At 40.7% G+C, this 133123-nt stretch overlaps 1 protein-coding gene across 3 annotated transcripts; it reads left to right on the forward strand.

Annotated features, from left to right (window-relative positions):
- Positions 1-302: 302 nt before the first annotated feature.
- pax5 (paired box 5) lies at positions 303-89653 on the forward strand. Of its 3 annotated transcripts, XM_088912422.1 has the most exons (13): positions 8690-8732; positions 18637-18802; positions 24048-24245; positions 26124-26188; positions 29918-30043; positions 48286-48461; positions 49605-49628; positions 56098-56103; positions 61251-61380; positions 71779-71880; positions 81671-81757; positions 83165-83251; positions 89577-89653. In XM_088912422.1, exons 1-13 carry the CDS (start codon positions 8690-8692, stop codon positions 89651-89653), a joined length of 1287 nt encoding a protein of 428 aa, XP_088768548.1. The 3 variants fall into 3 exon arrangements, with proteins under 3 accessions (XP_088768547.1, XP_088768548.1, XP_088768549.1); XM_088912421.1 differs by lacking the exons at positions 8690-8732; positions 49605-49628; positions 56098-56103 and adding an exon at positions 303-365; XM_088912423.1 differs by lacking the exons at positions 49605-49628; positions 56098-56103; positions 83165-83251.
- The last annotated feature ends 43470 nt before the right edge of the window (positions 89654-133123 follow it).

Raw genomic sequence — 133123 nt, forward strand, 5'->3', positions numbered from 1 at the left:
TATGATTCGGTAACAGATGTCAGACTTTGGGGATTTTGACTGTGTCTAGGGACACCTTGTGATGTTCTAGAGAACAGGACATGATCTCACATTGCGAGAAGCTCTTTAGTTCCTTAATCATTTCACGCTTCCTTCGGAGGCTTTTTTTCCACCTAAAACGTTTAGTTTCAGCTCAGTGAACAGCCGCAAAAGCGCGACAGGGAGCGGAAGAGTCGAATTATTCCAACCCCGCAACTATCCAAAGCCACCGTTCAAAAAAAAAAAGCCTGGAAACTTTTTTTCGCCAATATTTTCCTGTCTACCAGCCCCGCACTTCAGGATGGAATTCGACAAAAAACAGCAATCGCACAGGAGCGGGCGATCAGGTAAGAAAAAAGAGCAGGTTGTCTACAGAGTGTGTAAGATGCTCACCAGTAAGCATTTACTAATAGAAGTGAGCGACCAAAAAAAGTAGTCGTGAAGTTGAAGAGGCGATGTCACATTTTTTTTAAATGGTGAACTTTACATTCTCTTGTTTACACAGGCCATTGACGATCGAATTTGGACAGACAATGGTTGGATTGGTTGGCCTCTGTGGTTTAGGCTACAGGCTACGGTAGAGGCTACATTTAAGATGCTTATTATACATTCTGCTGTTTGAAGCAATACATTGTTTTAAGAAATGTGACCAAATGTACGCAGGTTTTTTTTTTAAAAAAGGCGTGCTTCGAGGTGTAGGCAAGAAAGAATTAGCATTTGCCCCTATTTAAAACAAAAAAAAGTTTTGTACAGTTTGCACAGTTACAGAGATATAGTTTTTGGTTTGGAAACAAGTCGTTGGTAGGGGGGTTGGGGGGTATTTTGAGGGCACAGTGAGAAGCTCTACTGAATGTGTCTGGGGCCCTTCGGAGATTTCTTTTTGTTTTGCCAAGAAACCTCTTTACTTCTTTTGCACGTATTTTTATGTTCCCTCGAAGACTTCAAATGTTCAGGGTTAATACAAGGATCACGAATTCTTTCAGATCTTATACAGAACACACCATGGGAAAACTCAGACATCGCATGCCGTTCCTATTTATTGGGTTGTATCGCGTCTTTTTCTGCGTTGTATCGTACTGTTTTGCTGTCATTTATTTTATTTTGAGTATTGATCGTCCCCGAATCTTAACAGCGTCTCAAAGGTACAGTCTGAGATGACGCCAAACGTCGGAATGGTTGTGTTGGGGGTAAAAGAAAGCTGTAGACAGACGCAGCCTATATTTTGCATTGGCACTTAATTTTCAGTTAATTTTCGCGTGATAAAGTGTACTGACCTTGGACGTCTCAACCTTGTTAATTCAAGAAAAATCGATGCTCGTTATCAGTTAAATCGTGTGAAGGGCTGAGCAATCGATGGACAGTTCCTGGCGCTCGACGGGAAATGTAGCAATGAAAAAGGAAACACGAAGGATATGTTTTCCTAATACATGCTGTTATCCTAATTCTAATTGTTGTTGTTAATGGTTAAATGGCGAATGGCGAGGCTGGTGTTCATATACTGAAACGCAGGGCTACGATATCTAGTGCACTCATTTTTATTTATGTATTTGTTTTCATGAGAGTCACGTGCGGTGACTTTTCGACGAATTAAACATGGTTACAGTTAATCAGGATCTACAACCGTTTTGAAATGACTGAAGTACGAAGTGTAAAATAAGCTATTTAAAAAAATCCTGGGCTAAAATTGAACGGTCTGGCATTGTGATTCGGGAGTGCTTATTAAAACGACGTCCGTTTAATAAATCGGTGAGGGCTGTATACGAGCTTGAACTTTCCCTCTGGTCTTGGGGCTCTGGAAGAGTTTACTGCAAATGTCAGGATTCCAGTCTTGGCTAGTTTACACAATCAATTCAATTTACAGAATCAAATCCACAAAAATCATAGACCGTCAGTTTTGGAGGAGGTATTTTTATTGATGCAATGCAAATCGTGTTACGGCTTCGTTAAAACAACAACAACAACAACATATTTTCATATTTGCCTTTCCTCGTTTTGGGGTACTTCCATGGGGAAAGAATGATTTTAGATTTTCTTTTAATATGTTTTAAGCCTTAGCCTGGAAGGTTAAACGTGGGAAGACTTTTTCTCTAATAGCAGGATCTTCAATCATTATTACAATCATATAAAAAAGGTATCTGGGGGGTGTTTGAAGGTGCCTTTTTCCCCAGCCTTAAATTGTAGATCAGTTAAATTACAGATAATCAGAAAATATGTCTTTTTTGGCTCTTTATTTATCTGGATATAACTAGCATGATAGCTGTGAAGCCAGATAGCAGATATTAATTTGGATGTTGTTCCTCTGTATGTAAGGCCTGAGTATTTGCATTGAACTCTCTCCTTTTTCAGGGTCTTTAAAACAAGCAATTTTTGTTCAGAAATGAGCTGTAGCCTATCTCCATATCTCTATTTCCCTTCTTATAGGTAATTCTTTTCCCCTTCAGATTTAGGTTGGTATCTAGTCCTTACGGAGCTCAATCAACAGGTCTTTTTAAAAGGTTTTACAGCTGAATAGGTCGTGGTGATTCGAAACACCCAACCTTGTAATTAAAAGGACATTATTACGCGCCATTGAGTTGTGGGATGTGAACGCGGTATAGATCTGATTTTGAAAACGTCTTTTCGTTTGTATACAGTAAAACAACGCGCTTGTATGCCAAAGCATGCGCATGAATATATTATGATTTACTACTGTATTTATTTACACTCGCCATATTTTAAGCAATTTTTTTTTATTAAGGAATCTACATTCCTGATTCCTAATCCTGGGTTAGATGCACTATTGTATGGGAAAAGGTCTTTATGCCAATACACACTGAAAACTGTTAACACGTAGGCTTAGCTGTATGAAACGGTTACTTATTTTAATATTAGAAATGAACATATTCACCTGAATACAGGCCTATCGTGCATGCCACACTTTCCGTTACAATGGTTTTGACTCCTGGGTTTAGCGAAAAATGCGAGAGCAGTATAAACACGCAATTAATCAAGATCTAACGTCGGAGTTCGCATATCGAAAAAATATCTACCGCCGTGAAAACTGGAATCCCGGACCAAATTAAAATAGCTCTAATCCTCTGAAATACATTTTTTTACGTCTAAATGTTCTCAAAATCACTCTGTGTTTATTCTGTCTTAAACTCTCTGTCTTTCCTGTTCCAGTAAACTGACATCACACCAGTCTATCCCACTGAAACCAAGCGAAGCACTACCAGTACGCTCTCAAATTTCAGGATGCAAATTGAACATTCCGAAGTTGCTTATGTCTCAGGTCTCAGGAATAAAAAAAAAAAACTGAAGGAAAAATCCCAAACCGACGTCAGGCGGTCTGTAGACTTATGCTGGTTCTGGGTTCTGTACCATCACAGACGTGGTTCTGATAGACATGAGCCTCTCGGTGCCTGCCAGGGTATTGAATTTAGGCCAATGCACTGAAGGCGATGCCTTTCCTTTCCGTGACCCGTGAAATAATGTATAGAATTGTTTACTCTGAGCTCTGATCTCACTGTCAGACACTCTATTGTACAACACACGTGGGATCCACACTCTCAGCGCCAGTGTTTTACAGTCATTAGAGATTTTCCAAGACGTGCATGATTACATTTTCCACTCCTTCTACTGGGGTCAAAGTAGCAAAGGCGTGAAAGCAAAGCTGTGTAGTCAAGTACAACAACAGCAGAAGCAACAACAACAACAACAACAATATAACAACAACAACAACAATAATAATCATAATAATAATCATAATTTTTAATAATAATTATTATTATTACACCCTGTGCATTTTGGGCATGAAATATATAAATATGAATGAAAATACAATCTGAATTACATACAATGTGTAATATTATTAAAGTGTTGCAGTGCTTTTGCACACACAAAAAGAGTTACATGGGCCATCAGTATATGAGACTTGCTGTTCATTTAGCCAATGGAAGTCAAAGACTTTTTATATTTTTTTTATCTTCAAACGTCGGGCTTGGTTTCCAAGCCTGGTTTCCAGGTCGGGGGAGATATTTTTTTAGGTATTTAAAAAAATAATTTCAGCTAAAGAGATATGCGTTTCTCATTATGTTTACAGTCAGTGGGCGTGTAATAAAAACTTGCCGAAGTGTTTACATGCGTTATTAATTTTTCATGGCCCTAACCACAATTCGAAGGCTAACCGAATAGCATTGTTTTCCTTTAAACGTCTCTAAAATTATTGAGGTATCGAAATTATAAATCGCGCTTTACAAAAAAACAGTGAAGGCCAGAACACTGGAATCGGCTTCAGAGATTGTAGCCCTTACATTACGGTTTTGGTTAATTGAGAGATCCCATACCCGCCGAAAATCTAAATAAATTCTGAGGGTTTTAAGCTTAAAATGCTTTACTATCTCATTCATTCCCCTCCTACAACAATTAAACATTTTTTAAGTATCAAACGCGTGTGTGCTGTAAATACGAGATTATGAGAGAACGGAACCATATAATTTCTGAAAGGGAATTGATTCCTGTATCTACAACTAAATAAATATAATTGAATTGGCAAATTCGCATGTCTATGGAAACCGTATTTCTCTTTTTCTCTGTGCACTGTGCACCTTTTTCGTGAAACACAGCAAGACGAGTGCTGTAAAGGAATGTAAATCACAGTATTATCACTCCTAAAATGCTGCTACTAGTACGATAATACCACTACAGCTTTACTAATGCTAATGCCAATAGTACTACTACTACTACTAATAAGAAGACTTTCGTACCCTTGTACACGTGCCTGTCAAGTATGTCTAAAAATGGCTACTAGTCTTAAATCCTTTGTATTTCAGAGACAAAAAAGTGCAGTGTTGGTTTTCTGTTAATAGTGCCCGTTGTTGCCGGTACTACTAATAACAAACTGTGATCTTCTGATGGAAGGGATTTTTCCCCATTAAATGCGTCTTGCTGGTGACCGTTTTCTCTTTATAATTACAATACATAAACAACGGAAGGAAAGCAAATTTCAGTGTATCAGTGGTCCCGAATTATTGTGATTCGTTTTCAAACTCTGGAAGTCTTGAGTTGAGCTGAGGTTCAGTTTCACTTGAATTCGAAAGCGGTAAAGGCAGATTAGTTTTACGATTTTAAAATTACGTCTATATTTAAACAATGTGTGAAACTGTACCTAAGAGTTCTTTTAACAAAAAAACAAACGAGAGGGGCAATGAAATAAAGTAGTGTACACGAATTTTAAAGTAACAAAACAGAAATATATGAACCTTACTCTTTAAATACTACTCTCGAATTATAGGTTTTCGGTCCCTGGGAGGATGATTGCTGTCGACGCCCCCTAGTGGTGTCTTTGTTTGAAATTTTTTACATGAGGGCTATACAGCACCTCTGGTGATCGGTGGAAGAGGAACACTAGACAGAAGACAGTTAAGGGTCGGCCGGATAAAAAAAAAAGTTTAAACTGTAAAAGGAGGAAATATAATGAATAAACTGAATGCTTTCTATATTGATCAACTTTTAAGTATCATCATTGCAGTGTTTACATGCAACATTTCTATCCTTTGTTTGAAATCTGAGGACACTTCACATCAGGATATCTCTATAGCTGCCTTTTCTTATACTTTCTGTAGTAACATCCAAAACGTAAATTTTATTTTGGGCGGCTTGATAGTTGTCGCTGCAGTACTGTTAACGAAACCTATTTCAGTTGCGCGGATAGGGCTTTGACAATGTTCACAAGACGGCTTCGAACAATTGCTTTTCTAACGGAGCTCTGAAACCTAATCAAAGAAATATTTCAGACCCCGAAATGGACCTTACGTATGTGCTCACAGAAGACTATTGCTTATTTAAAGCGAAATTAAAAATATCGAAACGTCACTTTTGAACCTCTTTAAAGAGTGTGGCAGTGCGGAACAGTGCGAAATGTACGCTTCTATGATAAAAGTGAAGAAAAAAACACACATTTCAGCATTATACTTCAGTATATATGAATAATTATAGCCCACATTTAAAAAATGTCTTAAAACATTTCAAAGTGTAATTTAAATTTAAATTTTACACCTTAAATCATGAAACCATGTGTTATTGTTTCGTTTCTATTTGATCATTTTGCCTATTGCATTCTAGCGTCGATAACCAAGATGTTAAAACGCTAAAAGCTTATCTGCAAAAAATTCAGAACACAGACAGATTTCTATTTTGTTTTTTTTGCAATAATCTTTAGAAATGTCTACTGCTCCTTCGCGAAACACATCTTCCACATTTGCACAACATCGTATTGGCCTTTAGTAGAGCCTTTAGACTTGACTAATTCAGAAAAGTCCACATAGTCTGATCTTTGCATGAAGTCGTAATTAATCCTAAAAAAATGAGCGACTGTCATTTTAATATAGTCTGCATCACCTTTAAGTTGCATATTTTTGTACCCGAGCACTCTGACAAGGAACTTAAATGACCAAATACAAATTTTGATTTTGAAGTAGCTTACACCAAACAGCAGATTCGTGATGACCCAATATTCTCTCTTTCTTAAACATGAAATGCAGTAAACAGTTGTCTTGTCTTTCCAGGAGCTCCTCTGTGTATGTGTGTTTAAAACATAGAATATGAGAGACATTCCAATTGCTTTTAGATTGTATTAGACTTAAAAATGGCTTTATATTTAAATATTTTTCAACACGTTGGGTGGTTTCCCGGGGATAATGTGATAATGTTAATTAATTCTTCCACCTTTTAATTCCCCCCCTGTATTATTATCATCATCGTGGCGGCTGCTGTCTGCTGTTGAGGTATCACTATTTGAAGTGCTAAATCGTAACACTAATCAGTAAGAAACAAACGATATGCCCAGCTTCTTCGATCGCCTTTTCTTCCTGTATAATATTTTCATCGACGGTTATTTCTTTTTTTCACATTTAATGGTCTATTATAACAGATCGTCACACTCAAAAGGCAGTTACACTTCTTTTTAAACCCCTCTCGTTTGCTTTAATTCATAATGAATTGACTTCATATTTAATAATATGCTTTTAATGAACACTTTAATGTATGCACGTAATGAATGAAGCATTAACGGAAGGCTGCCATCCTAGATTTTCGCTTTGACAATCGAAATTAAAAAATGTGATAATTTACTCCAACCACGGTGCTCTGCTGAAACGTTCCATTTGTCAATGGGCGATTCAGACAGCTAAGCCTCGCCCACCAGGGCGACGCTCACCAATCCACTGCGACCCCGCCTCAGCGGAGCACAGCTTGCAGCCCATTGGCTGGAGCTGGAAAGCGCCTCTTTTTGATTGGCGTTCCAGCTGTAATTGACAGGTTGTTCGAGGCGGAATCCTTGGTTTCGAGGCTGAGCCTAAGGCGCTGTCCACATGAGAACGGGTTCTGAAACTGCCTTTCTGCACTATGGATGTGGTATAGCCCGAAGGCACAACCAGATACCAACTCCTGGCGCTTGTTTTTCCATCGCGGGAATCAGCGATTTTTTTTTTTACATGAAGAACAATAAATCTCGCATTTTTCCGGTCTCCCCAAGGCTGCCGCGGAGCATTCCTGAAGAACTGAGCTGCATGCTCTCGTTTCTGTGGAATATTTTCATTTTAGGAAACTGTAAAGCTGATGAAACTTAACCCGTGTTTTTTTTTTTTTGGTGGACTGGAAATCAATCTACGAAATAAGGGGATGCCCCAGCTTGGATTTTTAAAAAATATCATCTGATATTTATTTTTGTTTACTTCTCTAAGTCTAATATTCACTTGCTTGAACCATTCAATGCTTTTGTGGAAACAATATGCGTAATGGAGCTTGAATACTTTTAAAAAAAAAGACTGAAAGGAGACTTTTCATATCACCGAATAAGAACATATCGGGATATATTTCTCAGCTTTTCTACACATTAAACGGATTGTTAATTCTGGCTTTAATAAACATTAACATGGAAATGGCTGTCCTATGATGGTTAACAACGAAAGCTCGACAGGAGTAGTTTTCAGTTTGCTTTTCAAAGACTGATCGTGATTGTTCGGCTCCCCCATTCACTATTTCCAGGTCGACGGATCTGAGCACGGCCAAGCAGGCAGACGGGCTACAACTGAGCTCACAAGGAGAGTAGGATCGCTAGTCCAGTTGTGAGATTTGCACTCTTATTCAAGGTGTCACCACAAGTTGTCAATCGATAGATCAATCAATCAATCAATCAATCGTCCGGTCAATTATTAAACTTGTCCATGGAATTCCCATCGTTTCTAACGGCCACATTCGGACAATAGTCCACACGACCACAGACAATTTCGGGTCGGTTCTGTGCAGAAAAGCGCCTTTTAAATCAAAGAATATCGCTGTCACTGCGATGATACTTTTAAATTGTTCGGTTTTCAGATTTCACCATTTTTGTTGTATGCATTCTTGGTAGCCTGATTTTTTTAAAAAAAAAACTTAAGTCTGAATACCAAAGGCAAGTTTGAAATAATTTCACTGGTTTGGGACCTTAAGTGACCCACGGGAAACGAGAAGCTTGTCTGCGTTCCCCCCTTTTTTTCTTGCCTCCTGTCTTTCCTCTCTTTCCTCCCGTTTCTCCGTCTCGTTTTTGTACAAGGCACTCGGAGAGTAAAAAAAAAAAATCTCTACAAGAAGGTTGCGGAAAGGAGTTTATATCGCATCTTAAGGGTTGCTATCCAAGCAAAAGACTTCTCCGATGGAAATACACTGTAAGCACGACCCGTTTGCGGCAATGCATAGTAAGTAGGTTGCTTCTTCTTTCAAGGGGAATTCGGAACAGTTTTCTCGCGTCTCCAGCTCCAAGTTCAAATGTATTTAAAGTGTGCTGGTTTGTGGCAGGAGCTCGCCTTCCTCGGAAGCTCTGGGCACCATCAGTGAGCCAGCGAGTACAGCAAAGCAACAATGAACTTGACCTCGTTTGTAACAAACAGGGTGCAAGTTTAACATTCCCTGACACGCAACCAGCTCCGCAATCTTACATTTATGCCGTATATATATATATGTATGCCGGAGCACGTATCTTAATAAGATATTCAACGTATCTTATGTACTAAAAACAAATTGTGTGCGGTAACAGCTTTTTCTAATTGGCATTCATCATGCTTTATCGATTGTTAGGCAGAATTATATTGTATTAAGCCTAGCCATTTCTACTTTTATCATTAAAGTAAAAGACAGCAATCAATCTAATCGTGTTTTGTTCACGTACAGTAAGTACGCGAGTTCTTGATTCGAGACAAGGTTTGCGGTGTAATTTGCACATTAGCAATCTCCTAACCGTGAAAACGGTAAATGCCAGAGAATTATTAAGGGGCCTGTCAGTTGAAGCAAATGTTGGGATATTTCTGCAAATAGCTGGCTGTAAAATTTTATATGTATAAAACAAAAACTATGCACACATACTCGTGCAATTGCACTCCTGTCAGCGTACATACATGTTCTGTTAATGCCAGTGAGCTACAAAAATCACACTCTTTACAGCACAGGGTTTTTAGTTAACACTGTTTGCGTGTAAAATGTGTTTCCCGAGATTTGATGTGCTTGAGAGAGTTTGAGAAGATTTGTCCATTCACACGGCGTTATGTGAAATGACATCTCCTCTCACGGTGAGTTAAACGCTGGATTAGACATACAGATTTCAAAAAGCTAGAACTAATCACATTTCCTTTTAAGTTCAGCCTTTTCAAATATCAAAGCGCCGATTTAAAGTCATAACACACAGGTTACAATATATGAACCTCCAAGGAAACAGATTTTAGAACAAAAGTAGGAACTCAAAGGCTTAAAACAAATTAAGAAAAATAAAAGCGACGTAGACGGATAAGAAAAGATCAACAACCATTAGTAACAAATTATTCGAGTTACTCTCTTACTATTAAAATTAAGGATTATCCTTAAATAAGAGGCGAAATTAATAGTTCTGTTTTGGGTTGGTTATTTTTGTATTTCACGCATTTAATTCAATGATGATGTATGCAGGAGGAATTTCAGACCCTGTGAATTACAGAAATAGAGCGTACTTGCTGTAATATTATACCGAATAACTTCAATTTTAAAGAAAAGGTCGAAGACATTTAAAATAATTGTTTGCTTGTGCAATCCATCAGAATTACACCTATCATTTATGTCTCGTAATTTATAGACTCAGGTTTAATGCTGTGACATGAATTCGAGGACTATTCCTGTTTCAGATTTTAGTGAAGCAAGTAAAATAAAGATTTCGGGTTAATTAAAGAGTAAAAACAACTAGTCTGCAATCTTGCTTAAACAATCAGTTTAAAAGGTGTCATGTTGTAAACATTTTGTGTAAGGTATAACATATATTTATGATATAAGAACCCAGAATTAGATGTTCATAGTTCTTGGTGCTCTCGCTTTCAATGTAGTATTGTTATATGATCGCTGAATTATTTTATTTTTGTACATGGAGGAAATATTGTTTAAATGCTCAGCGTCAATTATAGTATTTACTAAAAGGAGAACATTTCGTTTATTAACACATGAAAATCACGTCGATGTGAAACAAAGTTTTACATTTGTCATATATTTGTTTTGTTTTTTTAGTACCGTTTGACTGATGTTATAAGTTATCAATGTAAGCCAGTGGAACAGTCAGGACTAAACAAATGCAATATTTCTGACCTTTCTTCGGTTTTTAACCCCCTGGCCCTTTAATAAGGTGAAGTAATTTTCCCAAGTGATTTAGTCGATTTCTACTTTAATGTTTACCTGTGAAGTCGTGGGAATTGTGGTGGTCTGGCAAGCACTGTGGAACCTGCACTCCAAAACAGATGGGGACTACTGTTCTGTTCTTAGTACATAATGTTTCGAAATATCATCACTGCGCTGCTTTGTCTTAAAGGCGCAGAAAGCACATAGTTACAAACACCAAAAGCACCAACAGGAAACAGTTAAATGTTTTCTTTTCTAGCGTTTGGTCTAGTGTAGGAAAAAACACCATGCAGATTCTGAAGCCTTGGCTGTTTTTCCTTGTATAATGTTGTCTTGTTATTGTTATAAACATGGCTGTTATTATTGGTTTTGGGCCAGAGATCTGGGCACTTGCAGTCAGTCAAACCGACAAAAACCATACTCAGCTTATCATCAATGAACAAATTATCACTTTGTCTTTTCATAGGACATTTTAATTTTACCTAAGCGTAGCCCGCCTTATATGATCACACATTTCATATTTTGTGTGATTTTCTAGTGCGAATTTTCCGTTTTTCTGTCTTATTAACCATACTGTAATTACAACAGAAAGGAGTTTGATGAAATAAAACTTAAAAATCCACGAAATCGTTTTGTACATTCCTCACGTCTAAACACAGCACTAAAGTACAAACTTGAGTCAGTAGAACTACATACAACAAGGCAATAACTAATAAAAATGGCTAGACTACCTTTGACTTATACTTAAAAAAAACACCGTAACCGTTGAATAATTCAATTTGTAAACTGTCGTTCGGTGAAAGTGTATTCCAAATTACATTTGTCTTGTAAACGATTATGAATTATACAACTGAAACTTCCAATGAATAATAATTTGTGTCATTTTAATAATTATCCGTATTATCAACAATAATGATTTCACATTTTTAAAATAATTTGGATAAGAAAACAATCCACTCTGTGCTACTTTTAACATTTCTTATTAACATAGATTTTTAAATAACCGAAGTTGTGCAATTTTGTTTTCATAATTTCTCCCATTGAGATTTTTTTGGGAAAAAAAAAACATGTTGCAGTTTAAAACGCAGTCACTGTATTTTATAACCACAGTCCATGATGTGTGACACAGGCGTAATCTTTATCTAGTGTATTCATGAATTTCGTTCGTAAGAAAATCGATTGGACCAGGCTGTGGTCTGTGGCGTTTAAATATTCAATGCAAGGAATACTTTAAAAAATTGTACAGGATAAGGAGGCGAGCTGTGTCAAGTTGGCGAGTTATAAAGAAAGATTAATTCCACTCTGAAAAGTAGAAAGAGGGGACCAAGCGTTTCGCCTACGTCGCCTTTTTTAGAAGGAGCCCCTTTTATTAGGTAATAAATATCGCCTTTGTTATTTAACGATGTTTTATATTCTAGTTATCGATAAGGAAGCCACTCTTTAGATACATTAACAAATATCAGCCGTAAAACTTCCTCTACGAAGACGTAAAGCCAACACGATCACTTTATGGATAGAAGATGAGACCTTTTTGTAATTTGGATTTAAGTGAAATTGTATCGTCTTTATTTTCCAATGAGTATCCAAATAACTCAAGGCACCACGCTTGGAAAAGTAGCTCGCAGTCCTCAATCAAGCACAATCCTGCTCAAGCACTGCCGATATAGTGATCTGCGTGTTGAAGACTTGCATACCGTGTACTTGCATCGGGTGACGCTTAACACATTACTCGGCGACATCCTTGAACCTTAAACTGGTTTCTTCTTGTCAAAAGCTCCGCTGTTCCGCTGGCTGTATGGCGAGGGCCGTAGAAGTATATGTATCTGTAAATAGCTTATGGAAACTATCTGCTATCGCCTGCGTGAGCTGTTTACTTTAATCGTTCACGATCCGATGGCATGGATGTTAAGTAGAGTCAGCAATTACGCAATTATCAAATGCTATTAGCTTAATAACCGTTGGTATTCATTAGACTCACTTTATCACAATCAGCTTTAAAATAATTTAATAGTAAGTTATTTTACCGCCTACACAAACCCGTAATTAGGGCCTCGACTTCTGTACGCAAGCAAAGGCAATGGTATGGAAAATTAAAAGAAGAAACAAGGCTACACTGTCAATAGTTAGTGGACTAGTATAAGGGTCTGCTGAGACGTCTTCACATTTACATTACATTTAATATTTTTTGTTCAGCCTCGATGTGTGTATGGATCTCATATACATATCCAGCACCACACCACACCTTGGGTTGAAACTGTAATACATATCAATTCAAAACAAAATTTCCTCAAAGATTCTTCAGTGGGATTTCTTAAAACCTTTCTCTAGTACACATAAATACGGCAAATACTGTATTGTTTCAGATCCATATTGAAATTAAAAGCAATAGACCAAGAAACCAAAAGATCTCTGAAACTGCAATTCACAAATCTACAGTATCTACAGGAAATGTGTGTGTAAAACATGTTTACACTTACTTATGCAGTATGTACATTTGTATATTTGTTTTCAAATATTATACACTGTGACAGCGGCTGAGGAAATGTAGTGCTTGTGATAAATACAATTATTTTACATGGAAATAAAAACAAAAGCTGAAGTGTTTGGAGGATTTAGTCCATGGATGTAGAAACTATCAAGAGTACTAGTGCTTCAAACAAATGCTTAACACATATTAATTAAGAGCTTGTAGCAAGAAGGCAAATAAACACAGCCCTTACTACCTGTGCAACTTTCCTGACAAATTCACCTTCCACACACTCGCTGGTTTTGAAAATAGACTGAAGTAGTGCAGAGGAAATATGCACATTTGTGTACATTAACAGCAAGTACGCACTGATAATCTTGCCAAATAAGCACAGCTATTATTATGTGGCTAAAATGTCAGAATTTCTAAAGTTAAGGTCTGATTTACCTACATACCTGATTTTAAGTCAGCTTCAGTTCTCTTTATAGGTGTGAAGGTGTACATACACAGCAAGACTGCTTGTGTAGGACTAATAAAAACTGTCATAATACACTTTTGCCTTCTGGAGACAGGGTCAAGTAAGACCTAGTGGTATTCCTTTTTCATGTCGATGATAGCTGCCTGCTGCAGATATCAATTCAAAGAGCAATGGAAATGCTGTCAAAATCTGTAATCTACAAAACAAAACCCCCGTGCCGTGTTTTAATTGATTTAATGAAAAACCAAACATCAACAGCAGCAAACGATGACTGAAATTAGCAATATAAAGTCAAACTTGAATTTTGAAACTTGTGCAGTTTCAAAATTACATATCATAGCTGTATATAAGTGCTGTACATTTCCGATTTCTCCATTTCGAAGTCTTTTTCAATGCAACAGAAATTCAGCAAAAGCACATTTAGGTGAAATTTGTCCTACAAATGAGGTAATACCAGTATTAGGGAATTGTATTAATTTATGTGTAAAAATGATGGACTTGTAATGTGGAGATTGAAGCTACAAATTTCTGATGATACATGTGCTATACAAAAGAAGATGATGTAGAGCTGAAGTATGGGGAAGAGCACTTTTCTCACGTTTGTGGATTTCTATATACAGATTTCTTTTAATCCATAAACAGGAATCCAAGGATGAAACACAATCTCATATTCTTCACATGAGTTTCTTATTGTGTCAGGATCTGTCAACAGTGTTTCTGGAAGTGTGATGATTCAGATCATTGGAAAATCTTTGGCTTAGAAAATGCAACCTTTCCTTATTGATTAGATATACTTCATTTGGCAAAAAATGTCAAGGAGAGTAGTTTTATGGGCTTCGCGGGATTGATCAGCTATCTTTACGACTATCGGCGAGTAGATGCATTGTTATTTTTCTTTCCCTTGGTAATATAATTGGACGTTGGATTATTTCAAAATGCTTTTTTCTCCTCTTTACGGTGACTGGCGCGTTAGGAGAAACTATCTTTGCGAGCTACTGCTCCATTGAAAGAAGCCTTTTTTTTCCCCCCAGACTGAAAAGATGAAAATGAAAAAAGTGCACATCTTCAAAAACCTTTACATTTCTTTTACAAATTAAGTAAATATGGGATAATATAGGCTAGGCTTTCTATTGCCTGCTAAAAAGGGGGCATTCTGATGATAAAATGATTTTTTTCCCAAAGCAAATACAAAATGTGAAACACAGATAGAAGGTATATTTGGAGATAGGAAAATCAGAGAGATTCTGCTGAAAATCCCCAGGACTGCCAGGCTGTGTTTAAAAACCATTAACCCCAAAGCTAAGATTACACTTTCCCCCCTGTTTTTTAAGGAAGCAATCAATATGTTAATATCTCAAAATAACTGGATTAACTTTTTTTTTTCTGTGTCCGTGTTCATCGTTTCTTTCCGGAGCTGTAGCATTGGCAGTTCATTTTTACGATGTCTAATCGGGACTATTTTGTCTGAACATAATAAAATGTATTTGTGTTCATAGATATGGCATTAAGCACACGCAGATGAGTGTCTTTCTCCTCTGCTGTGAAACTACAGCCCAACAAAGAGAAGATAGCCTGCCTGCAGACAGGGTCTGCTGGCTCAGAGTGTGTTGAAGTTTGAGGGAAGGCTGCAGGTGTAAAAAAAGGTCTGAGGTCTGAGGCGGAGGGTTAATTTGAGAGGCTGATAACCTGTGAGGTCAGTGTGTGTCTGCTTTCATTTATTGTTTTTTTAAATCGATGCTGATGGTTTCTTTTTTACCTTCAGAAGTATCTTGTTTTGCACAGAAAGCAGAGATGGCTTCCAGGAAATCCCAGACTCCTTTCAATCTCCAAAACCAGTAGTTTTTGTTGTTGCCTGTGCTTTCCTAAAGAGGAACCAAAAAGAAAGATCACAGAAGTAAATAAGACCATAAGGCCCATAGCCTTGAGATTGAATGTATCTCCTTTAGCATAGTCCTAGATTTGCTGCCAAAAGTATTTATTTTTGTCCTTAAGAAAAATGTGTTCCCAGAATTAAATGACCCTCTTTCTTCCCACACCCCCTCCTCTGTCTCTTTTCTCCTTATGAACTTGGTGGCTCATGGTCAAAAAGCCTTTACTGTATATTTCTGGCCTTTTTTTCTCATATGACAATATGTTACCAATGGTTTATCTCCCATACCCATTTTTCAGCTGCTTTATGTGAAACAGTATGCATTAAGGGCATCGTGTTGAACATACAGTAACAGATAGGAAAGAAGTTGTAGAATGGGAACTACACGAGATTCGCCACTAGGGGCAGTCATCCGAGTTGTTTGCCTCGCTAGTGCTCAGTATATAGGGCTGTAGAACACAAGACATTCACCCAGAAATCATCATCTCTACCACTTTAGAATACTATAAAATAGTAGACGTGTACTGAGTGGATGTAAGATAGATAAGCATGGGGGAATATCCTGTTCTTGGGGAAGCTCTCTTATTTGTTTGTCCTGTAAGTTGTTTTCATTTCTAATAGAATCAGTTTAGTACATCTGAATAAGAGCCACTGATGTTTTTGTTAGGGTTTTCTGGAGAACCAGGATAGCCTTGGTTATTGGTAGCCTCTAAAACTTAGGATCAGCGCTGGTTTACATTGTGGGTAAATATCAGCTTTTCTATCCCTGTCACAGTTTAGAGCCTGTAAAATACTGTGACCTGTATACTTACCAGAATATCATCAACATAGATGTGTATTTATGTGTTGTGTAAACAGAGAACAAGACTCTGTGAGATCAGTCTTGACCATTTTATTTTAAATGTTCAAGACAGGCTCTAAAAGATATGTCAAAGAAATCACAGCCGACATTTCCTCAGTGTTTAATTTAAATGTTCCAGAGTTAATCTCAAAGATCCTGGATTTGGGTTAGCTGGTTCAATACACAAGCCTATATTCTGTATTTACATGTATATGTGGGTACTGTATATGAACTATAATATATTTACAGTTAAAGGCAGTTGGAGAAAATATTTTAAAAGGTTATTCAGTGCAATACAAGTTACTTGTGTAGGGGATTCCTTTTTAAAACTAACTAAGTTGAGTGGAAATAATCTTAGGACGTCTTGAGGTACAGAACTGTGATCTGTGTGTACGGGATTAGTGAACTACTGTATATGCATAATTAGCATGTAAATACATTACTTTTTAAAAGCAACTGCCTCAGCACAGGCAATATAAAATAATGAACAAGGACTTTGGTTTTTAGTTGCTTTTCTATTATGTCAAAATATTGAAAAAATCGCATTCAGAGCCATATAGTTAAAAACACCTAACTCCACCTACAGTACAGAACAGATCCTTATCTTTTGAAAACTGTAAATTGGTCAATTTGTAGTAGTATCTCTGCAAAATATTCTAGTTAATGACGATCTTATCATTTATAATGATAAACCTGTATTAGCTTGTATGCTATGCATAAAGAACCCATTATTTGACAGCTACGGATGTTGACTTTGCCCTTTGCCTTTATGAATACTTGTTTTTCTTACTGTCTTCTCCCTGTAAGTAAAAGACTTGACAGTTCTAGGGGTGATAGGTGTCTCTTCCTTGTCTTTAGCGCTCAACTGTGCATCTGCATCACATTTATTCAGTATGTTTGTATATATAGCTGTCTCTCAGTTCACATATGTAGGTGTAGACAGATAGACATGGTGACAAGCACTTCTTTGGCTGGTCAATCACATGTTTGTATTAATGGGAAACCTGAAATAATACAGGAGATAGGTTTCTGGCAAGTTACAGTAAATACTATGGGACACTATATGTGCTCTGATGCACTTTATTTTGAGGTGGCTAATAAATGAGAAATTTATGATTCTTCCGTTCTCAGCTGTGTTTCATTACAATTTCAACATCCTATGATAGAATTTCTAGCCTGGCGTTCACTATGATTACCTTAATGATAAAGTGAGATTGTAGAAGTGTGGGAAATGCATTCAAAGATTTTCTTATCAAAGTTAAAGGTTTTAAAGTAGTACCAAATATTTATTTCGGGCACATTACATTTATTGACACTTTAGGTCTTCTGTTTTTTTTAACTTCACAGGTTCACAGGTTCAACTTCACAGTAGCTTTAACTCTTTCCTCACCAGTGAAAAGCTTGGCAATTTCTTCTTGTTCGCTTGTTAACAGAATATGGGATTACAATAAAACACTTTTCTAAATATGCTCGCTGGTAATATACATACAGCCGTGTTATGAGCTCTTTAGGAGCTTTATCGGCTTTATCCCTGATCACTTATATGTTATATATAATTAATATACCGACTGATTCTTCTTTATCTATCCCTTTAAGAGTCTGCAATGAAAAAGAAGGTTTGAATAATTGGTCCAAGGAAATTCGTGAGGTGCTACTCACCCCTCGCTGAGCAATTTGTAAAAATGACAAAAAAAGCGTATTTAAGCTTGGTGAAATGTTTTTTTTTCCATATTAAGATAACTTATTGGGCACTTTCCTAACTCTTTTTTGCCCTGGTGGCTCTCATCCCTGTGGGCTGCACGAACGCACCGTTTAAATGAATGTCTCAGCCCATCTGTCTGACTGTAATGATGACGGAAGACTCATAATCTAAAGAGCAGTGGTACGTCGAACTAAAATCTGAGCACACCTGTGTTTTCGGAGACGTGGCTTGCTTTTTCTTTTCCTTCTGAAGGAGTGGGGAAAAAAAGTGAGCATCAGACCCACCTGGAGGGACACCTCCAGCAGAGCATTGCACTTGAAATCAGCATGCACAGCAAAGGCTCAGCCGCGTTAATTGGCAATGGAAGAGTTGTGAATGGGGGGGCAGAGTGCGTGCTTTGCTGTGGTGTTCCATCTCAAGCCGTTTACTAGGGCTGATCTGGTGAGCCTGATGTGGATAATGGTAGTGATTGTGCCTCCCCGATGCAGTGAGTGTATTCAGCCTGGCCTGGCGCATGGCGGTAGCTGGCAGTGCCCTTGCTCACCGCGCTGAGGCCGGACATCAGCCCTGCTGCTGGGGCTCACTGCGTTTCTCCCTGGTCTTGTCATTGCAGGACACGGCGGAGTCAATCAGCTAGGGGGGGTGTTTGTGAACGGGCGCCCGCTGCCGGACGTGGTGCGCCAACGCATCGTGGAGCTGGCGCACCAGGGGGTGCGGCCCTGCGACATCTCCCGCCAGCTGAGGGTCAGCCACGGCTGTGTCAGCAAGATCCTGGGCAGGTAAGCAGACACGGAGGCCAGGCGCGGCCCACTGGGCTCCGTGCCCATCCCGCGCTTCTGTCTGGGCTTTCCATCCGATCTTATTTTCACCAAAACATGAAGTTCATATCTTTGCGTTCCGACCCCGATTCATATTGTGGTGTGAGGAAACCTCTGTGGAGATTCAAACCCACTGGGCATTTTAAGGCCTTTTACCAACACAAAGAGGCCAATCCCGGAACAAAGTGCTGAACTCTGAGGAAAACGATGCGGGAGGGAGAGTTTCGCAGGGAGTCTGGGGAGCTCATTAACTTGAGCCTACCTGTCCGCGTCCCCCGTTACCAGGGCAACGTGCGGATACGCCCCTGGTCACTCTCGACTCCCCCCCACTGGAACGGCCATTCCAGTCCCAGTGTGTCTCCTTGCCAAACATTCAGCAGGGAAACGGTGACCAGTTTTAGTATCGTCTTGGCAGTATTTTGAAAAGAGCCCTTCCAAACTCACCTCAAGTGTGAGAGTTAGTATGGCCGTTGAAGGGGTATGGAGCTACACAGATGTAAATTTCAAACCAAAACACAAACCCCTTTGTTGATCTAAAACAGGGTAATGTAGTGCAAGTATTTTTACTTGTTTCAGAATCATTGATATTTTATGGGAGCCGAATATATTGTTTCAGTATGCTAGAAGTACTATTGAAAAATATGTGAATTACCTAATAGATTTGTGTGTATTATTGTTTTGAAACGGTTGTGACCATGGATGACATTGTTTCCCACTCCTTTCCTTATTTAGAGCGGCTTTTTATTTTATTTTTTTCTTTAAAATTGTTTAAACCTCTACATTTTCGTATTAGCTCAAGTTGTACTATGCAAAAAAAATGGTTTGGCTCATTGGTTATTGGACCTAAGATGAATTTATACAAAACCTTCACGCAGTTCAAAAGATTGTATACGTTGAAATATTACAAATATTTTTGCAGCGGTGCATTATGTCGCAAATAAGCGGCAACACGCTCTTCTGTGTGCCACTTAAGCATCCTAGAGAACTATAAACAGTGTTCATAAGAAATGTCCGATACACTAACTTTCAGTGACCTTTCCTTGCCTATGAATAGCATAAGAATACCTCTCTTTGCGCATTCATCTCACGTATCCTTCCTCCCCCCCATCTCCTCCCTTGCCGCTACTCCTTGGTTAACTCCTCACTCTGCATGAGGGTCCCAGCTCGCTCGCCCTATCGCCAGGGGGCTGACTCTGAACTCCAGCTCCCACCATACTTGAGCTCTCAACGCTTATACAGTACATCTTAGGTGCTCTTATTGCTTGTGAAGTCACAGTACTGCGCTCCCGTAAGAGTAAAGCCGTAAGTGAACACGGCCGGCTGGACGGTTTCAGTAATGGTTCTGAAACAGACCGAGCAATGAGCACACAGTGAAGCTCTGAATAAAAGCTCTAAATCAAAGCTGAATGGCGGATGCTTGACCATACCGGGCCCGCGGCCGTAGCAAAGTTGTGGCGGCAGGGCTGTGTGTAGCGGTGCGGTTGTTGAGCTTCTGTGTGACAGGGGTTACCTGTTTACAACACGGCGCTCTGTGGCACGCTGGACTGTTGAGTGACTAGACTTTTCTCTTCTGTGCTGAATTTCGAAATAGGCATCGCGATTGACTTGCACAGCCAATGGTATTGTGCGGCCGAGATGCTGGAGGTTTGTGGATTCTAATGTAATTTTAAAAAGGATTAGAAAAGTTATATTATCTCGTAACTAGCTCATCATTTTTTGAGATCATGACGCTTTGTATGTACAATCTATCGATTTAGGCTATTCAAAAAGACTTCAAGTGTAATACATAATTAGGTCTATTTGTTCTTGTGCAGTTTTATAAGAATTATAAGAACGTCCTTCTCTTTTTTCCTCTCTCCGTAGACTGAAAGGTTTTGCAATTCTCTCCCAGAGTATCGTATGTACACCACTAAAAAAGGACACAAAGGAAAAGATTCATCAAGGCATTTGCATCAGAATGAAACTCGCCCCATATTTCTTGAAAAGTGCAGCAATTTTGAATGGTTGAAGGTGGAGGATTAGTTAGCGGGCCCGTCGTTATATCACAAACCCGTTTCTCATTGTTCTCTGAAAGAGAATTCTTTCTTCTTCAGCTTCACCATTGAAGCGTTGCAGAACGATTTCTCTAAGCTTTTTGCTCCATTTCAAAATTGGCTCCACCTTATTCTTGATATAATAAATAATTTTACAAATCCTAAATCCTTATATTCATACCTAAGTGCATTCTTCTTTCAGTTACACATTTAAAATATGTGTTTACTGTTACATGTGCGAACTCACTCCTCCCCTTAATAGTAAATTAGAGTTTTTTTTAATACTAGCTTATTTTGTACTGTACCTGTAAGAATGTTTATTATTCATGCCTAGTTCAACATTTATTCATGCCATTAACATTATTTATTCTGTGAGTAACAACACAGAAAGTCCTCTGTTCTGTCTGTTGACATTGGTAGCTCCTGCACGGGGCTGCAGTCTTTAAGACACACTTAAAACTGAACAACTTTCTGTGGCTTGGCTTGTTAGAAATAGAGAGTTATGGTTCTCTATTTAAAAACTAAAAGTCAAAAGCCATGACTACAGGAGAGCATCAGCTCAGTGAACCCTGCACAGGATTACAGAAAGCATTGCTTTGGTTTTGTTAGGTACAGCACAAATGAAAGTAGTATCTAAATCATTTGCATGTTCACTTTCCATGTGTACAGATCTGCACTGTCCCCATCAACTACTGTCAAAATTCTAGACAGTCTGTCTGGCACATGAGGCTTAAATAATGTCACTTCTTGCTCTTGAAAAAAAAAAGCACTGCTTCATTTTCTTCTATGAAGTGTGCTACATTAGAAGTAAGTTGCTTTATGTAGAGATTTCATTTCCCAAAGGTTGGCGTCTTATTTTGACCTCAGACCAAATTTTCAGTGTTTTTTGTGCGCAACTGAGATTGAAATGCCACAGATCCTGCTGGTGGTTAAACACTTGTCCTGTGCCACCCAGAGCTTTTCTGTCAAGTGCCTCTGCTGTAGATTTAAGAGTGAGGAATAGGCAGTTAACGTTATATGGATGGTAAATCCAAATTATAATATTAAATAAATAATAAATAATGCAATAGTTGGATGATAAAAGAACATGGGTGACACATCTGGTGGGCATTTTGTAGAGTTTCTTGTCTGCCAAGTGAAGGGAATCCTCTGTCCTGTCCTTATAGTGTTGGCAGGGGTGGAGGGTGAGGGAGACAGATTGAGAATTCAACTTGTCTCTGAGCTCACAGGTTCTTTAAAGCCTGGGTCTTGAGGAGCAGCACCAGCAGCAGCAGCTGGGTGCAGTTGGGCTCATGCGATAGCCCGGTTTGTGAAACCATGCAGTCCGGTTTTGGTCATACCGGGCCTGTCAGATCTCCCACACGTGTCCTCGTCGTGCGTTTGTAGCAATTGGCCTCTTCAGTCAGCAATGTAGTTCCAGCAGCTCCTGCCCGGAACTCTTCTCTCCTCTGAGAGTGGAGACCAGCGGGAGGTTGGACATAAGCCAGAGCTCTTCCAGGCCTCTCTGTCGGGGATTTCCTACCTACAGTCTAGTGGGGCTGGGCGGGGTGTGGGGCTGACTAGGCTGGCTGCCAGTGTACAAGCACCCCCCACAGAGGGCACTGTACTGTGGAACAATTCAGTCAAGAAAGCACAGTTACCACGGGCACTGCCTCCCTGCCAAACTAAAATCTCTGCCAAGACAGGACGAGTGCCAGCTCTCCATGTAGCAGGAGGGCAGGGGACCTGGCAGAGGAAAGATACCAAAGTACAAATGCTAAATTACTAATGGCATGGGGAGAAAATTAGTGGGGACAGCACGTAAATGTGCAGATAAATGAGCCAGATTTGTAGCCTGTCTTGAATCATTTTCTTTCCGTGGCTGGGAGTTCTGCTGGTACTGCCTCCAGCTGGGCAGAATAAAACAATGAATCTTCCCCCCCCCACCCCCCCCCCCAAAAAAAAAACAACTACTGCAGCACCTCTGCACAGGAATCCCATGAATGTTTTTCACTGAATAAGCCTGTTTCTTAGAAAAGTACAATGAAATCTTGGCAAAAACATGGGAAAGAATCGAAAAGTACTGCATGTTACAGATTAAAAAAAACATTTAAATGCAGAACATGGTGTGGTTATCTATCAAAAGGGATTATTTGTCTTGTTTCTTCTTTACTGTGAATCAAACATTGAATGTCAGATTGTAGAAATGTATTGACTTTAGTCCACAATTAACCGACTAATAGGATTCAAAGAACCAGGTACAGGAAGACATGTCTCGATGCTGTATAAACTTTATTCAGAAATTTCAGAAATCACAGCATAGCTATTTCCTTTGTTCAATGTGATTTCTTATTGGTTTCTGGTTTTCTGTCCTATTTTTGAAGTCCTCTTCCTGTGTTGCCAACTAAAGGACAGCTCCAGGATATCATTTTGGTACTCAATTTAAGAAAAAACTAGCCCTCTGGATGCTCTTACCATTGTCCCAGTCATTGTACCAAATATTTCAAGTGACTTATGAGAGTTTTGTTTATTTTAGTGACACATTCAGCATACTCAATAAAAAACGTTTCTGTGTTAATGGACTGCATAATATACTTCTTAACTATCTAATTCTTTAATTCCTGATCTGCTGCCTGGTTGTTTATACTCATTCACTGTTCCGCCAGAAGTAGCTTTTGAAAAGTCTGTTTAGAGCCGAATGAGAAGTAATTAGAGAGGAAGGTGTGGTATGTTAGTGTTATACTGTCTAGAAACCATACATGAGCAGCTAACGTTAGCACTTGACATCAAAGCATGGTAACAAAGCTGCTTTCTTCTCCTGTACACCTCCTGGTTGTGCTGTAAAGGCCTTTGTTCAAAGATCATTTGGGAAAAATAAAATGAAGAAAAATAAATATCACACTGAACACAGGGATTACTTAATGCAATGGAGAAAAGGCAGGTAAAATGAGGTTCCGATGAAATGGTCTTTTTATGGGTAAGCTTAACTTTTAGGCTTCTTTAACAGTGAGGCAATACATTTGCATCAAATGTTTTTTTACTGTGAAAGCCCGACTGCTCTGCAGCAGAATCTATTTGTTCAGCTTGGGTTTCTTTTTCCTGTTGTCATCAGCATGCCAAGGAATGGGCATAATGCAGTATTTAGACTGGTGGCAGAGCCTTAACTCTATATTTTTTTAAAAATTTGCTCACAGGTACTATGAGACAGGAAGCATTAAGCCAGGAGTCATCGGAGGATCCAAACCAAAGGTTGCTACACCCAAAGTTGTTGACAAAATCGCCGAGTACAAACGCCAAAACCCTACCATGTTTGCCTGGGAGATCAGGGACAGACTGCTGGCTGAGAGAGTGTGCGACAACGACACAGTGCCAAGCGTCAGTTCCATTAACAGGTAAGAGTCTTAGCTGCTTTGGCACGAGACCCTGTGCTCAAAAGTGTAGGAAGGCATCAGCAGCACACTGTACCACTGCAGGGTGACGTTTGCTCTAATGCTCTAATTTTGAATTGCTCTTTTGCATAAGATAAATTCACTTTAGTGGCCATATACAATTTCTTGGATTAGGAATTTGTCTTTTCGTATACCCCAACTTGCTTTCCATGAGACGCACAGACAGGGAGAGAAGCTGGGGGTCAGAGCGCAGGGTCAGCCATTTATACGGCGCCCCTGGAGCAGTTGGGGTTAAGGGCCTTGCTCAGGGGCCCAAGGGAGTAGGATTCCTCCCCCGGCTGCGGGATACAAACTGGCAACCTTCTACCGCACCGCCCGGAATTGCCTGTACTTTCTTTTTTGTCAAAGTAATTTTATGAAAATAACCATAAGTTTTTGTGGGATGGTGGTGGGGGAAGTTAGAGGACCGCATGCAGTACATGAACTGAGCTAACTCACTCTGAATGAAGTTCAGGTACTGGCGTCAAGTAGCCAGACAGTAAACCTTGTGTATTCTGTAGATGAGCATCCCACTGCAGCTTGTTTCTCTTGCAGTGTCTTGTAGAACATCCATCTGTCCATTTTCTGACTGCTGTATCCAGTACAGGGGTGTGGGGGGAGCTGGTGCCTATCCCAGCAAGCCTATCTCAGGCTGTATCCCAGGACGCCAGTACATTGCAGCGCACACACAGACACTGACACGGACACGCTCACACCAGGGCCATTTTGTGCAGAAGCCAATTAACCTACTTACCTCCCATTAATCTTTGGAGTGTGGGAGGAAACCGGAGCCTCTTGTGGATCATGCCATCTGTATTAATTATTCGGAGAAAAGACTCTTTCTGCCCGTCCAGTTTGTCCAGGTGCCGATCCTGGATGGGCCATAGGTCACGGAATATCCTATCCCACCACTCCCCCTGCGTGTCATTCCAATTCATCTTCTCCATGAAAACTCCTCATCAGCGTTCCGAGGGGAAAGATGTGGGAAACAAACGACGTGATCTACTGTAAACGTGTAGTAAAGCTGTTCTGCTCTCGACATATTTATGAATAAAGGCCTGGGGCTGCCACAGCACAGTGTGTGTACAATCAGAGCTCATTGCATCCAGCCCGCGCGTGCACCTGTGGTAACCGCATGATCAGTCAAGCAGTCATGTGTGAGGCCAGCTCTCATGTCACGCTGCCATCACCCAGAGCCAACGAGAGTTGCTCCATTGATTTCCTTTGGCAGGTTGTGGATGCACATAGCTCCTCTTAGTGCTCACATTGCACACCTGATACTAAGCTTGTACGGAGCACAGAAACTGATAGATTACATCACCTTCTGCACTGTGCGATGAGCTCCCCTAGCAGGTGACATCCCTTAAAAAGCGAGACCCTGTCGTTTGTCTCCCGGACCGGAACCTGAACCTTTTAGCCCAGCTGACATCTGGACCAGATGATCGGTACCACCCTCATTCTCGGCTCTCAGTAGGGAAGGGTTTTTCCCGATGTTCCGCAGAGCAGCGCTGTCGTTTAAATGTGCCCCTGAGCCCTCTGCCAGGAAGACGTGGAATTCTGAAATCATGCTACTCCAAAAGAAACATTTCAAGATAAGACGACTGTCTTCAGAGCCAGAATAAAGCATAAAGAGGATAAGCAGTGACTTAGGTACAGGGGAACAGGTAAAGGTAAATTCAACCCTGAAAAGTAGAAGGAAGAAACACAACGTTTCCGATGAAGAGCCTTCTTGGTGTGAGCCACTTCACACTATTTTAGCTCCCTACTCGAACCCAGTCCATAGTACAAAGACTAACTGGCACCTCTGTTGTCTCCTCACATGGTAAACTTCGGGTGTGTCAGGATCATCAGGACCAAGGTACAGCAGCCCCCCAACCAGCAAGTCTCTGCCTCCTCTCACAATATAGGTAAGTCATTTTCCATTCAATATAATACAGTACAGTATGTTCCTTTTGCTTTAAAATATTCCTGCTACTTGCACTTCTCTTTTCTGAAACACTCAGTTCCAGTGGCAGGTGAAAAAAAAAAATTGATGGGCTTTTTTTAAGAGCTTGAAAATTGCTTTTTTTTTTAGAAAAAAGGGCAGTAGTGACAGTATAGGTTTTTATCCATCAAAAACAGGTTTTTGCTTCAAAGTCAGGAGCTTTCAAAGCTAGGAGCACGACGTGAGTTTCAGTCGGCCTAACTAAAACTAAACTTGAATACTATAAATAAAAACATCCATCAGCCCTAAAAACTTGTCAATCTTGATACAGTCTCTCGTTTTAGAATTTAGGCAGTATTTGCTTAAGAAACTCCATGAATGTTGTAGTTCTTTAGTTGTACTAGCAATTATAGCATTTTTTGAAAAAGCTGAATCAATTCTGATTCAAATAAAAACTTATTGAATAAGTTGCCCATTCTTTCTAAAGGTTTTTACTGAATTGAACAACAGAAAAAGGATTTAGCGTTGTGAGCAGGGAAACAGAATAATCCTTCACAGTACGAATGTTGATTGATATCTTAGATATTCAGTTAATGTCTTTGTTTCAATGGACCTATTAAATTTGGTAAAGCACAAGTATGCAAGATCATCTATTGGACCATGTGATGAAAACAGGGACTTTTAAAATTTAGAGATCTTTACCTTGTTTTCTGAAAGATCTCACACTCTATTTTTAAAAAAACAAAGTTTATCTTTAGAACAGTAAAACAGTAGAATCATGGTCTCTGCTGGTCAAAACTCTGCATTGTGTGAAACAAGTATTCAGTATTGTATATTGTTTATCATGGATTATTGTATTTGAATGAGCTCTTCGACTTCATCGATATTTCTAACAATTCTTTTTTTTCATCAGCAATTATTCTTCAAGAAAGAACAGAAAAGCTCTATGTTTTAAATAGCTAAGTCTGTTTTCTTAGGATTACTGAGATCCCATTGTCTAATACCTAAGACCTAGATCGGCCTCTTTTCTGCTTTCTTCAGAGAGCAGGGAAGAGAACTCTCAGCAAACCCATGGAGACAGTCACAATCACACACAGCACCTCTGCACATGAGACACCTGTTTCCTTCCATTATCATATGGATCTTTTTCCTTGACTGAGCAAATTTTAAAACATTATTTGTTTGTTTGGCAGACAGCTACTGTATATCCAAAGCAACGTGCTTGTTAGTACAGCTATAGCACCTTAACCTGTATTTAGGGTGGAATAGCAGATGAAAAGAAATATAACATCCATTGAGGAAGAATAAAACAATAGTCATAAATATGGCGTACTAATTCACAGTACATGTGACATATACAAAGGAAATATAGAAAGGTGACTCTACTGCAGAGGTTGGCGAGTCAGTCACTGGTGGCTCTGAAAGGTGGGCTGTGATTGGGGACCTTCAGGTGAAGGATGTACAGTCGTACAGCAGGCAGAGGTGGCCTTCAAAGAGCTGCTCTTCACAGAGGTCTCTTTCAGGGAACAGAAAGAGAGGTGGAATGAGAGGGTAAAAAGAGGGGGTGGAGAACAGAGGAAGGAAGAAATAAATGAATGGGGGAAATGGTAGGCACAAACAAGAATCCAGAATCCAGGGTTAAAGGGGCAGCTGTTAAAGGTCATCCACACTCTGGAGGGCTGGAGCAACTTTTATAGGTCCCCTTAATCCATTGACTCACATGGACGCAAGTAAACTAAGAATTCAGCCAGGAATAAAAAACCGAAGCAAGGTACCCCCATAGGACCAGTATATAGGACATAGTGTACATAGGAAGTGTAGTGGCATTAGTTTTCAAGGGAAATACATGATAGTTTTCCAAGGATCTGTGTTCCTTGCAGTACACTCTGACCCTTTAAGAGATCAAGAGTGGCTTCACGCAAGAGGAATCTGCTGCGAGAGCCATTCTAAACAGATTACTTCGAATCTTCTGTTGTTTTGGGCTTTTACTCTATTTAATTCAGAAGCTCCTGGGTAACCTTCCTGTCTGTTACTGGTCTCATAAATCTAGGACTTCTCTTTTCTTAGTCACATTTTTTAAATCTATATTAAAATGTTCAATGTTCAATGGTGGGTGTAGAACATAAGAAAGATGCCAAAGGAGAGGCAATCCTTCAGCCATTTCTGGAAAGAATTCAGGGCATCGGCTTCAGAAACATGGCTGGGCACCTTGTTCTCTTTGTTTAAAGCAATGCTTCCTGTACTTGGTTTTAAATGCAGTTCCACATATCATCCACTAATGTCCTGTGCTTCGTGTTTTGCTGATAATTCTGAAGCCCATTGGGCTGACAGTGCCTTGAAGGATTCTGAATACTTGGATCAGGTCCCACTTACTGTAGTAACCAATCATATTGCATTTACAAGAAGACCACCCTGCACAAGTCCTGCACTGTGAACTCCCCCCAGTGTCTTCATTATCAGCCTCGGAGACTTCTCTGCAATGTAAATTAATTTTGCGAGTGCGGATTAAAGTGTTTTTGAGTTCTGGAGATTATGATGATAAATAGCTTTCACGACGAGCCAGAAAATTGAAATTTCAAATTCAAAAGGGAGAGAGATGGTTTGTAGTATTTAGCTAATGGCAAGTCCTTCTAAAAAATGGATAATTAAATTTTAATTAAATAATTAAATAATTTAATTAAATAATAAATCAAGAAAAAAGGATAGTTATTTGTTATAGTTTTCACATCGTTAGTCTGTAATAGATCTGAATATGTTTTTTCTTCCATTAGATAACTCAGTTCTTCCCCTCATAGTATTTGCCCCAGTCTGACGAGACAAGAGATTATGAACATTTGAGCACCCCTGTCTCTTTCTGAGTTTCTGTGTCTTTGCCACTGGTATACTGTATAAGCATCATCCTGTGAGTCAGCAGTATGGAAGGACAGGAACGGGCTCTTCTGGGGTTACTCAGGACTGAAGCAGTGTCTTTGAGAATTCCACTTTGTTTCCAGTTCTCACTGAGAGCCAGATGTGGGATCCGAAATCCCCACAGCACTTCATCTGGTTCTAACCAGTCTCTGCGGTGGAAATGAAGAAGTTTTTCTAAAAAAAATGACAGCTCATTTCACCCTTCAAATTCACCCTGAACAAAAAGTATAAAGACGTACAAATCTGCATTATTGAACTCTGGTAGTCCAGGACAGTAAACCTTTAACAGAACATAACCTATAACTTAGCTTTGTTTGAAGAATAATAAAATCAGGCTTTCTGTTGTTGTCTAGTTTGCTTGCTTAACGCAACATTTTTTCATAGGTGTTTTTTGTTTTCTCTAGTACCTGCAGTTAAAGACCGGGTTCTGAGTAGATCTGTCCAACAGTTAGGATTAGTAAACCCTCACTGCCTGAGATGTGAATAAGATCAACAGCAGCAGCAGACGTGTGAAAAGAACGGACACTGTTACGAGCCAGGAAACGTTTATCAGTTATAATTGATGCGACTGTTTGCAAAACTCACGAGCACAAACAATTGCACCCACTACAACATTCGTTGTGTCACTGCGGCATAGAGTGAATATGGACCTTTTGGTCGTAGCTACACGAAACAATTACAAAGGTTATCATTCCGCTGATGTCACTAACAATAAGTATACAAAAAAGCTGTCAGGTGTTGTATTTGTACTGTGGTAGTGTTGGGAACCAAGAATGTTCAGTAATGTATTCTGTCGCCACAGCCTCCACAGTGTCAGTGACTCAGGTGTCGTCGGTGACCAGCGACTCAGCAGGCTCCTCCTACTCCATCAGTGGAATTCTGGGAATCAGCTCCAGCAGTGACGCCAACAAACGCAAGAGGGATGAAGGTGAGACCCTATGCCTGCTGGAAGCAGGCGCCCCTGCATGTGTTTACCCTTCTTATTTAATTTATTACACAAATTTGTGATATATTACACAAATATATCACAAATTATTTAATTCAGTGTGTCCTGTCATGCATATTCTGAACAATTCTCTGCTGTTATTTCTGTGATTAATATGTGTCTTCTATCTATTCCAATAAGTACAGTGTTCCAGCAGTGTACAAGTCAAACCTAGTTGTTTTGCACAGTTCTGCAGCCTGGCAATTCTATAGAACCCTTCTTTTCTCCTTTTAGAGTTGGTAAACCTGTAACTATATGAAAACTATAGTTATAACTATATAAAACTATATGTTTGCGAGGCCCTTGTACATTTCATTTTTCTTTCAGACATCTTTCTGAAAGGCTTTTTCTTTAAATAGAAGATAGAATTGTCCCAACAGTAACATTAAAACAGATAGTGTACACGAGCATTAAAAAACACTCACCAAAATTAAATGCAAACCGCCAAGCTTTGCAAAGCTGGGATAAGAATAATTATTGAGGCTGGGAATACAGGCACATCATCTGAAAGAGTGTGAAGTGGCAAATATTACTCACAGGAGAAACATAGGCAGGTGGCAGTATGCTTACAGCAAAATAAAATACGGTATTAAGGAAGTGCATTTGATCTGGAGCAATGGGCGCACAAGTGTTTCGTAGCATATTTGTTACTAAAAGGATAAAACATATCTCTCTGGATGTTCTGATCTTGAAAGCAAGCAATTTGTTTTTAAGGATGTGTGTAAGTCGTGTTCAGTTTATTTGGGTTGGCAATGAAACATGTTATTCAGCTGTTTTGATGGGTGTTAGAAAAGAAAATATCAGTCAATAGCTATCATTTCTAAGGGTATAAATCATAATTATGTATGAAGGAACAAGCAGAGGTTAATTCTGGGCTGGAAACTACCAATAAAAAAGCAATATTTGGGCTGCGATCGTTTTCAGGTATGTGGAAAATACTATAATTGAATTAAAAATGTCAGTCTCCCCCTTTCTCTTAAAAAAAGTCAGATAAGAGACCTCTAGTAGAGAAGTGGAGTAAATTATGTTCCATGGATTCTATTTCCATGGATTAGATAAGGTAAAGTTTTCTACGGTTTTCACTGAAAGGCAGAGGGGTTCCTGTCTTTACTGTTTAACAAAACGTCCATGAATCCCAGTGGTATTTATCCTGCAGTACATGCCAGTTCCCTGCTAATTCAACCAGGATTTTTTTTTTTTGTTCTCACACCCAGCGAAGATGAGTTCCATTTTAGCTGTTTTAACTGTGTCCATTGTATTCCCCTTTGCCCGGGAAAATACGAGACAAAGAGTAATATGGGTTGGTGAATCCTCTCTTCAGCACAGCCTTCCTCCTGGCACTCATTTAAATCATGGCCTTGGCGCTTTAGATTAGCAGCCCTGTGATTTGCGCTATCGCCCCGGCATTTCTTTACGCCGCCTTGCTAGAATCGCTCGAGCGCTGCCCCCGTGCGTCTGTGGAGTGACGAGGCACTTGGGAGAGCGCAGAGGATCGCCGTGGGCTCCTGCGCAACACAGAGTGAGTCTGCCTTCCAATTTATCTCTGTCGCGCGCCTCCCCCAGACCCGGCTCTCCACAGATGAGTCTCCTCTTTAACCTGTCGGGCCTTCGTCAGCCAAGCAACAGGGAGTTGCATCAACGTGGGTGTGAGCCCATTTGAGCATATGCAAAACAAACATCTTTATCCGGGAGCCAGCATTAAAAAGCTATTCCGCATCGAGATGCCGGCAGTAAATGGGCCGCCACAGATGTTTCTCCTTTGGTGGGAAATGTGTTACTTTACCTGGTGCCACACAGAACAGCTGTCAGGGGCAGAGGGAGAGCGTTAGTTTTATGAGCACAGCATGCTGAGACTGTTAGCATTACTCAAGCCAGTAATGGCTCTGACTGTCCACCTAGTTTCAGAGGGTCCATACTGGTACCATTAACCTCCTAGTCAAGCAGCTTAAAGTCTTTCAGTGCTTCAGTCTCATAATTAAAGGAGTACATTTTAGGATGTTAGTAATATGTTTAAAATAGATGCTGCTCTGTTCAGTGTATTATCCCAGGAGAATTTCTTATTTTCGTGTGCTGTTTCGCGTTTACCATTTTGCTGGTCTTGTCGTATGTCCATTTTTGTTGCGAGAAACACGGCACAACCCTGGCAAACTGTCCCAACAGTCTGAGACTGGCCTGGATTTCGATATGGCTTAGTTTCCAGATGAAATACATCTGGGAACATCAGCCCAGGATCTGATAGACACTGGGCCATGTTGACCAACTGCAGTGTAACTGGGGCTCTTGTGGTAAACTCATGGAAAGCTCAAAATGTAGTAAGGCGGGGGGTGTCTCCCTTTCATTTGCTGTCAACCATTATAGAACTGGATTTGTGTGTACTTGTGCCACACTGAAGTTTTTTGGTGCTGAAGACCAGCACCATTCAGTACTTTGTACTCTTTACCTTGTGGCCAACATTGGCTTACTTGCACCTATTATTAATACATTTAATGACTAATGTTATTAACCCCATTTAAAAAAATGGTAACAAGCATATGTTATTTCCAATAATGGGAGTCCTGGACCAAAATAAGCCAAAGAAAATTACAATATACTCCGCATACTAAAGACAGGAAGAGTAATTACTTTTTATCCTGTCGTGGGGTGTCTGTCTTTGGCAGAAGACAGTAGAAAGGGGGCTGGAATTCAAGACCGGGTACCTGTTATTCGGAGCTGGGGGAACGAGGGAGAAATATGCCATCATGCTCTCCATTCTCTCTGACCACTTCTGTGCCCACACTGCCGACCACTGTGAAGAAGTGAGCTATTGTACAGTTAATTTCATTAAGTGTAATGTAATCTCACCACAATTAGCCATTGCCTGCCAACACTGATTAATGCCGCCTTAATTCATGTTGCACGTGCTAATGGAGCCAGCCACAGAATACAAACGGCCATAAAGGGATTTTAATGTTTAATTAACACCGTGCAGCCTGTGGTTGTTGACACTTTTAGCGATGACGCTGCGCTCTGTGGAGCAGGTGGGCTGGAGAAAGAGAGCCCAGACTTTTGAAAACCAGATCCGTCATCTCTCGCGGTTCTGGATTTTCGTTTCATTTCCTGACCTCCGTGCCGCCCTCGTATGAACGCTCTGTATGTTTCTTCCATGTCTGGCTCCTCCTGCCTCGCTGAATGCCCAGGAGAAATCTTTTGCCTTATTTATGGACAGCCTTTAGGCTGCAACTGTCAACAAGGTAATTTCCAAACACAAAAAAACGTGGACTCAAAGATGTCAGCCTTGAGTCGCGAATTCCAAACAGACACAGATAGGAGCTGTGATGTAGCTCTGAGAGTGGCTACACAAGTAGCACAACAAAACCAGACATCTCCGTGGTGTTCTCTATGATGCACTGGTGAATGGCAGGTGTTCTGCTGGGATTTTGTCTTGCAACGGATCCTTTTTGTCAAACATTGCAAAATGTGCCCATTTTACGTAAGTTAATGAAATACCATAGAATGACACCATTTACCACAATGTTTTTTTTACAATGCTGAATGTCTTTGTAAATTCCTTCTCCTCAATATATGCATTTCACTTCTTGCCAGTGGCCTCTTTAAATGGTATATTTTTCAGAAATTCCCTGGCACTGTTGAGACTCTGGATTGCCGGAGATCATATGATTTGAGTATTCCTGAACAAGAATAGCTTTGGAATAACATCTGGGGCGTGATGTGTGAGCAAATCAGCCTGATAAGGTGAAGTGGGCATGACAAGGCATAGAGTGCTTTACAAAAGAGTCTTCAAATCAATATCCAAAAGCGTGGGCACTGACGTGAAGCTTAAACATATAAAAATAAACCAATAAACGGGCCTTCGATGCTGGAGTTTGTTAACAGACAAACTAGCCCAAACCTTGCTGCTGGATAAAAGACACAGCACGGCGTGAAACGAAACTGACTCTTGCTGAATCTTCAGGTGGGTGTCTAAGTTTAGCTACACTCTCAAGACGAAAGCAGGAGGCTGAGCCGTGCGTGATGCAGGCAGTTCAAAACAGCACTCCAGTCTGCTTCCTTTCCTGTTCAGAAGACTTTTTTCCTTCGCTTTTTGGATTTCAGATTCAGCAACTTTTCCCCACCCAAAGCCCTTGCCATTTTGTGGCAGGGATTTAATTCTAATTAATCTGAAATAGAATTAATTTGAACTCACTGCCACACGTCAAGTGTCGGCCTAGACCACATCCTTCATAGTATACCTCATCAAGACACCTGCTTCCTTCTGCACAGTAAGCCTTCACAACCACACTACAGCTTTCATGTCAACTGTGGAACCAACACAGACATTACTAATAAAGCCTTAAAGACCCAGGCCTCTGACCTGTGACAGAGAATCTCCTCCTAACTGACACCACACCGTTGAACCCTGGCAGTACGTAGCCAGCTGTGTCTACATTCCTAGTGAGCCTCCAGCCATAGCCAAATAATTGTATAGTCATGATTTGAACCATTGGTCTTTCTGCAACATTAGCAGAGTTTTTCAGGAGCTGTTCTTGTTTTGGAATATCTGGAATAACATATCACATGGTCAGCAGTGAATCAGAGTATCAGAAGTGCCAGGGAATTAGTAAAAAATATCATGCATTAAAAGACACACAGCTAACAAGAAGTGAAATGCATACACTACGTAGAGCCGAAGGAAGTTGCAAAAGTATTCTGCACAATGCTGCTGTAAATATGTCCTAAAAAAACATTATGAGGTCTACAATGTTTTATTAAGTAAAAGGCACCATTTTGCAGAATATCATCTGTCACAGAAACCTGTAAGAAATCAAACAAAATCTTTTACAAGACCCTAGGTGTCTCAGAGAAAAAACTACACTTCAACTAGGTTATGGTTTAATCATTCAAATGTTACACATAAGCAAAGCAATATCTACAAATGTTATATCCTCACATAGAAGCCTTTGAAACAGTCTGTATTGAGGCACATAAAGATCAGCGTAATACGACAACATAAACATTACAATGAAATGGCAACTAAATATGGAAATGATTATAAAACCTACAGTTCGTCACTAAACTCTCCCGTAATTTGCTGCAAAATCACATAACTCAGAAGTGCTCAACTCGAACGAGAGAAGAAAGCGTTAATAAGCAGGTTCAAATCTCATGCTGACTGACATTGGCAGCACTGCGACAGCAAGGTGTTTTTGTTTTTGAGGACGTGGGCCTGGTACACTCAGTTTCCCTTGAGTACACGGTCTGTATGTCTACTGCACAGCGCGCCTGCATGTGTATGTGTGTGAGGGAGGAGGTGTGAATGCTGAGCACGATGGCAAGCCCCTCGACTAAATTCAGATGATTCAAATGAGCTGTAGTGAGCGGGGTTTAGACAGTTTAGACTGTGTGTGTTGCGATACTAATCCTGCTCAGTATGAGAGAAACCACAGGTTCAGACATTTGGAATCTGTGCTTGGCTGGGGAGCCACTGGTACAAAACTGCCATCTGTGGGATTATGACTGGAGGCCTCAAAATCAGAATCCATTCTAAATGGCTGCCTCTCAGTATGTATTTAGATGCTAACTGTAGACGTGGGACTGTTGTTCACATAATTCTTATAGATGTCAATAGTATGTAATTCTTACCATCCACTTTACCTCTGTGAGGAGAGTACAGGACCATGTAGCCCTGGTGTTTGTTAACCTGGTGCGAGTGCAGGGTTGTGTACTGTAGCTCCCCCTAATGGGCTTTTCCCATGCCCAGTGACAGTATTGTCCTCTTGTCCTAAACTCACCGAAGGTGGGTGTCCGTAGGAAAGAAGGGGGGGGGGGGGGAGGAGAACAAAGAAGGAAAGGGATTAAGGCAGAACCCTCCCATGCTGTCTTCCATTTTTAAATGAAACGCTGAAGATTTCGTTCGAGACAGAATACTTGCCGAGACTGGAAAAAAAGTGAAGGCGTTCAGAAGAAACCTGTAAAAAAGGGAAAACAATCTATTTACTGTATATGTATGTAACGTATGGAAATATACATCAGGAGGGCAGCAGGGATGCCACAATCGGGACTGGGCCATTACATGGAAGAGGGGTGGCTGCTGTCAGTTTAGGAGCTGTGGCCCTAATATAACGTGAACGCCATGATAACAGATGATCACACCGCTCCTCCTGTCATTTTGCTGCTGAGAAGACAGGCATTGCAAGTCCCAGTTAACAGGGTTTATTAAAGGCGCACATCCATTTGCTGGGCAAAAATCTAAATGTTGGAAGGAAAAAGCCCGCTAATAAAGAAATATTCCCTCTTTTGCTTTATTCTTCCCTTTTGCAGTGTCAGGACAGCTACTGAACACTTTGGGGTAGCTCGGGGCAACTGTATTTTATTCCGTTTTATTCCACCACGGGCAAATAGTGTGTTGCCCAATGGTCTTTGAGAGCCATCGCTGGCCTGCCGTTTGCCTTGCGGTCTGTGACGTTTGCTTTTATTCGAGCCTGAAATGGCCCTAAATTGTGCTGTCCTGAAGAGACTCACTCTTACCCCCGCAACACAACGGCAGTTCAGCTGGTCCTCGGTTCGCCTCCGCACGCGAGCACCCGGCCCCTTTCCTCACAGCGCCTCCCAGCGCCTGAGGACGACACCCCCCCCCCCCACACACACACACCGCCATTGACTTTCAAATCCGCTGGCACGAGAGAGGGGGCACAGGGGCAGGACGGTTCTCAGCGGCCCCCGTTTTGTCCCGGCAGCTGCGGGGTGGGCGGGAGGGGCGCCATCCGCAGACGAAAGCCCTCTTTTGTCGTCCACAATGACTCGGCCAAAACAGGAGGGGAAGTGGGATGAATGGGCCGAGCTTGTCCGGGGGACCGGGGAGGGGCAGGAGCCGGGAAAAGGCCACCGCCTTTTGTCTCCCGTGGAGCGCCAGCCGGGGCCTTTTGGGGGTCCTAAATTAATAAGAGCCCCCCCCACCCCCCTTCCCCCGTCACCTCCTGGCTCGGGCCTCTGTAAGAGAGCTCATTAATAGATAATGAAGCTTTTTTTTTGGCAGAGGGTGGGGGGGGGGGGGGGGCTGGGGGCTAGAGGGTTTTTTTTTCAGCCCCTCAAAACCGCCCTACCACCCCCCACCCACCCTCCCATTTCCCCCTTCACCGTGAAAGACTGAAAGAGCCTGAAAAGGGCTGGTAGGGAGGGGAAAAAAAGGCTGAAGAAGGAGGCGGAGGACAAACCCTTTTTCAGGCTCATGTTCTCCTCTGTGGCCTGAGCTTTGATCTCTCGGGGAACAGGACTTTTTCAAGCCTCCCGATCTGGCTCGGCTCTATTCAGAGGGCAGGCAGCAGTAGAGGAGGATACATTAGAAGTCTGACTCACAGGAACCTCCCTGCTCAGTATGGTAATGTATGTCAAGTGCAGGGAGTCAGGCCAGTTGTTTCTTTCTTTTCCAACCTTGACGCTGCCAGACGCTTGTTCAAGGCCTGTTTGCTTTCCTCAAAGGCTTCCATTTTGGAGAGGGACAAAGGAGGGTGGGGGGGGGGAGGGAATATGGTTTTATTGTTTATTTTTTACTTTTCTGAAAAAAAACAAAAGGAAAACTGCTGCGTTTCCTCCCTTGCTCTGGTCGGAGTAGTGGCCCACCAGTCAGTTTGTCCTTACCCCACAACCCGCTTTGCAGTTTATGTCCAAAATGCTTCTGTTGAATGCAGACGATGTGAAGGAATACGTAAACCAGGGAGATTTGCCCCTCCTCCCACACATGGAGCAAAAATAAAGCCACAATCCATCTCTATTGTTACAATCACGCACCACACCTGACCACATTAATTGCACTAATTACTCATTATCCAATCACGTCCCTTTTTTCACTATTTAAGCTCCTTGCTTGGTATTTTGAGTCACAGGCTAGTCAGTTTGTGCTTGCTTTCTCTCTCTCACTGAGTGCTTTTCCTGAATGATCTCACGGATTTTGACCTCTCCTTTCGACCCTTGGATTTGGCTCTTTTGCACTACGCCTCACGGACTTGTTTGCCATCTCGGATACTCGCTACGCATAGGGTTCAGTTAGTTTATCGATGCTCCAGTGTAACATCTGTTCTTACAGTCTGCCTAATGACTAAAGCAACAGGTAAAATCGGAAAAGAGAAACACAACATTTTACTGTCCTCTTGAGGTGTTCTTCACCTGCCACCTGAACAAGGCTGTACATCCGAAATGCAGTGTTTCTGTTTTCTATTTTCAGTGTAGAATTAGCCTTTACTTGTTTCTTTGCAGTTAATGGACACTGACGCAGCTCCCGACTCAAACATCATGATTTAAGTATACTCGGAAAATACTGTAACAATCCTGTGCCTTTTTTTGGCCAAGGTTAAGCTTTGGCTCACTGGACTCCTGGTTTGGACACTGCTTTTTTTTTTTTAAATGGTTGTATGGATTAATTATTCTAGTTACGCATTAGGGGTAGCAGACAATTCTTCATAAATGCATAATTAACTGTTAACACTGATAGACAATAACACAGGATCCATCAAAGGTCAACAGTTAAAAGGTTAATAACACTAAATTGATGTTCTGTTATTAAATTCCATTTTATCAAGGCTAAAAATTGAATTTACATCCTTTAAACTTAAACTGTTAAAATAGAAGTCCTTATTATGAGATTCTACCAGAAAAAAGAGTCATACATCTTCTATGTACATCAGTAAAATACTTTTATATTAAAAAAATAAATTGCATGCACACCATTATCTTATGCAACACAGAGAATTGTGGGTAGGTTAAAAACATGTAAGATCAAGGGCCTGAAATTCATGTTGTCTCACTGTAAGCCAATGAACAATGTTTGTGACTTATCTTTAAACAGCATCTGTGACCTCTCGGCTCTCAGCTTCATCCTTCATTACCTCTCACACTCTATTGCACTAAGGTATTTAATTCTCAACCTGGTAATGTAATTTGCTAATTACATTTTTTCTGTGTAAACTTGGCATGCATGCCAAAATGCATGCCACATGCTGTATTGTACTGCACTGTATCCACACTCTCTGTGTACTGTTTTATTTCTTGCTTTTTTGTGTTGTAGTAACCTTCCATTTCGTTATGGGCTTGTGTGAAAGTTAGGATATCCCTGTGGCCCAACAAGAAATGACTTAAACCCTCTAATCCTCCATGACCCTACCTCAAAAACCCACATTGTTAGGGTGCTAGGGTCATGTAGAATTCACCTGCCAATAACACCTCAATTAAATTTCAGGAAGGCCTTTTGGTTGGTGGGCATGTTCTGGGTTTCCCAGTAAGTTGTGTTGGGGGGATCTACAGTATCTGGGTGTCACAGACCTGGCTGTCAGCGATCCTGTCACTGAAAAGGTGCAGGCTGTTCACCTCTTATCTTTAATAAGTTATCTTTAAGTGCACCAGTCCCAGAGGCCAAAGCAAAGCTCTGCTCTTTGCATTTCTGCTACTACAACCTGATTTTTAGAGGTGAGCCTCCACAAAGGCTTAATAAGTCAGTGACCCTCTTTGCCCCCCCCCCCCCCTCAATTACAGGCACAGAGTTTGCAAGGGGAGGAATATGACTTGGTAAAACATTGTACTGTACGTACGGACCCCCGGCCAGTGACGGAACTCGCACCTGTTTTGCAAAGCGGGTGCAAATCTCGGCTTCCTTCTTCAAAAAAATAAAATAAAACATCCTGGTTCACTGGGGCAGCAGGTGTCCTGCATGTTCACCCATTTAACCCCTCTATTAAGGCCTGTTTTCATCCTGTTAACCTGAAGCGTGGGGGTGGGGTGGGGTTAAATGACCCTTAATTAACCATAGAATTGCTCTGGATAGAAGTGTATAAGACCATAAGCCAGGGCTTTACAGGGTTATTTCAAAGAGGCTCTAATACTAATCTTAATTTATCATTAGCTGGCGGAGTAAAGGGCACTGTCTGAAAGCCCGACCTCGGCTGCAGGATTCCCATGGCTGACTGGGCAACCAAATCTTTCTGAAATTGCATTTTCAAGAGCAGGGCCCTGACGAGGAGCGGCAGGCACAGGGTCATCACTGCCAGGCAGGCCTGCTCAGGCCTGCGTCCTGTATGCTAGACCTCTGGCCACCTGGAGGTGGCTGCTGCCCCTCAGCTACAGCTCACGCAGAGGCAGTCCGGTCCGTGCTTCTTCGCGGGGCTCCTGAAGGGCAGGTTAACGAAACGTGAATCGCCAGAAAATCAGTATGGGTTTCTGAGTAAAAACCCCCCACCCAAAGCCCCTTTCTCCTTCCCCAGCAGTGCAGGCTGATATTCGAATTAAACAGAGCCGACCGATAGACATTTTTCAGAGGAGCTTTTAAAGAAAGAATTTGCGCATCAAGGCATTGTAGGTTTGTTTTGAGAAAGAGAAGTTTTGGAGTTCACTCTTGCCCGTTGCCATCGCAATATTCTCTTCGCTTCTGCTCGTGTGGCTCTTCTGCTCACTGCATGTGTTGACTGCGGTGAATTCAAAAGCGCTGCAGAGGCAAATTGTTCAAGACAGAACTCTCCCGACTCCTCCTGGGATTGTTGGAGGTACTGTTGTAACAGAAAGAATAAGGTTCTGGATCCCGAGATGAAGTTAAACAGATGAGTTTATTGCATGCAAGGATCATTAAAGCCGAAGTCTTGTTTCCGGCAAGACACAACAAAACCGAAGTATTGTTCAAAGTGCCGGTACAAACTTCCAGTTTATATAGGGTTTTCCTGATGCTTCTGATGTCACTCATTATTATGGTAATGGGGGGGGGGGGGGTCACGATGTCTGGCCAGTTTATAGCCTTTTGGACAAATGGTCAGGGATTAAGTCCCCAGGGGGTTTCTAGTTGGCCTCTGGAATCCTTATCATTTAACCCCCTCCCTGCCATAAACTCCAGCCTTAGAAGCCTAATCTTCATGCAGAAAGGACTTAAAATTAACCCTGTCTTCACATCTTGTATTTTACGGTGCTGTTACTTGTTTCTGGCCTGTCCTGGACTATGATTGATCTGCTTCTTTCTCTTTCAGGAAGCCCAAGAGGTTTAGTAATTGAGATCTCTGAAACTGGAACGATCAATGTTTTCTGTAAAGATCATTTTGTAATTCACGATAAAGACATGTCCAGCCCAAACATGACGAATGACACCCAGCTATGAAAATCAGTTTTAATGCTTTTTTCGCTGTTGATACTGAGCACTGGTGGTGGCTCAGACAGACTGTTGAAGCCGCCAGCTTGTGCTTGTCTCCATGGCAGACCACAAACAAGAAACCTTGGAAGCATTTCTATAATATTGCATTTTGGAGGGTCATAATGCTCCTTCTTGGTTTGTTTTACATTAGTACTGTCCCGTAATAAGAACGCAGACCTTGCTCTGTGCTTCAGTAAATGAAGAGTTTACCTCTCTGCCGCGCTGACCCTAGAAGCTGTCATTGAGAAGTCTCAGGTGTAGCACATCATCACAAAGTGGCACATGGGTTGAGTCGTGTATTCAGTGTAATGAACAGTAATATGAACCCTCCTGAATCATGTTGGCTTGTATTAGGTTCCTCAAGAAGCGCTTGCAGGTTGTAATGTAATGTATGGATGATGACATCCTAAGAAGTAGCTGGACTTGTGTTTTGTTATACACTTCTTTCAAGGTATATCTTTCACATATTCAGGATGATATGTTAACTTTTGCACCTCGTCATTGGTAGTTTACTCCTCCAGCCTTTTGCACAAGATACCCATGATGATCATGATAGTTCTCCATCCCAAGCCCTTTCTCTACCCAATGTAATCAGTGGTTATGATGTGACCTGTTGGGTCGTACAGTGCAACTGGACATGAGATGAAGTAACCATAAGAACACAAGAACAGTTACAAATGAGAGGATTTGTATGCAAAGATCTCATTCAGTCGTTTTTTGAAAGAAACAAGAGTATTGGCTTCAACTCTATGGTTGGGTAGCCTTTTCCATACTCCCACCTGTTTGAAAGGAAGTGCCTAATTTTCTCTGTGCAGTGTCCACCTGTGTACTCTGGTTCATGTTGAATTGTTTCTGAAGAAGTCTTCTGGGTCGACCTTGTCAATGGCTTTGTTAATTTTAAATATTTGTATCAGGTCTTTTCGGGATCTTCTTTGTTCAAGATTAAAGAGACAGAGTTCCTTCAATCTGGCAGTTCAGGAGATTCTCTTACGCCCTGTAATGTGTCTGGTAGTTCTTCTCTGGGCTGATTAGTGGGCAGTTGTATCTTTTCTATAAAGCTAACCAAAACTGTATTTTACTCAGTATTCTAAATTAGGCTTCACTAGTGCATTATATGATTCTAACAAAACATCCCTTGATTTAAAATCTACAGTTTTAACTTTGTGCCATAACATTTAGTCTTTTTTATAAGTAGCCTCTTCTATCAGAGTACTTTCCATTTTGTATTTATAAACCATGGCGATGTCTTTATTAAGTATCTTCGGTCAGGTGTTTGACCAGTCTTGAGTTTTATCTATATCTTTTTGAAGACATACTGTAGATGGTTCTATAGTATTTGTACATCCTTCTAACTTGAGATTGAGATACTTGAGGTACTCCAATCATTATATCATTACAATTTGAGTCTTCAAACCTTCTCTGTACTTTCTATTTTCTCAATTCTATTTTCACTTCTCAGAATCCAAACACCTATGTTTTCCTGTATGCCTACAAGATGATCTTTTTGAGGAACTTTATCAAAAACTCTCTGAAAATCTATATGTCATATCATTTTATCATATCATAAATGTTTCTAAATTATTAAAAGAACTAAGTTGGTTAGGCAAGACTAATCTTTGTTAAATCCATGTTGACTAACCCCTAGGATCTGATTTTCAAATCGGTAATCCTTTAATTTAGTTCCAATATTTTTTCATAACTTTACATGTAATAGAAGTAATTGGGTTTATAATTACTTGGGTCAGTTTTGTCCCCTTTCCAGTCCATGGGCACTACCCCTGTCTTGGTGATGGAAGGGCTTTATCAGTAGCTTCTTGTTTCGTTCAGCACAACTTGTAAAATAGCATCTGGCCCTGGGTACTGTGAGTATTAATGAAGAGTGCTTCTAGTACCATAAACACTTCTGTCCCTTACTACCTTGGTAGTCATGATTTCTTACCAGTCAAGTCAAGAGGAAGAGGAAGCCCACATTTTCATAAAGCAGATGACTATTGATTTACAAACATGCCGACTTGAACATAATGATTCATATTTGCACTTTTCTTTAAGCTGAACTTGGGGTACCTGGTGGAAGCAGTTTGTATGTATATGTGGAGTGAGGCAGTAACCTACCTCCGATCTTTGGTGCTAAATTGCTGTTTGGAGGCAGGAATCCTGCCATTTACAGTAAATTACTGTCTCTCGATAAAAACAGTCTCTTTGTGGGACATCTCCCATGATGACAGGAATGGGGATTCCAGAAGATTTGGACAGACAGTGTGGGTCAGCCTGTGGGCCAAGGCCAGCTGGCACGCACGCTGGTGTTTTGTTTAATTTTTTTCCCCGTTTTCCCCTTGATTTTGATTTTTAATGGCATCTGTCTCGTCTCCCAGAGAGGAAACGGTGAGCCGCTTCGTGCTGATTGCCACTCCAGCCAACAGCCAGCGTAATTAATGACTCTATTTGCTCGAGCACTGCTGAGAACAATTGAGTTTGTTATGGTAACAACTGCTGCCAGCTTTCCTCTCCTCTCAAGCTCCCCCCCGCCGCCGCCTCCTTCTCCTCCTCCTCCCACTCCCCTTCTCCTGTGGCTGGGGAGTATTTAAAATCCCGGCGCTCTGCGGTCCTGGCTGGGCAGACCACCAGATCATCGGCATGCGCCTGGGAGTGTGCCAGTAAATGAACTGTCAATAAAGTTAAGTGTTTGCAGGGGCTGGGCTGACAAAACTCAAGTAGACGAGCGAGTTTGAGAGCACGGCTGGGGAGTGCTAATAAATTGATTTTTAGTAGTTGTTAAAAAAAGGAGAAAGCACAGCTCTCACGCTCTCTCATTTTCCTGCAGTTTAATTGTGAAGAGAGGCAGGGTAGCTGACCGAGAGGCATTCAGCGGTTGACACTCGCTTCCATTAAACAGCAGTTGGGCTTGTTTTTCTTTCCATCTGTGCTGAATACTGCTTGAATCGATGTATTGGTTTCTGTAATGGACCCCTCCTTCTGTCCTGGTCACAGGAAAGGAAAGGTTTCTGTGCGTTTATGAAACATTTTTGACAACAGTTTGCTCTTGGGATGCATAATACTCCTTCCATTGTTAGGCAAATCTACAAACCTCTAAGAGAGAAACAGTTTTTTCTAAGGTTCCTGGCTTAAGATGTGGTTGTTGGTACACCAGACAGTGGAGGGATTTATGACACCAAGACACTAAAGGAAAGAGAACATCTTTGATTGGCTTTGGATCACAAGGGAACAAGCAATAGGTTTATTCCATGCTGAAAAGAGAAGAAAGAAAACACAACGTTTCGGCTGTGGAGGCTTACTTGTTCCTTTGCAGCCTACGCATGCTGACGCAGCTACCCGCCTGAACTACTTTTGATCACCATGTTCAAAATGTCTCCATGATGTGGAGTTACCCATTCTTTAATTAGCTGATCTGTGCATTAAAACATTTGGAGAATTGTGCTTCCAAGTTATGTGTTATTCACCATGTGCTTTTTATATAAATTACTCTGAAGTATTTTAGCAGACATGTTTAGGCATTAAAATAATTTTAGGTGCAGTAATTCCCCCAAACCATAGTAAGAATTCTGTCACTTTTCAAAAGGACTTTACCCAAACGTACATGTTGTGAGGGGAATGGCCTCACTGTTTCTTGGAAACAAAGAAAAACTGACCTTCCATGTCGATATGTGAAATTGTGCGTAGGGCAGACTTCTTTCCGTTTGCTGTAGCTGTGATAATGACCCATTTCACTTCATTCATGGCCAAGGTGAGGAAGAGTTCATTACCAGGCTGCATTTTCATTAGTTCTCCATTTTCATAAGAGGATGTTTTACACTTTGATAACAGTAAAGTGCTTAAAACCCCCAGCTTGTCTGAATCTGTTGCGTTGATTAATCGTCTGGCTCAATCTCAGGGCTGCCCCCCCTGTGAATTCCAGTGTAATTGCTATATTATCTTGCGTGTTACTGTAAAAGTCACACCAGCAGCAAGGCACATACTCACAGGCCTATTAAGCTGTGATCCCTTCTCTCAAACCTGGGAAACCTACAGTGCTGAGTCTCTTAGGGTTTAACCCTCTCCACTTCCTTGTCCTGACCACCTATTCCTATTCTGTTAAAAGCTCTTCTTTCATACCACACATGGTGATTGCATGACCATGTCTCGCCCTACAAGGTTTAGATTTCAGGCAAGGGAATGGGTCATGTCTAAGGAACGGGCAAAAGTGAAAGCTTGTAAGGAAACTTGATTTTTTAAATTTGGTGGGCAATTGTTCAAGCTTTGCCTGTTTGTTGTGAAGTTCCCCCATAAATATCCACAAAAAGATGTCAGCATTTTCCATTTTGCAATGTACAGCATATTGCTGAAGTATTCACCACCCTTTCGATTATGTCCCTTTGTCTTTAATCACAAATGATGAATACACTGTTCTAATAGTGATCACAACTTAACACTTATATGGTCAAAAGAAGTTAAATGTCAGCAAAAAGCTGTAAAGAGAAATCAAATGGTATGTATATATCACGAGCAATTCAACAAAATGGAACATTATTTAGAAAGGGTGGTGAATACATTTTCAAGGCACCTTTGCTAAAGAAAGAGTACCAGGGATTTAAAAAGTAGACTCAGATTGACATGATGCTGCTTTTGTGTAAGCAATATATGCTGGTATTTTTTCTTTTTCTTGGCAGTGTCGGCGCGGTCACTTTCATGAAGTCAGTCAGTGTCCCATGGTGTTATGTGGTGATTTCTAAATGCTTAAAAATGAACATGATGTTTTTCTGAATTAACAAGGGATGCAAGGTTGATGTCAGCCAGCAGCCATATCACCCTGCAGCTCACAACTAGCTACCCCCTGAAGCTCAGCAGGTGTAAACCTGGTCAGTACCTGGATGGGAGACTCCTGGGAAAAACTAAGGTTGCTGCTGGAAGAGGTATTAGAGGGGCCAGCAGGGGGCGCTCACCCTGTGGTCTGTGTGGGTCCTAATGCCCCAGTATAGGGACACTATACTGTAAAAAGGTGCTGTCCTTCGGACATAAAACCGAGGTCCTGACTCTCTGTGGTCGTTAACAATTCCAGGACGTTTCTCGAAAAGAGTAGGGGTGTAACCCTGGCATCCTGACCCAATTTCCCATTGACCTTAACCAATCATGGCCTTGAATAATCCCCATCTATGAACTGGTTTCATAATTCTGCTCTCCTCCCCACTGCTTTCTGATATGTGGTGAGTGTGCTGGTACGCTTTGGCTGCTATCGCATCATCCAGGTGGGGGCTGCACATTGGTGGTGGTGGAGGGGAGTCCCCATTACCTGTAAAGCGCTTTACGTGGAGTGTCCAGAAAAGTGCTATACAATATAAGTGTAATGATTATTATGCATTAAAAAGTTAACATTTTTTGCATCTGGTATCCATCTGACATATAAGATAAAGTCCATGAAACCGGAATTGATTAGGGTTAAAGAAGCACCAGGGCCCTGTTATCCTGGAGCACACAGGCATCGATTTCACATGCGTGCACAGGCAGGCTGTTGTAGCTGCCGCGCACTGATCTTTGTGTATCCCAGGAACGCCGCAGTGGGGCCGAGTGTATCTAGCAGGTCAAGCTTTGAAATGAAGAAGCAATAAGCCAGTGAAATGGTACCATCACCGCTACATGATTGATCAATTGAATTCTATCAGGGAGAGTGGACAGTGGGATTAACTCAGGGCTGATAGGTTCAATGAGTTAAAGCATGATGTTCATTTCAGCTTCATTTCACCAGTCTTTGCTTGTGAAATTGGTCAATCAATAGAGGTTGGAGATCATATATATATATATATCGCTGACCATCTCACAGGCGAATATAATCTACTGCTGGCTGTCTCTAGACTCCCAGCAGCAGTGGGATAATGGAGGCTCTGCTGAGACTCCATCAGGGCCCCTGAAATGGCCTGATATATATCTTCTCCAAATGAAAAGTATTTTTGGATCTCTTTTGATTTATCTTTTTTTTTTCTCTCTCTCCCGTGTCATCTGGGGCTTGATGTACAGTGAAACTGTAACTCAGAGGACTGTGATGTTCTTTCAGGGACATTTTGCTTCAATGAATAACTTTACTTTCAGATGAGTTTTCTCTTTTTTTTTTCCTCCTCTGTTGTCTCTGATGAAACCATAGCAAACGCCTATAATGAAATAATAAATTAAAAGAAAACAAACACTTGAAGAGATTATATTTTTTTGCTGCTCGTTTGTGGTTTTGAGTATAAAAATATAAGGCAGACTGTGTGTTATAATGCAGTCAGTATTTCGAATGACACTTGGATAAGTGCTAGTAGATTAGAATCAATATCCTGTTTTCTCTTTACAGATTTTATACCTATAATACTGTATGTTCTCAAACTGTCATTCACCTGCATTTGACTTGAAATGTGGAATTTGGTACTAAAGCTCAAAGAAAAATATTATTGTAAGAAAAATACCAGTGTAAATATGGAATAACCACAGTACCACACTATTTTGCCATTCAGATTTTGCCAGTCAGATATCCTCCAAAGAATTCACATTTTGTATGTAATAGCATGGTACATGTTATGGACATACAACAATGTCAAATGTAGTTAAAATATTAGAAACTCTTCAAAGACATTTTAAATTTCTAGATTACTGAAATGTGAATATTGTAGAGCTAACTGCTGTATCTGCTGCTGTGAATGTGAATTCCATGCAAAAATACAAGGTTTGAATGTAGTTTTTGCAGTTTTGTCATGTCTGTCAATGATTAAGTGATTTGTTTTGAACACAAATGATAGAAGTGAGTCCGTTTAAATCCACAATATTGTAATATTTCTGCAGAAACGATCATGTTTACAGGCAGTAATCCTTTTTATCCTCGGGTCAGTCTGCTATACCAGCCTCCTTCACTTGTAGGCACTTGCCCACCAGCTCGTACTTACACCATCATTTTCCATCTTCGTCACCGATCACGCCTGACAGTGAAGAAGTCATGTGTGGTTGGAGCGTGGAGGAATCTCCCCCAGCCGCATCCTGACTCCATCTCACCTCTCTTCTCCCTTCTCTTCCCGGGGCCGAGCAGCAATGCAAGAGTCTCCCCTACCCAATGGTCACTCGCACCCTGGCCGGGACTTCCTGCGGAAGCAGATGAGAGGAGACCTCTTCACCCAGCAGCAGTTAGAGGTACTGGACCGAGTGTTTGAAAGACAGCACTACCCCGACATCTTTACAGCCCCTGAGCCCATCAAGCCAGAGCAGGTAAGGGAAAGATCACTCACCAGTAGTCTTCTTTCTTTCACCTGGGGCCTCTCCTGCTCTCCTGGTTCGGCACTGTGACACCTTCACATTCACTTGCAACGGGGGGGGCTGTTCTCTCAACTCGCACGGCCTCCTAACCTGCCGATCCGAAGAAACCGCAACCACAAAGCGTCGTAGATCGGCGTTGTTGCCAGGCCACCCGTGTTTTTTGGCGCAAAAACATTTTTTAAAACCTGGCATTTTGGCACTGATGGTGCGATAAAGAAGTCTTTTTTCGCGACCTGCACTGCACTGCAATGTTGTGAATGTGGTTGTGGTAATTAACCAAACGAAGGTGTCACATGCTTGAATGTCTTTGAGTGGGCTTTGCAAAATGAAAGCTTTTAAAGGTGGCTTCTTTTGACCTGCTTAATTTGTTTCTACTTTTTCTCTGTGTTGGAAACATTTAACTTTAGGGTTGTGAACAAACCACATTCCAACTCAATTGTTTCTACCTCGGGTAGTGCAGGAAGTAGGAAGTAGGAAGGCAACATTCAAACAAACTCATCTCTATTATTTCCCACCCTCGGGTATTTCTTGATACAGAAATACCAAGAAATCAAATATCAAGAAATCTGCTACTGATTATGTTATGTTGGATATTTAGGGATATTTTGCACACTCTTTTGCAAATCATGAGAAAATGGAATGAAGATATTCTATAAAAGATTTGTGCAAGACTAATGAAAAAACAGGAAAAAATGAAAATGGTTTCGGAATGTTTATCTGACCCAGTTGCGTTACAATAGTTCTGTACAGCCCACTGCAATGTTACATTTCTGTAACACTGAGTCGTTGACATCCTGTATTTTGCAGGGTGTGTGCAAAACTTTCCCTATTCCAGTAGAGCCACAGGCGCCACACAATGGGATAGCTTCACAAGTGGATGGATTTGTGCTCGCAGATATTTCATTTGCTTGGACACTTTCTCCACATGTCATATTCAGCCCTATCTGATGGAAGTTACAATGCGGTCAATATCTGTTACAAGGTCCTTTGTATGTGAACATGGACTAGTGGAGTCCTTCCTTTATGTGTTGTGTGAAGAGGGAGCTCGCATGCCGAATGTTAAGAAATAATAACAGGGATCAGTAGCTCAGCGAGAACATTCATCGAATGCCAGACTCTGTAAGCACGGTGAAATTAAAGCTCAAAGCCTCCTTATTAATCATGAGATGCTTGGAGTTTGTTAATCATGATGATCGCGTATAAAATCAAAAGGCCATTTCCAGTGAGGTTCATTGTGAAACCTTCTGTGACATTTGGCTGCCCTCTGCTGATCTCTGTGTTCATTCTGTGATGTAATAAAGGAAGTGACTTTAGCTCCCCCTGCTAGTGATTACTAATTCTTTTCTATGCACAGCTCTGTCTCTGACTGAGGAAATGGTTCAGGTTCCAAAGGTTTCAAAACAATTAAATCGCAATCTCACAGTTCTCACAGTGAAACAATACTGGAATAGCTGTTTGGATACAATATAATACAATATAAGATAAGATAAACTTATTTGTCCACTGGGGGAATTTGTTTATGGACTTACATTGTTCCTGTACATCTGAATACATCACACAAAATTATATGTCACATCTATTGCATCTGCTTAACTAATTAAAAAAAGCCATGACATAGTTCACATACACAGATTGTTACAGCTAAATGGTTTATACTGACCCAGTTACCCTTTTTTATTTATTGACCTTTGTCATTTAATTGTATTTAACTGCTTTAATCAATAAGGGAACAAATTCATATTTGTATTTAAACTATTTGATCTGCATTTGGGAACCCTGAAACATTTTCCAGAGGGAACAAGTTGATATTCAGAATTAAGAATATGAAAAGGATCTGACGGAATTGTTTCCACCTGTCTAATCATGGACTGTTCAAAACATATCTGCAAGGAGAGTGCTGTTTCACTCCTATAACCTTCATTGCTGTTTGGACAATACATTTGTATGCAAAGGTTTGGGCACCCCTGGCCAAATGACATGTTTTGTTGATTTCCAAAGTGAAAAGAAGTTAACACAACCTTTGCCGCGAAACAAACTTAAACTGGACATGTTTCTGCAAATATTACAGTTACTATTTTATTTGCTAAACTTAACAGATTGAAAAAAATAAAACAGTAAATGTGGCATGTGCAAATGTTTGGGCACCCGAATAAATTAGCAATGATAAATTAACAAACCACACTGTTATAACATATCTAATAATGCTCTCAATTACAGCTTGGTTAAAGAGGAGCATTATTTTCTGTCCAACTCCAAACACTCTTAATCTTTGTAAAAAAATTCAAACGCTGCTGACCAATGGAACAAAAACACACTTTCAACCTGAGCAGCCCTGCTTAGATTGTTGTCTATGTATATTCTTAAATACTTATATGAATTACCTGGGGTAATACTTTCCTTGTGAATCACTACACACAGTATGAAAGGTCACCAACTGCTTTAGGGCTTGAACACCATTTCTTCAGTTTTTTTCACATGTTTGTTTGTTTATGGAATGAGAAGAAAAGAAACACAACGTTTTGGCTGTCAAGCCTTCTTCGGGTGACACCCGAGTTTTCAGCTTGGAAGTCACACTCTTATTAACTAGTAAGATTTAAAAAAATGATCATTGCAATAAAGATGCAGTATTTAATGATGTACAGAGTGTAAATGGGATCAATTGTATTTCATTTAGATGCTAAAGTCAGTAAATAGGCAATTATAGGCTACTTTGGGCAAATCCTCCATTAAAATAGTGTTAAAAGGTGATGCATTCTTATTGGTATCCTTGATAAATGGTTACTACCTACTTATTTTATTGATTCAGAAATCTTCTAAGTTCATAATCAGGAGAAGTGGTTTGCTGAAACATGCATTTAATTTAAAACATATAATAGTGGCACCTTAAAGTATTGGGACAGGAAAATTGAGACACAAAGCTAAATATTTACCATTATTGTTCTCATCTGTCCATAAAAAAATTCCCAAACTCTCCAGGCTCATCCTCTTCTTTCCAAGCAAATTCTGGAACATGGTGAAGGTAATGCCATACATTTTACGTGCTGGTGAAAATAAATTGAAGGAAGAAAACTCAGAAAACAGGGAAGAAGTCAAAGTTATTGCCACAGAGGTATATGCAACTAAATACTGACTTTTCATACTGACTCTGAAATATACTTAAAGTGAACATGTCCAAATACTTTTTTACGTCACTTGAAATTCACTGGGTTGGACATGAAGTATGTTTATATTATCATATGATCAAATGTACTGTATGTGTGAAATTATCCAATTATAAAATGGACGTTATATTGTACTTGTCAAGCATATTAATCTCATTATCACAAATACATACTGTATTGCTTGACTGTAGAGCAAACATCACTGTTTTACTTTGCCAACCCAATACTTTTGGAGGGCACTGTAAGTATTTGATTTTGTAAATGTTTTAACCTGTATATGTATCACAAGAAAGAGTGTAATCCTAATACATACTGTATTAACATAAAATATCATTCAGGGAAGGCACTTTTGAGTCTCAAACACACATTTGAAATGTTCAGATGTCTAAAAACTGTTAAAGTGTTATAAGAGACACTGGACTGCAGATATTTTGTAACACAACTTTCTAGAAATGATAAATTATGAATCATGAATAATGAAAATTCACTTTTCTTGAAATGCTGAGAGTTGTTAGACATTTCAGCCCATTAATCATAACCCCATGACCTGTGGTGTCAGACTTTTCTCTTTACTTTTATCATTAACTGCAAGAGTGGAAAATGCTCTAAATTAGGCTTTACAGCACATTTCTGTGGCACATTGCCGCCTGCTGTAACATCTCTGCAGTGGCACGACGGGAATTGTAGTTCAATTAGTAATTTCACTAACATGAGAAAATGCATTCGTTCATTTTCTAGTGACTCCTCCATGTCGACGCGATGTCAGTGTTTTTTTTTTCAGCTTGTGTCCTGTGTTCTGTTAATAGAAGGAGAGCTTTGTGTACTACACAGCTGTGAAACAGCTTAATAAGCACCAAAGAGAAGTTCTGAAGCCTTATGTCACTTGAGTGACTCTTATGAGTCGTCTTCTTTGGCTCCTTGACATTGGTATTCTCAAGGCTTCTGGCCCCTATGATTGTGATTCTGTGGATTCTGTATTTATGCTAAATGCTGTCTGGAAACAACTGAGAAGCTTATTGCAAGCTACGACTGGCACATTGCTCAGTCTTTACTCAGCTATACCCATACCTTTCATCAGACATAAAGATTGCCCTTTAAAGAAATTTGAGTCTTCACCTGGGTTGTTTCTGTACTGTTGTCGATGGTCGTGACACAGCCTCTTCTTTTCTTTTGCCTTTTGAATTTTGTGATCCATCTCCCAAGACATGTCACGTTTTAGAACAGGATCCTAGGAGGACAAAACTTAAGGTGATTGAGGTGGGGATGCTTGGGGCACTAAAGTTTGCAGCAGTTCCTTGCCTTCTCAGTAGATAGTCACAGGACAGTGGAGAGCATTGCTGTGGAACAGCAATTGATCAGTGAAGCACAGGTGATTTCAAGATGATGACAAGCAAGCATACCCTTGGAAATTAGGAAAATTTCAAACATTTCTTTCAGTATTTCTGACTGAAACCTCTCAATTTGCCTAATAATGCAAACAATATCTACCCTGGAAAAATCAAATGCATCTATTACTTCCGCGACGCATTATAGCAATTTCTGTGAGTTGTACTCGACACTGCGGAGTTCCACAGTTTAAAGTGATAGAAGAACAGCAAGAGAGTTTTGGGACTGTTTGTCTTTACTTGATGGTACATACTTTCTAAGTAGTGCAGTGGTTTTAGCAAGAAACACTTGCAGTAAGCTTTTTGGAAAAGCAACACATGCCAAGTTCTAGAGTTCTTAAATAACCACAAGCAGTTGGGACCTTTGTCATCTTCTTCACACACTGGCACACCTCTCGTTCCATTTTGGCCCTCGTCACCACACTCAGGAACTGCTCTACAAACTCTGGTGCAAAGGAAAGAGTGCCCCCTGCTGGTCAACATTACCACTTCTCGCAGCAGCCTGGTTTTCCACAGGCAATTCAGTGCCCAGCTTTGCTGCCCTGCTGAAGTGTAGAGGAGTCAGACATCAAGGTGGAAGGTGTATCACTACCATGTCAGAGATCCTCATCATGCAAATATCCTGGCCTACACCCTGTTTGTTCCACACTTTTGTGCGTTTTCACTTGTGTGTTTTTTCATGTTTTGAAGGATCTATGGATACATGTGCGTCTCATCAGTTGCATAATCTTGTCGAGCACCATCCCCTCCCTGACGTGACTCAAGTGGGGTATTCACCACAGGTCAGATAGAAGTGGACGTGCTTGAAAACAGCTGCATTGGCATAGAGATAGTGTTGAAACGGAGCCCTAGTGCCCTGACTCCTGACCCTGAGCACAGTGTTTGAGCTATTATTGACCTTCTGTGACACCCCAATGGTGTCGTGCTTTTAACTGAGGATGAAGGACAACCAGTGGGTATTATGATTGTACTTGTAAAGCACTTCTGTTATCACAAAAGGAGGCCTTTCTAGTAGTTTCAGATTTCTTCTGCATTGAATCCCTTTACAGTGCCTAAAAGTTTTGCCATGTTCATTGGTTTGTTCTGGGCCTGTACTTGCAGTAATTAGACTTGCTCTTGTTTTTATTAAGATCTTTCCAGTCAGATCACAGGAATGCTTAAGCTAGACAAGGGACACGGTGCTTGATGGTTTAAGAGAACAGGGATGAAACACTCACACTGTATGGATCCTGAGAGGTTATTTAAATTATTCTGGTGATAAATGATGACCCATCATCATTTCCACTATGATACCTTCTGTAGGTCCTGTAGTGTCCAATACTTCGGGTCCTGCAGATTGTGCTGTAAATGAAACGTGCCAGTAATTTCAGTCAACTGCGTGCTTCGTGTACCTAGTCAGAATAAATAGATTTAGGAGCTGCTATTAAACTGTAATGCATGGGCAAAGGTAAAATCATTTTTCTGGCTAAGCAAACAGGGTTCAACTTTGAAAGTTGAACTTTGATTTTACTTAGACGCCAACATACTGTAAACCTTCTGCTATTTAAACAGCAAAGAATGTGTTTAAAGGCAAGCAGTTGAAATTTGAAAAAAGTATATAGTAAAAATTTACCACCCATTTTTTATTAAATGAGAGAAAGGGGATTTTTTAAAATAATTGGATGTTTTTAATACCAACGGTAACAACAAGGACACTACTCACACTGATTTGTAAAAATATCCATTGTATTCACATGTGTATTAAATTACAGACCCTTATTGCTCAGACAAAAGTCTCAACTCATCTCTCAGGTCTGTTCTCTTACTTTTCAATTTTCAGACTTAAGTTCATTTTGAAAGAAAAAGGTTAGCAGCGATGTATCAGCAAACCTCTCTCTGTCTCTCCATCTCCTTCTTTTTGCCTCTCTCACTCTCTCTCCTCAGCAACCTGCCTCAGCTTTATTCTCAGAAGACTATTAAGCAACAGCAGCCTATTAATTTGGCTTTTGACTTCACAGGAGCCCATAAAAAGTGCACAGTTGTCAACCAGAGTTCATTTTAATTTCCTTTCAATCACAGTAAATTATTCAGGTGATAAATCAGCCGGGGCAGTCTCCTGGCTGTAATAGAAACCCTAATTCCTGGCTAATTATCCAGCCCATTGCTGCCAACAGATCAATAGCACAACAAAATGGGGGAGGCAGAGGTAGACAGCCTCAGGACGGGGAGACAGCTGGGGTGGGAGGGGCGCCCTCTGAGTTCAGAGGTTAAACTGGGGAGAGAGGTCAGTTGGAAAGGGGGCTAGCGTCGACTCTGAGCGTGTCAGACGACCAGGCAGTGAGTGCCAGAGGAGGTTTCGGAGGCCTGTTACAGTAGCTGAGGACAGCACAGTAGACTGCACATGCCCATGTGTCAGTCAGTCTGTCATCATTCACAGACATTGAAGGAGAGCTGCTTGTTCTGTGACACCGCCTTTCTGCTTGTCAGCTGATGCCCCAGTAGAGAATAATACTAAATTCCATGAATCGCCTAGTCTTAGTTTCACTGGTGATGCCCATTAAGTATCACTGTTTTCATTTTTACAACTGATTTTAATTTTCACAAGCAGTGTTCATGGGGGTCAGTGTTTCTTATTTAAGGCGTACATGTTTGACATTTTATTATGTAATGTAAAGTGCTCTGCAGACTGGAGTGACCAGTGGTCAGGGCTCTGGCCTTGCAGCTGAAAACCTGTCAGCTCACCTCCTAGGCTGGGTGTTGGTATCCTAATTTTGAGTGGAGTTCTTTCCTGAGTTTGCTTCAGTGAAATGCTTGCTGGTCTACACACTGTAAATGTAAGTTGCTTTGGATAGAAGCATCAGCCCAATAAATGAATGATAAAAAGTAATGGTACTTTTATGGTCAGTGTGAATGGTTGCACAGATAAGACATACATTAACTAGGTCTGACTTAGCCCAGCCACACCAATGATTACAGTACATAGCAGAAGGCAGCAGACATAGAGTTCCCCATCTCAGCCTGTTGGGGAATTAACCGAAAGTTATGAAGAGCAGGCGGGGTGAGGGTAAGGTGGAAATTTTGTTTTGGGTTTGAACACAAAACAGAATCTTTATTGTCCACATACAAAAAAAAGGACTTTAGTTAAATACCTTATCAAAACAAAATGATCATGTACTGCACCCAGTCACACAGTAGGCAATGTTTTGCAGCTTTAAAGTTTTGCCCACTTGGATGGCAATAACCATAGCAGTCATAATAACACATGAAAGGTTAGGAATGAGAGGAGGCCATTCGCAATTAGTAACTAATTGATCAAAGGAGCTCATTTAGCTATTTCTTGAAAGAAGACAGGGTATCTGCTTCAACAAAATAGCTAGGTAGCTTCTTCCATACTCTCACAACCCTGAGGATAAAGGAGTGTTCTTTATCCTGTTCTTGATATTGAATGCACTGCCACTTACTGTAGTTTCCAAAGTACTTCATCCAACGAACTAGACGAATCCAGTGAAAATACCCACCTGTAAAAATGAGTGTAAAAATAAGTTGCCTGAGATAAAAACGTCAACCAAATAGTTTAGTAAGTTGTACCCAAGAGAGATGGGGCTTGAGACATCTTGCTGTTCTGGCAGTTTTGTTAATAACAGCTTAACTGAGCAATCTCCTATACATTCACTTATTTTCTTCAAATTGAAAGGCAGCTAACTTAAATTGCATCAAGTGATTATAATCAGAGGAAGATGTCGATTTTGATCACTTCTCAGGAAGTGTGTACAAGATTATTTCTTGTTATGGTTTAAAAATGTAAGCAGGTTATGTTATGTTATGCAGCAGGTCTGCACTTTTGTTTCTTTCTAATAATTACCTTTGATTAGATTTCAATGCTGATTAAATTTTCTAATCCTGGCCGGTATATGGTTTTTACTTCGTAGAACTGTTAGAGAAGCGATTTACGGTAAGCCCTCTGTTACTTACTGAGACCAGGTAGGGCCAAGATTGTCACTTCATTTTAGATGAAGGTCTTGATTGAGGTCATCAAAATCCTACACTGGACTGACAAAGTTAACCTCAGTGTCTGGTTTGGACTCACACCAGAACCCAGAGACGTACGGGGAAATTTAAGTGAAAAAGATCTGAGGCTGAAGATTGGATTCTGCTCCATCCACACAGAGCTGAGAGAGAACAGAACAAATTACTTAACAACACTGTGGATGCAGCCTCAGCAGGGTCTCTCAGGAAACAGATTGATAGGCTGGTAATGACAGGAGGGGCATGATGGGACTGTTGGTGCCTCTTCTTGTTCCTAACATCCTTCCATGTGGAATTTTTATGTAACTTGTTTACTGGGGATGGCTTTTTTTACACTGCCCTTCATTTAGTGTATTTATTTTAAATTTAGCTTTCATGTAGAATTCTGAATTTGTCTAAATTGTAAACACCTTATAAATATCAGTAGTTTTTTATTTCATCTGCTACTTCCCACCAACTCCTAAAATAAATCAGATCTTATATTTACCTAAAGAGAAAAGCTCGTGACTTCTGACTGATATCATCGGTGCCCTTAGTCTTCCTGTTCACAGGTTTTACAACAGCACAGAACATAAAAAGAGTTTCAAAGAGGAGGAGGCTATTTTACCAATTCACTTGGCTAGTAGTTTGGTGATCTGATGGATTTGTCCAGACATTTCTTGAAGGGTCCTGGGGACCCTGTTTCTATGAAATAACAGGGCCGTTTGTTCTATATTCCCACAATCCTTTGTGTAAAGAAATGCCTCCTGTTTCCAATGCTGAATGTAAATGTTCTTAATTTCCACTTCTGTCCTTGGTGCTGAAGTAGTTCTCTGTGTAATAAGAGCACACTGTATGAGTATGGTTCCTCAAAAATTATTAGGAGTTGATAGATGTTAATACTATCATCATGAGATTAGAGTTATATATGTATTTTTTTAAACGGTGTGCTTAAAGTGTATACCATTTCCCTGTAATAGCAATATCAGTAACTTTTGGGCCAGCTTGTTTGAATCGTGACTATTTTTCTTTCATAAAAAACATATTTAAGTTATATCAACTTGGGAGCTGAAATCTTGCAGCCCTTTAGTTAATATCCTCAGTGGACAGTTAGCGAGGGTTCCTTCAGGAAGGAAGGGCACAAGAATGATGAAATCTCTTCCATAGCCAAGACCGTCTCATCTTCTTTATCTTAGATACAGCCAGTCCTGGCCCTGGTGCTGGAGACCCACCATCCAATAGACTGATACATCTCCTTTAGAAATCTCTTTGGAAAGATTTGGAATAATTGCAAGTGCTGGATCAGTCTATCAAGGTCAAGACTTCCACTCTCTGTTCTTGGAAATTCATGTTTTTTCATTTGCACATGGTCTTAATCGACAGAGTGCGTCATTGAACAGTTTACCAGCCTGAGCCTGACTGGTGAAATTGACATTGCTACACATTTGAAATTGAAGGTCTGAGGCTACCTAGGAAAAGCTGATGGGTTGCAGATCTCCAGCATCGGGGCTGGCCACCTCTGATCGACAGCGTCATGATGGATTAATGTGTGGGCTTGGAGAAGGTGAGGGAGAAGGCGAGGCCCAGTGTCCTGGCGCCCTCCGACGAAGACCACGAGCAATGACAGTCCAGAACCCACGCCCATGCCTTCAGATTCCTGCTGTGCTATTCTGGCTTCCAAAGGCTAAGGAACAGGCCCTTTATTTGCTGGCATTTCCAATGGGTTCTTTTACCGTTGGCCGACCAACCCTGAACTCTGAGCTCTGAGTCAGGGGGAGCTTGTGTATTCCGTTTGTGTTGTGCAGCGCCGCAAAATAGCCCACATCGCCAGAAGCTTCGGTCTTACAAAATCCACCGGTAATGCGCCAATCGGGGAATTCTCGGATGAAATCAACCAGACAGACAGAGACATTGATTTAATGACTTTTCCTGTTTTTGTGCGGCTAATTCAGGTTTCCTTGAGAGTTCCCCCTGTCTTTTACACGAGAGTTATTTAACAACATAGCGTGTGTGTGCAGAACGTGCTTCTGTCTTCAGGGAATGACTGGGAGTTGGGGGGCAAGTTATCCTTCAGTGTTCCAAGTGTCAGCGGCTATTAATTCATATGTGGATATTTAACAGCGATGGAGGCCAGCTTTCTCTGTGTTTAAAATTATGGTATCTGTGCTGCGTGCAGATAAATTCTTTCTAGGCAGGCCTTGTCACCAGCCAGGCTGCAGCAATGCGGTGATTTATTCTTATTTATGGTCTTTGGGTCTTGTTTATATGAGAGGATGTTGACTGGGGAGGTAAGGGGGGGAGGCACTATTATGCAAATGACATTGAGCGTCCTCACCAAACCTAAATAATTTTTGTGTCGGGCGATTAAACCTCATCTGTTATTGATATGGGACTGCAGAGAGCTATTAAAGAGTCCCTGCAGTCCTTCCTCCCAGTAAATGGGAAAATTGAAAGGAGAGTTTGAAAAAAAAAATAGTCTTCAGGACTGCTTTGTGATTGCAGCAGGGGACCTGGAGAGTCTGTCTTGAAGTTACTCAGCCACCTCTCCTCTCCTGCTTATCAGACGCCGCGACACAGTGCGGAACCCGTTTCCTCTCTTTCCATTTGTGTTTTGGTCTTCTGGGAGAACGGTACAATTGGCTCAGGGAGTGTTGACAGCATCTTTCTTACAACTGCCCCTCGCCTTTAACAGAAACGCACACACACATGCATACCTCGCTCTCTCCCTCTGTCTTCCAGTTTCCCTGCCACAGCTGTGTTTTCACATTTTGATCAGGGTTGATAGCTTATGAATTCCAAAATTGACAAAATTTCCAGAAAAATGAGAATAATCCATCTTCCTTAGCTGCCTGTCAGGGGCTGGCGATACTTCATAATCTTCAATTACCCATGCTATTCTCAGACATTTACATGTCGGCATTAGGGCTAAATGAAAATGAGGAACAAAGAGAGAGGGGAAATGCAGCTATTTATGTGAACAGAGAGGGAGAGAACAAGAAGGGGTATCTTGGAAGCTGGGTTTTGGACCTGGAACTGCAAGTTGATAAAGAAGGACCATTATAAAGGTCGGGTCATTCTGGAGACAGAAGTCACGTGATTTTGGATCAATCTTAATGAATGACTGAATTTCAAACTCTTATCTCCAGGCTTGCTGTACAGAACTTGCCTTGATAAATTCTTGCAAAAGAGCACATCAGCACAGAATGAAGCTGTTGCTTGTCTCAATTAAGCATTTCCGAATTGTATGTTTTCATAGCCCTTCGTAAAAGACTACACTACACAATTCGATAACGATTTATTTCCTTCCTATTGGATTGGGCACCATTCTTTTTCTTTGACTGCTCTGTTATTGCAACGTAAAGAAAGTCAAATGTTGTGTGGTACTGTGCATATGTTTGGTGGAGTAAATTATACAATACACTTGTACTGTACGATACCTTATAGTACAATACAATACAATATTAGCATCATGCATGATACTAACCCAAAAACCTTAGTACATGCAACATTGAGCTCAAGAGTAAGTAATGTAAGTTCCATAATTCTTTAAGAAATGTTGCTATAATTTAGACCGTCTGGCAGTTCTTACAGACTTACAAATGCAGTGATTTTGAGCCATGAGCTGTGGTATTGTGACGATCTGTCGGGACTGTCTGCTTTTATTGGGGGTTCCATTGAACGTGACCAGCAGTGGGGATTCGTCTGAGCTCAGGAGACTGTTGTGTGTTTCAACGGGAGTGATGGGTGCAGCCTCTGTGAACCTGTGAATGTACAGTATGGATGCAGGGGTTGTGGCTGGAAGGGGTGGTTTAGGAGCCTTTTTTAGAACAACAGCTTGGTTACCGAATTCGAAGTTTCTAGGACTACCCATTGTTTTCAAATGAACACATCTCCCTTCCTTTGCATTAATCTCTACCGCGCTGTAGATGACAGTGACGCCTTGTTCCCTGCATGTTAGTTTAAAAAATAACTGTCCTCTTCTTAGCTTTCCCATTCCTGATATCAGAAAGGTTCTCAGCCTGACACTCGGACTACACAGATCTAGATCGCTGTACTGCAGCAGGTCATTGGAGGAACTCATACCGAAGGGTCTTCCCTTTGGCTTTGCAAGTACGGCTTGTGCTCCTTCGGTATCCTGAAAGAAAAAAGCTAGACTGCAAAGGCTTTACCTGGTTGCTTCTTGTCTCATGTGCTTGTCCCTGTTGTTTCAGACAACAGAGTACTCGGCCATGGCGTCATTAGCAGGAGGCTTGGATGAGATGAAGAGCAGCCTAGCCAACCCCACCCCTACCGATCTGGGCACCAGTGTACCCGGGGCACAGTCCTATCAGCTGGTGGCAGGTAAGGACACTTGTCTACTCCCCCCTGTGTTGTGGCGCATCTCTGGAGACACTTGTTCACTTAGCAGTCTGGGCTGGAATACCATGGTGAAATGGCTTCAGGGTCCCATTTTGACTGAGATTTACGATGTGGCCTGAGTGTCTCTGTGTGGCTCTGTGTGGCCTGTCTAGGGATGTAATGCTACAAGGACAGGGAAGTGAGCGCTTATGGCGTTGGTTCTATGTGAAGAAGTGAAGGAAACTCTGAAACAGAGGAGAAGATCTGGGGAAGTACAATGCTCAAGACATCCAAACTCACAGGTGGTCAGTATTCTGGCCGAAAAGGCCTTGAGAAAGGAAGACAATGAATATTCTCAAAGTGTGTAATCCGGGAAAGGTTTAACACACCATGGGAATTACATACCCTGCTGACATTTTTCATAAAATGCCTGGCAGCGTTGAGATTTTGCTGGGTGGAAACCCAACAATTGCTGGACAAACTACAGTGTGTCCAGTGATCAGTGATCAGTGTCAGTAAAGTCAATCCTAAAGGCCTAAAGATACAATCCAAAGACTCTCTGAAGGCTTATTCTAAATTATTTCCTAAAAAACAGTAATACTGTACATTCGTAGTATATATTGATTTCTGTCTCAAAGATTCCCAAACCACTTTACCAAACGTTTTAAGTGCCTACATACTGTTATAAGATATGGTGCCTACACAGCCCTATATAAATAGGACTTCTTCTTAAACACTAGGCAGTAAAACACCCTTGGTTTTGGAAACTTCAAATTCCTAGAGGAATCCCAGGATTTAGCAGTTCCCTGGGATGGGGGAGCTTGAGGCTTCTAAACTAAACAGGACTTACTTTCTCTGATGAGCAGCTTGCAGTTTAGGTTGTGTGATGGTGGGGATACAGACAAACCAGCCTGTGCTGATACTCTAGGTGGCTTGCTCCTATACAGTACGTGCAGTGCGTTAAAGGGCCTGACTGTAACATACAGTACATGCATTACATGACATACAGCTTTCCCCAAGATGCCATCTGTATATTGTGTATTGCTCTTTTTGTTCAGGGGTGGCAACTAGAATCTGGCTCATCTCAGACATTAGCCTGTGGCTCTGGAGAGTAGATGTATTTATTTGCCTTCTTTGCACCATTCTATAGTAGTCACTCTGCCTCAGACACACTTGCAGGGAGAGAGGCTAATGGAATGCTCATGTAAATTTTGCTTTCTGATTGTCTGGACAGCCCCACACCCCCATCGCCCATCCATTTAGGACAAGCAGCTAATTAACTCCTACCCTTGAAAGCTCTGACAAATGCATGGATTCTGCCCTAATGAGAAAATCATTACGAGACCCGAGGAATTGTGGCCGGATTGCGGCTCGGCTGACAAGGTATATTAAAAACCACTCATCCAGGAGAGCAGGTGGGCTTGTCACACACAACGCCCAGCGAGGCACCGAAGGCAGGAAGAGGAGCACAGCCTGGTCTTCCCCCAGAACACAGCACGCGCACAAAAATAAAAGGCAGCGATATTTTTGATGAACCTTAGTGCGAATAAGGAGTGAAAAAGAGCATCAGTGGCCAGAGAATCAGATGGAAAAAGTGTGGAAAATCTATAATAAACCACTAGATTTATGATAATAGAATAAACCACTACAAGAAAGACACAATAGCAATTTTCTCTTATGACTGATGGCAGCCTATCTTATCATTTGCATTAGACAGTCTAAGGCAGACGAAGTTGCTTAATTTTAGTTTCTCACAAGTAGGGAGATGAGCCTACTTTTTGTTTTGTTTTTGTTGCTGTTGCATTTGTATTCATCACTTGCAAATGTTACTTAGCCTCTTTGCTAATTCGTGGTTTTTAAAATGAAATGGTATCCAGTTCTTTTCTTCTAAATGGACGTTCAACACTGTGAGTTTGTGCCATGCGTAACAGGGATGACGGCTGATGTGACATGCTTCCAAGTTAAATTGAGTAAAGAATGAATCTATGAAGTTATTGATTACAGAGATTGGAGATTAGTGGTACACATCAGCAACTAAATGGTGGTTCTGTATTAAGTATTGAACCTTGAGGAGCATAATGAATGAATTCCCATTTCTAAGCATCATTACATTGTCAAGTATACTCATCCCTTTGGCAATTAATTGAATGGTGATAGGCACCATTATCATGCAGTTACAGTGTCTCAGTTTTTGAAAGTGAATTTGGAGGACATTGTATTGTATACTACATGAAAGTGTTCTTGACACAGGTGATTAGCTGTAATTAACTTATTCTTGATTTGTTTGGGTGTTGCTTGGGCTATGTAGAACAGGGGTCTCCAGTCCTGGTCCAGGAGAGCCTCAATCCAGCAGGCTCTGTACCTGAAGCTCACAATGAAATCATTCATTTCTAAAGTTATAGAACAAATCCATTGTGATCAACTGAACAGCCCATTTGATGAATTAACTAATTTAGTAATCATTTAGGACGAAAATGGAAGTACTCTTCAGCCCTCAAAGACCAGAGTTCTTTCAACTGAGGAAATTACTTGTTTAATTCATGAATAACTTTGTGGTATACCAGTCTTTTAAAACAGATGACCTATAAGGCTAATTGGATTAGGGCTTTCCAGGACCAGGGTTGGAGACTCCTGGTGTAGATTAAGTGTTTAAATTATGTTTTAACTAATTGATTCCAAGAGAGCACCTACAAAACCTCTCCTCAGAAGCAGCTTGGGGCTACTCATAGATATGCATCTAGGGGAGCCAGATTGTGTCAGTTCAACAGCGCCCTCTGGTGGCTATGAGGATCTTAACTCTTGGCATGTTGCTCAAAGAGAAATAGACATCTCCTTTATTTTTGGGAAGACTCATTGCACTCAACACATATTAAATCATACCAATGACAGTGTACATGTGAAAAGTATTGTTAGACACATACAGATCTTCATAATGCAAACTTTGTGGCAGGCATTTAAAGTTATATTAGCTATATAGATCTTTTTAAGGCAAGAATAGCAAGGGAGCTCCTGTACATCACAACAAGCCTGAAGTGCTCTTGATGTTCTTTTATAGTGCATGATATGATAGGAAATCAATTAAAAAGTCATTGATAGCCAATACAGAATAAGAGTCTGGAGGATAGATAGTTATGGGGGATTCAGCTGGGTTTGGAGGTCTGAAAATACTAGACAGGTGGGCACAGAAACAGTAAGACATGCAAGTGTAGAATTGTCACCTGAAACTGATAGATGCTGAGTAACTGGATGGCCTCCAGATTGTGTCAGTGTTCACAGCTTAAATCAGTTTAAATCTGCATTGAAATGCAAGGGCTTTATTTATTGGAAGCATCCTATCTTAAGAACTCAATATCAGAGAGTCCATGATTAGTGTAACTCGTGTTCTCAGAAATGAGTGATTAGTTCTCCCCTTTGAAGGACTTTGATGTTTTAAGATAAGTCTGCCTTGAGTGCAGGGAAACAGGTACATTTCACAGTCCTGCATCTAGAGATAGTTGTGTGGCTCAGGTTGTTTGACAGATGAGGAAGGCTTCTGCATAGAAGTGTGATTTTGTCTTGTGACAAACCTCCTCCAAATTCTCCCTTAGTTTCAGCACCACTTGCTTAAAGCTACCTCTGCAAGGCAGAATGCTTGGGGGAAGAAAACATGATCAAAGCCATCAAACCCTAACAAATAAACAGGTAGCTGGAGAGAAATAAATTACCTGGAGCAGAGATACACTTTAAACAACTTGTTTTTTACAAAGGAAAAGGAGCATAAAGCGTGCGAGTCCATATTGAACTGAAATATATGTCCTTCTCAAATACCGTTTTAGTGAGCCTGCCTGCCCCCACAGCCCAGCAGGCTGGTTTCAGTTCAAAGTATCATTTGCTGCCCTGGGGAAGTTCAGTTCTGGTGGGGAGACTCTTTCTCGCGGCAGCCTACAGAAACAGTACTCATACCCACGACGTTGAAGTGTAATCTTTGAATTACACTCTACACGTCTGTGCTGTGCAACCCTTTATGTCCTCAACTGGTTGGAATTATTTCTATGGTGGTTGTTAAGACCACCAGAGATAGGTCTGCTGAGCTTGGGCAGTATACTGTATCTCTACCTTGCTTACGTTGTCATGTCTGCAAGTCCCTTTAGCTTAGTAAAGGCATTGGGTGAGCTGTAAATGCCTGTCTGGGTACCACGTCAGTGTGAGTCTGCAGCTCCTATGAAGTCTAGAGGACTGAGGCTCTCCAAAGGCAGCTTTGGAAGCCCTTGACAGAGATGTGCGGTTAATCCATGTCTACATCTACCGTTACTCCTCCAGCTTTTGTAACAATGCATTACAAGATTGAGAAAGTAAAAATGCAGATATCAGCGATTCAACAGCCAGGACCCCCTCCTCTCAGAGTGTCACAAATGACATTTTTCAGCACGTGCTTCTAGCCCACCACTCGAGGTGTTAGATCTGGAGCTCTTTCAAAACAGTGGTGCTACGGCTTTTAGCGTGCTGTTTCCAAGATGAAAGCAGATGACTTTGAGGCTGTTAGGGACCCACTGGAAGCCGAGTCCTATGTATGCTAAACGCTCTGTGAAATGGGGATCTGAGTGACAAATTCAGACGTGCCTGAGAGGTGACCTTCTCGTCAAGGCCGAGATGAACTGCAGAAAGCTGGAAATCTGCTAACATCCCCCCAGCGGAGGCGACCCTGCCTGACCCCCTCAACTCTGGGATTCCTGCTAGACTGCCTATGAAGAGCCCATCTATCTTCTCACAGCACGGCTTCATCTGAGCGGTGCCGCGACCTGCTTCAGATTATGAACCAGTCACCGCTAATGCCTTCCTGTCGCATCAAGTGTAAAATAAAACTAAAAAAAAAGGAGGCATGTCTATATTTTCTGGATGATCTCTGGCACTCACTCAAACACACACCATGTACTGTAGCTCTGAAACCCCTCGGCATTACCCAAGGAAAAAAAACTTGTACTGTAGGCATTATGCTGCCGAGATCGAGGGTTTTAAGGCGTGTTATTAAAAAACTATTTTAATCAAAATACTGACAGCATTTGAGATCGACATGATTTTTTTTTGTCCATTCCTATTGTACGCTGTCCCTAGAAACAGCCAAACAAACGTTAGAAGAGAAGTGGTGTTTCTTTTATAAATGACCTCTCATCTGCTGGGCAAATGGAAGGAAACAGTCTTGCAAATTGAATTCCTGGATCTTTACTTTGAGCGTTTTTTGCCCGTCTACAGTTGGAAAAAAAGTTGCGGTGTTGTGTGTTTTCGGTTTCACAACTGAAGGAATCCTTTTTCACGATCGAACTTAGGATGCTTTTGTGCTGGCTAACAATATTATTTCCCTAAATGAGAAGATGTTTCTCAATGTGAATGGCTACTCAGTAAATAAAAAGATCATGAGAAGAAGAGTCTGAAAATCCTTGATTGCTTGATTGCTTGATTGCTAAAAGTCTGAAAGAGTCTGAAAGTCCTTGATTGCTAAAAAAGGCCATGCCAGAGTGTTATACTGGGGTCTGATGGTATTCTGCCAAATTTATAAATGGACATAAGAGATGTCATTCAAAGACACCAACAGAATTTTCCCAACAAAGGAGTGTAAAACAAACTTAATATCTATGAGCAGGAAAATCGATGATGTAGTGTCCACTCATAATAACTGAACCACATCATTTTATAGAACGATAGATCTTGCCTTTATTATTGTTATAAAAAGAACTGGATCTCTACTTTTTTGAGCAGAGGAGATTATAAGAGGACGTCATGCAAGTATTAAAAGACCTGATGTTCTGACAAAGCCAACACAGGATTACTTTATGCTCAGAGTGACAAGGCGACAACAGGAAGTTATGAGGAAGTGTACAGTATGTACTGTAGGCTTGAAAACATGTTTAGGTTTAGGTTTAACACACAGCCATGTTGTTGAAACCAGTTCCCTGGGAGCCTTCAGGTTCTATAAGCTTGTTGAGACCCTCAGCTAAGTTAATGCTGCTGCAGCCTGACCAGCAAAATGGCCCCGGTTTGTTTGTATCTCCTTGGGTTATTGTGTTAAAAGTACTGTGAATGCATGTTGAATGCCAGATCATTCTATCCCTTTCAATGCCATTGTCTTAGTCTGGCACCAAGCCTTTCTCCAATCTCATTCTCACACTTAGAAAACCTGCAACTGGGGTGATCGAGCTACTTGTGCAAGCGCTGGGGCCCAGCCCCGTGCTCCTGGTAGTTTGTGTGGACATGGATCGTAGTTACTGTTCTTGTATTACCAGATTGAGTTCTCAACCTCAGCCGGGAATCCTTCCTCTGACCCGAGATGTAATTATCTTCCCCAGCCTCCAACCTGCTTGTTCCTGCTTAAAAAGCTCCTCTCCACTAAATTAAGAAAGTGAGTGAAATTGATGGCACGGGTGTCTGGGGTGTTTATGATGATGAATGGCTCTCACTCCCAAAGCTTTTATTGTCTGTGATATGTAAAGAAAGGGAAATGATTTATCATGACAGATTGTCATGTAGTTTAATGCAGTTATAAATCCCCACAATGCTGATAGGCAGGCCTGAGGGAGGGAGAGGAGTGAGGGAGGGCGAGATAGTGAGAGCTACTAGGAAAAAGGGGCAAAACAGATACTAGCAAAAAAAAAATGAATGAGAGAGATATAGGCCAAAGAAGGAGAAGAAGGAAAGCTGGGGAGAAGGGTATTTATGCAGAGAGATATAAAAGAGAAAAGATGTGAACAACTGACAAGCCCAGAAGGGAATGATGGATGCTGTCCTATGAAACGCCATGCAGTTTGACAATCCTGCTCCATAAACTATGCAACGTAAGGACCGTACAACAGAAGTGAAAATAACAATTTAGAACAGAAATAAAAAAGAATACACCAAAAATAAGCCAGCAGAGAGTATCATCAATATATTTTTTAACACAAATTACATGGCAAAAAAACAATTCACACATGTTTAAAATACTCACTCTTTGTCCAAGTTAGCACCTAGAGTGTTCTCTTTTGCCTAATTTTACAACGTGCACATTTCTGTGTAGCTTGGTAAAAGGTGTCAGCCTATGTTCTGTGAAATCCTTCTCTACCCTGAGGTTGTTGGAATTCTTCACATTCACCTAAAACTTTACAATCGGATTCAGGTCAGGAAACTGGGACAGTTGGATCGCCACTTGGATCATTTTGCCTTGGATCAAAGCAGTCTGTTGTTGTCTCGGCTGTGTCAGATTCTTGATTGATTCTGATGCTCAGATGCAAAGTTAAGACCATTTCAAGCCCAAGCAACATTTCATTCAGTAGTGTGCCCTTGTGCTCAGCTGTGTTTGTTTCTTTCAATCAATAAGATTTTCCAGACTGGGAAGAGGTGTAGCAAGCCCACATCTTGGTGGGATTGCCAGTGGGACCGAAAGTCGGCCCCTTTTCAGTTCAATGTCAACCTTGGTTCCTACTTTAGAAACAGTTCATGTTTTGATCCATTAAACCCTGAGGACAGTATGAAACAATTTGCCAGACTTGTCTGTGTACATTTTAGCCACTTTGCAGAATCGCTTCACAATTCCCAGGTTACGTTCCAACATGATGGGGTTTTTGGTTTTCCCTTAATTTGAAAGAAATTAGCGCATTTCTAAGGCGAGTACTGATATCTAATTGCAGTGCATGGCAAACAGGATACTCCCATGATGCAACTGCACATGTCATGTAGAGCAAATGAACATCTCATCAGCGTTTCAGCTGTGATCAAAGAGAAATTGCAGCTCAGCAAGTTTTTATGAACTACATGAAGATAAATTGCGACTTTGGCATATTTGTAATTGAAAACAAAATCAAGGTTATTGTGCCAGTTACAAATATGTTAAAATGATTGTTTTTTTTATGAATTTAAAAAGCTGTGCTTGCAATTTCTCTGGCTTTTAACAAATATCTTACTTGGACTCTCACATCTGGGTAAGGTCCTGGATTTACATCTCAATAAATGATCTTGTGGTTTCTTTTGAAATACCAAATGTTTCTGCCACCTGTTATGTACTGTATCATGTTTGCCTTCTGTGTACAATAGGCTTCTAGATCTCGTAGCTCTGTATCTGAAAACATTCCCACGGCTGAGTAGACTTCACCATTTAGTTTTGCTCTTCAGACTTCATGATCACTAGAACCTTTAAAACAACATCACCCAACACTTTTGACGCTCAAGGATCCCTGAACACGTTGGCACAGTTCAGGAGCTCAGACACCAGACACATTCTGAAACATACTTTAATCCCGAATAAACTTTGTGTTTTTTTTTGTCATTAGGCTGTCTTTTATCATCTATCTGGGATTTGGTGCTGAAAGTGGGATTAACACCTTGGCTCTGTTGAAGTATTTAAAAATGTTTAATAGTTTGGAGTGAAGTACGTTTTTATTCCTCAAGCAGAACAGCGCCCCGAATCTCCACACTGGGGCAGTGGTTTGGTTTGGAATTACTGGGTCAAGACAGAACAATGCCATCTGTTGGTTTGGCTACTACAGCACTTTCAGGATCATACTGATTCTGTTTTCCAGCACTTCCCAGCCAAGTTCTTACCACACAATAATAGTAGTGGCTTTTTTCTTACAGTGATTGATCAGTATTCATGTAATTCTATATACAATACATGCACTGCTAGGCAACAACCCTACACATTTGGCATTGCTTTAAAAAAATCACTCAGTGTTTTTCCTTCTTATGCAGGAATCTAATTCTGCAGTGTTCCTCTGAAAGTTTTCTTTTAATTTACCATTTGTTCATTTAATAATTGCAATTTTTTAAAGATGGAAGTTGATCCTGATAGATTTTTTGCATTATGTAGTACAAAAAGGTAGTCTTTCAGCTTTATGGATGTGTAGGGGGGAAAACTATGTTATTGATGAGGAACACCTGAAAATTAATCCATTAGATTTGATCGATAAAACCGGACAGTTTTTCTACTACAACACATCTCACTGGCGTTCATGTGTACTTTACTTTGACTTGCTGTGATCAGGCTTTTGAACATTCTGATTAATGTGTTCTGAAGTTTAAAAGCTAATTTTGTTTTAGTCAGAGATGTTATACCAGGAGGAAAGACAAGCAGGGGCCATGATTCAATTTTAGATAGTCATACAGTAGCATACATATGTATTCATAAAATGTCATACAACAGACTATTTTACTTTCTAGCAGTTCAAGAGTTCTGTGCCAGCACCTACTGTACTAGTTTTGGTCACCTGAGAAAACAAAATGGTTTCCTTGTCCTCTACTAGTTTTGTCTACATCTTTACAAACAAACTGCTTGAAGAGATCTGTCTGTGCCTTTTCCATAAAAAAACAACCCCAGCTCTCGGACCTTGACAGCTGTTTCTGACAGCTTTGCTTAAGGTCTCTGAAAGAGAGCTCAAAGCAAGATCAAAATAAAAAAATGACAATTTGGGATTAGTCTCGTGATGTGAAACAAAAACAGTTGTGGTCTTAGAATTGTCCAAAATAGAAGATGTGGGTGCTTTTGTGTTATACTGTGCAAATATGGAACAATATCTGTAACAGATTCCAATTTCCATAAAGATGAACAGACTCTTACCAGTGTATAATCCCAAGTGCCTGCTATCTGACCTTGGTGACCTGAGGCTGCCACCTGCCTGCTTATTGATTTCATACTAACACCTGTGGCATTGTACTCTTCCCGTTAGAATCCAGGGTGAAAAACAGCCTTCTCAGCTTTGAGGTCACCGCTGGCCAACCTCATTGTCAAGAAGAGTAATCTCGCTAACTAAATCATTACAGTGATGCGTGTGTTACCACTGTTTTATCAGACTCTAATTAGGCAAGGAAGAGACAGCTGATGTTAATACACTGGGCCAGGGTATTAGCAATAAGCCAAGCGATGTCACAGCTCAGCAATGTGACATTCTTTTTTTTCCTGTGTATTTTGCAACAATAAAAAAGGTGAAACCTACCAAAGCTTTGCTTTGGCTGGATTAAGAACTGTACGTATTTTTTCATATTTCCATCTTTAAAAGGCAATATAGACACAAGCTTTTGAAAACATGCTGTATGTACAGAATGTAAATATAAGTGTCCATAACCTGTATTTTACCAGTATTTTTTAACTGTAGTTTTCTAACTTTGCCATGCACTATTGTTCTACCTTGAAATGTGAATACAAACACAAAGGCTTGTGATACAGACATAATTTATGTGGTCATCCTGAATGTCTGTTGAGACAGAAAGCATTGTAGAGATATACCGTTGCACAGTTCCTCCACAGAGATTTAGAAATGTGTTTGCCACAGTGTGAGACATCCAGCAGCACAGGCTCTTACAGACCTTTGCCTGTGCTTGCGGTGCATGATGGGAGCTGCAGAAACGCACGTGGCGGTTGATGAGCGCTCAAGGCGGTGATTTGTCGGTTTGTTTTCTCAGGTCGGGACTTGGCAAGTACAACCCTCCCTGGGTATCCTCCCCACGTGCCTCCCGCAGGACAGGGCAGCTACTCAACTCCAGCGCTGACAGGAATGGTGCCTGGTGAGTCTGACCCCTCCGCATCAGCCTGTCTCGGGAGTGAGCCCGCTTTCCGCCTTCAGACAGCCCGCTGCTTTAAAACTGAAACAGCGGCGAAAAGACAAGCAAGGGGCGGGGTGAGACAGGAGTGGGAATGCCGACATTTCAGGGGCTGGTTCTGAGAGTAAAAGTGCAAGTGTGTGGGGAGATGGGTACTACCAGATAAAACATGCAGAAGACACTCAAGTCAGTCAAAAAAAGTAGACCGATCATAAAGGTTCTGGAGCAAACCAGACAGCAACAAAAAAACAAAGCAGGCAGCACTCAGATTGCTTTGATTATCCAAATTGTTTATTAGTCTTCTTTTCCATTAATACTTTTATTTTTTGATTAAAATCCCCAAAGGATGCTCAGTGTTTCGATGAGAATTCTCCTCCTCGGAGATGCAGATAATCATGACAATTTAAGTGTGGTGCAATGCGTTAAAACGCACTAGTAAAGCAATGAAGAAAATCAACAGAATTTGAAAGGAAAGGGAAACCAAATTCTTTGTCACTTTCTGATTTGAAGTAGTTGTGGCTGTTCCCCAGAATTGTTTCCAACCCGCGCTGTTAGGCTGTGAGTCCCTTTCGAAAAAGCCAAGTCTCAATTTCAGAGAATTTCTCTGGAGGCTGCTGGGAAAATGGCCTGTGTTAAATCCAAACGGATTTACCACGTTACTGTGATTTAAAAAATCTAGTATCTGGAGTGACCTTTGTACACCAGAGGAGTACATGTACTATTTTGCAGCTACTTAATTCTATTGCAGTTAGTAACGTACAGTAACCGGGCTCACTCTGTGTGATGAGACTCTTCTGACGATGTCACTACCCAGGACTCTGAAGAGAGTGGAAGCTGGTGTTACTTTGGCATATTGGGTTTGTCTGGAGGGCTGTGCAGGTCTGGCACCCTGAGGTGCCTGGCTGACGGTGGTTTCTACAGGGGTCCTGACCCACCCCACCATTTACTGGAGCATGTGGAGGAGGGGTCAAAGAGGGGGAGAGCACTACAGTCCTTGGGGTACAATGAGAAGTGTAGGATGAGGTGTTTACGGGGACATCGCTTGCTACAACTCTCAAGAGTTTGAAATCCCCCTATTGCAAGGAGACAGCCTCTGGGCATACCTGCAGGGAATCTGAACTGTGAGGGTTCCTTGATTTGCTCTTGAGCTACTGAGAAGGGAAAAGCGACCCACTAAATTAGGCTGGTGCAGCTATGGCAGTTATGTAAAATCACAGTCCAGTATCACCTCTGAATGTGTATAATATATGGAATGTATCCCCTGCTGTGTACATCCCCCTGCAAGGGGGATACAGCAGCATCTTGTTTAGATGAGAGAACAACCCCATCGTATGGCTGTCCATTGCTGTCTGGGCAAAGCCAGTGGGCTGCTCCCAGGTCCCCGAGAGATGCTGGTTCCAACCTGGGGTAAAGCCATAAACATGATAGACAGTTCTGAGGGGCGATAGCCTATCCAGGGGGACAGGATAAAGGGATTCTCACCCCTGACACAAATGGTTAGGAACAAGCTACTCAGCCATGTTAGATAAGCTGATATGCTAGCGTCAAGAAATGGTTGGGTGAGATCCCCAGATCAATTAAATACTGACTACTAAAAGGGCTGTCTGGGCCAAATGGCCCCCTCTCATTTGTAAATTCACTTGTGCATGCAGTGTTTTCAGCTTGTGTTCTCTGATGCGTGTTTCATTGTTCATTCTGAAGCCGTCTGCTGGGTTGCTTTTTGTCAGACCCTGCGAGGATTTCGAATACTTGAAATCCCGACTAAAGAAGGGATTCATTCTGAGTTTGGGACTGTCAGTGACTGGTGGGAAGCAGCATCGTTACTTTGTAGCCTGATCACAGAAATTAAGCAAGGCCAGGCCCAGTCAGTACTGGAATGGGAGACCCCTAAATGGAAGCCAGGTTGCTGTTGTAAGTGGTGTTGGTGGTGCTCTTACCTCTGGACCAAAGTTTGTCCTGACTCTTATTTTATGACATTAAAGATCCAATGACACTATCTGGAAGAGTTGGGGTGTTAATCCTGGTCACCTGGGTGGGTGCCTCATTAATGGATAAAGTTGATTCCCTCTTATATGAAAAAGCACTTTGGGATCTTTCAGGATGAAAATGCGAGGTGACATAATGTACTCAATGTCTTTTGTTACTAGAATGTCTTCAAAAATCAGACGCGGTACCTGAGATTCTTGGGTGTTATTTCTCTTTTCTTTTCCTTTAAGATTAGTTATGAATTTGCAGCCATTATTTTAATTTTTTACCCATAGAATTTAGAATTTAGCCTTCTGATTTTATAGTGACATATTATGGTTTTCTAAAATATTTTCAGCTTTTCAATAGTTGTGAGTGTGATGGTTTAAAACATATTGGTCAATATAATTGTAGTTCTGTTTAGTCACTTTGTAAAGTATAAAAGGCTCATAAAAGTTTTATTTTTATCATTTAGGACCAGATCCTACATATATTCATCCATCCATCCATTTTCTAACCACTTCATTCAATTCAGGGGGAGCGGGGAAGACACAGCCCATCCTGGAAAGCAACAGGATACACCCTGGACAGGATGTCCATCACACAGCATATACTGTACAGACACAGACACGCACACCAGGTCACATTTTTCCCTGAAGTCAAGTTAAGCTGCCAGTATGTCGTTGTACTGTGGGGAGAACAACTGGCAAAAAACAACATGAAAACTACAACTGAAACTGAAAATGGGAACATCAAATGCTGAGCTCTGAACAGATTTTCGACAGTAACCAAAGGAAAATTTCTAAACTCTTGCTGATGTTCTTTGTTGGTAAACCAACATGTTTTTTTTAAATTTATTTTCAACACTAGATTCCTGGTCTACCTAGAAAAGACCAACAATAGTTAAGTAACAAAGTATGTTATCCGGACAGATTTGCACCTGACATACTGTATGTACCCTGTATGCCTTACCCTGGATATCTTTCTTTCCCTTACTCAGCTACCCTTTTTCTTGTTTTGGTCTGAAACTTGGAAAGCCAAAACTACTGTCAAGCCGCACAGACTGTGGACGTTTTGGAAATTAATTTAACCGCGATTAAGTGAGAACAGCGTTCGAAATCCGAAGCCATGTATTCACGATGGCTCCAACCTGCATTGAGAGGAAATGGTGGAGAATGATTGAACGAGTTAAGAAAGGTTGACATTCTCCTTGTTCAAGAGCTCATATTTATCGAAAGTACGTTAAGAGTGGCCCAGCTTGTCAGCTAAGTGTGACTGCTGTCAGTGCCGCAGGGGGACCAAGGTCTGTGCAGGAAGTGGCTGTGTGGTAATTGAATTCAAATCAGGTTATGTTTAACCACTGCTCATTCATTTAAATAACTGTTGCCGTTTCTGTATTAGGACTGTTCTGACAATAGCCCTCTTACCCTCCCTTTATTTCTGCTAGGATCCCAGGGGGCTTGGCTTGTCTCTGGCACTTCCTCCTTCTCCTTGTCTGCCAGTTTGACAGTTCTCCCATGAGGGTCAGGGGTGAGGGGGGTCTTTGGGAGTAGAAGGGGTGGGGGGTGCTGGATAGGGGGGCAGTATTTGGGGGGCAATGAATAGAAAAAACAGGCAGCACAGCGCAGCCTCGAATATAGTCATTAACTGCACTTGGAAGCACAGCTGTCTTTTCTAAACAGCACTAATTTGTTTTTAATGAAAAACAGGCAGTGATCCCTAACTAATTCATTCATTCTTACTCAGTCTATTTTATAATGACCCAGACTCCAGTGAAGGGAGTAAATTATGAAAATCTAAAAAAAAAACGCCGGATCCTGTGTGCGCAGTCACACATATGCACAGAAGCTCAAGCCTGGCAACACTTATCTGCACGGTCACACAAATGCAAATGCATGTACAGAGAAATGGAGACACACAAACACAATATAAAAGCTCTTTCCCATCTACACAAAGAGAACAAGATGACTATGTGTGCAGCAGCAGATACACATCCCGCAAAGCAAATTCTATTGGCAGGTGATGTGTATCCCAATAGGATCAGAAGTGTAAAAGATCTCATCTGTAAAAACCTCAGTTAAATGTTTATTAGTGACTAATCGTTACTTCCCTTTTAGAAAATGCACCAAATAGGCTTATGGGTTATCGTGCAGGAGCTCGTAGAAATATACTGAATAGAGTCTAGATTTGTTTTTCATTCTTGAAGTGAACTGGGACTCTCAGTGAGCTCTAGATAAGGAACAGATTATAATTCAGAGTTATTACATACAGGCATATTATAATGGAATATATACGTATAGTATACATGAGTTGAAAGAGCATGCATACTTTATTTAAAGCTTTAATCCAAATGTTATCAAATGGCATAAATATAAACACAATTCAAACCCTCACATCAGAAGAAGGCTCCAAAACCTAAACGTTGTGTTACCTTTCTTCTCTTTTCAGCAGAAACTTTACTTGTTCCTAAATTCAAACACAGGCTTGCTACTGTGATTGCTTGAGAGCTTTTTAAATCAAACTGTTTGATGGCCAGTCTTTTAAAGATACCACCACACAAATAAAACATAAATATATTTGATTACATTTTAAGAATCCATCCTTTCTGTCCCAGATATTTCTGAAACCCTATCTTATATTCAAAAGAGCAGGGGTCAGTGTTAACAGTCAGTCCTGCGTGTATGAAGGCACAGCTCAGGGCAAGTGTAGCCCAGTCCATGTGAAAGCTGGAGCTGTGGTTTCTCAGAGAGGAGTGAAAACAGGAGACCAAGTGAGCTGGAGATCTGTTACAGGGTAGGTGGACACAGTGCATCACTCTCAGGAAAGCGCAGAGACCAATGTGTCCTTTAGAGGGCACCAGAGAGGGAGAGCATTTCCCTCCAGTCTGAACTTAACTGGACTCAGGCATGTTATAAAGGGGTATGTAGTATATATGAGTTGATAGAGCATGAACTCACTGTATTGAAGTATTTCTTTAAATTCACTCGGGGTAGTTAAAGCACATGCTCACCTTTGTGTCATTAAGGCATTAGCTACTTTCTTCTACATCTCTTTCATACCATAATTTCTTTGCTTGGGAACCAACCTCAAATGAGCTTATATTAAGTAATTTAAGTAAATATACAAATCAGGATGTTCATTGCATAAAGGTTTATTGCATTTCGGTTTTCTCAACTAAAGCCAACATCACTTACTGTGCATTAAATTATAGGAATTCCTTCATCCCTTTCAATCTAAAGTTTCAACTTTTCACATGTATTTCTTAATCTTCTGCAAAGATTTCCCCTAGATGATTGTCCGGGGTAAACACTGTAAACTGAGTCGCTCATTACCCCCAGAATCTGGTGGACAGACACGTTAAATGGTTGCTCTGAAGCGTGGTTCCTGGGGGTCTTCGGAAAGCACTTGATATTCATGTATTGATTTTTAAATTATACATCGTTGCTACACCGAGGCCTTCCATTCTGGGATGTGTCAAGCACAGACATGATACAACCAAGAGCTGTCAAGTGCCCATCATTCGAACTTCAAATTATTCTCCTTTCTGAAATTTATAAGATCATATTTTAATATCAAGCAGCTGGGGCAAGCAAGTTCTTAAACACGGGGTGAAAGATTTCACTGTCATAGATACGGGTTTCCAAAATATATCCATAAAATATCTTGATTAGGGCTCTGGCTGGTTCTGTATTTTAGAAACAGCAAAAGCGGTAAAAATTTGTTAAAAAAAACATTATTCGAAAAAGTTCTTGCCTTGTAGAAGGAGAAAATGCTGAACAACAGCTCCCTGAGTAATCTGATACTCCCAGTCCAAAGTCTTCCACAGAAACAGCGAGTGTGTTCTGTTGGCGACAACGTTAGTTCATTAGAGGAAATCACAAAGATGCTCTGTTCCAGTTGCTGTTAACCTTCTGGGGATAAATGCACATATACTGTAGCTTCACTTTTTTATTTTAATTATTATTATCTCTTCATGAATTAAACATTTATCTTTTTCCAAATAATCTTTGTAAACAGAACCTTTTTTCCCTTATTATTTCTAGCTTCTCTGTTTTGTGAGAGGAGGTAGTGTTTTTTTTTAAAAAACTGTTAATAGTCATTTAGAATTCTCAATTAAAATGTATTTGCTAATTCGTTATGATAAATCAAAATGTGAAAATCACTAGATATTATTGAGAGCTCATAGCTTATGATGTAAAGCAAATGGTATTTCTTTAATGATTAAAAATCTACATGACAAAATGTTGTCAATCTGATTGAATCTTTTGGAGATTTAGAAAACAAAAGCACAAATTAACCTTAAAGTTAACACATGGATAATTGATAGAGGGCTATCCAGACATAGATGGACATCCCTAACCCAATCATTGCCTGATCTTTCCTGTGCAGCTAAAATTGGTACAACAAATATCTTTCCTGTGCTGTTACAAGTATTACAGCTCTTAAACATTAATAAACAGTACAGTAAGGACTGAAAAAACAAGAGGATGATTAAAAAAACGTTAAATATTGTACAGTATGCAAGACAAACTGTGTGAAACCACAGGACTGGATGTGATGCGACGTAAAATTACAGTGTAAACTTTTATATACAAACAAAACATTTTTGTGCAGTTATTGTCGTCCCTGGGCGAGCACCATAGTTCAAGAAAATTGAACTGTGAAATACCTTTAAAAACATAAGTAAATGAGGCAAAGCGCTCACGGACACATAAAAAAAAATCGCATCATAAACCAAGGCTCCCTATTTAGGGGAAACATATTGTTTGACTGGGCTCCTTTGAAAATTTCTATGCATTTGTAATAACACAATTACCATAATTTGCTCGTTACCGCAGCCAAGATCAGTCAAGTACAGCTCTCAACATGCAGAAGTCATTGGTTGCAGTAGGGCTGCTGGTGAGTTAAGTGAGGCCCAAACAAATTAGCATGCAGATGTTCTAAATTTTGACAACAGAGCTGTTTGTCCCTGTGTTGATTTAGATGGGGGGTGCTATTCTCGGCAAGGCACTGCCCAGAAAATTGTACATGCATATTGCAGGGTGCCTGTAACAAAAACATTCAAATCAATCAGTTGTCTCATGAGAGTTAAGTCTGCAAATGTTATTTTTTTTAATTTGACCACACGCTGACGTTCTCTACCGGCCATTTGAGTGGATGTTCCTGAGGGTACAGGGAAATGCGTTGGAGATTGTGTGTTTTAATACACAAGTTACAGTGACTGTCGTAATGAAACAAATTTGGCGACGTGGAAGAGAGAAAAAATAAACTAAATATCAATAGCCATAATATAGGAATCCATGCTTTATTTTAGATGGTAAAATCTGAGCCACAAGAAATCTTGTTTACATAAATATATCCTACTGTTCTTGTCATTTTGTCTCACAAAATGAATGAGATGACCAGCCAAGTAGGACAGATTATCCAGCTGAGTGAATGAATAAATAATTGGTAGGAATATACTGTGATAAATAGTGTAATGTAAAGGATGCAATTTACTGTTCACTTTAGCGTTAAAACAGGCGTTAAACCATGTACAGCATGTCCTTTTAGGATTGAGCAACATTTAGGATAACTCAGAATGATGTTCCGAGTTATAAAAATCCCCTTGGAGAGGCTCTTGTTCAGAGCGTAGGAAGAGTAAAAACACGTCTCCGACGAGATCTTCCCTAAAATAAACTCATTCCAAAGCTTCACTCAGCCACGCTGCGACTTCTTGCTTCCCTGCAATTTCTAGTCTGATCGCCAGCTAGGCCTCTTGTCCGGAGAGTGGTTAGTGTGACTGGACTGCCGTGAGAACGTTCTCGGCCTGACCCTGCCGCACACAGCCCAGGCAAGCCTGTCCCCACCGTGCCTGACGTTGACGTGTGTCTGTGGTGCACCCTGGGTGTGTGTGACCTTGACGTGGCGGTGGTGGAGAGTCCCCTCAGAGCAGGCCCGGGCTGAGGCACTCTCAACAGCCTGACACGGCCCCGGCGGCTCTCTTCAAGGTGACGAGCGAGCGAATATCAAAAGGCCTGCGCATTGCTGTGCACCTGCCAACTGTTGAAGGTTATAATTACCTGAGCTGGCCTCCCGGTGCCACTGCTCCGCGGAGCTGCATCTTAACTGGCTCAGCGGACGCCTTCGCCATCAGTCCTGGCCGTGGACCTGCTGTGCGGGCTGAAGACCATCAGCCACCTCAGCAATTTCACCCTCCTCCTCCTGCCTGCTGGCAAGACCTTCTGCCATGCTGAATACGTTTTCCATACAAGAAACCCGAGGGGGGGGGGGAAAGTTACTTGTGGAAGACTGCTTAAACAGACTTCTAAGAATACTGTAAAGAGGAGAAAAAGAACACACACCCAAAGATTATAGAGTGCTGTCCGGTAAAACAGTCATCAGGTAGGATTCAGTTCAGTAGAATCATCAGGTCCCATTGTAGGCTTGGGTTGGCCACAATGCTGACAAAATGTTTATAAATGTAATTAAATCCTTTTTGGGTAGAGAAGGCATGCGCCAGGTTGATCCTGCTAATTGTTGAATTTGCCAAATTTGAGACAGAAAGGAAACAAAGACGGGTCCACTTCTTGTGATTGAGAGCGAAAAAGATCAGTTAATGAAAAAAATATCATGGAGGTAAAAAGATTATTATAGTAAAACAAGTATTTAAATATTTGTGTCAAAATACATATACTGTAATATATACATGTGTAACATAAATGTGTATTTCGCAAAACAAGGAGGAAGAAAACATTTTGAAAGAGAAAAACAAAGTGCACAGCTCACTAAAATCCACATTTTGTTTATCAGGTTTTTTTGAGAAACATTATCTTTAACTCTGATGATAATAGGTGTGTTTTTCTTGTCTCAGAATGACGAGACACATTTTCCTCCTTTTTTTTTTCGCAGAAAAGAAACCCCACACCCGTGTGTGACTTTGTGTAATTTATGCCCCAGTTTCAAATCAAAACATCAGGCTCTGTCAGGAATCCTCTTTGACGAGCGCGAGGCCTCGTGCCCCACAGCTCTGCGACTCCCTCCCCCCCGGCCCGTGCGGGACGCTGTCCTCTCGGGGGCCGGCTGGCGGCTGGTCCCGGGGCCGGCGGGGCCGCTGGGCCGCAGAGGGGCCCGGTGTCGTCCTGTCAGCGGCGGTGTCTGTTGCCGCTGGTCTCAGCCGCTCAGGGCTGCAGGAGGCTGACACCAGGAGCACTCAGGCAGAACAGACATAGAACTGGGAACCCGGGCCTGTCAGCCAGGGGAAGAGTTCCCAGGAGAGAGAAGGAGGGGGAGAGGGATGCTGTGAGAGAGACGGGGGGGGGTGAGGGAGCGCAGGCAAGGAAAAGGTCTCTGTTAGGGACAGGGAGGGAAGGAAATGTCGGTAATGACAGGTAAAAAAACGGGGAAACGGGTAGGGTTTTGGGGAGAGGGGGCTGTGGGAGAAGGGAGTGGTACAGAAAACAGACAGGAAAGGGAGTGTGATTCAGATGGGACTGGAGGAGAAGCTACCTCAGAGCTGCACAGGGTGTTTTCAGTAATAGCTCCCCTCTATTTGTAATCTAATCACACAGATGTTTATGTTAAAAATGCATATATGATATAGGACATTCATGATTTAATGGAATACAGTAAGCAGGTTTTTGGGAAACAATAAAAACAGGAGCAAAGTTTTAGACCAGAATAAGTGGTGAATAGTTTTCTAAACCCTTGGCCTTTCCTTTTCGGCGTCTTTTATTCTCCATGGCATGATTAGATGCTTCAAACTACCAGCTGGAATAACAAGTTTGATTTTTTTTTCATCTCATTTCAGGCAGTGACTTTTCTGGGAGCCCATACACTCATCCCCAGTACTCAACATACAATGAATCGTGGAGATTTCCTAACCCCAGCTTGTTAGGTAAGTGCAGTGGGTTCTGTTTCAGCAGTCCAGAGTATCACCCCCATTGTGCTGGAACAGGTTCTTTCCTCTGTGTGTTTCCTGGCCAGCAGCTAAAGGAATATCTGTGGCACTACAAGTGGTCCTTGTGTATAAACAGAGAGCTCCTGTGCTTACCCACGTTGAGGATTCAATAAAAGACTCAATTTTAAAGACAAATTTGACAGATTTTAATACCATTTTGTTCTGGCCTTTTACTAAGTATACACTGTGTTCACACTTACAAACTCAGTTGCAGACATCAACAGGTTTAGGATGTCTGAGGTGGAAAAACAGTTCAGGATGATTTTGCCTCTAAACAGTGGTTGGTGTTTTGCACCATTCTATTGAAGCAGCCATTGCAGATTCTGATGATAATAATGTGTGTTTATGTTTTTACACCCAGTCTTTAGCATGCTAATGTCTTGAGCAATGATAATCCCAAAGTAAATTCTGATAAAGTAGGCTGCTATGAAGTGGTGATGTAATAACCATGTTCTCTACTTGTGGAGCTCCTGGCTGGCTTGCACTAGTGTACCTGTGTCCATGTTCAAAACATATTTCCTCCAGACGTTTCACTTTTCCAAGGTGCCCTGAGGACAGGAGCTCCCTAAAGGGGCCTTTCAACCTGAATAGTATTACGCAAAACGAAAATAAAGCAAGAGACGCTGTCTATAAGTGCTAGTAATCGTAGCTTTGTATAAACTGTCTGTCCCAGTGATCTGCTAGGGGGCAGTGTCACTTTTGTACTTCAATGGACAAAAACAAGTAAAGACATGCCTTTTTTGGGATTGCCCAACTGAGTCTTACTAAATCACTAAGGAAATATAACGAAGATCAAAGTGCTAAAGATGGCGTACTTAGTTGCTTGCCCTTGTTAATCCATTAAGTGTGAAAGGGGACATTAAATTCATTACCACGAGAACGGTTTAACAGACAAGAATACCATGAAAGTCGATATTCCAGTTCCAGAATATTCCAGAATAGTTCACAATGACCTTAAAGTACTCTTGCGGAATTTTCACTCGGGAATATTTCTTAAACGTTAAGGGCAGCTGCCACACTTATTGCAGGAGGGAGGATGTCTTAACGAATGCAAACGCAGACTGCGGATCGTCGAGATTCCATTTTAGGAAAGGCCCTGTTGACAAAGTGTGAAGCCGCGAGTTGTTAAAAGAACGTTCTTTGAAGTCCGAGAGGCTGGTACACGATTCTATGGAGCCGGCAGCAGCTTAGAAGGGGCTCTCATTCTCTTCCTAAGAACATTCTTTAAATAACTGCTGAGGTGAAGCTTTGTAAATAGGACCCTGGTGGTTGGTCAGGTGCAGGAGAGTTGGCACAGGGTGGCAGACCGTGTGGTTTTCCATTCAGTCTTCTTTGCTCCCTCAGTGTTCCAGCAGGACTATGGCTCGCGCCTTGGCTCAGAAATCGGATGTACTTCGGGGTTTTTTCCCGGCCAGTCGGGCCAGATACAAGGTATGTTGAAGCATCCCAGTGGGGATCCTACTAGCCCTGGGCTGCCGCTACTCTTTGAGCCCTGTGTTGCTTGAATGGAGCAAACAGTGATTCTTTTGTGTGGAGCCAACCTGTTTTGTGAACGTCGCTGCAAGCAAACCTGTGAGCTGACAAAATCACTGCTTTGGGGTGAAACATCCAGGGGTCTCCCTCAACACCTGGTGGATAGACAGGGGGCTGGGGTGGGGGGGGGCAACAGAAAGTGTCCCTGCATGATATTCTTTTTGTGTCGACGACTTCACCCCCCAAATTACCCCCCTTCCCTCCAAAAAAATAATTTTTAGCCTTCTTTAAATTGATGCTCCAATTCAACTGGAAGAGGTCTGGACGGTGCCGGAGCTTCAGTGTTCATCATGTGGGTCATCATTGTGCAGGACACCACACCTCTGTCCCTCAGGTGCTGGGGGACCTCACCCAGCTCAGTCAGCCTCCAGATCTGCTAAGCAATCAGCTACAGCAAAGCAAGCCAGCATTACACTCACACCGCTGGGGTACTTTTACAAAGCTTCTTTCTCTGTGCAAAGCTTTTGTCTGTTGTTTCTTAAATGGGACTGAGCCTCTGTGAAAGGTAAAAAAAAACGTATGATGAACAAAGCAGGAATCTCAAAGCTACAGTAGGAAGACATAAAGTGTGCCGTGTTTTAGCGCTGGAAGCAATCCACATAGTGTGCCTGTAATGTTAGTTACAGTAGAGGAAGGTTGACTGTTTTGTTACATAAAAAAAGAATAAAGAATAATATAAAAATAATAATATGATGTAAAAAAGCAATCTTAAACAAATGCACATTTATAAACGCTATTTGCTTTATATACTAACATAGCGGTACTTTATATTGTACTGCCAAATGAGTAAAAGTTATAACAGACTCCAAATTAAATCATGTGTGGTAATTATGAGCCATGGGCTGTTATGGGGTAGTGTTCTTTGTAATAATTTCAGCATTTTAGAATAAATAGATTACTAGAGGGCACATTCAGCAGATCGAATCGGTGAGAAAACTATATTGTTGGTTCAACAATCACTAGGCGTTCTTTTCAAACCTGTAAAAAAAATGTTTAATCTTGCTCTTGTTTCATGTTAGATAATTCATCCCCAGAGTTTGCTTTTTTTACCAAAAGAAATCGACTCAGGAGATCTCGGAGCCTGCTGGTTTTTAATTCACCTGTCCCCGTAACTTGGTTTCTTTGGCACAAGTTTGCAGGGGGAAGTTCTTCGGGTAGCGCGGTCTCCATCTGTGTGACTGGGAAGGGGAGCCCATTTCTGAGCAGAGTTATTAAACACCAGCAGCCTTGCTTGAGCTAATGAAGAAAAACGATTCGCCAGCAGGCCGTCTGATCCTTAAGCCTTTTCATCATTTTAGCTCATCACGGTTTCCGTGAACGCAAGTGATCAAGATGAATTAGTTTTTGTTTGAATGTTCCTATGGAGGCTGGTGGGAGATTTTCGTAATTTGAGCTGACAGAAGCTTGGCAGCAGCTTAACTTGCTGCACCCTGTCTAGTGTTTTATGCTATCCCAGCTCTCCTCGCAGACCTTACCAAGGATTCAAAGATTGATAGCACAAGGTATTGCCATATTTTGTTGGGATTGAGGGTGGCATTTATTAATGGTTTCCATACAGTACATAAAAAAGTGCTAAAGTGCTAACCCACAACTTGAAGGTTTGCAGGGTAACCAACCTGAATTGTTGGTTTTGTGCAAACACATTTACAGGATTAAATGAGATAAAGAAGATGAAGAAAGGAAATAAGAATGAGTGTGAAGTTGTTATATCTGTACTCTTTGTGCTATGTTACAAATGTAGGGTATGCACTTTAACAAGGTATTTGGGAAGCCATATAGGCATAAAATCTAGAAACTTAAAATTAGAGGATCTTTCTGTCATATACAGTACAAGGCCTAAAATACAGCAGATGGTTTTCACCATACTGGAATATTACCATGGGGTCTTTAGAAAAGATTAACAGCCATGGATTTGTAGATAAAAAGAGTAGAAGATATATAAGAAATAACCTATTGTAAGAAAAACAAGTCTGGAGTTCACTTTACCTTAGATACAGCTGTACATGGCAATAATACACACATACTGTAAAAGATACAGTAATAAGAAGAGCTATAGAACAGATTGCAATACAAACAGAGAAAGATACTGTAGCTACATACACAGTGTATTATATCATTATTTATATTATTATAATGTATTATATTTAGTGTAGTGATGCCGTGAAGGGGCTAAATAACAGATAGGAGGCACATTTTTTTCTTCTCTTGACTGAAGCCATTACCAGCCATGCTTTGACCTTTCTGGCTGAGTAAATTAGAATCATTAGTTGACCCTTTTCCCATTCTCCGTTAGATAAATAATCCATTTTTTTGTGCTTTTTTCCTGAGGGCAGAATGAACATGTCAGTGAGCAAGGCAGGGCTGAAATGATCGGGAAGCAAGCGGTCGTTAATGATGGGGGGGCCTGGGTGAAGTGGCAGAGCTTTTCTTCCAGGGTGGAGTCAGACGATCGGAATAATTGATCAATAGTCAGCAACTGAGCACTTTGACAATGAAAATCCATGTAGCTCATGAACGAGTGCCAGAGGAACAAGGAAAAAATAGCCTGGAGGAGTGCTGAAATGAAATGAGTGCTGAAATGCAAAATCCAAAATGCTGTAGCTGAGACAAAATAGGCATGAGTACCAGTAAAGAGAACCAGCCCAGGTAGTGACATGTTGGGTATCCTTTTATGTTGCCAATACAGTAACATGCAAATCTGTGAATTGTAAAATTGGCTCATTAATGTGGCATTACATTGTAATTACATTACAAAACATTAAAAACAATTAGATAAATTCTGAATATGGGAACAGAAAACAGATATACAGTATTTAAAATGAACTTTGAATAACTGCAGATTCTTTTGTTTTCCATGTCATTTGTAGATGGTTCCCTTTGTGGGTTGTGTTGTGAATGTTTTAGAACACCTGCAGTATCACTTAACACAAGAAAATAGTGGGACCTCCTGTACCTTTGTGTCTCACTTTCCCTTTGTCGTTCAGTGTGGTCTTTACTGGTGTTTGGGAGATTAATATGCTTTTTAATTGTAATCAGTTATTGCAAAAAGCAGTAAAGCACCTATGTGAAACTATTAGTTCTTTTGCAGTACACTGTCCACCTGTTACAAGGTTTTGCTGAGATTGTCCTCCATGAGTCAGCACCTCTAATATTCAACTTGTAATTCATTATGCTACAGCTAGGTACAAAACAGGGTTTTGCTTTTGCTACCACAAAAAAGAAAGCAAAATTCTTCCTTGTGCATCCACTATCTGCTAATGTCTTCATACTGTAGGTTTATTTCTAAAAGTTACTGAAGGACTGACATCACGACCAGGCTGGTAAATGTAACACTTCTATTTAGGCTTGAGATGTACAGACATTGTAACTCAGGTCACTTTGGTCTCAATTAAAAAAAAAAGATTCAGAATAACATCACACATACCCAGATGAACGAGTGATTAATTACATTTTTTTAATTGAGAGTTTAATTGGGAATAAAAATCCAACGTTTTTTGACTGTTGAACTCAAGCAGTAAAATACATCCTTTTTTAATCCATTCTCATTTTCCCTTCTCGTAAGAAAATGTACTGGACTATTCATTGATTTCTTTTTGTTTAATGTATTACACTTCTCCACAAAAAGCTTTTCTTTATTTTTTACCTATTAATGTATTTGTTTGTTTTTCAGTTATTTTAATGCATACAAATCCCTTATTCATGAACATATGTGAATTAGAGACACCCACAGCATTTTCTTAATATGAAGTTCTCTGCTTTCCTACTTTAGAGATGAGTATTTAGATCACACTATTTATTTGTTTAAGATAAGGATTTCCTAGTGGTTACACAGCCTGATTACAAAAAAGGAAACAAAAATCCTATTTAACTGTACAGTGTCCTTAACAATTTGGATTCAGAATTTTTCATATTATAAATGTACAACCAGTATTTTTTTCTTTCTAAGTTGTTTTAATTATAAATAACAAGCATGTGACATGGCAGTTAGTGCTGTGTGTACCTCATCGCTTCTGTTTTTGGGGTTCAATTTTGGCTTGGGGTGCATTCTGTGTGCAGAGTGCATAAACTCAAGTCTTTGTGGGTGTTTTCTGGGTGCTCTGGTTTTCTCCCATAGTCCAAAGACATGCTGTTCAGGATAATCTAAATTTCTGAATTGCTTAATCTTGTGTGTGAGAGTGCGTCCTTTAATGCAATAGAATGTGTTGTACAATATAAACTAGGTGAACACACTGCAGTTGAAAACAATATTGTATTTGTTTTAAACACTCATCTTGTCATCAGTCCTGTGACATTATAAACTTCATATATTAATATATTGTTTCATACTCTATATATTTTAGAGGATAGTCAACATGGCTTTTGAAAAAAACAGCTTTTGCTTAATTACCTTTTTACTTTGAACAAACAGCCACAGTAATGAACACAGACATACAATATGGTGCATGAAGATATTCAGAAGTCTTTTAATAAAATTCCCCATAAACGATTCATTCTTAAATTACACGTGGCAGGCAATCAAGGAATTGTGTGTGCCTGTTGGATTGAAAATTGGTTAATACATTTTATATTCAGCAGGTTTATGTCTTCTTTGCCTTTAATGTTTTTTTGTTATAAACCCACCCAATCTGGAATACCAGTTGGTACATTGTTCACATCTCAGGTCATACTTAAGAACACTGCAACCGCACACAGGAGAGATCAAGGAAGTGTCGGCTTTATTTCCTCCTTTAACCCCACCCACCTTGGAGTCACTTATTTATTTGAACAAATCATAAGCTGTGATGCAAAAGTTTCAACACTGAGTGCAGGAGAGGGGCTTCCCTCACTGCCAGTAATAGGGGCCTGCAGGGGGCACTGTGTCATCAGGAACCAGGAGTGCTCAGTCAATTGTCCACTGTCAGTAGGGAAAATCCCAGTCACAGTAGGCTAGTGAGATGGCCCAGGCATGAACTTGTAACACCTGGGTTATAGAGCTCAAATAGCACTTGAGTAGGTGTCTTCACCAGTTGAGCCACTATCATTTAATTCTGTGGTTACGTAGGTGCCTGATAAGTAGTAGATAGAATGAGGTTATAAGATGTTTGTACCGTCAGATGGATGTACCTCTGCCATCAGAGCATCATGTGGGTTAATGTGGTTGAGCAACATCTTTAAGGCTATTTAATTAGCACCCTTTAAGCATCAAGGGGATGTTATTTTTGGAACCTTCTACTGGCACCATTATGGATCCTTTTCTGTAGGTTCGTAAATAGGTTAAACAACATCATTGTGGAATAAGCAGTGAATTCAATGTGGTGAACCAAGCCTGCAACAGACATTAACATGTTCTCTGAGGCTTTTCCTCGTACCAGGATCAGAACATACACAGCCTTCAAAGTGGCAGTTGCTCCTGCTGTCATCAACGGGGGTCACTGCTGCCCATTAAACCAGGTAGCTCCCACCAAACTCCCCTGCCCCTTGTGCTGGGTTGTGCTTGGGTTGCTGCTTGTTACTTTCAGGCTCTCTTCATCAATAACACCATAGCCTTGACTTGACCCTGGAATCTGTATGCTGTGGGTCTCATCATGCAGACTGAGCAGAGATCAGGGGCTTACAATGAATCAGCCAGCTATGAGTAGCCTTTTCTTTTTAAGCAGCTGGCTAACAGCTTTGATTGTGACTGTGATTGTGATTGATTATGGGCAGTAGCTACAGTATGTCACCCTGCAGCTCACAGCTATCAGCTAATCAGGTGTGAGCCTGGCCAGTACCTGGATGGGAGACCGCCTGGTAAAGCTAAGGTTGCTGCTGGAAGAGGTGTTAGTGGGACTAGTAGGCTCACCCTGCGGTTTGTTTAGGTCCTAATACCTCAGTATAGTGATGTATGCTGTCCTTCAGATGAGATGTAAAACCGTGGTCCTGAATCTTGGTGGTCATTTAAAATCCCAGAACATTTCTCGAAAAGAGTAGGGGTGTTTATTTTAGTGTCCTGGCCAAATTTCCCATTGGCCTTTACCAATCATGCCCTCCTAATAATCCCCATCTATAAACTGGGTTCATCACTCTGTTCTCCTCTCCACTGATAGCTGGTGTGTGGTGAGTGTACTAGCATGCTGTTTCTGCTGTTGCATCATCCAGGTGGGGACTACACATTGGTGGTGGTGGAGAGGAGTCCCCATGACCTGTAAAGCACTTTGAATGGAGTGTCCAGAAAAGCTCTAATTATTATTGTGTTTCCTTGCAGGCTCTCCCTATTATTACAGTGCCGCTGCGCGAGGCGCAGGCCCTGCAGCTACAGCCACCGCGTACGACCGCCACTGACCACCCCTTTCCCTGGCCCAGCTCCACCACAGCAGAGAGAGAGGCGAGAGAAAGAAAGAGAGAGAAAGAGCACCAGCGCTGCCCTGCATCTATCTGCCCGGGGGTCTGGTGTGTGTGTGTGTGGGGGGGGGGGGGGGGGTTGCTGGGATTTTGAAGAAACCCACCCACAGAGACATGCTGACACATTCCCACATCCCCTGCAAGTGAGGCGGAGTTCCATCCACGCTTGTGGTCATTCCACACTGTCCCAACTCTGCCTGACATCCCTCTCGGACACACCTCTCACAAGTCAGTCCTGACCTTGCAGTCACATGCCTTTCGGAGCAGACATGGAGAAAGTGGGAAAGTGGAAAGGAGAGGGGAGATATTCACATTTTCAGTTGACCCAGTGGCTTGGAGGTATTAAAATCCAGTCTCTAAGGGTTTTCTAAGAGGTGAATAGCTCTTGCTCTTTTATAAATTCACCCAGCCAATGGAGGGAGGCATCACAACAGCCTTCAGTTACACACTTAGTAACAGATGCCACAAGACAGCTAATCTGTTTTCTTTATGATTACTTATGTTCTTTTGTGATCGATTTTTGGTCCTAGCAAGTGTGCGATTGGTTATTTATTCCAGTAGTTATTCAGCAGCCTCATGCCACAACTGAAAACCACACTCGCTCGAATGCAAGACTTGGCACATTGTGGATAGCGTAACCGACACCCGTGTGGATACTGTATGTTTTATTTGATCCTCAATCCACTAAAAGTCCGCTCATCGCAAAGATGAAACTAGTTTGATTACAGATGTTGGCATTTCCTCTCATGCATGGGCTTTAATTTTTGACAGACTCCTGTTTCCTCATAGAATTCTAAAAATGTCTCAAAGGAGAAATAGACAATACAGTCAGGATTTATTTCATTTCGTGTCCTTCTATTTGGCCTGCTTTCAGTGCTTTTATTGCTGTTTCTGCTCCCTTCAGCATTGAGTTTAAGTCAGTGAAGAAGAGTGTCAGTAATAAGCGAAAAAGGAGTTCATTGCTTTTGAAATATCCTTCACTGTCTGACAGTTCTTAGCTCCCCTCATTATAAAATCCTTATATTTCAGAACCCTCAATTGTTTCTAAATTACCTACTCATAATTAGAATGATCAATATACATGTAGAATTTAAAGTACCGATTGTTTCAAAGTACTGCAAAGGTGTGGAGGAGTGAGCACGTATCCCTCCTTCACTTCTTTCGCAGTCTGGATTAGGGACAGATTAAAGAAGATTAATATGGTGGTATGTGCAATACTCATATTAAATATGTGTGCCAAGACAGCAACAAAGAACACTTAAAGAAAAGAGAAGCTTAATTTTATCTGAATGAAGATCCTCTTTAGCAGAAAAGAGACAATGCACATAAATGTAAGATTTTTTTTTTCAGGTTTATTTCTTGGTTGAGACCAACCATGGACATGTGTGTTGTTGGGTCATGTGTAGTCATGACCTTTTATAGTCCAGACTGATGTCACTGGTATTCTCACACTTCCAATATCCGTACTACAGCAAGACGTGAAAACTGTACATACTGATCCTCTCTCTCTTTTCAGCATTTTGATACGACTATTTTAATTCCCAGCTCTGTCAGACCACTGCTTAGAAGCTGTATATGAAATTTCAGGCAAACCTGGCGTCTGCAGAAGCCCAGCTTCCCAGATCAGAGATAAACATCATCACGCATCACAGTATTTTGACTTGTGTGTTTGGGAAGAGTTTTATGGAGCCGAAATGAAGAAGCAGAAAAAGGGAGGGAGTAGAATACATCTAGTTTGAATATTTTAACTCTCTGAGTCTATTGTGTGTTGTGCTTCATACCTTTTCCAGCTTAAGCTCTGCATACATTTGGGAGCAATGCAAAAGGGATGTGTTATCTTGTCCTTTTTTATCATACACCGGTCACGTTGTGATGTTTCTGTTACAAAATGATCTGCCAAGGACACAGCCAATTGTACAATACCTCTGATTGTTTTTAGCTTCCCATATAAGGAGTAGGTATTTTTATGAAATCCCGTTCTTAAAGTTATAAAGCTTCTTAAATTCAATTTATTTTTGAAGCATTTCCTTCTCTTCTATTTCAAATTCTTTAAAATTGGGTGACTTTTATGGCAGATGCACTTGCCTGTTTTCTCTGTTTTTAGGAGGGAAACTAAACACAGAACGATCATTGTCTGTCAGGGCTGTTACTGGTTACTGATATTTAAAAATTCTAACCAATCTATATATTCCATATGTCCTGCCTCCCACCACAAAAAAATAATTATAGAAGCGAGGAAATGTCTGTGATGAAGCACACACTCCTGTCTGTGGTGGGAGGGTGACTTCTGATGCTGATGCAGTATTGGTGAAGATAATGAAATCTGAATAGAAAAAAACCTCATGGGCAAGATTTAGCATTGAGTGCAGTTTCGCCCGCACACACAAAGTCATGATACACAGCCCCATTAAAGACCCACAGAATCTCTCTTTGCTGCAGGAAGTGATGGGTTTGGTTGCTGATTGACAGGAACGAGAGGGGGAAAAATAGAAATGTTTGAACATGACAAAGCATCCCAAAGCAGTGATGAGAAAAATGAAAGTTTTCAAATTAATTGCTTATCAATAACTCTCTGCTGAAGCAGATAAGTAGAATAATTATAGGGACCATAGAATTAGTCTCAAAGTACAATCAATATTGACAGTTCATGCCTTTTCATTGATGATGCCTATTCTTTAATGAATAGACTTAAAAATGTTTCTGTTTAACTTCACTTCCTACAAATGTTCTGTTTAGTGGTTATTGCGTTGATTTCAGTGCAATTAGTCAGACATACTATCTCGGCACTATCTCGATTTAATATGAATCATATATTTTATCAAAGCCTGTTTTACTCAACCAGCTATCTAGTAGGCAACTGAGATATTTAACTAAATATCTATAATCTTGAGATCAGGGTTTGAACCCAGGTGATTCTTCTGGCAAAAGCAGTTCTTGATCATCCTTAACAGAGGATTGTGTCTATGCACGTGTCACACACATTGCTAAATGTGGCTCCATGTACAGTATTTTAGCACCTAGAGACATGACTTTTAAGTATCTACTGCCTTTTAGAACAGTTCTCACTGAGCTGGATTCAAACTGCCCTGGGATAATTGGAGGGGGATGCTCAGTAGATTGGAAAATGGCATATTAATATTATATATATGTAAATTGCTTTTAAGTGCCAAAAAGGACAGTCTGCATGGCTTTCTCTGTCATTATGGTTTTAAGGCTAGTGGAGGGGCAGACTTTAGGCATTTCAGTAGGTCTGTTACCTGAGTAGTACAGTATGTTTGATAGAAACCAAATGTGCTTTGTATGTAGATGTTGCCATATTTAATTTATTTATTTATCTTGTAAAGCCAAGAATGATGAGGGACAAAATAAAATACATAGGGACTCTTTCGGATTGCGTTGTAGAATGAATTCTGCATTGAAAACAATCAGTAAATAAATAGCTCTTTTAGTACTATACAGGTTTTTTTTTTTTGTAGATTATAGCTGCTCTGATCCTTAAAGTGGGAGAAAGATACAGACAATCTCACTCTGATGGTCAGAAAAGCAGAGGCATATTGTGTAGGCACTTCATTGTAGTACACCACAGGAACTCACAGCAAGAGTTAAGTGAAGCTTCATTAGTGATGTACAGAACAGTATGGTAATGTGGTATAAAGGCTAGTGTAGGCATTTCTGGTGGACCATATTGAAAGCAACCTGGTTAGACAAAAGTCGGTATTTTTATGTCTAAGCAAATCATGTGAGAGCTACTGTATGACAAAGCACAATAAATTAAAAGCAAAGAAATAAAGTCCCAGGTGACTTATAAAGTACAATAGGACTGCTTCCATTAGCAAAATGGCATGAAATTGAAAAAGGGCTTACTCAGGTTTGAAATCTTGCATTGTTAGAAAAAATACCCTTCTTTTTATGCCAAACAGCTGGAATTCACTAAATTTTAGAAGCACGTTTCTTCACAGTTAAAGTGTGCTTGTATGGTGTGAGAAGTTATTAATTTCATTGTAAAGTGTGAGCAAAGGACTCAGAAAGTTAAATGAGCTGGCTGTTTGCCTTCTAATGTTTAAAAAAAATATATTTAAAAAAATAATTTGAGCATTAAAATGTATACTTTTCTGGTACTACAATCCATTTAGAAAACATCTGTGTTCCTTCTCAGAATTAGGTGTCTCAGTCTGATTTTTGTTCATAGTTTTGTGCACTTCATTGAAAAAAAATAGTACCATAGTTTTAGAGTACAGACTTATTATCAATTTACATTGTATACTACTCTAACCAGATATGTGTTTAAGCCTTAGTTGGATCATATAACAACAAATAGTGAAAATGGAAGCATAGCTTAATGAAAATAAATCCAATAAAAGTACACATGGGATACTTTCTTATTCAAGATAAAGGAAAGACTGACATTACTTAATAAAACCATTGTGTCTGTCTTTATATAAATACAAGAGAATTATAAAGTTACATATATCAGTTGTTATGATATTGCATTTACCTACTTTTAGTTCTCTTAAAACAAATGCAAACAAATTATTTATTGAGCAGAGATTAATATATTTTAGACTTGCAGCACAGAGAAAAGTAAAAATATAATTTGAAGATACTGTATATGATAAGATACACCAAACATGAGATGTGCTCTCATACTGAGATATGTGGTAGCTTGCATTTCATGAGGACTTCATTTGTTGATCTAGATCTCGATTCTTTGCTTTGACTGTGATCTGTTTGAAGTTATTGGTTTGATGGCTGTGATTGAAAAAGAACAAGTTGGTCCATTTAACAGTTGGCTTGTCTCCTTTTCATATATTCTCCATGTGAAAGTTAACCCTTGATTTTCAGCTGGACTGTATTTGTAGCACGTGTATTACTCAGTGGATTTGGCAGCTTTGAAGTGTGTATTTTGAAAAACTGTTGGAATGCTCTTAGAGTAAGAGATGCATCCTTTTTCATTGCTGGAAATTATTTACCTTGAGGTAACAGAAAGGAGAGCATGGAGATGAATTAAGTTGACTTAATGTGCTCATAAGCCTTAAACTATTAACAAAGAACCAATATCTTAATGTAATGAAAAAGGCTTCCCAAGAGAAAGTATAGTGAGAAAGTACAGTATAAACGGACTCAGGCAGATGGTTCCATTTTTTCCAAGTTAGAAGTATTTCAAATGGGCGAGGGCACCAAAAGTATTACCTTTTATATTCATGAAGTATCAAAACTGGTTTCAAATCTTATTTGGTTTTAAGGAAGTCTGGAAAGTAAAATCATGTTTTATGAATTCCACTATATTCATACTCTCTACTGGAGAAAGATTATATGATTTTGAACATTCATAAAGTTGTGTGGGAATCTACTTCTATCAAAGTACAATGTCATGGCATATTTACATTTTTACTGACTGGATTGAAGGGAAAACTTATAGAAAAAATGAAGAGATTGCTTTATTTTCCAGAATTGAAAACTATATTACTTAACAGTATTACATTAACCTCACAGAACCATGAAGTACCTGCTCCATTGCCTTTATCTCCTATGTTTGTCTGATGTCTTTAAATGGCTTCACATATTTTGAATTAATTAATAGGTTTTTAGGCCTAATGCCATCTACAGAAACTGCAAGTTCCTGTGTAACAATAAGATCCCATTCACAGGTCTTCACATGAATACATCCTACTTCCCAGGCATTATAAATGGAGGTATACCAGGCCAGCAGAAGAATAGTGCCTTTTTATTCTCTTGACAGCAAATTAGCTATGTGATGGTGTACTCCTGCCATGACTCTTACAGCCTTCACAATGATGACAAGGCCAGGAAGGTCACTACACACCTTTCCACAAAGCAATTGACCTGAAATTATCAATGTGCCAGGAGTAATACCCTTAATTCAGGCAGGTAAACATATACAGTACCAGAAGGTACTGTATAGAAATACAGGGCACCGACTTTCAATTACACAGATAATCTACAGGTCACTCATCAGACCCCTGGTTCCCTGAGAAGTTCAGACATTTCTTGGTGTTTAGAAGTGCACCTACATTTTTTTCCTGCATTCATTCATGACCCCCAATACCTGTAGTGATTTTTGGGTTACTACCTCTAATGTGTTTTAAGTTTTTTCTGTGTTATTTCTGATGACACAGGACCCATTTTAAGCATTGGGCATGGGTTTGGGGGGGTTGCTTAGGTTGGTACTAAGTTGTGACTTCCCCTGTCTCATCATTGTCTTTAACGCAACATGTCTAAAACACATTTCTAGCAAATGTAGCTTTTGTTGCAATAGGAAACACCCATGAACTCAAGAGAGGGAAATACATTCTGTAAAAAGGGTTTGCAAGTAACATTGTCGCTCGTGACCCACAATGCATTTTGGACTGTTTGTACGTGGTGTTTTCAAGAGGGTGAGAGACTCGTCAGTACACTAACCCGCACAAGCGTTTTGTGTTGAGCAAACTTTAGATCGGATAAGAGTTATTAGCAAAAACTCTACAAAACCTAGTTTTAAAGCAACTTTAAAGCTAACAATTGTATGTGTGGCCCATGGCCACTCAGGCTGTACCACAACACATTTGGATTCCTTGCTTGCATATGTCAGTGTTTCATATTAGCAGTGTTATACACAGTGTTTCATCCTACACGTTAGGTACAGTATATGACTGCAAGCACTCTGTCATGTGACGCAAACTATTGTGACATTCTCTGTAAAAATGGTAGTAGTCCTGGTTGGTTTTTATGCGCAAAAACGGTACCATCTTGTTCAGTATAAACACATACAGTATTTTAAAACTTTCATAAGAATTATCTGGCCTGAAAATGAAACACCTAACACTCCTCGTTTGTTGTAAAAACACACTGTGTGTGTTTTAACACAGTGAACACCCCAACATGCTCCTGTCTGAGCACTAGAACTACAATAAATGGCAATCTTCATCTGTTAGTTTTTTTTAAAGTGTTGTTCTCCTGACTGTTGTTGCTGACTTTGCCAAGAGGTGCTTCCTTTGCCATTTGTTTGATGTCTCCAGTGAATATGGTGACAGTTTGCTTTTTGCATGTGCAGCAGCAATCAAACATTTCAATAGTTATGATAAATGTTTTCTTATGCAAGTCTGTATCCTAACATACAGTAAATGGGTTTTGTGTAGAGAAGATACCTTTGTTAAGGCTACAATAGGAAACGAGCTACCACATATCCTATAAGTATATATAACTGTATATACAATATACTGTATTGCTAGTTATAGTTGTAATTATGGAACTTCTATAACTATAGAAGAAACGGTTATTTTTGCTGTTCTCACTTTTATATTTTTCATTATGTGTCACATATAGTTTTGACAAAGACTGAAGTCCTGTTTCTGTCCTTTGAAATGGTACAGCTAAGGCATTAGCATCTTCCCATAATGTTGCCTTGCCAATGTGCCTTAAATCTGGCCTAGAGGGATTGACCCAAAGGCTGGAGGGAAATTCAGTCTAGTCTCCTCCTCTGTTTTCGCCCATCCACTCCTCACTCGTTCTTCTCAACGCAGTCGGCCAAACAGGACAACCACTAGGCGAAACCCTGTGGTTTTTCTGTTAGGCCTTATTTGAGAGCGTCTAACATACTCTCCTTCTGACCTGCACTGCTTTTCAAAACAGGCCCCCTGGGGAGGTCACTTGCAGTGCCATCACAACTTCTTCCTGCGCTAAGCTGAAAATCTGCCACTCTCCTTTTATTCCATTTCATTACAAAGGGTTGTCACTGTGTGATTAGGATTAGGAATATCTGAAATATCACCACACCGGGGAGGCACCAAGGGGATGACTTCCTCTTGAAACTAATTTGTTTTTTAAATTCCCTTTCAAAACGGAAGTCGAGATGTAAACAGAGATTCCTTTATTCAGGGCACAGAGGTTAAAATAGGAATGGGCAGCTGCTCTGAAAGGAATACAGTTTGAAATGTTCAAAAAGGAATAAGTAGGAGTCTGAATCAAACATCACATCAAGCAACTATCCTTTGGGTCACACAACTGCTGTGTCCAAAGTGCTGTTTTCGTTATTTCTATTGACAGACTTCACGGAATGCTTAAATCTGGGGAAGGCTGAATTACTTAATACACACGATAGCACAACTCAGAATCAGAGTTTATGTATGTATATATAAAGACAACGTCTTTAATCGTTGCCAAATATCAATTAAATTTCAGTTTCTGCTTTTCTAGGTCTTGGCACTGTACATAGTAAATGTCGTTTCAGCGGATGTTTTTTTTATGTGGTCAGATACTGAGGAGTGAACTTGCAATTCGCTCAATTCAAAATGGACCCATCACAAACAAATGGCAAGGCCCTCTTTTTATTTGGGCACCCAGTCGTTCCCCTAATGGTGTCACACACACAAAAAAAACAGACGTCAATTTGACCAGCTGCTCATCCAGAAACCTATACAGTATGTCCTGAAGGAGCCATTTATTCCACCCTAGTGCTGAGCTATGCAAGGCCTTGGACACCTGGGCATGAAACTCTATGGCCCTGCTAGGGTGGTTTTTAAGAACATGATAAAGATTGCAAACAGGAGATGGCCATTTAGCCCACTGACATTAGCCCCTTTGGTTTTTAGTAGCTCACTGATCTGATGTTTTGGTTTCATCACCTAATTCTTTGTTTTTATTTCCTAGTGCCATTTTAGTTCAGTGGATTCAACAGCAAGGTGTAAAACAGTTTATCAACTAGAGCATTTGTGCACCAAGAGATTTATCTTAATGGGGTTTAGCCTCTGCTGAGGGTTTCCAAAACGATGTCCTGGTTTTCACCTTCCAGTGGCCTTTTTGTACATCCTGGGATTATTATATTTCCATGGCTTCTTAATAGAGGTGTTTGAAAGTGTATTTTTTATCTGTTAAGATTTTAGTAAAAATGCTGTGATGACGCAAGCCGATTTATACCGATGAACTTGTCGACATCAACAAAATAAAAAATAAAAAAGAATACATATCTATAGCATCCACCAAAGTCTGAGATGCCTGTTTTAAAGCTTAACTTGTAAAAAAAAAAGAGACAATAAAAAATAAAAAAGATAAAACATTTCAAGAATAAATGCCTTCAAAAGGATGGAGACGAGAAACAAATTAAGCCTCCACAAAAGAAATGCTTCTTTAAAAATGTGTATGTTTTTTATTCAATTTTCTAGTAGTACAAGAAAATTCTCTTGGTGTTCTTTCTTAGTGCTGTGTGTTGCTTTTTTGTGTCATAATATTTGAATGTAATTACAGCAGTGCAGATTTGCCAAAGATATCATACACTTTTTCTTTTCAATTTTGAAACTGTCCACACTGGAGATTGTGATTTTGTTTTTTACTTTTTTATTATTCTTTTTTGGTTTGCTCATTTTCAGGGTTTTCTAAGTTAAATGGTTAATTGCAACTCTCTGGATGTTACCGGGAGACTTCTGCAATAAGATGGGATATAGATTATCAGTATCTGTGTGTCTGTTCATCTGAGTGGCTGTTGTTTGTGAATTATCGATTTATGTACCCTAAATGTGAAAATAATTATTTGTAAATATTTGCCATAATTTTATTGGTTCTTAAAATAAAAATAATTTTTTTTAAAGTTCACAGATTCTGTGTCTTTGTGTGATCTTCACAACTTTCTTGTGTGCACATCTGAAGTTTGTCGATTGCTTAATGTAGACGCTGCCCCTGCCACTCTCCGCTGCGCTCTTACCTCTTATTCCTAAACTCCCTCTGTTCTCTCACATCTCAATCTTCCCATTCCTGGCTCTCCTCCTTCCTCTGCCAGAACCAAGCTGCTCGCCAGTGAAAACACACAGAAGAAATCTACAGTAAATTGCCCTCTGTCTTGGATCTGTCTCACCCCCTTCGCTTCTGCTTCTGCCAAATGGTCTTATTTCCAATTTTGTTTGTTGCTTGTATGTTCATTTTTCATTCATTTCCAACATCGATTCCTCATTCCTTCAGAACTATCGTCTTTCTTCCCTTTCTCCCTAAAAACCTTGAGCAAGCTTATTATTTGTACACCAACAGCTCTGTGCTCTCCTCTTGCAATGCTCACAGCTTGACCCTCGCCAGTTTGCCTTCTGTGCCTTCAAATACCCAATTGGTCAGGACAGAAGAACAGCATTTCGCAATTCATTTGATATTTTTGACATATTATGCTTCATATGTATTTCTACTATCTCCCTCAAATTGTCTAATGTATTGCATGAGTAAGAAAAAGGCAGACTATTATAGTGATGGGTCAGCCTTATTAACAGTTAAACAGTTAAAAGAAAACTATTAACGTATTAACTATTAACTAACAGTGCAGTTAAAAGAAAATAGTTTGTTTCTCTATTGTGAATTCACCACAGATTTTTCACCTGCTTTTCTATCTCATGCATTGTATCTCACGATCATCATCTCATACTAAACAAATGAGTTGTGAAACCATTTTCAATCAAAACATTCCTGAGAAGCTGCCCAGATACCTGGGTTAAAGTCTTTATTGATGACAATGGTATTAGGCAGTTAGCACAGTGGACTCCAGCACATGTTGTGAGTTCTAAGGCAGGCACTGAAGGCACTGTCTGAGATGATAGAATGAATGTTTCAGGGTCATAGTAAAAGCCTCAAATGAGACACCATGCTGTGAAATTGGTGGTGCTTGAAATATCTAGATGACAACACACTCTTTGGAATTTTATAATATTTCTTGAATTGTGCCTGTTCCTCTGGCCCACAAACACACGATAATTTGTGCTATGTCACGCTAAACCTGTTTAGCTGTCTTCTGAATACAGGTGTCTCTGTAAAGCAGATTAAACGAAATGTTGAAGGGTAAGAAGCAGAGATTATAAAGTCATTTTGAATTGTGGATTTAAACTTTACATTACAATGTTTGAATCCATTTCCATTTTTAATCTTTTAAACCTCTTGAGGCTTGGCCCTGCCAAATATTACTCTTGTAAGTCACATGATGAAATGAGACTTCATACTCTTTAAGGGCACAATGATAATACTATCGTTAATTTCTGCAAAAAATAATGAGGCTCGTTTCATTTTATGTACACTTGCATACAGTAAGTGCCCTTCTCATCCAGATGAAGTCAAGTATAAATAGAATATCATGAAGCAAATCACATTATATTATGACATCCAAGCATGATATCAATGTAATACCCAAAGTTTCTATATGGATATGAACGTTTCTAAGCATTCACATTCAGAAAATATGGACCATACACTATATTGTATATAAACAAAAATATTTGTGGTGCACAATATGTAGTGATAATTAGATTGTAGAAAACTACGTGGATGAAAAATAAATTAGTGTGGAAAATATATAGTAAAAGGCAAACTATCTGGGGAGATGACAATACATAAGATATGACCAAGGAACCTGAAAAATAAATGTTTGGAGAAGAAAAAATAAGCCTGAGGAATATAGCCTCAAACCTCGAGAAGCACCTTTCTAAAATTAAAATCACCATCTACTTCTGTTTACCCACCTGATTTGAAACAAAAACTTTGGCTCATGGCTATAAAGCCGACACCCACACACTGAAGAGATAAATTACACATAGGCAAAATATTATATGTGCATTTGTTCGTTGCAGCATGCTGTCAAAAACATCTTACTGTATAAGTCTTGTATTATAGTCTTGTCTTACAGAGAAATTGTATAACTGCATACAGTGGGGGTCACTGGTAAAACGTGCTACTTTTCCTCATTAAATAAGTTTCATTGAAGCATAGTCTGAGTAGAACAGAGAAAGAATGGAACAAATCTGACTTGTTTCCCGTCAAAATACCTTTCACTTATACCTCTAATGAAGAAAAGTGGTTAAAACGTACAGAATAGTGCCATTAGTAGGACAAGAGAAGAGAAATAATGTCAGTAACAAACATGGTAATATGCTATGTTTACAATTAACTGACATCTCACATACACTTGTGTTTAATTTTGTTTTCCTGTGGAAACGAGTAACAGGTAGGAAGTTGCCCTTTTCGGTAACAAACCCGACTCTGGGGAAGTTTGCGGATCTCTGCAACTATCCGACCGACATGAATCGCGTATCATCACGCACAGCTAGAGCACAGGTCTCAAGAGCAAAAACGGTCTGGCTAAAGTGCCTGCCAGCATCTCGCTTTTCCTCTCACAACGCGTCAGTGGCCTCTCTGGAGCAGAGGCGCATGTTGTATCTGTGACGTGAAGAGGAGACTCGCGGCTTCATTTCTTCAAGGAGCACAAAATACAGCAATAAAATGGCTTTATTTTCAGCAATTCGATTGATTACCAACAGAAATGTACGAAACCACTGACATAAGTTGCTCACATGCTCGGGGCTTGAGTTCACTTAGTGTATACGGTATATCTTTCCTCTTTTTGATTTCTCATAATGGGCCACAGGGCCATGCTCCTGGCTCCTGGCCGACAGCGCTGTGAAGTAATGATGGAAAGTACGCAGTACAACACACCATCCACATGGTTTACAAGTCCATCTCAGCTTGAGGCCTGGCGTGCCATGGAAATTTTTGGGCTTGTGCCCAGTTCAGCCTAATTAATAAAACTCCTAGAGCAGGATTATAAGATGAATAGCTCCGAGACATGAGGGAGCTGGTGTGGGGACTCCTTGCCAACATGTTTGTTTATGTGTTTGTGTTGTGCTAGAAAAAATCCAAAAACAATCTAAAGCCGTTTTTGTACTTGGTCATGGAAAATGTCAAGTAAATACAGATCAGCATCGCTCGTTTCAGAAAGATGAGGACAAGCAGTGGTCAAGACTGGAAAAATGGAATTTGATCTGTTTAGTTATCAATTAGCTGGAAACAGTTATTTTGCTCACAAGGCACTTAAAAGCCAAGCAGACACTAGCTTCAAAGAGCCTCTGGAAGATTTTTGATGTCTTCCTAAAACTAATGAAAACTTAGATGCATTTCCGAAACAGACCTGTCAATCATACCGGCACCCCACCTCTGCAGTTGACATGGTGCCTCATCATACACAGAGAGAACTCTTTCACATTTGATTGATCTCTCTTTGAGCAGAGTATATCTCACTAAATAGCCATTGCTCCCATAACAGTCTTTGAACTTCCTATGTGAATTGACTGAGTGGGCCAATTCTATTTCATTATATATAACTCACTAGGAGCAACAACAGCCAAGAATTAAGTGTACTGAAAGGATTATGGAGTGTTTTAGTCTTAATCTTCTTGGCTGATGGCTAACTCCTGGCCAGAAGACGAGGAAGCTGGGGACCCCCCCCCCCATGCAGAGTGAGGAGTGACCAAGGGGCAGCTGCAGAGGTGGGGGTAGGGTGAAGGTGGGATGCAAAAAGATGGGGAGAAGGGGATCACATACTGTAAAGTCTTTATAACATTTTAGGTAAGGGAATCATGTCAGCAGCGATTGCAGATGACTGACAGCTGAGTCTGATTGAACCTCATTGAATTGAAACTTGTTGAAACTGATTGAAACTGTTGTCATCCCTCCCGAACTTTCATTATAAACTGCATTTGTTTTAAATGGCCAAATGTAAGAGGAATCAACAAAGTGAAAGAAGTGAAAGAAAAATCCGATTTCTGTTGCAACCTGCGCTGCATCTATGATTTAAAAAAAAGTTTCAGTTTCTCATTAAATTTAAACACCACCATCGCGGATAAACTGTCCAGATGAAAGGGCAAACGACACCTACAGAGGTGAGCGAAAAAGCTGAAAGACCCTATTAAAAGTTAAAAGGGAGGCTAATATAATCACGTTCACCATTTAAACAGGTGCTGCGGTTCATTAAGAGAAAGGAAATGGACTTCAAAGCCGAAGTTAGAAAAGAAAAAAAAAACCTTATTTATGTGCATTTTAATCTTCTCCAAGACTCCCTTTCAATTTACAGCTGGCTGTACCTGTTTCACAGTGGCTGACTGCGCCGTGTTCTTATACTTGCTAAGCAGCATCTCGCTCTGTTCCACATCCCTGAACTCTGAAGAGCCGCGATCGGTGACACAGATCAGGCCATTAACATGCACGCTGGAGCAGAGGAACTCCGGGCGCACGCCGATAACAAGAGCGGCCCCGGAACGACGATGGGACTGTGACCAGGTCTGTACGGACTCACGGCTAACTGGGGCTCTGTCAGATTAACTGCTAACTGGGGCTTCTCGTCCTGGCGATTCTAAAATTCGCTTTTCTTGTCGAGTTATTTTTCTCTTGGAAAGATTGATTCTGTTTTGTCTATATGCCTTTGACAAAACACGAGGAATGGCATGCGTGCGAGATTCACCAATCCTTTCCCTGTGATCCCAGACCCGCTTGAAAGAAATGGACAAAGGAACTTTTCAGGGCTTTCGGATATCAAAGCTCTCTTGCGCCAGATTGACAGCAATGCCAAATTACAATCAAATCAAATGCAAATTTCTACCACAAGCCTGGATGAAAAACGTCATTAGTTATCTTGTTCCAAATAACAAGCAGAGGTTAATTCCATGCTGAAAAATTCAAAGGAAACGTAAAAGTTCAAATGCTTTTGGTTGTCAAGTTGTTTTCAGGTGCATACAAGAGAGAATGACAAAGAAGAGATCTGAGAATGAGGTGAGAAGGGGGGGGGAAACCGCAGATAGAATAGCAGAGGTTAGGTAAGTGGCGCTAGTCAGAAATGTGAGGGATAGATTACAGTGAAAGATGTGAAAGACAGCAATCTGTAAATGAATGGAAAGAATGTTGCACCAAAGCTCATAATTACTCACACAAAGTACTTCAGAACATATCTATAATAAAAAAAATTATTGATCCTTACATATGCACCGTTGCGGTAAAACGGCACATTGTTTAGCCTGTTGATATCACAAAGAGGTACACTTCCTGGGACTTCTAATTTAATGCTCAAGGGATTTTATTATTACCTGTATTTCATGATTTAATGCTTCCTTACGTCTGTTATGTGCTTATGATCAGGGAATACTGCTGGCCTTTCCTTAATTAAAAGGTCGCTGTACGGTGCTAGTACACTTTCCAGACTGCGAAACTTGTTTGTGTGTCTCGTTGACCCTCACCCTCGTTACCAGAGATGGCTGTCTAGCTGATAAACTGTCCAAAGGCTGTGCTAATTACCTTCTCTCCCTGCACTCACACGTGCTGGATCCAGTTGAGTGAGGGACTGGGCAACTGGGGAAAAAAAACGCGGCATGTGTGCAGTCAATTACTTAATGCAACCTTCACTGCATTCAATTTTCATGATGCAGAATTAGACCGAGCCTAAACGTTGCAAAATAATTCAATAACGAAAGCCAAGGAACAGAACATTACCCCAGCATCAGAAGTCACAAAAGGAGTAAACGTCCACTGTTTGGATGATATCATGTTTGGGCATGTAAAATATACACAAGCTTTTGCAAATATACAGTCTACAGTATATTAAGAGTTTTAAAGTGAAAAATCACAGTCACCCACACTTAACACGTCCGCTTCTACATGCAGTGGGATGTTAGCACCTTTTGTGTGCAGGTGTACACCTGCTTTTGAGACCATTTGAGGAGGAGGCAGTCTGTAATCATTAGTGATCGGGATTTATCTAATAGCAGATTGCCTGGTCAGTGTCATGACCTGGGGTCCCACGGTTTCACCCCAATTACTGTGTCAAAACTTAATTAAACAAGTTGTTTCTCTTAATTGGATTCTCTGATTATTAATCCTTGACAGATTATATTGCATTCACAAGGACTGTACAGTATCTGCTTCTTATAGTTCTTGTTTTTGATGCTTGTGTAAAACGTTTGACTATATCATTTGTATAAATTGTATTCTAATTTAGCTGTCACCATTATCCAAGATACGGGGCCCAGTAGAAAAATTCACCCTCTTCCAATGATTGCAAATTGCTGAATTGCAAATGATGTTCACGTGAGTTATGTGAGTATCTCTTACCAAAACGTGAAAGCTCACACTTTCATGTGTGAAATTAAATGTCAGCCAAAACTGCAAAGGAAAGTCAGAAACTATAATATGTTGATTGGAAAAGTATTCACCCCCTTTGCTACAGTAAGCTACTGTACAGTATATTATGTCAGGCACACAATTACTTTGTGATTTCAGAACAAGTAGAGTACAATGGTGACCTAGTAAATTTTAAGTAAAGATTCAACCACAAAGGCTTCCAATCAAGAGTTTTTCAAAACAAAACAGGGATAAAAGTGTGGAAGGGCACAGATGAGGAGACAGGATGGTATAAACAATTCAAAGACATTAAATATCCCTTTAAGTACAGGGAAGTTGGTCATTAAGAAGTTTAAGGTGAATCATACCGCCCAGACACAGCCTAAATCAGATTTTCAGATGTGGAGAAAATTGCTCAGGGATGAGGCGATTACCACTGTGGGTGGGATGAGATTGGCTAAGATGGTAGGAAATGCCCATTGAGTCGGCAGTATGCCAGTCACTCTGCAATGCCGTTCTATGTGGAACTTAACAAAAACTCTCAAATGTGGCATTGATTTTGCAACAAAACACTTCAGTGATACTGCTAACGGCAATGGCAAAGGGTTTGTGAAAAGATGAGACGAAATTGGAATATTTAGTTAAATGCATGACCTCTGCTGTTAAGCCTTGTGGTGTCAGTACTATGTTACAGGGCTGCTGCTCATCAGCAGGGACTGGGAAGTTTATTGAGACTGAAGTGGAAATGGATGGAGTAAAGCACAGGTAAATCTTAGTGGAAACCTGCTTCAGTCTGCTAAAACTAGTATGAAACTTCACCTTTCAGGAGTTCAGTGACTCAAAGCACAAGGCCAAAGGTGAATTTTTGTGGTATGAGTGAGGGTCTTTTTGTGTTCCAGTCAAAATCATGTCCTCAATCTGATACAAGATCTGTGGCAAGGCTTGAAAATCCCTGTCCGTCAATGATCCCATCTTGACAAAGGTAGAGCAAGTTTGTATAGGAGAACAGAGAGACATTTCACCACCCCAGTATGCAAAGACTTGCAGTTTTAATTGGCTGCCTAAGGAGCCTCAAAATTGGACATCACTGAATGTGTGAATACCTTTGCAAGGTGTTGTAATTTATGACAGTTTCAAATAATAAAATATAATGTGACATGCATTCTTTTTACACACAAAGGGAGCTCATTGGTAAAAACACACAATACTAGAGGTTTATTTATCGTTGTGTACCCACAGTCATTTTTTAATTGCATGCTCCTAACTCCAGAGTGCGTTGAAATTAAAATGTCTTGGAAACCCTACATACTGTATCGGTCCTCTTGAAGTTTAGTCGTTCTTACTTCTTGACTTCTCAATAAATGGATTGGCGACAGTCCTGCATTAGGGAATATTGTGGGATTCCCATACCATACAGATCCCACACCTTCACATGCTGAAGCGTGGCAGGTTCTCCCATCTTTGAAGTTCATCTCTGGAAGCTTCTTTCCAGCATGTCCAGCAGTGTCTGTGGTTCTCTAATAAGGCATGGTTATTATCACTTACCTCTTCCAGCTGCACTAATAATGCACCCAGCGCTGTTCTGAGTGGCATTAATTTGCATGACTTCTGACCTTCCTTAAGCACTTCTATCACAGTAAAATGAAAGAAAAAAACTTATTTAACAATGTTAGGAACCTGATAAAATATGCAGAAGTTTCTGTCTTTGTCTTTTTCTGTCTTTGTACTACCTAGCTTTGGTACCCTCTCTGGTCTTCTCATAGAGAATGTGTCGGTTTCTTGCACTCAGAAGTTGCCTTTGCAAATGACAGCTTTCAGTTTACCCTCGTGTGCTTTCCCAAAGGGATCTCCAGAGAAAGTCCATTTGGAGAAAGCCATTAGTTTTACCGCTGTTGGAGGCTCTGTGTATGCTGTGATTCTGAGCCTTTTTTTCTGCAGAACTATCTTGGTGGGATCAAAACGCAGAAAAGTCCATTTTTGTTACGTGCCTTGAATCCCATTAATACATACTCTAAGAGGACCAGGGGAAGAGTCATTTGTAACCAGGTATTTCCGTAACGAAACACTTAAGATACTTGATATAGACCTAGGCAAGATGGCCGCCAAGGATAACCAGCTGACCCGCTGTTAGAAAAGACCTATGTGGCGAAACAATGAGACACAGGTGAGCTGCATCAGGAAACAGAATATAAATGCCCCAGAAGCAGTGAGCCAGGGTGGAAGCCGATAAGGTGAATGCATTTTGGAGGAAGAAGAGGATTAGGATTGTGCTTGAAAGAAATAAGGAATAACAGACTACAGTTTACGACTACGATTTACGGATTACGACTTGGTTACGGTACGGATTGGTGTGGACATACGGACTTTGGAATTTGGATTGTTTAAGGGTATTGGAAACGGACTACGGATCAGACGAACGAAGAACGGAGAAGATCAGTGTGGTGTGAGTAACATCCCTTTTACACCTGCTTTTCCCCCGATGACACCTCAATACCCTTTCTCATCATTTGGTCTGCTGCATCGCTTTTCTGAAGATAAGGAGAGTCATAAGGCCTATCATGCAGTGGTGCTCTCTTCTGTACTCATGGATGTGAAATATGAACTGTTTCATCTTTGCTGAATCCATCTGCCACATCAAGTGACGAGGCAAAATGGTAAGGCCTGGAACCCTTAGCATAGAAGGTATAATAGCACAAGACAAGCTTCAATGAGTAGGCCATGTGGTGAGGATGGAGGAGACCAAAATCCCCATGACTGTACTCTATTATCTGCAATTCAGTGAACACAGATCATTGGTTTCACTACTGTATGTCTGCAGTACAAGGACTCTCTAACGCAGAACTTCAGGCCTGCATCCTAGACATCTACAGATGGGAGGATATGTCCCAAGGCAGAGCCAGTTGTAGGCTGATTTCACCCTGGAAACCAAGCAGACAAAACAAGTCATCATTCATGTTTTCAGTGCACACAAACACCAAGTCAGGTAGTTTTTTCTGGATTCTGTATAGTTCTGTTCTTCTTCTCCTATAGTTCTTTCATTTCACTGGCTTCCTCAGCTTTTGTTTTTCAGATGCATTTTTGATTTAAGTGATTTCATGATCACATTTGTTGCATCAGTGTGTGCATGCTGGACATTTTGGATTTTCACAGTTTCTGGATTGAGGTAGATTGAGTGGACAATTTTTTTATCCTGTATCAGCATTGCGCTTTGCTTTTTAAACTGTAGTGGTCTCAGCCCCATTACTTCTCTTGATTTTGCTAACTTCTTTCTCAACAAGCGCAAACGTCGTTTGTTCAGATCCCACTTTGCGTATTTCTGCACCAGGCACATAAGAACATTTTTGTGAAGGTCTAAATCTATTTCTTCTGAGAGTCACACTTTGGGTTCTTCATCCACAATGCCCACTGCAGTTCCGTCATTTATCAGCCTATTGTACAGAACTCCATTTTGTAGGATTTGTCTTTCATTCACTAATGAACACATTAATTAAAATGTGTCTTTGAATACCACGTTTGTTTCCAATTTTTTTTACCAACACATTTAGTTTGTATGTAATCTTCACCATGTAGCTGTGTACTGAACTTGTGCCTTTTGCGATTTTGTCTCCTAGATATCATCATATACAATTCAAACATTTGTCTCTTTTTGTGATCGTCTGAGACATATCCTTTCAACTTCCTTGGTGCTGGCAGTTTAATTCCTTCTATCATCTTTATTTGTGATGTTTAGCTTCTGACACCATGTATTATTAACAGACAACATCAAGATCTGCAGTTGAGGGCATTATTGAACTAATGGCACCCAGCACAGATATGAAAAAAAAATGGTCTCTAACAATACTATAGTCTTTTAATGCAAGGCTCTCTCTTGGAACATTTCTGAACTATGAATTAAATTAAATACATCATACTGTCATCGCTATAATTCTGTAATTGTGACTGCGATAATCAGTACCCATTACCTGTTGCAGTCTTGGCAATTATAGCAATAGCACTTTCAGGTTTATTCTAAGAAAAAAAGCAGAGCTACACAAAAAAGGTTTAGCAATAATATTACCTCTGTTTTGATAACATAGTAATAATCAGACATCTGTACACTGTCAACAGTTTTCATGTTTCTCCTGCTTATATAATGTTACCTAACTGGCTAAACACCTAAGTTTTACATACAAATCCCCATCCCTTTCCATAGTCAAACAGGACCTGGCTCTTGGAGATAACCCCCTGGCCAGTGGTACATGTCATTTGGCAAAGGCCTCAGTGGTATTAAAGATATTTTGTAATTGGTACCTCCTAAAAAACGTCTGATTCCACCCTGGGAATTAAGCCTGCTTTCACTCCATTACAAGAAGGAGCACGGGAGGTTTGCTCAGTTATTGATAACAGCAAATTAATTTTGCTTCTTCTGCTCCCTGGGATCAGAGATTAGCCCATCCAGCAAACCATGATGGCTGAGTCCCGGCCTTGGAAAGGTGAAGCATACAAACAAAACAAATTGGAAAAGAATATTTTGGACCACCCATCCACAGACAGAGGGGGTGAAAGCAAAAGTGTGAGAGAGTGCGGGAGACCAACAAGGAAAATTGTTATTTTAGTCATAATTACACAATCTGCCAAATCTCTTAGCCCACTCTCCCAAACTAGGGAGGGAGACAAGATGCAGAATCCACCTAAAAATCAAAGGCAAGTGGGATAATAATTTATCTTACGCCATCTAACTGCTCTGATTCCGAGGAAATGTAGCACCTGGGTTCCTTTTTACTTTTACTGTACTTGAAAATAGCACTATGTTTTAAGGGAAGCCTAAAATGTATACATATTGAATTTTAGATAACTTTTGCTCTTGCTGCAATTGAATGAAGAAGAAGAAGAATGAACTGCAAAGGCTTTGCAATTTCTTTAATATTTGTCTCACAAAATGTTCAGATCCTAGAATACTGTCCTTTAATTGGAGGTATATAATGGAGATTTCAATAAATATACTACTTTTCATTGATTTAGTATCACTTGAGGCTCTATAGGAGGCTGAAGCATCTTCAGATATTCAGTAGTGACAACCTTAGGATAAGGTTGGGGTTTTTAGGGATAGGGTTAAGTTAGAATTAGGGCTAGCATAGATGATAGTTAATGTTATATAAAATCTCATCTAAGTGAATTGTTCATTAACAGACTATGAATCTCATATGACACAACTTAATCTGAAGTATTACCAAAGTGTGTCATGTGGGTTCATGACATTTTTGCTCCCAACTGAAAAGCATGGCACAGAGTTTTCAGTTCATTTCAACAGCTATATGAAGAACAAATACTTCAGTTTTCCTTTAAAATCAAGTTGCCTCACCATACAGTAATGTAACGTGTCAAACCAATCAAAGCCTGTTCCTCTTTTCTCAGTATTAGAAAGCACAACATGACAGCCCTATTTTTCAGCTGATTAGAGCAAACATAACTATTAAAAAGTGATACTGCCTCTTGTATAATAAAAGTTTATTCTTTGATAAAAATGATTTGCGCTCAAAGTAGCAAATGTTCTGGAGCACAGTATCTTTTTAGGAAACTCTCTGAAGTCTAAGAATGTGACCCCTGTGACCCTTTTTGTCTCTGAGCAGCATCTTAAAGTGCTGTAGAATGACTCAGAGCAGATGTGCAATGGATCTAATACAAACACTGAGTACACACAGCACTTCACACAGCCAGTGAAGAAATATCAGTGACACACTGCCCTCTAGCAGTGAAGGCAAAGTGTCTCAGACAAACAGGGGCTCTGTTAGGATGGGAAGAAAATCCATCCAGGTGGTTAAATTTCAAAAGTTATATCTTGAAACTGTACAACTAAAACAGAACTCTTGTGTAAAAAAACAAGTCAGCAGCCCGCTAAAATACGAATGACAAAAGTAGTAAATGAGCTTTGCATAATATAATTTGCCCCAAACAATATAATAACCAAGAGGTTGCCTTTAAAGATGTAAAGGCACAGCTACACATGTAAAGCTTTTAATGTCTCCTTGACTTTCAACTTTTACTGAAGTCCATTTCTAAGCGGAGAATTTTGCTGCTGTTTTTGTTTAACGTGGAAAATGTCTGGGTCATATAAAAACACCCTCTCCCCCTGTTTTGTAAACCTAGTGTTTGAAGTTTCATTTTAGAGCTTTCTAGTCCTGAAATCTGGCTCAGGAAAGTGTGCTGCTGCACAGAGCCTGGGGAATAACTTTGAGGGTTTGATTGGGAATGCTGTGTAAACTGTGGAGGTTTAACTGGGGTTGAACTGCAGGTAAACTGGGTCTACAATGCAAACTGGTACCAAGGAGGATATGGTGTCGATGTGTAAAACGTTTTTACAATTTGTAGAAGACTGGAATTTGTGAAAAGTGCTGCAAGTCTTTTTATCGCCAATTGCAGAGCAGATTGCACTGGAGGAGGGATGACAAGGGGCTTTCGAGCAGATGACAAAGAGTTTATCACAGAAGGTTATTAGTACATTACGCTAATCAGGGAATAAGAAGAAGAGAAGCAGGAAAGACAAAAATCCCCCCCAAAAAGGCTTTAACAAGCCAATCTCGTGTCATTCCCCTGCTTGGCTTTGTTCTGTTCCATTTGTCTCTGGCCATAATCTACATTTCAAATTATTACACTGGGAAGCTGAAGCGGTAGTGACAGGGATAAATGAAGCTTGTTAAGCTAATAGCTGCACTAATGTCCAAATATGTGAGACCTCCCCCCCCTCCCCCCTCCTTATCCCAACCTCCTTCTCCTCATCCTAGGCAGGCTTCGTGCCTCTGAAGGCCGACAGCTTTGCGCATCAGTTAAAAAAAAAACACAATAATAATAAAAAAAAAAGAGCTGACAGCAACAACCCACCCCCTTACCTTCTCTCCCTCCCTCCCCCTGGGCTCCTCTTCCAGCAGTGCCACATGATGAATGGCCCTGTCGAGGAAACTCATCCGGGGCCCAATTAAAACAGGCAGGAATGAACCAGAGCCGTCAAAGGCAGGGAAAAACTCACACTTTCTCTCTTTCGCACTGTCTGCGTACTGCGTGTGCCGCCACACACACACGCATACCCGCACAAAGTCAAGCCAGCGCAGAGGCAGCGAAGTCATTCTGTCAGTAAATGGCCATTTAATGCTTTGCCGAGTTCACGACAGATATGTCATCCGAGGGAAGCTTCAGCGGAGTCCCAGGGCGTTTCATTTATTAATTATCAGCTTACAGGCGGGATCGCAGGGGCTCCGTCAGACAGCACCCCTCACGTCAGGGCATCTGCGGGGGAGTTCTGCAGGAACGAAAGGAAAGGGGGGTGGGGTAGACTAGGGAGAGCAGTCTTTTAAATCAAAAAGAAGAAAAGACAAAACATTGCACATATGTATAATATATATGTACACACTCGTGTGCTGTACATCCTGTACCTCTGAGAAAAAAAAATCCTCTGTTGTTTTTGTGGCCCCTGTGACACTATGAGAAGTGAGAAACACCAGCAGGTCGGGAATTCTCAGCAAGTAGCTGTGTCTGTTTCAGGGTGTTCAGATTTTGACCCGTTAGAATTTGACGCTGTAGCTGGATGACATGAGCTAATCTCTGTACGCTCTTTTTGGGCAGTAGAAATCCCCCTTGCTCGCAAAGCCTCATTAACCCAGGCTTTCAAACACATCTCACGATTAACACAAGTTTCTGTACATTGACGGAGCTGCAGAAGCTCATGGGCTTCTACCAGCAACATTTCCCCAACATTCTGAACTCTTGGAACGATTGCTTCACATTTCCTCGATTATTTGTGTCACATTTAGTGTAGGCAAGTTCAGGTTCAGGTAGTCCTGTTAAAAAGGAAGAACAGACATTTCAACCAAGGAGTTCTGATTGTGGGCCTCAAAAGCTACAACGTCTAGCTGGCTTCAACCATCTAAGCTTTCACTTATGCAATTACTTAATAAATTGTAACTGCCTGAGCTTAGTTTGGCCTTCTGTTTGTGACAACATGAAGGATAGGAGATTTCCAGGGGCTGAACTGCACTTCTGTGACGTGACAGAGGAACACAGATGACAAAAGAATATTCCCTTGCATTCATATGGTACGTTTCACTCAAAAATGTTCTCATTTCTTACCTATAAATGGGGGCCCCACTTCATCCACCCTTGAGGTGCAGCACCCATCTGAGTGACACAAAGGAACCATTGTGTACCAGTAGCACCACTACACAGCAGACTGGGTATAGCAGTGAGAACAAATGTCACCAGTTCAAGGCACTCAATGTGGACTTTATGTTTAATGACGAACAATGTAGTCAAGACCACAATTTAAAGTCTCATCCGAAGGATGGCGTCTCCTACAACACGATGCTTCTGGTCACAATACTGGAATTTCAGGTCCAGAACGAAAGGCAGCACTTACTGGTGCACCATTGCAACTAAAAATAACTATGTGGTTTTTATTTAGACTTCCAGTATTGACCAAGCGCAGTCTTGGTTACTTACTGAGATCCAGTAAGATCTATATGGTAATACCTCTGCCTGACGTGCAAATCTGAGTTCTTTGAAAATTCAGTATTGTTCCTATGGTTATCACCAACTGTTGTAATTTAGCATAGGTAAACAAAGATTGTTTTGTGCTTGAGTTTTCTATGTGTCGGTGTTGAGCTAAAGATATGTATCAAATATAAATGTAAAGGTTGAGCCTGCCAGTGCTAGTTATGCCCCCAAAATCATCCCCATACTGTATAGTCCTTATATCAACACCCTTACTGCAATGGTTGTGGGGTGCTTTCAAACTTACTGTGCATTTGTGTCAAACGTTTAAGTGTTTCTTCATTGATATTTACTGGGTTGACTTGTTTGTCATTTTTGTCTGTCAGGTTCTCTTCAGAACTTGCCTTCACAATTGTGAACAGTGCTGTTCATCCTCCCATAAATGAGCAACAAAGGTTTCTTTTGTAACAGTTGTCTTCAACATGCATCACATTGGATTGTAATATACTGTATATCCCTCCATTTTCTATACCATCTTATCCAGTACAGGGTCGAGGGGGAAGTTGGAGCCTAACTGGGCAAGCAACAGGGGCAAGACGTGTTGCACCCTGGACAGCCCACGTAATACGCACAGAATAATTCAGCGGCTTTCTGAGACGTTAAACACCCTCGGGTCTCAGTAACTACAGTTACACAGGTCTTTTTCTTCCAGTGAAGCACAGAATTCACAAAACTATCTTTACAGTAAAGCGATAATTTTTTATTTTATCAGGTCTCATCACAGAAATGAGTCTACACACGTTAAGTCAGGAGATCTCATGAGATAATGTTTCAATGAGGCTAGTTTTGCTTTGCAGTTCTTGAAGGATAACAACACGTCTGGCTGTAGGACGAGGAGGCTGGGACCCCCATGCAGCTGCAGAGGTGGAGATGGGTGGAGGAGACACACAGAAAGACGAGGGCAAGGAAAAGAGAAAAGCTCACTATGGTGTTGATCACTTTTTGGTAGATGGAACATTATTAGAGAACCAGGGTAGTGAAAGACAACTTCACTGCTGTCAACCTTCCTAAACTGTTGTCATATTCTCCATTAGAAATCTTAACGAAAAAACAATATAAATCTAATTTGTAAATGACCTCATTTGTGGCATAATAATATGCATGTAGTTTTATCTGGTCACATCCGAAAAATTAGCTTGCAATGAAAATATGTGATATTAGTCCAATATCAAACTTGCTGCTATGATTTAGCCCGAGTAACAAGACACCTCCTCTGATCTTGCTGCAGAGCTGGGGGCAAAGAGCCCAGATTGTTATTACTTTGAATATATGTCTTAGTGTGTATTAGTAAATCACTGAGTATTCTGAATGAGAATTCTCAGCAAGCATATCTAATACCTGATAGTCTTGCATTATGTATGAGAGCTGGTGACTGTTTCAGCGTAATTTGCAAGGTTATCTAAAGGAATATATAAACCTTTTAACTTTATCAAAATACAACTCACTGCAATTTACAAAAAAAGTTTTTCTTCTTTCTTCCAATGCTCTGGGCTGACACAAAGAGTCATAATAATAAACCAAATTCTAATAACAGGAAAGATCATGCAAGACCAAACTCAAAAACCTCCCCTTTTAAACTTCAGTTGACAATGAGCACTGAGTCTGTAAGATTATACAAAATCTAGCTTTATATGCCTGACAGATAGACATCAGTTGCTGATTTTGTGTGCCAGGGGGCTGAAAGAAAGAATTTAATTGGTTTGGTAAACTAAATCTACTGTAGGGAAGCTGCTCGTTTTGGATTTCGAGCAAAGCTGATTTGAAATATGAAAACGCTGCAAGAAACACAACTAAACCAAAAGGCTAAAAACAACAGTTTTTACAGCCCCCGTCGGGGTAGGGATGAAGGACCCAGGGTTGAGAGTTACAGTGGTGTGCGCCGCAAGCTGTCAAGCAAAATCCCACGCCACCCAAAGGAAGGGTCAGGTCTCATCCCCACCTGTCATCGCTGTTCTCCTTAACGCAGCGCCGGTCTAGACAGATGAGCGTGTCAGCGCTGTGCTATCAGCTCCGTGTCAGATATCACTCGGCTGAGGGAGGGTGGCACTGGACCTCTTTCAACAGTACTGCAGGGTTTGTCACTGCTTCTGTTACAGCAACCAAAAAAAAAGAGTTTGTTCTGCCTTTGGAGTCTAAAGGAAATGCCCCTCAGGCTTATTAGCAAAGACGGGTATAGCAATGTGTTTCGAAGTACTGCTTGACTGCATAAACAAAATGGCTCTGATGACTTTTAGACTTTGGTCTATGTTACTAATCATTATCATCATCATCATTATCTTATTCCTTAAACTTTTATGGTGCTTTTCTGGACACTCCATTCAAAGCTCTTTACAGGGAAAGGGGACTCCCTTCCACCAATGTGTAACCCCCACCTGGGTGATGCCCGTGGGAATTATTTAAGAATTATCATGACTCGGAGACCATGGTTTACAATGGCTGTCACAGCCCACTCACTGTGATTTCATCATGCTCTTTGACTTGTTTGTAACCTCTCCTATATTCTGTAAATTAAACGTCATCTAGGGTTTGATGGAACTCTTCCAGTTTGATGGAACTCATACTGGTACTGCTGAAGTTGACTTTTACTCGTTTCGCATGTGCCATTATGATAGTCCGCGATAGTCATTGTGCTGTTGGACATCTCATCACAGAAAGCTGTCTAGACGTGTTGAGTCAGGAGATCTCATGAGATAATGTTTTCACTCAAAGTTTAAATATGCAACACTAGTTGCAATCAAATACCACCACTGTTGAAATGTAAAATATTCTAAAATTCCACATGGGCACTCACTCCCTGACAGTTTTTGTGTTTTAAATCAACAGAAGCAAAGCTGTTCAGAGCAAGAATGGTGCATTATAGTTAACATAATGCATTAAACAAACACGGTAGTGTGGTGGTGCAGGGGTTAGCATCACTGCCTTGCAGTGCTGGGGCCCTGGGTTCAGTTCTCTGGGGTGTGTTTATGGGGGTTTCCTCATTTTCTCCCACAGTCCAAAACCATTCTGATAGGGTAACTGGCTGCTAGGAAAGATTGGCCCTAGGTGTGACTGTGTGTCTGTGTGTCTGCTCTGTGATGGAATGGTGTCCCATCCAGGGTGTACCCTGCCTTGTGCCTGTTGCTTGCTGAGATAGGCTCTGGCTCCCCCATGACCCTGAATTTGAAGGTTGTTCTTGAGACAGCATTATTTCCATATTCCTCATCCTTAGAAATCAGCATTTTGTACAGATCTTTCAGTGTATAAAAGCATATAGTGTTGATAAATAAAACTTTATCATGTTACAAATGCAAGGCATTCATTTTTTAAATCAAATGCATCCTGCAGTGCATAGTCAACCCATTCAGCATACAAATTTGTATCCTACCCTTTGGAGATGTTCCCAAGATGCTAGGGCTGATGAGATCCAGCCAAAAGGAGGCCATACTTCTGTGTTTCAATGCTATTTTCAGATCTTAGGTGGTGTATCACAAAGAATGCAATATAAATGCACATTGTTTGCGCTGTTCTCCGTGTGGCAGCTTCATAGAGCCTTAGTCAAAAATCAGTCCAGAAGTGGAAGGCATAGCAAGTTAAGGTTTTTTTTGTCAAAGCCACGTCTGATGCTAATTGTCGGTTGTGATTAGAAACGGTAGCTGGCGGGGTCTCTAGTGGGCTGCCGAGAGAGCTGGTAACTTGTCAGTGTCTGAGAGCCTTCTCAGCAAATCAAGCCTTCCTGCTTTTATTAAGTCAAAGGAAAACATATTGTTTTCCCTTCCGCTTCACTGTGCTGAGACCAGCTGGGATTCCTGGACTTAGCGATTGTAAGTGCTTTGCCAACCCCACTGAAGTCAATGTTAAATAACGAGGGCACATTTGTCATACTCAGTCCCTGTGCAGACAGGGCATCTACACAAATCCATATATCAGGAAAGACTTTTTCATGTTCATTTCTTCTCCTTATGGTTATTATTATTCAATCACTGACCATCAAGGTATCTAAATGTTTGCTTCAAGGGAATTGTTGGCCAGGGAGAACATCTGCAGGTGGGAATTAACAGAATTTTACTCATAGAGTGAAACACGATAGGCCTGTTGCTTAAACAGCTTCAGCAACCGAAGGGGAATGTATAACACTATATACTGTATTTTTTCACCTGCTTATGTGCTTTTTAAAGCCAAATGTACATTGTACATTGTACATTGTGTTTTTTTTCACTAGAATTTCACTGTTGATTGTTTCTGCTGCATTTATTATTTTTTACTGCAGTAAATAAAGAAGAATGTAGCTGTAAAATCATTTCCTGAAGTGCTGAATGGTATCTTTTATTACTGCGGAGACTTTTCTAATATGGCATTCATCAGGGTTTGGCAGCATGGTTCATTAAATGTAATTAGTTCTGTGTTTCAGCAAATTTCCAGTAAAAACAAATTCCATCTATCCATGTGAATATTTATTTCTGACTATATAAGCACTTTTGTTGCACTGGCTGTATTTTCTATATTCCTAAATCTAGTACATTTTTCTTCATCTGTTTACTAAAGACATACCACATAAATCCATTTTCCGTCCCCTTGACAAACACACACATAGTGTCTTGAAATACTAGTCACCACCTTCCAAAGACGTCCCACTTTGCTGAATTACATGTGATGCATCCAATTTCTTGTTAAGAAATTGGATGAAATTTCTTAACAAGAAATTAGAAATTTGTCCAAAACGGACAAAATCTGGATGTTCAAATCGAACATTCTCATGGGTAAAAGAAGACCAAAGACTTGAAAAAAGGTTAAGTGTTTAGACAAAGTGCTTTGTTGCAAACTCTGTGGGGTGTTTCAGTTCTATATAGTCCAACTTTGTGGAGGGACTAGTATGTTTCTCATGGATATTTACTCCCATCTTAGCCACTGAAATCTGCAGAATCAAGTAAGCATTGGCCTCATGATAACATCCTTAGCCACCTTCTTCCTTGCGCTGTTGCACTATTTAGAGGAACAGCCTGATCTAGGCAGTGTCTGGTTGGTGCGATACACTTCTTAACGATCAACTTCACTGTGTTCAAAGGAATATACTGTCTTTGAAACTTTTTATACCCTTTTCCTGACATGTGCCTTTCTATAGCTCTTTCCCTCTGTCGATCCAAAAGCTCCTTGGTCTTCATATTAGATGAAATCCACTACCTGATTAAGGAACCTTACAGAGATATACAGTATGTATTTATTATCAAATCATATGAACCACTATTATTTCTCACAGACAGAGGACATTTAACTAATTGTGTGGCTTGTCAATGTAATGTAATAATTAACATTTCTTTCACCACATAATACATAATTTGTAAGTCAACAAAATGGGATATTATTGGAAGAAGGTAAATACGTTTGCAAAACACTTTCTACAAAAATGCTGTATATACAGTATAATGAGATAGTTTAATTACTATGACAAATGGTAGTCTTAGAAAAACTTCACAAAAGACTGTTTTAGCTTTTTTACCTATAGGTGTTAGCTTATTTTTACTCATGGTGCAAGTGCAGATATCAGTACAGACAGAGAAATGGAAATATACAGTTAGTGGTAAAGCTAGGATATGGCTCAAATCTGTCCTATCAGAATATACTCATATACCCTGTTATCTAGTATAAGTCCTGACAATGAACTCACAGGCATTCTATTCACAGAATGCTTGTGAATACATACTTCAAATAGTCACCAAAAAAGCTGATCCATTGCAGCCAGTCATCAGTTTTGGAATTAAATTGAAAAACTTTAATTATTATATTGCAGCATTTCAAAATGCTAATTGCTTAAATACTAAATTGCAATTGTTTAAGCCTTTCAATTAAAATAATTCCCATGCAGTTTAATTCAAGAAAAAGAAAACAAGCTTTCTCAGCAATTTTAAACCAGATGCAAGATGTTTTTTCTGAATCGCCAGGCTTCTCAAAGATTAATTTGGTGAATTGGTGGATTTCGTTTCTGTAAAAGTGATTTAGAAAATGAGAAATGTCCAGTGTTAGCGCATATGCTGCTGAACATAGTCAGAATAATAACATAACAAAACACATTGTTTTCGAAACATAACCTATAACCTAACCTGATACCTATCCGATGTGCCTTTATATTTATTTCTGTACATCATTCCTCCTGAGCTGGTGAAGTTACATGATTTGCGCTGAAAACAATGAACCAAAGGTGTTTTTATGAAAGCTGGATCAATGCAACTTGGCCAACGGGATCCCAGAGAATGACATGTGACAGTGATTGATGGCCACAGTCCTGGAGCAGGGGAAGGAAAGCGAGGACCCGACAAACAAGGTTGAACTGTCAACTTTGGTGACTGTAATTTTAAAACCTCCAGTCTATACCTACTTATCCTTAAGTGATTCACTTTAGAGAACATGTCTCCAGTAGCGATCTGTAATCTGCTGAAAGACCTCCCTTCCCTTGGAATCTTTGGACTCATCGTGCTTTCACATTTCAGTGTAACATTATAAAAGCAGAGCAGACTTCAGCAAAACACAGTTGAAATCATGATGGATGTATGACAAAGAATAAAGAAGTTTGAGTGGGGGAGGTACATCAGCTTACAAGCTGCAAAGGAATACACTGAGGTTAATTCCACGATGAAAAATAGAGAGAGGAAAAAAAAAAGGAAAGTTCCAAGGGTCACATTTTCTACTCTTTAGCCTGGAATGAAATTCATCTAGTTATAATGGATAGAGAGCTATAGTTCAGATAGTAGAACACATACAAATTCAAAGCTCAGCAAAAGAAAACTACAAACCACCCAAGTGCAGCTTTGGGTTGTCACAAGCTCATTTTTTATTCCCTGTTATAAAATTTAATTTTCCTTGCATTGGGGGTCACAAACTATTGGGAATTCCTGGGAATCTGGCTTGTCCGTGACATAAAACACCCAACTGTTGTGGCTTTTGTCCTCCACTGACAAGGTGTCTGCACTTCAGTTAATAATTTACTGGTGTTTATATCGGCAAGTATTAATCTTGATCCAGGCATGATCCCTTCTCCCTGAAGAACTCCCCCGTCTATCTTTCTGTCCTCCAAATTGATTCAATGTGGCAGCAATACTGACCGCCTTTCCATTCAAAGACCTTTCATTTTGTGTTCAGTCTAGTTACTTTGCATAAAGAATCGTGCTTTGATGTACTTTCTGCACATTGCTAGAGCCAAACACTCTGAGTCCACTTCATCACCTGAATTAAAAAGTTGAAATTTTAGGATTTCAATTTTGGATTGTGAGATACAGTGTATTGTTTTGACTGAGGTTGTAAGGTTCAAGCAGTGATGACACTACATTTCTCATGTTCTTTTATGGATTTCGCAATATAACAAGCCCGAAGTGGAGCGGAAAAGAACATTCGTTTCTAATTTCTTGCTCTTGTTTTAGATTCCAGACAAATTGGGTGTCTTAAAACACTCCAGTGATTCGTGATGCAAATGCAATTTTGTTTCCAAATCACAACTGTCATTGTCACAGATCTCGGCTAATGACTGGCTTTGCTTTTTTTTTCTCCTTATCTCTTTCCTGGTTTTCGGCTTGACTGGTCTCTCATGGATTTTCCTTCACGGAAGATTATGTCACCGTGTTCAGATGGGTGTGATAATGTCAGCTACATGCAGGTGTCTCTGATTGTCGCCAGAATCTGCCCTCCACCCTCCTCTGGTGCTCGATGCAGTCAGATTAGAGCTCTGCAAACTCTTAGCGAGTCCCGAGCGACAATTTTCTTTTGTATCATCTTTTAGCTTAAATGGTCTGAGAGTATCAGGGACCCTTCGTCGAAGTTAATAAGAAAAGATGATGTGATGATTCAGGTGGGGAAACTCAAATTCAAGTTTATGTTTTCATTTATTCAGAGACTCAGCACATTAAAATGTCACATCACATGATTCGACCTTTGACCTTTGACGTGTGTTCTCAGCAGAACCTGTTAATGCCTCAATGTGCCTAAATAACAACAAACCGGAAGGAGACGAGTTGGCTGCCAGTGTGCTGAAAGACAAAAAAGAAAGCTTAGGGTTGGAGAGGAGGTGAATTGAAATATGCAGCAAGAGCAGACTGTTGGAGGAAATTTGAATACTCCCCCCCAAAAGTAAAAAGAACGTAAATTAGCACCCCACTCGCCAAATTAACAAAGTGCTGACCAATGGAATTTCACTGAAGAATAATAAAGAAAATAATTTGCACACGCTTTGCTTCATTTGATTTATAAAGCCAACATTTCAGAGCAAAAGGTGTGTTTGTCAGGATAGGAAAACATTGGATGGCAGTCAATAAAGCAACCAGTGAATATTAAATTCTATGTAAAAACCACCCAAGAATATGAAGTACTCTCATGATGTCCCAACCTTATTACAAAGAACAAGACGTATTCATGTGATATCACCTCCCTGTTTAAAAGAACAAGAAGTACTCACACGACATCATCTCCCTATTAAAAACGGATATAATGAATAAGACCTCTATATCTTTAGCGCAACATAAAGTGAAGTTCTTCACCAAACAGTTTCAGGGCCTTATATTTGGAACTTTATCTACAGAAAAGTCATATACCTTTCTACTTTTCTAACCAGAATCTAAAAAAGATTTTGGAACAGCTAACATTACCTCTGAAAATTATTTGGCTGATTCACTTCATGCTTTTTTTCCAAACACTGTCTTTAGAGAGGTCTCCAATACTGTACAATTCACTAAATGCAACCTGATTTATTTATTTGGTGTCACTGCATCATCTAAAAAGCTCTTCAAAACAACATTCATGGGACTTTATTATTTATTATTTCCCCTTTTTAATCAACAGCAACTAATTCACACTAATTATCTGGTGCAATCTCGTGAATCCACAAGTGGTGCTGATACATTTACAGTAGTGTAATTGGAGATTTTTCTGCTGGAAATAGTGCCTTACATGATTGCCAGGAAACAAGCAGTGAAAACTGCATTTCAGGTTTAAAGGTTGTTGTGCTTTTCCACTATATCCTCACTATAAAGCCAAGTTCAGAGCTAAGCTATGTCAGAGACCATTTGTAGGTTGCAGATAAACAATTGCAACAGTGCTCAGTTTAATTAAGAGTATTTCCCTGCTGCACAGGCTGTACCTGATATGAGCTAAAGCACACCTTTAATGCAAACATCCTGATCATCTCTAGACAAGATAAAGGTAATCAAATCACAGTACCCTCTCTCAGTTACAGATGTTTCTCATCCTAAAAATCCTAATGTTGGAGCATAAACTTTACCTTGATAGAAAAAATAAATGTTGAAGAGTGCTGCAATTTCAGACGCCCAACAGCAGACTGCCAAACTGTTCTAAATCCTTCGTCTGAGGTACAGTCAGTCTGATCTGTGGTTTTTGACCTGGGGTGAGCCTCTTGAAAATGATTTCTCTGGCTTGCCCTGACATCTTCAACCTTTCCTTTCTTTTCTATAATCTCTTCTTGGATTATCAGCAGGACCCACTTCAAATGACTGAGTGAATTATGTCTTAAATGGAACAGAAACCAGTACCTTTAGTGAGAGTTTTGCCTTTTCTCTGTTATAAAAGGGACCTCGGTTTATTTGTAGAATGTGTTTGACTATTGCTTTCTGTCAGCTGTCCTGTTATTGAAAAGGTGGACCTAAAGGCTTCTTAGCCCAGTGGCCCTGGTGAAGGTGTCCTCCGAATAGACAAGCACAACGAAAGAAAGTGAATTTACAAGGGCGGCTGTGGAAATCAAACTGCATAGCAAGCAAAACCCTGGTGCAATACAGGCAGTGAAACACAATAAAGCTAAAAACCATAAATTGCCTTTTATAGGAATCTGTACGCAACCAATGCGTGCATCTTCGTATGATTTATGTCTTTGAATCTAGATCTGAAAGACTTTATTTCTACTATTTATATTAATCACCTCCGGAAGGCATCAATTTCACAACATAAAACAGATATTAGGTGGTTAGAGAATGCAGTTTCTATCACAAACAGGAGAAGTTAATAAAGGCTCAACCCATAACAAAATAAATAGTTTTATTCCAAAGTGTTCTGTAAGGTTCGGTGTCAAAAACGAACAGGGGAAAATAAATTTGCACATATTCTGGTACACCAGTAGCCCAATAATCAAAATAATCCAATACAATGTACAATACCCCAGAACAACAGTTAAAGACAAATTCACACCTAAAGTTGTTTTTTTGCAACAATACTGGCAATATATCTGTTAGCAGTACTTCAGGGCATTGCCAAAGTAAAACCTGAAGATTTCTTCAGAAAGAACAGTGGAACTCTGACACTCTAACCACAGGGTACAAGTGGAAACTACTGTAGGTGGAAGTGCATTTGAAACAGAGAATTGGAAGCACATCTTTACCCAGAGGGTTATGGGAGTGTGGAACAAGCTGCCCAGCCATGTTGTTGAAGGTGATACTCTGACTTCTATCGAGAGATGGCTGGATTTAATACTGAGATCAACTTCTAATTACCAATGGGCTTGCTGGACCAGAGGGCCTCCTGTTGTTGGTGGCCGTTCCTCTGTTCTTTCAAAGTAGAGGGGACCCGGTGACCGTCATTCTCAGGTGTCAAAGTTCTGTTTGCATCATTTGGGCACACCTGCAAATGTGTGGGTGACCCGTCCAAATTAGTTTTCTTGGGCTTATCCTGTGCGGAGAGTTCTGCTTGACCCTGACAGAGTGGCGGTTCGAAGCCCCGGACGGACGCCGGGCACTTTGAACAAACATTTTCACATTCACGCCTCATCTTGAACCTGGTGCTGCCCGTGGGGACCGTCTCTAATTTCGAACGGGAGAGAGAGAGAGAGAAAAAAAACAAAGGTTTGCCGTTCCAGTGGGGAGGCAGGCTACCGACTCCGGCGCCGCCGCGTTGAATATGCAAACCATCAAACCCGCGTTCTGCAGTCTAATTAAAATGTCCAGAAATGCAGATGCCATCCAGCTGTGCAGATGTGAAGGTGTCAGCTGTTTCCCTCCCCCCCCACCCCAGTCGAACATCTTCCTCCCTTCCTCTCCCCCTCTCTCTCTCGCTGTCCTTCCCAGTCTCTCGCTCTCTTTCTCTTCCCTCCGTGCCTGGAAGAGCCATCAATTTTTTTCTCATCAGCGGCAATTAGAGTAAATGGATTCACTTGTGGGCTGAAGAAACAAGGGATAAAGGTGACAATATAATTAAGGTTTTTAATTCTATGCCTGAGTAGTTAAGTCCAGTATTCATGATAATTAGGCCGTTCTAATGAAATAAATCTTTAGTTGCTGTTTGCCCATTTTTCTCCACCTTCCACCCCCCCCCCCCCCCCTTCCCCTCTCAAATGCTTGTTACTGCTCATTCAAGGTTGAGGACAGGAAACGGCCATTTTCTCGGGTTTACTAAATGTGAAATCGGATTTGCTCACAACAACATACAACAGAAACGGTTTTTTTTGGTGCATGAGCATTTGATGATGGATCTGTTCGACTAATTATGACATGAGAGCTGTGTCACGGCGCACATGGACGGAGATTGTAATGGTTGTTGACACCTAGAGGCAGGAGACAAGAATGCAGCCTGGGCTCCTGTAGACTAATTGCTCTACAGGAATGAGGGGGACTCAGGTTATCGCCAATTCATTCCAAGTGCCCTTATGTTCATGTCAACAGTTTGCTCCTGCAGTGCCATTCAGGCTAAGCTGTGGCATTGTGTATCTCTGTAAAGTGTTAATGGGCTTGTACTTTGCAGCTTGAAGACTGTCCCTCACCCTGGGGAAGTGTGGTGTAGGCCGGGACCTGAAAAAGGCTGTGTGGAAATATGGAAAGCTAATACAAGACCATGTGATACAAGAGCAGGAGCAAACATGATTATTTTTGTTCCACAACCTGTGTTAGTGCTCATAGACAACCCCTAATAGAGGATTTAACTAGCAGAATTCACTCTCACTGGGGTGAGTGTATACTTGTATGACGTTTTTATTGTACAGAGTTGTAGGTATAGTTTGCATGGCATATCTTAACCCGCCACTTGCTATGATGAGTGAGTGTTTAGCATTGTCAGGTCAATGCAGTTTGTTGGACTTGAATGAATCAGCAAACAACTTCATTTCAGATATTGGTTTAAAATGAGCCCTCCTGAGTGACACCTTATTGTTATGCATACTGAATATTTTGTTGAAATTGGATATTTTGTTGTTTTCTAATGGTTAAATCAAAGCTGCAGTATTAACAGGATATGGGGAGTTTAAGACAGCATGAAAAATATCATTGAGTTTTTTTGTCCTTCAGGAAAGCTGTGTTCACAGCTCAGGACGTCATTCAACAGATGTGTAATCGGAGCTTTGAAGTGTTCGGAAAATGTAACAAATGGGGACTCAAAAAACTATTCTAAGTGCATTTTCTGTAGCAATGTAGATTCAGAGAAATACCAGACAGAGAAAGAAGATGTCAAGACAAAAATTGTAGATGAAGCCACAAGCACAGCCTTCGGTGCAGCTGTACATTACAGTAAGCGTCTTGTTAAAACATCAGACAAAGTGACAGCAATTATAGTAAACATGCTCTGAAGTGCACATGAATTATGGGATATGCAAGTATGATTCAATCCTAGTGCTGACAGCAGCGTCGCTTAGTACAGAATACACACAGAAATACAGGGTTGGACAGGTATTTCAGAGCAACAGACTAAAAGGTAAAAGGAGAGCTTTGTAAAGTTTGTTACTGTTCCATATTCAGGTGTTACAGTATCTGTTGGTTGTGTTTGTATTCCCCATCACAGCTCGTTGTGTACAGGGCTCATGTTTTGCAGGCCTGGCAACCGCTTTTGTTTCTGAGCTCTTCAGTTCCTATTCGTCTTTTCTCATGCCTTTCATTGAAATATTTAAAAGAAAAACCTTTTTTAATCCCTTGCACAACTAATGTTATTTATACTGTAACACAACGGGGGTTCAGGTGGGCACCCTTGCTGCATTAGGTTGGCCCCGCACCATCGGGGGCTCGAACCCAGGATTCCTGCGTCACTCAACAGGGACCCAGCCTGGTGAGCCAAAGAGAGATCTCTCTACAGCCCACTGGCTGTAGTCCTGCTATTACAGGGAAGGGCGGTGACGTCACCTCTCTGGTAAGCCGGCTCTTACACACCCTGATGGCCGTATGCGTTACAATACTGTCATTTCAAAATCTGGGCAAGAAAAGTATTATCACCATGAAAATAAAATAGAGTTTGTATAAAACGTCCACTATGTGCAATGGACAAATTCCCACCTGCTTTCAGTCAGCCCTTATGCTGAGATTGTTAGAGTGTAGTTCAGGTGGGTAGCTGCGTCAGCATGCGTAGGCTGCAAAGGAACAAGTAATAGGTTCATTCCTATCACCTGAAGAAGGCTCCACGGCCGAAACGTTGTGTTTTCTTTCTTCTTTTTTTCAGCATGGAATAAACCTATTACTTGTTCCTTTGTTAAAGTGTAGTTTGTTCTGAATTCCCTCATGTTGCCTTTCTGATTCTGCCTTTGTGGCTGCCTGCCGAGTCCCACCCTTACTTCATTATGACCTCTGTGGAGACGTGGCCGACAACGAACACGGCTGGAAACCAAGATCACTTTGAACCCTTTGCAGTCTGGAGGCCATTTCTCCCACTGTTGGTCGCTGAGCCCGCACACAGTGGATCTCAATGCAAAACGTTTTAAGATCTCTATTTATCATGAGCCCGAAACTCTTTTACAGTAATATCACCTTTCCTGTACAGAGCAAAATATCAGCCGTGTCGCAGAAGAAAATAGGGAGGTGGGCCGCCAGTGCTAAATTAGAAAAACCGCACTCTTTAATAAAGAGAATTTCAATTTCATGCTGTTTTAGGAGCCTGAACCGTGACACAACTTCCGAGTCCTTCCTACATCTTCCCCGCAGGTGCTGAGAAACCCATGTTTCACGGCAATGACATTTCACGGATCGAGCAGACCTGATTAAGGAAATCAGTGAGCTCACTCGCTGTGGCTTCGCTGAATTATACAATCCACATAGCCCACCACAGCTCTCCCGGCAGCTCTCCTCTGTGTTGGGTGACTGTTTACAGGATCACCGACAGCCCCACTAACTGAAACACTGGTTTCGTGTGAAGTCTGTGTGTTTCAGATGTCATATAAGCATGCAGCCCTCTAATGGTTTACATGAAAACTGTACAGCAATGTGTTTGTTGAAAGAGGCAGAAGAGGTTTAAAAAATATGTTTAAAGAGGTTTAAAATTCTCAACAATGGAAATAGCATTTTGGACAGCTCACCACCAAACTAAAGCTGATGCTCAATAGTTTAACCCAACAGGAGGACCATCATTAGACCAGCACAGTCTGAACTGTGCATTCACTGAGCAAATTGAAACAACCCTTTTTTTTTTTCAATTTAATGCCAAAGATCTGGAAGATGTCAAAAGTCAAAAGGTCAGTGACCTTGAGGAGGCCAATGCAATCTACTTTTTTTCCATTCAGATTGATCTCTGTGTCATCATGAGCATACGAGAATTGGGCGCGTAATTTAGACTGTAATGCGCAGCATGCACTGGTGTTTCATTGATTAAACAACGCATACCACAAAACTGTCGATTGGCAATGTATGCACAAGGGTATTTCACAGTTTCACAGTTACAAGGACCACTGCAACCTTACTATAATACACCAGGAACCAAAGAATAACCCTAATCTATTAATTTGTACTCATATTTCCTAACCACCCCAAAAGACAAATCAAGAGGATGATTCAGCGTAATGTACTAAAAATGCTTCTCATGTCATCTGTTAGCGAACACAGTAACCACTGCTCCACTTTAGGTTGTCCTCGCTCAACTCTAACTGCGGACAGTATCTCCATCTACTTTTCTCCACCCAGTCAGAATCCTCTCCCACAGTATATTTATAGTGGTTGCGCATTTCATCATTACCTTTCAATGGGGTCATAAGGCAGACCTCATTTTCCAAATCCAATGTGAATATGATGTATAACTACTTACAGGAACGCCCCCTTCCATTTTAATCTCAGCCTGAGTATGCTAAGACAGGGCTTCTATCTAGCAGCTCCTTGACTCTGTCACACTGTCTGTGCTGACACTAAAATACCGTGTTCTCCAACTAGGTGATGCACAGAGAATAACTGATGAACTTTTTATGCACTTCTTGCAAGGAGGCCCAGTTTCTAAACGTTACGGTATTGTACAAGCTGTTTGAAAAAAATTCAAACAAACAAGTAGCTGTTTCTTCGTGACATTTATACTCAATGTACAGTACCAGATTGCAGAAAATAAGAAACAAAAGCTCTGTTTGAATAATTGTGGAGCATACTAAATACTAGATGCCCTTAAATAGACCAATACTTTCATAGATAATCAAGTGTAAGAGGAAAGTCATAATGTGCGAAAACAAATGTTAGCGTATTATGTCCACTTTGTGGTACTGAAATGAGTTTAGATTACAGCAAAACCGATGCAGGTGTACTGCTGAAATAATCCGTGGATTCTTCATTAGGGTTTTTCAAGATGGCATGTGAATGGGGGATTCGCGGATCCTCCACATTGCCGAGCGTGGTGTTTATTTTAAAAAACGGAGGTAGGAACGCGTGCTCCGGAGAAAGGGGAGTTTGGAGGACGGCGGCTTGACGCAGTGGGTGTGGGGAAGGTGAGGGCAGGACTGGCGCGGCTCTGCTCTCCTGCTCTGTTCAGGACCACGGAGCGTTTCCCTCCGACAGGTAACTGATTGGATTAAGAGGCCTGCCTGACAGCGTGTCTGCTGAGCCGCGCCGGCTAATCAACCTCCCCCTTCCTGCCTGCTAATAAATCCTCAGCGAGGGACCGTTCTGCCTGATGATTCCTCCCCTGAGAGTTTTTAGGGCTTCTCTCCGGCAAAATTACTTTGATTTCTATTAAAATTGCAGTGGCAGAGCTGGCAGGTAGTTACCAGCGAGAGCCGGGAGGTGCCTGTCAACCTGGTGGAGGTGTCTTTAACATATTTAAATACTTCTTTTTATTTAAAAAAAATCCATTTATTACATTCTCTTTTTTTTAACCTAGGCTACATATAATTAAGCAAAAATAGGGAGAACGGGAGAATTAAAGGTGGAGAGAACAGTGACTGAACAAGCGTGAATTTCAGCTGCTTTTTTCAAAGTCTTTTCCGAGTTCTGACTTGGTGCTCACTCAGGCGGCGGGATACTGGCTATGCTCTAAGTCTAACACATAACATTGACGAGAGCGCTTGTCCTGTCGCTCCTTTTTTACAGGGATTTTTCACGGTGAGACAGTAACACGGCACAACACTCTGCGAGAAGCAAAAAGGAGTCGCCATCAATGGCCACTTGCTGCACTGCACGATCTGATCAGAGGTGTTTTGACAAGGCAGGACAGAGAAGCACATGGCTGGAGGCTTGGATCGGCTGCTAACCCAGATAACGGGAGTCCAGAATATCTTGTGCCGTCTCAAAACACGACCAACTTTTCCTGCGGATGTAGCGATGACCCAGATAGGGCACACGTATGAATCATCTGGATCTGCATACTGTGTTTAATCATATTTGAACACATGCATGTTCATAACATCATTAATAATAATTGAAACTGTTGGGAGAAAATTTTCCCCGCTTCCCCTTAGAAGACAGTGAGGAGTCCGTCTCAGAAGATAAAAAACGTTATTTCATGCGCATGGGAGCGAAACATGCTCGGTGCATTTTTCTCTAGGTTATTTAAGTACACCAGTCCCTAAATATTTTTTCTGTTATCGATCACGCTTCCCTGTGCTTACAAGATTGACGGTGTTCCAAAATCGCGCACATCTTCCCACCTCCCTATTTGCTCAAGATAACTTATTTTACTACAATTGGTTACTTAGGTTCGTAGCACGCATTCCTATATAACGGTATAGAATTACACAGCAGCCCTTGTGTCCGTCCAGCATTCTCCCAATCCAGTTCTGAATGTCCACCCAATAAAATATTGCATCTTCTGCAGGAAAAGTGTGTACAAAGTTCACAGAGACCCTCCCAACAAAATAAATGCTTCCATTCCCGATGAAAAGAAGTCAGGCACTGCTCAATCCATTTCCTTCCTCATGGATTGCTGTTTTGTCTACTATTATACTACTACAAATATGGTATATACTAACTATTAGAAGTCAAAGTAATATAGCTCATGCCAGCCTTCAGCAAGAAAGAGATGAACATTTCTTGGCTATTGGCAGAGAAGGGTACAGGTCTGGAGCAATTCATTTCACTAGCCTGTGCGCCATGCCAAAGTCTTCACAAGGCAGGACACTGGGGAGCCTGCTGTTCTTGTAGATATTCTCCTGGACATTAATCATTGTCACCCTGGTTTCTGAGGCTGTATGACAAAACTTCATGTGACCTCTGCAGAGCACACTGGAACTGCGCGCAGCGTTCGAAAGCAAGACGACAAAGCCCTGTCTCGTTACAGTGACGGTTCTGGAATACAGCTAGGAGAGGAAGGCACAGCAAAACTTTTAAACGTTTGCACTTAAAGAAAGAATTGCCCCCCCCCCCACAAAGATACTGTATGTTACTGAGGTAAAGCCAGTGGAATTTTCCCACTGAAAAGATAAATCTTTTCACCCACAAACATTATTTTCCAGCCTTTAAAATCTTAGTGGCAGCAATCTTTGTTTTACACCGCCTACAAAAGTAATTATATCGATTTTTTTTTAAAAAAAATACATGAATACCTCCCATCATAATTAAAAAGAAAAATGCTACGTCTGCTTGTGAGGCTCTCAGAAGGTAGACAGACCAGTAATTTTATTGGATACATAAGTTTTAGCCTGGTGTCATCAAATTAAAATGAAGGGACAGTCAGTTTATAACGGGAGGTCCGAACGGGAAAGGTTGCACCCTCTGCAAAATACAACAGATAGATGTGTAGTCTTCATAATCATCTTCCTCGAACTGCTTGTATCTTCTTTCGGGATGAGTGCGGTTTCAGGGGGTTGGGTGGTGGTATTCCGTTTTCGGGGGAGGGCTGTTTTCAATCATTAGTTTTAAAAAAAAACGCAGCATGCACATTTCCAGCCCGAGCTGGTATTGCGATAACATTTTTTTTTGTTGTTGTTGCTGCCTTTTTACACGTTCGGTACTGATGCTCCATGATAAAAATTGCCTGGCCACATGGGACGTGCTTCCCGCTTTCGGCACTGGCCGGAGCTCGCCAGTTTTATCATGCACACTAAGAGGAAGAAATAATCAATTCCCTCGCCAGCACTTTACACTGAATACCTACTCTTTCTGAGGCTGAGAGCGAGGCTAAATTAGTTATTTAGCGGCCAGACCCTCATTTAAAGTGAGCAAATGCCTCGGCAGGGCTCATCGTTCAAGGCCTCTTCCCTCGCCCCTTCAGTGGGAGGTCGGGAAAATCCCTGGAAGGTGATAAATAGACAATTAGGAAACAGATCAATTGTGTGTGATCTGCCAGGCTCCTGGTGCTCTGCTGGCCCGCGAGGCTTCAAACAAGGGGCCTGCAAATTGGTAGGCAATAAAAGCCAGCTGCACCACCATCAGTCCTCTGGACGGGAAGCCATATGTGGCCGGTCTCGGGCACGCGTGGGGTTCCTGAAGAATGAGAGGCACTAAAACCACGCTGCCGGCTTCGGCGTCATCAGATGAGAAGGAAATCCCCATTGGGGATAAAGAAGCTGAGTGAGTGCTTCTTATTTAACCGACTGGCCTCCCGGCCGGGATTGAAATGGCTGCAAAGGAAAACTCTTGTTTAAGAACGTCTCCGGCTCACGTCTTCCGTGTTTGTGCCACTCCTGCGCCACCTGCGTTTTGTCCTCAGCCCTTACAGCAGCAGTGGCTTTATTTCTGCGAGGGCTCACCTTAACAGTCCGTAACGTCATGAGGGACAGATCATCCGGGACAGTAAATTAGGAAGGTGTTTATAGTAACAGCCCCTTTGAATCGTCAATAGAGCTCTTACTGAAAACAATACAAGAGGGCTTTTTTTTTTTCCCTCTACCTCTTTCTAGGCCTTATAGACACCTGGACCTCTGATCTTTGG

Source organism: Atractosteus spatula, chromosome 1 (assembly GCF_055471065.1).
Source record: "Atractosteus spatula isolate fAtrSpa1 chromosome 1, fAtrSpa1.hap1, whole genome shotgun sequence".
NCBI classification, from domain to species: Eukaryota; Metazoa; Chordata; class Actinopteri; order Semionotiformes; family Lepisosteidae; genus Atractosteus; species Atractosteus spatula.

Bases quoted from the DNA above. Each gene is read 5' to 3' on its own strand.
- pax5 (XM_088912422.1), top strand. From the start codon at position 8,690: ATGGAAATACACTGTAAGCACGACCCGTTTGCGGCAATGCATA. The intron at 71,881-81,670 runs GTGAGTCTGACC...ATCTCATTTCAG, and splicing joins GCTGACAGGAATGGTGCCTG to GCAGTGACTTTTCTGGGAGC. The intron at 83,252-89,576 runs GTATGTTGAAGC...GTTTCCTTGCAG, and splicing joins CCAGTCGGGCCAGATACAAG to GCTCTCCCTATTATTACAGT.